Here is a 144,179-nt window from a genome sequence, read left to right on the forward strand (position 1 = left end):
AAAATACAAGGATTTGGGACATGGATACAGCATTTCCCAGCTCCAGAGGGCTGTGGGTTTTCCAACCCCACTTGGAAAAGCTAAGCTCAGGGTGGAGACTGGGACAGAAAATTTCCCTGGCAGAGTGGTCAGGCCTTGGGCTGAGCTGCCCAGGGAGGTTTGGAGTCACTGGGATTGTCCCAGAGGAGTCTGGATGCGGCCTTGGGGACAGGCTTTGGGGTGATGCTGGTGGCACTGCATGATCATGAAAGTCTCTTCTAGCCTTGATGTTTCTGGAATTCTGTGACCTGCCCTGAAGCCTGGTTAGGCTCTCACAGAACCCTCATTTCCTGGGATGGTACAGCAAGGGTTGGTTCAGCTCCTGATGCTGATCAGCTTTCCCAAAACCCTCTGATTTTAAGGATTCCCACACTGATCCTCTGGACTTCTGGAAATCCTTTTGCCAGAGCACCAAGGCAGGTGGAGGTTTGGTTTCTCAGGTGTGCCAAAACTCCTGATACTCAAAAAAATTGCTAAAACTTTCAGCTTATTTGTGCTAAATTGAATTAAAGGTTTCCACAGACACTGGAACCACTGGGAATCCCTGCTGCCACGTCCTCAGGGAAGTGCTCTGATCTGACCAGGATTTGGGGCTGATGGTGCACTTCCTGTCCTGTCAGTGCATCACAACTGGAATTTAAAGATGCAAAAATGTCTGGAAGGAATTACAGGCATAATTTACCATTTGGAAAGCTCTTTGGGGTATCCAACCCCTAGAAAAACATGTTGCAAAATACAATATAAAGCTTAAAAACATGAGTTGAAGTGTAACTCAGCTCAGTAGAGACCATTTAATATCCCATATTTATCCCTAATTCCATGTTGGCATTCCCTGCTCTGTGTGTCTGGCTGTAAATCCCTCGGGCCAGGCACCTTTTCCCACTCAATGTTTATTCCAGACAGAGACTCATGAGGTGCTAATGGGATTCCCAGTAGCTCCAGGGATGGAGCTGCTGGAGTTCCACACTGGCGAGATACATTTGTGACACCTCACCCATTTAGGAGAGAGGAATTTGCCTTATTATCCATGAAAAGCTCTTTAATGAGGATTAGTAAAATGATCATCAAATTTTCTCTCTAACTGACCTGGGAAGCCACAAGATTTGTTTATAAATTGCCAGTGATGCTGAGTGTTTTCTGTCTGTCATTAACTGGGAGAAAATTCATGTTAGATGTTTGGAATAGGTATTTGGAGATGTGGTTTGGGGTGGTGATGATGGCACTGGAAGAGCTTGGAGGTCTTCTCAACCCTGATAATTCTGGGATGAGCTGAGAGAAAGGGCAGAAGGACAGGGCAGCGTGCTCAGGTTGGAGACTGGGACAGAAAATTTCCCTGGCAGAGTGGTCAGGCCTTGGGCTGAGCTGCCCAGGGAGGTTTGGAGTCACTGGGATTGTCCCAGAGGAGTCTGGATGCGGCCTTGGGGACAGGCTTTGGGGTGATGCTGGTGGCACTGCATGATCTTGAAAGTCTCTTCTAGCCTTGATGTTTCTGGAATTCTGTGACCTGCCCTGAAGCCTGGTTAGGCTCTCACAGAACCCTCATTTCCTGGGATGGTACAGCAAGGGTTGGTTCAGCTCCTGATGCTGATCAGCTTTCCCAAACCCCTCTGATTTTAAGGATTCCCACACTGATCCTCTGGACTTCTGGAAATCCTTTTGCCAGAGCACCAAGGCAGGTGGAGGTTTGGTTTCTCAGGTGTGCCAAAACTCCTGATACTCAAAAAAATTGCTAAAACTTTCAGCTTATTTGTGCTAAATTGAATTAAAGGTTTCCACAGACACTGGAACCACTGGGAATCCCTGCTGCCACGTCCTCAGGGAAGTGCTCTGATCTGACCAGGATTTGGGGGTGATGGTGCACTTCTTGTCCTGTCGCTGCATCACAACTGGGATTTAAAGATGCAAAAATGTCTGGAAGGAATTACAGGCATAATTTACCATTTGGAAAGCTCTTTGGGGTATCCAACCCCTAGAAAAACATGTTGCAAAATACAATATAAAGCTTAAAAACATGAGTTGAAGTGTAACTCAGCTCAGTAGAGACCATTTAATATCCCTGCTCCGTGTGTCTGGCTGTAAATCCCTCGGGCCAGGCACCTTTTCCCACTCAATGTTTATTCCAGACAGAGACTCATGAGGTGCTAATGGGATTCCCAGTAGCTCCAGGGATGGAGCTGCTGGAGTTCCACACTGGCGAGATACATTTGTGACACCTCACCCATTTAGGAGAGAGGAATTTGCCTTATTATCCATGAAAAGCTCTTTAATGAGGATTAGTAAAATGATCATCAAATTTTCTCTCTAACTGACCTGGGAAGCCACAAGATTTGTTTATAAATTGCCAGTGATGCTGAGTGTTTTCTGTCTGTCATTAACTGGGAGAAAATTCATGTTAGATGTTTGGAATAGGTATTTGGAGATGTGGTTTGGGGTGGTGATGATGGCACTGGAAGAGCTTGGAGGTCTTCTCAACCCTGATAATTCTGGGATGAGCTGAGAGAAAGGGCAGAAGGACAGGGCAGGGTGCCTCTTTCACCAGTTGTAAATGCACTTCAAAACCATCCAATGGATCATTTTTCTCCAACAAAATACAAGGATTTGGGACATGGATACAGCATTTCCCAGCTCCAGAGGGCTGTGGGTTTTCCAGCCCCACTTGGAAAAGCTGTTTCTAATCCTGGTTATCCAAAGGTGTTCCCACAAGAGCTGCACAGCCCCTGACTTTGACCATTTGGACACGTGTAGGACTCGATCCTCACACGTGGACAGGGAATTACTTGTGGAGAAATGGAGTTTGTGGGAATTGCAGAAGCTTCATGGAATCACAGAATGGCTTGGGTTGGAAGGGACATAAAGATGATCTCGTTCCAAAACCTGGAATGAGAACCTTCCACTGTCCCAGGTTGCTCCAACCAGGCCTTGGGCTCCTCCAGGGATGGGGCAGCCACAACCTGTCCCTGGTTTGGAGGTGAGGGAGGATCAGCTTGGATTTGCCTTCCAGCAGATCCTCCTGATCCATGACTCTGCCCTGGGTGTGGGACACTCACCCTGAGTTTGGTTTGAAGGCTCTTGGGTGTTTTCAAGAATCCAGAATTTTTTTTAAATTACCAAAATTTTGGCAGGATATGAGATCTCTTTCTTATTTCTGTAGACAGCTCCTCTGACTTGTGAAGCAGAACAAAAAAAACCCCTCTGAGAATTATTCTCCGTGTTATTCCGGAGCAGGAATTAATGTTCCACTTTAGTGGAACACAACAGCTCTTGTTCTCTCTGCCATCCCACAAACAATTTTGCTCCTGGCTAATTAGGAAGCCAACACTGAGTGAAACACCTGTGTGCTGGAAGAGTTTCCCTGGAGATCCATCCTCACTCCTCGTGGAGAACTGGAAGGCGAATCCATTAAAAAGAACAAGGAGGGGGGGGGGGCAAAAAAATCAATAATCTAATTAGAAAACATTATCTGAGGTAATGATGCCAATTAAAGAGCACTGCAGCCGTTTCCAGGGCTTGGAGCGTCTGATGAGGGTGGGCCCTGGAGGGCACAAATCCTGCTCCCCCTGGCATGGGGCTGGCACTGAGCCCTGGCATTCCTTGGGGCTGTGCCGGGAATTGATGGGTGCCCAGCAGGGAATCCGAGAGGGGAAGTCCTCTCTCCTGGTCTTGGAAGGTCCAGGTGGGCACAAGGCTTGGAGGAGAATAGGAAGAGGTTTTAAATGCAAGAGAAACACCCCAAAACCTTCCCAGAAACAGAGGAGTGCCCAGGGAGAAGTGAGGAGAGGTTTGGGAGCAAAGCTGCTGGCTGGGAAGCACCTGGAGCAGGGATTTAGGGAATTTGTGGTGGTGGCTGATCCATTTGGTGCTCAGAAATGGAGGCAGTTCGCCTGCTCTCCTTCCAGGACCAGAACTGCACAGAAGAATTTCCTTTTCTTCCAGCAGCTCCACACAATCCAAAGATCCCAAGGAGCTGTAACATCCTTGGGAAAATGTCAGTTTATCCTTTGGGAGTCACACCAAAAACACCTTCAAATTTTTTAATGTTTGAGGTGTCCCTGCCCACAATAAGATGATTTTTAAGGTCCCTCTTTGAGGCAGGGACACCTTTCCCCATCCCAGGTGGCTCCAAGGCCAGTCCAGCCTGGCCTTGGACATTTCCAGGGATCCAGGGGCAGCCACAGCTGCTCTGGGTAACCTATTCAGGGGTGATTAAATACGACTGGAATTGTGTAAAATTTGATTATTGGTTATCAACCAGGAGCTTTTTATATTTTTGAGGGCTTTTCATTTTCTTGATGCCGCTTTTCTTGTGCTTTTCTTTTCTCCTTCTTTCCTTCGGTGGGAAAAGAGAAATGGAACAAATAATGGGAATTTGGTTTGTGACTCCAGGGCTGCTCTTCCTTTTTCACACACTCTGCAAGGAATGCTGCTGTAATTTGGAGTGTTTCATGTGAAATCCCAGGATCATCAAGGTGGGAAGAGCCCTCCAGGATCATCCAGTGCCATCTCCCTCCCAAGGAGCTGTAACATCCTTGGGAAAATGTCAGTTTATCCTTTGGGAGTCACACCAAAAACACCTTCAAATTTTTTAATGTTTGAGGTGTCCCTGCCCACAATAAGATGATTTTTAAGGTCCCTCTTTGAGGCAGGGACACCTTTCCCCATCCCAGGTGGCTCCAAGCCCAGTCCAGCCTGGCCTTGGACATTTCCAGGGATCCAGGGGCAGCCACAGCTGCTCTGGGTAACCTATTCAGGGGTGATTAAATACTACTAGAATTGTGTAAAATTTGATTATTTGTTATCAACCAGGAGCTTTTTATATTTTGAGGACTTTTCATTTTCTTGATGCCGCTTTTCTTGTGCTTTTCTCCTTCTTTCCTTCAGTGGGAAAAGAGAAATGGAACAAATAATGGGAATTTGGTTTGTGACTCCAGGGCTGCTCTTCCTTTTTCACACACTCTGCAAGGAATGCTGCTGTAATTTGGAGTGTTTCATGTGAAATCCCAGAATCATCAAGGTGGGAAGAGCCCTCCAGGATCATCCAGTGCCATCACCCCAAAGCCTGTCCCCAAGGCCACATCCAGACTCCTCTGGGACAATCCCAGTGACTCCAAACCTCCCTGGGCAGCTCAGCCCAAGGCCTGACCACTCTGCCAGGGATATTTTCTTTCCCAGTCTCCAACCTGAGCCTCCCCTGGTGCCATTTGAGGCCATTTCCTCTCCTCCTTTCCCTTGGGACACGGCAGAAACCTGGGCTAACCTGGCTGCACTCATGAGGTGAAACTGATCAATAAATCCATGTTTTCAGGCTTAAAATCTTCATTTTGGCCTGTGGAAAAGTTTCTTTTTTCTCCACTCTTTTAATGGAATATTGTCAGGAGCTGGAAGTGTTGAAAGGGAGAATCCCCTCTGCTGTGTTGCTCTATTCTTGTTTAAGTTACTTCTTCATTTTTTTAATGGTTGTTTTGGTCATAACTGAAGTTAAAAGCAATTCCCAAATCCCCTCTGCTGTGTTGCTCCATTCTTGTTTAAGTTACTTCTTCATTTTTAAGTTGTTTTGGTCATAACTGAAGTTGAGAGCAATTCCCTGCATTCCAAAGCCAAATCCCAGTTTTTCTCCACCTATTTCTATAAACTCTGTCTTTTCAACTGAAGTTTTCCCCTTGATTTTGAGTTTCACCACACTGGTAAACATTCACAATCACAGCAGAGAGACTTGGTTCAAGGAAACACTTCCCTTGCTTGTATTGTACAAAAAAAAGAGGCAATGTGGGGCTTTTCCTTGCTTCCAAATTTTTCTTCTTCTCTCTCCTTGCCTGCTTGCAGCTCCTGAGCTCCAGGGAAAGCAGCACTTTATCCTTTGTTCCTCTGAGGCTGCTGCTCCTCTCCCCTTCTTTTCCTCTCTCTGATGCTCATTGGGGAGGGAAGCACTTAAGGGTCTCTTTTGGGGCTGAGTTTCCATCCCTTTAATTTCCCTCTAAATTCTTCAGGATGCTAAGGGGGCCTGAAGGGGCTTCTCATAAATTAAAGGTATTTTATTGTTCATTAGACACCTCCTGTCCCCTCCTCTCTCTCTTCATCTCATTGTTGTGTTCTCATCGTCAAACGAGGATGTGCAGGTGCTGCAGCGATGGCTTTTGGAGTCTTTTCTGCCAAGGAAAAACACACAGAATTCCAGAATCAGATGGAATTTCTGCATGGAAAGGGTGCTCAGGCCTTGGCAGGGGCTGCCCAGGGAGCTTTGCAGTGCCCATCCCTGCAGGTGTCCCCTGGGGGTGGCACTGAGTGCTCTGGGCTGGGGACAAGGTGGCCATGGGGCACAGCTGGCACTGCCTGGGCTGGGAGGGCTTTGCCAGCCCCAGGGATTTTGGATCTCTTGCCAGGATCGAAAGGCAAGTTTGCCTTTGTCACCACAAAGTTTAGGAAAAAATGACAGGAAAGAAATAGCAAAGGAAAAGTAAACAAAAGGGAATTCCAAAAAGTCTGCAGGAGGACTTTTCACCAGGGCATGGAGTGACAGGAAAAGGGGGAATGGCCGTAAGCTGACGGAAGGCAGGACTGGATGGGATATTGGGAATTAGGAATTGTTCCCTGGCAGGGTGGGCAGGGGCTGGGATGGAATTCCCAGAGCAGCTGGGCTGCCCCTTGATCCCTGGCAGTGCCCAAGGCCAGGTTGGATTTTTTCCTGGAGCACCTGGCACAGGGGAAGGTGTCCCTGTCTGGAACAAGATGACCCCTAAGGTCCCTTCCATCCCAAACCAACCCATGATTCCATGACAATATTCCCGTTTATCACACTTCCAGGACTCTTGCCATGTCATTGAACACAGCCCTTCCCCCAGGGCAGGCTGATCAAGGTGTGATCCTTGGCTTCCCCTCCTTGCAATCCTCATTCTCAGCTGCCCCTCAGCTGAAAGATGCCCTGAATTCCTCCTCCTTGTGCTGTCCAGCTACAGCCCAAACCCAGCTTGGCTGAATTCTCAGCTGCCCCTCAGCTGAAAGATGCCCTGAATTTCTCCTCCTTGTTCTGTCCAGCTGCAGCCCAAACCCAGCTTGGCTGAGCTTCCTCATCAAGCCCAGCTCGTCAGGATTTCTTTGAAAGTCAGCTTTTGTTAATTGTTCTGCATTAACAAGGTTCCCTCTCAAATCAAATTGCTCTGCTAAGAAAACACAGGGATCCTGTGAGTGCTCTGTGCTCCCCTTCTGAGTTCTATTTATAGATATTTATTTATTTATATTTATTTTTATATATTTATACACACACACACACATATATTTTTGTATACATACAGAAGGTCTGCCTAAAAATTCAGATTTCATTCCCAGTTTTCCATGGCTGCTCTTTGCCATGCCAGCAATGGGAAGCAAGCACAGGTTCTAGGAGCTGGGGAAATCAGGTGTAAAGCTCTTTTAAGTCTTAAACAAATGTGAAAGATGTCAGGGAGTGTGGCTGGGTTAGTCCCTGAAATTCTTACAAGAGATGTAATCTTATAATTAAAGTCACTGGCTGATAATAACAAAGCACCAGGCTTAAAATATGATTTTAAAACAATTCCGACATCAAGTTCTTGAGGAATCATTAAGAATGTTTGGCTTGGAGTCAGCCTGTCCCCTTGCCTCCCTGCAGAATGTGACTTTATAATTTCCTATTTTATTTCACACCCAATCCTCCTCAACTTAATGATTTTATCAGGCAGAGAGGGGGAAATGAAATGCTGGAAGCCACCATGAAAAAAGTTCCTGATGGAACAGTGTTGAAATCACTGACTTAACACCAGGTGGAAAATGGGATCTACAAGGCTGCAGGACAATTCCTAAGGGCCATGAAATCCTAATTTTTTGAAGGCACAGATTATGGATTATGGAATATTAAGAGTTATTTTCAAAATACTTCATAAACACTGGCTAATCCTTCTCTACAGCTCCTCTGTGAGCTCCATCTGTTGTAGGATTGTTCAGCAAAATTCTCATTTATTAACAGCCCTGATAATTTATTTGTATGACTTTTCTTCAAAGAATATTCACTTGGAAGAGAAAAATTAAACTCGAGGCAAAGGAGAACATCAGCAGAATTTTTTGGAAAGCCCTGGGAAAGCAGAGAAAACTGAAGGGCAAGGTGAGACCTTCACCTGCAGCCAAATTCTGCCCAAAAATTGTTTCCCTGACCTGAGCAGATCCAAGTTGGACAATTGTTTTCCTTCTTTATTCCCCTCTTTAATATCATTTAAAATTTTTTTGTCCTTAATCAGAACAAAAAGCTGCAAAGCTTTGCTTAACATTTTGAATCAGGGCGGGAAAAGAGATGAAAATCCCAAAAAAGTTTTGCAAGATGGGAAAAGCATTTCCCAGACAGCTTTAGCAACATCTTCCAGGATTTCCAAAGAGCTGGGAAGCAACAGTGGCCCTCATCCCAATCCATCTGGGCCATCTCCAGTGAAATGAATCCTTGCAAATATGAGCTCATGACTTCATTAAATCCCACAAAACTCCTTCCCCAGGAAATCACTTGGAGCCAAGTGGATTCTGGCTACCTGCTGCATCCCATGACCCCTGGATAATAAAAAAGCAGGGATGAAATCATTCTGGGCATTGTGTTGCTCCTTCCCTGTGCTCCCAACCTGTCACGGGGGCAATTGGAACAAATCCCTTCAGGCTGTGCTCATTTCTTCCCTCATTTCCTTTGGCAGTCCCGGGAGCTGCCCAGGACACTTCGTCTTCCTTAAGAGCATTCCAGTTGTGGCACGAGGCTTTTCATTCTCTCTGCTGCTAATCTGTCTCCTCCTGTCACACCAGGAAATGGGATCCCTTTGTTAAACACTTCATTTGCTTCCCTCTGCACAGAGAAAAGAGGCTGGAGGATTTCCCAACAAACCTGCAAGGTATTGCTGCTTTTTATTCCACTCTGCATTATTGGGGTTTTTTTCCCTTTTCCCTTTTATCTTTTTTTTTTTTTCTTTTTCTATCATGAAAAGCATTTCATCTCGTCTAAATAATTAAACTGTCCTTGTGAAGGTGCTCCTGGAGGAGATCCTTGGCTGGGGAAAGCTGCCACAGGCAGCAGAGCAACCTGGATTTATGGCACTGGATGATGCAGTGTTGTATTTGCTGGGAATGTCCAAATGGAGGCAGGGAGGAATGATGAAGAGTGAAAACAACTCACAGCAGAATCCAATGGAACAATCACCTGTGGGTAAACAATCTCCAAATACATTCCACATGAGCACAACACAGAAGAAACAAATGAGATAATTATTGTTTTCCTTTTCTCTGAGGCTTCTCAGCTTCCCAGGAGAAAAATCCTGGGCGAAGGGATTTTTCCAGAGGAATGTGAATGCTACAATGCAGGTGTGAGGATTTGCTCTTCCCTCTCTGATTTCGATTAAAACTCCAACCTTCATGGTTTGTTTCCTACTTGCATGGTTTGGAATGAAAAAAAAAGTCCAATTCCATTCATTCAAGAGCTGATCTGAAAGTTCTTTAAAGTTGGAATGAAGAAACAAACTTGACTTTATTTCTTTGTCTTTGTCCTGCATCACCCCGGAGCACTGGCAGCCATTCCCTGTCACTAGAGGTCCCTGTAAAAACTCCTTGTCCTTTCCACAGGGATGCACTGAAACATCCCAAGTTTCAAATGGAGCTCCTCAAGTTCTTTAAGAGTGGGATTTCAGCAGCCCTATGACCCAGGTGGTTCTGGAAAGCACAGCCCAAGGCTGTTGTTGAACTTATTTGGATTTCAGGGAAATAAGAGGATAAAGCTTATGAAAGTGCCGAATGATTTAGGATCAAAAGTGAGAGACACAAAACATTTCCAAGCAAAACAGTGACATTTTTTATTTAGTCTTGTTCTTTTATCCTTCATTAGGAGCAGCTTTTTCCATTTCCAGCCTTGAACCAACACAAACCTCTGTGTCTGACCCCAGTTCACAGCACTTGTTTTGCACAGGAGACTTGTGGAATAAAAACTCCCATCCCTGGCAGTGCCCAGGGCCAGGCTGGACACTGGGGCTGGAGCAGCCTGGGGCAGTGGAAGGTGTCCCTGCCATGGCAGGGCTGGCACTGGATCAGCTTTAGGTCCCTTCCAGCCCATTCTGTGATTCCTTGGCTCCATTAAATCCCTTGATGTTGACAAGCTGACTCAGGATGCTGTTTATGCATCAGATTTTCCCATATAAAGACTGTTTTCCTTCTCTCTGTAAATTATATGGAAAAAAAAAAGAGATCTCCCTACACCTTTATTAGAGGAAAACAGAACAAAGAGGAAGAAAATATTTGTGTTGCTAGAAGGTTTAAATACTTTATCTTTGCAAAGAAGTAATAAGATCTTTCAGGGTCTATTATTTTTATCTGACCAGAAAGTCTAGCATAGAATTCAATCTGTTTTTAAGACAAGGAAAACTATTATATCCCAAATTTTCCAAGCTGTATTTTAGAACCAGCCTGTAAAATTTTAGAGCTCCACACTTTTGGTTGTTCTGTCAACTTAATTCCTTCTCCAGGTAATATTCCCTGGTTTCTAAGTACAAAACTGATCTAATTTTGTCTTTAGTCATTATCTAAAGTAAAATTTCCCTCTACTGTGCACTGAATCGCCCAAGTGCAGTGTAAGACATGGGACAGTCCTTGAAAGAGGGGAGGAAAACTTCTAAAAAGTGATGTGAAAAGGTTGGGTTTTTTTCCAGAGCAGCTGGGGCTGCCCCTGGATCCCTGGCAGTGCCCAAGGCCAGGCTGGACACTGGGGCTGGAGCAGCCTGGCACAGGGGAAGGTGTCCCTGCCATGGCAGGGGGGTGGGATGGGATGAACTTTAATGTCCCTTCCAACCCAAACCACTCCATGATTTCCCTGTTTTTGGGAAACCTAAATTAACAGTGCTGTTTGAAGCCAGGCCCAGGCCTGAGCTCGCACCCATTAAAACCAGTGCTGCTCTTACTGGTCAGCCTTTCACCAGCATCAAACCCTCCCGTAGCTGTCACTCATTAACCACTTAATTATTCTCCAAAAATTCAGCCCCTAGGAAGTGGGAATTTAAGCCCAGTCCGTGTCCAGGGTAAGACACAACCTCAGTTTTTCCCAAAGACTGAGATTTTGTTAAAATTTGGGAACTTGGCAAAGGGCTGAGGAGCACAAGCTTGGATGGAAACCAGACAGGGAATTCTGAATTTCCTGGAGGAAACTCCACTCCAGAACTCTTTTGTCCTTCCCCCAGGAAGTTTTTTAGGTCTCCTAAATTTGACAGGAGAAGTCTCTTGATCCTCTCTAACCACAGCAATCCAAACATTTTCCAGCTACAGGGAAAAGTGACAAAAATTTTATCAGGTGAAGGAGAACAGGAACTTCCTGGAGAGCTTCAGTTTAGATTTTAGGAATTTTTTTCTCCTGCCAGAGTGGTCAGGGATGTTTGGAGTCACTGTCTGTGGAAATGTCTCACAGAAGTCTTAATGTGGCCCTTGGGGACAGGGTTTAGGGGTGAGAACCCCCAGGAAATCAAGAGATTCCCACCTAATTTCGAGGAATTGCTCTTTATTTCTTTATTTCATGCTTATTAAATCCTTATTCCAGTGATTTTCCTGTATTGTTAAAATATTCTTAATTCCATCTTGAAGCTCTCCATCAAACACAAACCGTGGTAGGAGAAAATCACCTTCCACTGGGGAAGAAAGAACAAAGCTGCCCTCAATTCCTCTGGAAAAAAAATCCTTGAAATCCTTTATTTTATGGAAAACTGCATGGATACAGTAGTGGTGCTCATCAGTACAAAACTACTGAGCTGACAAATCCTGAGGAGCAGAAAATCTTTGCTCAGAGGAGAGAAATTTCCACGCGTAGCCTCGGTGCAATTGTGCCAAATATTCCCTGTGTGTCCCTGTGATCCTACAAAAGCTCAGAAAGTGGGACACAGGCTGAAACCTGACCCCGTGCTGCAGCATGGAAGTGCCTTTCAATGGCATCAGGTTTCATCCCGTGCCTTTTTCCTCCTTTCTTGGTGCTCCTGTTGACCCAGCTAAATGCTAAAAGTGCTTTTTCCAGGCGGGAAGGATCCTGCTGGGGCTGCATCCGAGCGGACAAAGCCGTCCATGGATGGATGTCACAAGTGCCAGGGCTGGATTGGTTTGAATCACACCCTGGGTGCCCTTTCAAGGGCTCTGTGGCTGCATCAAACACTCGCTCAAAGCGCTGCCAGAACCCCAATTTACTGATAATTAAAGAAATAGAAAAATAGATATAAATGTCAGGGCGAGAAGAGGGATGAGAAATGTTCATTTTCTTTTTCTGACAGCGTTTTCTTATCAGAGAACAGATGTTGATTGCAGAAGAGTTAAAGAGGCTGGAGGTGTTCACCTGGATGAAAGCTCAGAGCCCCTGGCAGGGCCTGAAGGGGCTCCAGGAGAGCTGCAGAGGGACTGGGGACAAGGCCTGCAGGGACAGCACACAGGGAATGGCTGCCAGTGCCAGAGGGCAGGGCTGGGTGGGATCTGGGGAATGAGGAATTGTTCCCTGGCAGGGTGGGCAGGGGCTGGGATGGAATTCCCAGAGCAGCTGGGGCTGCCCCTGGATCCCTGCAGGATTTGAGACCAGACCTGGGTGAGTGATGCCATCCCTGTCCCTGGCTGGAGCTTGCACCTGGATGATTTTAGAGCCCCTTCCAATCCAAACCATTCTGTAATTTTATGCAAAGCAGTGTTTACAAAGGAAAAAAAAAAATGGCTACAACCCTTACTCCTTAATTGCTCAGAACTCAAGTTTCTCACTGCCAGCCAGCTCTGGCATCAGTTCCTTCTCCCCATTCCCTCAGAGATCAGATTGCAAACCTAACACACTTGGGCCCTTTCCAGCTGGAAATTCCCCATGGCTCATTCTGCCCCAGAGTGGCTGCATCCCTCTCCAGAGAGAGCTGGAACAGGAATTTCAGCTTGTTTTATGTGGGCACTCCAGTGGCTCAGGAGCCAGGAGAGGCTGAACCTGCCTCAGGAGGGATCTACAGCCTGAGAGGGGCAGAGCTGACAGAAAACTCTGGGAAGGACAGGAAAAAGTGGCCAGGATTTAGGCTTTTAGGGATGCAAACAAGCTGCTGTTTAATTCCCAGCTCAGCAGCTTGGGTTGAAAACTGGAACAACCATAATTATCCACAACTTTCCGAGCCAGACAATTGAATCACTCTGCTGAGCAGACACCTCTGGGGATTTGCAATAGAGCTGCATTTTTTTTTTCTTGTAGCACATGGAGAGGCTGTGTGGGAGCATAAAATCCTTCAAGGGGTGGCCTTGTCATTGCTGGCAGAGTTGTCAATTCCTACCACTCGTCAGAGTTTGGGTAAACCAGGAGATAAGCCAGGAGATAAACCTGGAGTTAAACCAGGAGATAAACCTGGAGTTAAACCAGGAGTTAAACTTGGAGATAAACCTGGAGTTTTACCAAGAGATAAAAACCTGGAGTTAAACCAGGAGATAAACCAGGAGTTAAACCTGAGCTGCTCCCACTCAGTGCTGCCAGAGGGGGCTGAGCCCAGCCCTGCTGGGCAGGAGGAGTGGGAGCTGTGGGGTGTCCCATGGTGGGATCCTGAACCTCCCAGTCCACGTCTGTGCCCTCAACTACAGAATTCCAGAATCCCTGGTGCTGGCAAAGCCCTGCCAGCCCATGGAGTGCCAGCTGTGCCCCATGCCCACCTCGTCCCCAGCCCAGAGCACTCAGTGCCACCTCCAGGCCTTCCTTGGGCACCTCCAGACCTCCTTGGGAATCTCCTTCCAAGGCCTGAACACCCTTTCCATGCAGGAATTCTTCCTTCGGGTGTGTTTTACAGCCAATACATGCTGTGAGGTGACACAGGTGGGTTTCTAAGCACATCTAAACAATAAAATAGCCCCACTCTGCTGTAACACAAGATCTCTTAGGCTGAGTTAATCACTTTAAGAGCAGTTTAACTGCAGTTTTTTTGGTGAGCCAGCCCAGGTTTGTTGTAGGGTTGGAAGTTCACTGAAATTCCTGGTGGAAGCTGCCCTTGTACTCCTTTTCCCCGGTGCAGTCAGAGAGGATTAGCTCCAGGCAGTGGACACGCAGATTCCCAGGGGAAAAACTCTGCTGGTTTTGTTCACAGCCTGTTGCAAAGCTGCCTCTTTTCCACAAGAACTGCTCCAGCTCCAGAAAAAAAAAACCAAAACCAAAACCACAGTAGGACTGAAATGCCAGAAGCCTCCCCCTGATCATTTTTCTTTTTTTCCTTCCAAACCTCGCTCATTTCCTCCACGTGAGCCTCGAGCTCCGTTTCTAGCCCCTGGCAGAAGGGATCTCAGCCCGCTAAAGATCTCAGTGCTGTGTGACCGAGCTGATGTCCCACTGTGGATATTCCAGTTTTAAAAGTGAGCTGAGCCCTGACAGTGATACCACATTAAACACATCTCCTATTGATCCTGTCTAACCTTGCAAAAGAGCTGCTCTGCATTAAGTACCTTTTACTCCAGGGCTGCTGCTGGGAGCACAGATGTTAAATGCCAGGCTAAATATCCTCAAAGGTCAGCAGAGAGGGCAGCTGGGAGGTCACCAAGTGATAATTTTCGGGGATAATAGGGATGTTTCTCTCTCTGCCCTCTAACTCAGCCTGAGGACGTGCCAGCAGCTCGTTCTGAAAGGTGTTTGCAATATTTATAAATAAAAGGGGGTTAATAAAAGCTCTGCTTCCCGCCACAGAGAATTTGGGATGTGTCAGAAAGCAGCTTGATGTGTCAAATGATTGCACTGATGACAAGAAGGCTTTGAACAGAACAAAGGTTGGGTTTCTAAAGGTGGATTTTCAGCTCGTCCTCCCCACTACTAAAGGCCACCTGCTCTACACAAAGACCTGAAAGGAAATCACCTGCTCCAAATTGAGGGGTAAAAAAATCATCTGTGGCTAATGAGAGACAAAAATCCATCCTGCTTTTCAAACCTGCCTTTGGCTCTCTGCTGGCTCTGGACAGATGGGGCTGGTGTTCTTCCTTTCTCCTGGAATTTCCTCTGGCTTTGATTTCCAGCCCCACTGAGGACGTGGCATGGCTGCAGAGAGGACAGAGGGGGTTTGCTGAGCTCTAGGAGCCAGCTTCAGCTTCCCCACAGCCACTGAAGGGGACAATCCATGGTTTTAGCTGGAACATGGCAATTTTTCCCACATGAGGAGCTCCTCTGCAGGCTCAGCCAGGAATTTGAAGAGTTTTCTTTTACGGAAGCGTGCAGTGACAGGACAAGGGGTATCAAACTGGCAAAGGGAAGGGATGGATGGGATTTTGGGAAGGAATTCCTGGCTGGGAGGGTGGGCAGGCCCTGGAATTAATTCCCAGGGAAGCTGTGGCTGCCCCTGGATCCCTGGCAGCGCCCAAGGCCAGGCTGGACACTGGGGCTGGAGCAGCCTGGCACAGGGGAAGGTGTCCCTGCCATGGCAGGGGTGGCACTGGGTGATCCTTAAGGTCCCTTCCAACCCAAACCATTCTGGGATATTCCATGAATCCTTACAGTCTGCTATTTTTCTGCTTGCACTGGGCAAAGGAAATGTCCAGTTTTCCTCATTTATGTTCCTCATTTAGGAAAAGATCCAGTGCATATTTTCTCAACTTCTGGTAGATGCTTTTTGCCCTGGATTTTTTGTTTTGAGCTTTGCTTGGTTTGGTCTTTCCCCTTCTTTCTCTCCACCAAGATTTTGTAAACAAACATCCCCAAAAAACCAACAAAGGAGGGAAACAACAAGGCTGGGCCTGGTACAAGCAGCAGCTTGAAATGGGGTGAGGGTGAAATGGAGATGTGAGAATCCTGGTGCCTGCCAAAATTCCCATGTGAGAGAGGAAAATTAAACCAATAAACTCCTGCCAGGCACCTCGGAGGTTCTTTGTGGGAACCAAGGGGGTGGACATTCCCTGGCTGGAATAATCTCTGTGTGTGTGAGTAATTCCCTCCATGAATTTTGAGTAAGGCCTGAGGAAGCTGGTCTGGTTTGGGGCTGGGAATGGTCTGGCTGGTGGAGTCAGAGATATTCCTTGGCTTTAAGTCCTTAGGTTAAATTATTCCCAAATATTAATTGGTTTTTTGGTGCAAGTATCAGATGGAGGGAGGCTTCTTGTAGAAGTTTGGAGGATGGAAAAATATTCCCTTCCTTAAATGGGGAAAAAAATGCAAACCTCAGGTATCCCCAAGGCAATTATCTAAATGATAATTCCAAAATTAAGCATCTCAGCAGAGGGGTTTTATTTGAACCAGTCTCATTTTTAATGTCATTTTGAGCCAGCTCCTGTAAGTCACTGATAAGCTGAGTTTTCCTTCAGACCAGGAGCTGATTCTGTCACACAGATGGAGAAACAATGCAGGGAATTATAGATGAGTCTGCTCTGGAAGGAAACTGTTTTGTTTTCTTACTCTTTTGCTTCTCTAAAACAGCATTTTTCAGGCAAAATCAGCTTCTCCAGCTTCACCACTGACTTCCCTAGATTTGTTTCTAGAGGGGTTTTCTACCCTGAGTTTTTCTTCCTTTTGAATAGATTTTAACGTATCATTGCTCTTTACCCTCTGCTTGTTTTTCTCCATGATCTCTTCTGCTGAAGCTGATAAAAAACCTTTGGAACAGACAAGCAGATGATGCCCATCACATCCTTTCTCCTTTTTATTATATTCCCTTTTTTTTTCCTAAAGTACCAATTCTTTTTCCAGCACTGCAGGCTTTGACCCTTGGAGATTTTTCTTGTCCAAGCGCTGCCCTTAATTAGAGTCTCACTCTCCTCTCCAAGTGCTGAGGTGAGCTCAGCTGGCCTCTCATTCCTCTCATCACTCTTGGCTCCTTTTATTAAGGCAGAGCTGAAGCCACTTCCCAGTCTCCAAGAACTGCTGCCCTTTTAAGTCTCCAGTTTATCTCCCTTATCAGGATCTTTGCTTTTCACACTTAATTTAAGCAGATTGCAAGTCCAGGCCTCTTTGAGGCAAAGAAAATCTCCTTTAACCTTTCCACACTTACTGCCCTCAGCTCTGTCCCTGCTGGGTTTGGGGCTGAGCTCTCACTCTGGGTTTATATGCCTGAAAAGGGATTTGTGTAGGGATAAAAACGGGATTTGTGTAGGGATATCTCCCTGATAATAGGGGGATTTGCAGAAAACACATCCCAGCAGCACAGACAGAGAGGGATTATCCTAATAATTACCCTAATAAGTATCCTAATCAAGATCACTGCAGCACCGTGGGGTTTACTTCTCTTTTTTCCACACAGAAGCAGCTTCAAGATCACTGCAGCACCGTGGGGTTTACTTCTCTTTTTTCCTCACAGAAGCAGAAGCTGTGGCAGAGGCAGAAGTGGGAAACAGTAGGGGCAGAAAGGTTGGGTTATGCTGGGAAGGTCCTTTTCTCCCTGTTTGCCCTTTTCCTGCCGTCCTTGCATTGGGAAGAGCAGAGGATCCCAAAAGCAGCTTTGGCAGAGGCAGAAGTGGGAAACAGTAGGGACAGAAAGGTTGGGTTATGCTGGGAAGGTCCTTTTTCCCGTTTGCCCTTTTCCCCCTGTCCTTGCATTGGGAACAGCAGAGGATCCCAGAAAAATCCCAGTGCAGCCCCTCTGCCAGCCTGGGCAAGCACAGCTTCCCCAGGGGAGAGAGGAAAACCCTTTAAGGAATTCCAGAATGGTTTGGGGCCTTAAAAACCTTAAAAGAAAACCAAACAAACAAACAAAAAAAACCCATCAAAGTAAATAAACTTCTACTTTATTGACTTTGACTTTGAAGAGAAAGGCACTCCCTTATGGAGTGGTTTCTTCATGGGATCATGGAATTCCAGAATGCTTCGGGTTGGAAGGGACCTTAAGGGTCATCCAGTGCCGTGGCAGGGACACCTTCCACTGCCCCAGCTTGCTCCAAACCCTGTCCAGCCTGGCCTTGGGCACTGCCAGGGATGGGAAATCCACAACCTCTGAGGATCCCGGAGATCCCTGAGCTCAGAATGAGCTGTGGAATTGAAGTCAAACTCTGTGGAACCTTGCAGGGTGGTTTTCTGTCTCCTCCTGCTATGAAACACAAAATGGTTCATCTTCTTTGTGCCCTGTGGTGGCCACACAGCTCCTCTGGGAATCTCACGTGCTTGGGAAGCTTCTGTGTCTTCCAGCAGAGACTTTAATGTGCTGGAAGTGAAACCTTCCCAATTTTTCACCTTGTGGGATTGAATTAATTCTTTCTTTTCTCTGCCAGCACTTCTTCACTGAGGGATCAAAGAGGAAGCTCAGGAGAAGTGATCTCAGAGAGAAATCTTTTTGACTAAAGCCACTCAATGCCCAGTGATCAAGGCTTTGGGGGTTTGCACAAAGCCAAGGAAAAGAATTGGGAACTACAAACAGAGCCCTTCTTTCCCTTAATTCACTAATTCCTTTCCTCCTCATTAATTCCAACTGGGCACTGATGAGTTATAGGCATCTTTTGTGTCTTCCTGGAAGTCAGAATGGTTTAAACTTTGCCCATTGTGCTGTGACTGTCCCCAGCAGTGGTGGCACATCCCTGAGTGCCCGGAATTCCTCAGTGTCCAGCCTGGCTTTTGTGTCCCAGGGGAAGCAGGCAGGGGAAAAGGAAGCGCTGCTCATGAAGAGAAAGCAGCAGGGAAGAGCAGCAAGAGGAATCTGCTGAGCAAGCACTGAGGGTTGAATTTCCAGGCTAAAGAGAGCATTTCAGGAAATTAAGCAGGGAAATCAAGCGTTTTCCTCAGGGATGACCAAATTCCTCTGAACAAATCGATTCTTGCGTGTTCAGCCCAAAGCATCTCAAAGTTATGAGTCAGAGTGAAAAAAATCCCTCAGATTTTTTTCCCTGAAACCAAAATTAATAAGATGTTTTCTTTCTAATTATATTTTCCTGGTGGAGCACTAAGATTGTTGACACACATTTTAAAGGTTTTTCCATGTCTCCTTTTGTGCTGATCCTGGAAAAGTGCTGGGACTTGAAGGCAAATAACAATTGCTGTGAAATTCCCGATCATCTCATGAGAGGTGGTGACGTTGCAGTTCCTTTGCAGGCATTTGAAGCCTTCTCTTGCAGTCCAGAAAAAGCCAATTTTGCTGCTTTTCCAGGGCAGTGTTTTCCAAGGAGTGTGGCTGTCCAGAGTTAATCCCTGATCCCATTGCAGTACCTGAAGGGGGCTTAGAGGGACTTTTCACCAGGGCATGGAGTGACAGGATAGGTGGGAATGGTTTTAAACTGAAGGAAGGCAGGGTTAGGTGGGATGTTGGCAATGAGGAATTGTTCCCTGGCAGGGTGGGCAGGGCTGGGATGGAATTCCCAGAGCAGCTGGGGCTGCCCCTGGATCCCTGGCCGTGCCCAAGGCCAGGCTGGACACTGGGGCTGGAGCAGCCTGGGACAGTGGAAGGTGTCCCTGCCTCTCAAGCTTTAGCTCTTTTTTGCCAAGAAATTAAATGTGTGAGCTAGCATTTCTTAAGAGAGTCTGGAATTCTCAGCAGCCAGGGTTCCAACAGCTGCCCATGGCACTGATGAGTTTTAAGGTCCCTTCCAACCCAAACCATTCCATCATCCTGGCATTTTCCCCCCTGGCTCCCTGTCATACACTCACAATTTGGGACACTTTATAGACCTGAAGTGGGCTCAGAGCACGTATTTGCCAACAAGTGCTTTGTGCAGGTGTCACAGCTGGTTAGTGAGCAAACTTTGGAGGGATCCTGCCTGGAAAATGTGTGCAGAAATCAAGCTGCTTCCTGAGAAAAAATAAAAGCTTGGCCTTGGCACAACCCCTGCTCTGCTGGCATCGTGGTTTTTAGAGAGCTTCTGCTGAAATATCTCAAGTGTTTGCTCAGAGGTTGAGTTTCAGCTTTGGATTCTGTAGAATCAGAGTTCAGCCATTCCCTGGGAAGTGGGAAATAAAATTCCTATTGCTTTCAGAGCAGGATTAACTATTTAGGGTTGAGGCAGCTCTGGGCACTGGAGGCACTGAACTCTTGGGGTTCCCAGTCAGTTCTGGGGGAGCCAAAAATGCTCAGCTTTTGGCTGTGGCAAAGGGGAATTTCTTCTCTTGGTAAGGAGATCAGTGAGAAATTTTCTGCCGTGTTCAGTGAGAGATTGTGGAATCTTCATCCCTGGAAATGTCCAAGGTCAGCTTGGACAGGGCTTGGAGCAACCTGGGATAGTTGAGTGGAGTCCATAAAGCCGATTTTAAATAAGAGCAAAAATAACAGGAGCAAAATCAAGCAAATATAATGATTGGAGTTTTAAAAGATGTGCAGGTGATTCAGCTTCAATTGCAAACTTAATCAAAGTCATTTCCTCGAGCCTGTGCTGTCAAGAATAATATCCTGATGACCTAACCTTGGGCTAGAAGAAATCCTCCTTCTTTAAACAGTTAATTGGAAAAAGATATATGGCTCAAATGTCTTTGTTTCATAGATCTGGAGTAACTTTGATCTCTTTGTTCTTAAAGCAGCGTTAAAACTGGTCTGGGATCAGCTTCTCTTTCTGGTTAAATTCCCTTGCAAAACAGCAAATGTGATAAATAACCACTGAGACACTTCCACAACACAAAACACGGGGGGAAATGATAAATAATCTTAAATTATCTCCGTGGTTCTTTGCTATTTTGTTTTATTTCTTCGTGGAAAACATGAGGCCACCGGTGACTGCAGGCCTCAGTCTGAGGCCTGAGGTGGCTCGGAGAGAGGGGAAAGAAGGGAGGGGGGAAATGAGAAGATCTTGGTGCATTAAAAATCACTTTCTGTGGAAACAATTAGTGCTGTAAGTGGATTCTTGAGGCTGGGCAGGGAGATCACTTACAAGCACCAGCTCTGCTAAAACGCCCATAAAGAGTTCCGCACTTCTCAGAAGCCGGCGCGGAGCCGCTGCCGCTTATTGGAAGTCACAGGCCCATTTCACGCTGTTCTCCTTGGAAATTAGCTCATCTTCGGGTCACGCTCAGCCTTCCAAATTGCCAGAAGCCCCCGGGGTTTGCTGGGAGGGAACCTGCTGCTGTGGAGACACCGCAGATGGGGCACAGGCAGAGTCTGCAGGGGCTGTGTGGGGCGGGTTGAGGTTTGGGGTGACCTGTGTGGGGTCACGGGCGGCTTCCACCTCCTCTGAAGCCTTTCCAGAGCCGTGGCTTTGATAAAAGTATGGGTTTCCCTTCCCTTCCTCGGGTGTGTAATGGGTAACTTGGGAGAGCTGGGCTTCGTAAAACCTCAGGAGCTTGAGTTCTGACCCTGGGAAACCAAACAAAGCCGTGTGTGGCTTGAATGAGGGTCTGTGTTTTCGTTTGTTTTCTGTTTTTCATTTCACCCCATAATTAGCACTTCAGACAGATAAATGTCACCTAACAGATGTCAGTTAAGAAGAAGCTTTACCTATTCTGGATTATCCAATAATTGCCCATTGCAGAAACCCTTCCAGAGAGAATTCCTGGCTGAGCTGGATTAGATTTCAGGCCTCAATCCCCATCTTTTTGGGTCTGAACCATCAGCAACTGAGAAGGATTTTAGGCCAGACCTATCAGTTCTTGCAGCAAGGAGAAGAGTCAGGGAATTCTCTTCATACCCAGGAAGAGCCCCAGTAAATTTCTGATTTTCCATCACTGAATTTTTTTAGGAACAGGTTTAAACAGTGCTAGCGATATAGTTATTTTTTCCTTTATATAATTTGCAAATGAACTTCAGCATCAGTTTTATGTCCCCTTGCTGTGGTGAGCAATTCCACTTTCCACTTCTTGAAGGCTCTGCCCAAAAGCTGACGCTGTTCTTTAAAGCAAATGTTCAAATTACTTCCTTCATGGGACTTCTTGGGTTTTTATTATCATTTTAATTAAATCTCGACTTGTTCCAGGTGGTTTGGGCCTTCCTGCTGAGTCTGTCCCTCCTACTCAGCAGCACAGGGCTGTTACAGGGAATTCCATATTTATGGATGTGAGTTGTGAAAAAACAGGCAAAAATGTTGGCTTTTGAGGGAATTTTCTGCTCTCAGACTGGAAGGGACCTTAAATCTCATCTCATTTCAATCCCCCTGTGGTGGGCAGGGATCCTTCCACTACCTCAGGCTGCTCCAAGCCCCATCCAACCTGGTCTGGAACACTCCAGGGATGGGGCAGCGTCTCTGGGCACCCTGTGCCAGGGCCTGCCCACCCTCCCAGGAAGGAATTCCTTCCCAATTTCCCATCCATCCCTGCCCTCTGGAAGTCTGAAACAATTCCTCCCACTGCAACCTCTCACAAATAACCTCTCTCCATCTTCATTCTCTTTCTTCTTGTTCCCATTCCAGTTCTTACCCCGATCTCCTCCTTCACCTGCATGGTCCAAATCTGCCTCTTCATTCCTGAGGTGGAAAATCTGAATTTTGAGAACATCTGCACCAGTTCTCCTGCTGCTCCACAGGCAGGAGAGGGCCCAGGGTGGAGTAAATTGCTGCACAAATCCCACCCCTCTCCTCTCTTAACCTCGGCTTAGCTAATGCAAAGAAGCAGCCCAAGCAACTGAGTTCAAACCAGGCCAAGCCCAACTCCATTTTGCAATTAGCTGGAAAGAATTTTGCTGCACATTTGGCCTAAAAATAATTTGTAAATTGACCAGAGCCTCGTACACGGAATGGTTGCAGATATTTCAGGGATTGATTTCGCATGAATAATTCAAGTGGAGTGCAGAGACAAAAGTCTCTTTTAAATATGTGGGGTTTTGAGATGCATTTCAAAACAGGGAGAGGAACAACTTCATTCTGATCGGTTTTTAGGCTGGTTCTTTTCAGGACTCAGTGATACCCTTGAATAAAGAAAGAATAGGATCAAATCCTACTTTTTATTGTGATTTGACCCTCTAGATTTATGAACCTTTGTGGGATCCTTTCTGTGCATCTCTTGTTTTTGGGTTTATGCAAAAATACTTCTGACCTGCAGGATTTTGTGTTTCCTGAAAATTCTAAATATTAATGGACCTCACTGCACTGCCTTTGATGATTTCTCTGGCATTAGAAAAAGTTAATTTTGAGCAGGACAGACTGGAAGGTGCTACCATGGAGGAGCCCAAAATAACACCGTGACGCAGAATCCCAGGAGAAACAGAAAAGTCCTCTTAAAGTCCTTTAAAAGACAGATCTGCTTTGATATTCCATGGAACAGAAGATTGAATTTCACGCTGGTGCAAAATAAGACCAAAACCACTCTAAGAACAGCCCTGGTGAGCCTGAAATCACCTCAGTGCCAGGCAGAGCAGAGCACCTGAATTCCTTCCCCTGTTCCTTTGGGAGGAGGTGGAAACTGGGACAAAATTTAGAGAAAAAGCCACAAATTTCTAGCTGGAATCTTGGAAAGAAGAGACACTCATCATAGCATCAGCTTTTTCATGTGTTTTTTTGGTTTTGTTTTTTTTTTTTGTTTTTGTTTTTGTTTTTTTTTTGTTTTGTTTTTTTCTTAATAAAACCAACGCCTTTATTCCATCATTTGGTGTGTTCTGTTCCTCAGAGCATAAAAGCTAAAATTCCTGAGAATGGCATTTGCTGCGAATTTTCTGTCAGATTTTAATGCTCTCCGATACCCAGAGTACAATTAACATTACGCCTAATGGATAGTGGGTATCTGTGGTACCCTGCCCCCCTCTCCCTGCTCTGTAATTCCATGGAAGCTCCTCTGGGATGCTCCTGGGAATGATGATTTTAATTGCCTTGCCTGGGACTGGGAGAGGGGTGGGATGGCATTACACAAACGAGATGTGCTGCCCATTTTCTGTCAGAGCATCTGCACTGTCAAACTGATTTTAACTGCAGGGGTTTGATAGTTCCTGTTCTTTTCTCAGCATGATTTGTAGCTCATTCCTGGTTTTTCTACAGTAATAAGTGATTTTCCATGAAGCAGGTGAAAGCTCAGAGCTCCTATATCTACCACGTGTCCCTCAGCTGACACAAAAATTAGGATTTTAGGGTGCAACACATCTGTTGGTTTACTCAGAGTTCATTTTAGTCCATTTCCCCTCTGTTTTCCAAATTTCAAGGAATTGCTGATGGGATTTGATGACTGGAGATCATCTTGTTCAAACCCTATTTTTGGGCAATTCTGGGGTTGGGGACCCTGTTGGGTCATGGGGAGCAGAGATCAGAGTTTCCCCTGCCAGCAAAGGCAGGATTTTTATCACCAGAAATCACATTCAAATCTGACTTCTGGTGATTTTAGTGCTCTAAAAATCACATTAAAATCATCATAACTGCTGCAGATTTGACTCAATTTGCTCTTGCCTCCAAGCTGAATAAAACTTCCAAAATTTTCTATTTCCTTCATTTCTCATTGCTCTTGATTAGAGCCAAGCTCTCATCCCAACACCAGGTCAAGGATCCAATGCTGGAAGTTTCATTTCCTGAAACAGACTTATCAAATTATCCACTGAATTCTGACTGTGAGCTGTTAAATTTAGGAAAACTTTATCCACAAAATTCATAGGAAATCTGAGTGTTTTCTCAGGGGAAAACCTTTGCCCAGCTGTTCCATTCTCTGCAGACCAAACTCAGTCTGACCTCGGGGTAGAATTTTATTTTGGGGAAGTTTTTCAAGGTTTTAACATTTGTAATGTATTTTTTGAGTTCCTGCTGGAATGAAAATAAAATTTTTTGGAGTGTGTTTAGAAAACCAGAACTTGTCAAAATATGTTTTCTGAGCCAGGTCTTTATGTTTTCTACTGTGCAAACCTACTTATTTTCCATGTAATCCTGAAAACTTGATGTTTCTGTTTGAGTTTTAGCAATTTTTCATCCCATGTAGCTTTGAAAGAGATAAAGCCAAGTCTTAAACGAGTTTAGAAATGGTTTGGGATGGATGGGACCTCACAGCCCACCCAGTGCCACCCCTGCCATGGCAGAGACACCTTCCCCTGTGCCAGGCTGCTCCAGCCCCAGTGTCCAGCCTGGCCTTGGGCACTGCCAGGGATCCAGGGGCAGGCCCAGCTGCTCTGGGAATTCCATCCCAGTTCCTCCCCACTCTCCCATGGAACAATTCCTTCTCAAGATCCCATCTGACCCTGCCCTCTGGCAGTTTAAAAACATTTCTCCTTTTCCTGTCACTCCATTCCGTGTGGAAAATCCGTCTTCCATGTAGAAAAGTGTCTGTAGCCTAAAAAAAACCCCCACTTTTCCTTCTCTTTTTTCCCCTTTTCCTCTGAAATATCCTCTCTGGGAAGCTGTTCTGTGAAATTCTCCATTCCTCTGCCTGAGGAAATCAGAGCTGCTGGGTCTGGCCACTGCTCTCTTTGTACCAATTCCTCTGCAGGTGCCACAGGGAGAAACTGGTCACAGCTGGTGGCTGAGGAGGGGACAAAAATCTCTGTCACCCTCCCCAGTCAGCTGAAAGCACAGTGGCATCCTTGGCCTTGGTAAGAAGATTATTGTTTGTATTAAGACATCTGTTGGCTTCAGACCTCTCTTTTCCTCCATTTTCCTGGAATTTCACTCCCAACTGCCCCAGCTCTGCCCAGGGAGGTGGTGGAGTCACCATCCCAGTTCAGCATCACTGGGGTGTGGTTTGGTGGTGAGAATGGTGGGAGTCCTGGGTTGGGAATGCAGGATGTTGATTGAGGACCAGTCAGGTCCAGCTTTCTCAGAATATTCTATTAAAAAGAATGTGATGTCTAATAAATTTCACATTTGCCTTCTGAGACTGGAGTCTGTGTCGCTTCATTCAGCTGTTCCTAACACGAGAGCGACACAGGAGGGCTGCAGCCACCATCCAATGGGACTGGATGGACTCCCTGACCTTGGAGGCCTCTTCCAACCTGAAAAATTCCATGATTCTTCAGGAAAACCTGAAAAATTCCACGATTCTTCAGGAAAACCTGAAACATTCCACGGCTCTTCAGGAATGGTTCCATTTGTAGGCTTCTGCCTCGTGGCTTTAATTCCACAGATGTAAAACCTGGAGTTAAGTGGGTGCAACTCTTTCTGTAGACCTTCCTTGGAGGCCTCACAAATCCACCCAGCAGGGAATGAATCCCAGATCCCTCCCAGTTCCTATTCCCACCTTCCAGAGCCCCCATCCCACAACTCTTCCCTCACTTCACCATTCTCCAGGTACATTCTGCAGTTCATGTAAAAGAACTTTTTGGCCCATTGTTTTGTAATTCCTGCAGGGAGCCAACCTCTGTTTGCTCAGGATCAGGACACATCTTGGATCTCCAAGAGGAGAATTTTCCTCTGTGCCTGTAATTTATCGTTAAAAGGAGGCAAAAGATGAAAAGATTTAACCCAGATGCTTACATTTGGGCATGTGATGCTCAGACAAATAATTTTTCCAAGATTCCCTCCCCCTAAAAAATGTGGGAGCCTGATCCATGTGGCCTAAACTGCTGTTCCCATCACTGGAGAAAAATCAACATTTTATTGTCCACTCACAACTCTCAGAGGCCTCAGTCAGAGTCTGATTCTGTCCTGAATTTTCTTCATTTTGAATAAATCTCCCACTCAACTCCTTAAAAGCCTTGGAATTAACCCTGTGCTCAGTGTGGCACCAGCAGAAATGATATCCAAATATTCCTTTCGTTTATGTGGGGAGAATGAGAGGAAACCATTGTTCCATTTTTATTAATCATTGATAGCCATTATTATTAATATTGAAAACTTTTGGTTTTCCACATGTTTTGGGGTTGTTTTTATTTTTGGTTGCTTTGTTGGATTTTTTTAAGATACAAGAAGGATTCTGGTGCTAAGCCTCTAAATATTGAGTTTACCTCACCCTTTTAAAATCCAAGTGAAATAAAATCTTGTGGTATCCTCTTCTATTTTGAAATTAAAACAACAATATTTCAATTATAAATATTGAAAAATAAATATGAATGAATACATTCCTTTAGGTATTATCCCCGACCTTTGGACAAGACCTTTAATTCCCTCTTTTCCCACATGGATTGGGGGAGGAACAGGGGGTCCTCAGCATTCTGGAAGCTGAGGGTAACCCCCCAATTCTCCCTGCTGGGATTCCCAAAATGAAGCCCCTGGCTGAGGCCCCTTTGGAATCAATCCAGCACATCCACATCCCGCATTCCCTGCCTTTGGAGTGCTCAACATTTCACCAGGATCTTGTAGCAATTAGTGCTGCTCGTGTGATGCAGATGCTGTGTTGACTGAGCCAATTAAGAGATCAATTAGTGCAGACGGGGAGAGGCGCTCTGGGCTGACTTTGGATTTAAACCCTGGCTGCTTGCAGAGGTAAAATCAGTTTTGTGCTGGTTTTTTAACAGCAGCTCTTCAGAATCAGAATCATGGAATAATTAAGGTCGGAGAAGATCTCCAAGATCAAGGCCAATCTTTGATCAATCAGTTAAAAAATGGGTTTATTGAAGACCCCCAGGGATGGTGATTTGGTGGTACTAAATAGGGATTTCCAGGAACTGGAATTGCCAGCAAGCTCCAATGTCTGGGTTTATTTTTGTGTCCTAAAATCTGAATAAAATTTGAATAAAATTAAAGATTACAACCAAGTCCGTAATGAACCAAACACATCCCTATTTTCAACAAGTCCAAGTCAGTTTTCAATAGGAATGGGGCACTAATTCTTCATTAAATAATTGTTATTCGCCTGTTATTTCCTGGCCAGAAGTTTCTGGATGAAAATACCGAGTGGACATAATTCCATCAGTTTGGTTTGCTTTCCTAACCAGATTTTTGGGAAAACTCCTGTGCTGTGCTAGAGCTGAGTCACTGCAGCAGTTTCAGGAGGAGCTTGGAATTTCTGGAAGTGGAGAGGCCAGCAGAGGTGAAACTCATAAGAAAGTCTCAGGAAATGATAAATTTCAGGAACACCATTCCTGCTTCCTTTGAGAAACTCTGTTTGGGTCACCAGTAGGGCTTGAAAATAATTGATGGAGGTCCTGACCGAGTAAAACCACATTAGAAAAAAGGTGAAAAATAATTTTTAACCCTAAGTCCCTCATTTCAGACACTTTCAGTTTTGTTCCACTTGGAAATTTAATTTTGTTCCGACAGAAACATTCAAAAATCAAGAAAATAAATCATTTTTCATCCATCTCAGTCTTTACTTCACAAATAAACTGGGGTTTGGTTTTGTTCCTTTAGTTGATTTTTTTGGGGTTTTGTTTTTAAATTAATTTTATTGTTTTAATGTTCAAGAGTAAAGAGAATACCACAAGATTTTATTTCACTTGGATTTTAAAATCAGGCACAGCAAAGTCAATATTCAACACGAGAATTCTTCTTGTAGCTTAAAAAAAAATCCAACCAAAGCAACCAAAAATAAAAACAACCCCAAAACATGTGGAAAACCAAAAGTTTTCAATATTAATAATAATGGCTATCAATGATTAATAAAAATGGAACAATGGTTTCCTCTCATTCTCCCCACATAAATGAAAGGAATATTTGGATATCATTTCTGCTGGTGCCACACTGAGCACAGGGTTAATTCCAAGGCTTTTAAGGAGTTGAGTGGGAGATTTATTCAAAATGAAGAAAATTCAGGACAGAATCAGACTCTGACTGAGGCCTCTGAGAGTTGTGAGTGGACAATAAAATGTTGATTTTTCTCCAGTGATGGGAACAGCAGTTTAGGCCACATGGATCAGGCTCCCACATTTTTTAGGGGGAGGGAATCTTGGAAAAATTATTTGTCTGAGCATCACATCCCCAAATGTAAGCATCTGGGTTGAATCTTTCCACCCCTGACTCCCTTTAAAGCCATCAAAAGTATTGATAAAAATATGGAATGCAAGTCTGGAGTGCTGGACTGCTGATCCTTTTCCATCTTAAATTGGGATTTGTTCCATACGTTTCTTAAAATTCACTTCCCCACCCCATTTTGGGTGATTCTGAGGAGTCGTTTGGAAGATAAGTTGGTTATTGAGGGAGCTGGGGGTGCTCACCTGGAGAGGAGAAGCTCCAGGGAGAGCTCAGAGCCCCTGGCAGGGCCTGAAGGGGCTCCAGGAGAGCTGCAGAGGGACTGGGGACAAGGGATGCAGGGACAGCACACAGGGAATGGCTGCCAGTGCCAGAGGGCAGGGCTGGGTGGGATCTGGGCAATGAGGAATTGTTCCCTGGCAGGGTGGGCAGGGGCTGGGATGGAATTCCCAGAGCAGCTGGGGCTGCCCCTGGATCCCTGGCAGTGCCCAAGGCCAGGTTGGACACTGGGGCTGGAGCAGCCTGGCACAGAGGAAGGTGTCCCTGCCATGGCAGAAGTGGCACTGGATGATCTTTAATATCGCTTCCATCCCAAACCACCCTGTAATTCCATGATTTTATCACCCTGTAGTGTGAAATCCGTGTCCCAGGAGCTAAAATGCCAATCCTGTGCAATGGTGCTGACCCATCTCCCTCTGGATTCAGCATTTCTGTCTGGAGTGACCGGGAATGTTTCACTCTCTATCACAAAACAATTCAGTAAAAAACAAATAAAATTCCCAGCCTTTCATGTGCTGGGAATTTTAAGATCACAAATCCCAACTTTTGGGAACAAAGCTTGGATTGGCAACAAAGCTTTCATGGCTTGCCATGCAAGTGGCCTCTGGAAAAAGAAATCAACCCTTCCAGGACACAATTCCCACCTTTTCTTTCCCTCTCTCAAACCAGGGAACAGCCAGGCGTGGCCACAGGAGGCATTCTGAGTGATCCTGGCCAAAAGATGGTGTCATCTTCACCCTGGGACAGTTGTTGGCCTAAAAAAAGCTGGGAATAGGAACGGGAATTCGGGCTCAGGAGTTCTAACACCAATAGGTGGCAGGCAGAGCTCAGCCGTGTCAGGAATCGCCGACTCCGGCTCGCTCCAGGGTGGGATGAGGGGTTTGGATTCTCCTGGAGTTGAGCAGGCCCTGGCAGGTTGTGGGTGCTGGCAGCACCCCCCATATTCCATATTCCTTAAGGGAATTCTGGTGGGTTGGGAGCCAGAGGGACCAAGGACAGGAATAGCTGGGGTTTAGCAGCTCCAGGGATGGAATACACTTGGAGTGTTTGGTTGTTTGAAGGTGTCAGCCTGTGCTGTTGGAGAACCAAACTGGGCCAAACATCTCATAGTACTCCAGGAAAACTGGAGCAGTCACCAGCCACCTGTGTCAGGCTCAAAATTCCAGAATTATCAAGATGGGAAGGAATCTTCAGGATCACCCAGTGCCACCCCAGCCCCAGCAGCATCACCCCAAAGCCTGTCCCCAAGGCCACATCCAGACTCCTCTGGGACAATCCCAGTGACTCCAAACCTCCCTGGGCAGCTCAGCCCAAGGCCTGACCACTCTGCCAGGGAAATTTTCTTTCCCAGTCTCCAACCTGAGCCTCCCCTGGTGCCATTTGAGGCCATTTCCTCTCCTCCTTTCCCTGCCCCTCCTGGCAGGAGCTGTGCAGAGCAGTGAGGTCCCCCCTGAGCCTCCTTTTCTCCAGGCTGAGCCCTTTCCCAGCTCCCTGAGCTACTCCTCCCAGGATTTGTTTTCCAGCCCCTTCCCAGCTCCATTCCCTTCTCTAGACACACTCCAATCCAGTCCTTTTGAAGTATTCCCACAATTTTAAAAATACCAAAAACCCCATCCCAAAACAAATTAAAAAAAAAAAAAAAAAAGCAGGGGAAATTACTGCAAACTTAAAATTTTCATGTTCAAAACTCCCCAGTTTCACCCAAATTCATGATTCTGAAGGAATACAACATTTATTGACTCTTCCCCAGTTCTTGCTTCCCAGATCTCTCCTGTGAACACAGCTTTAAGGCAGGACTGAGCAAATGTCCTGACCACAACAGGAGCAGAGCTTTAGGCAGGAACAAATCAGGGTGAAGTGGAAATTAGGAAAAATCCCACATGTTTTTTCCAGCCAATTAAAGCACCAGGGAAAGTTTGTTTCCTAATTAAACCTTTACCATATATTGAGAAAAAAGTGGGATAATTTTAGGTTTTTAGTGCCTTCTTTAGGATATTTTTGCTGCTGTGTTAAGTAATTTAAAGAAATTGTTTTCCCAAGGACTTGGGAAATGATGAGTTTTATATAATCATTGAAAAGTGGCTTCACAGAAAGGGTGGGAATTATTATCCCTTTATTGCAGGGATGGGAGCATGGAGAAATAAATTAAGAGCTGAAGGACACCCAGCAAGCCTGGAAATGTTCAGGTGGAGAAAACAGGTTTTTTTCTTCCTGCCAGGACCTGAATGCAAGAAATGTCTCCACAAAACCCAGATGTACCAATCATGGAATTCCAGACTGGATTGGGATGGAAGGGACCTCAAAGCCCAGCTCCAGCATCATGGAATCATGGAATGGTTTGGGATGGAAGGGATATTAAAGATCATCTTGTGCCACCCCTGCCATGGCAGGGACACCTTCCCCTGTGCCAGGCTGCTCCAGCCCCAGTGTCCAGCCTGGCCTTGGGCACTGCCAGGGATCCAGGGGCAGCCCCAGCTGCTCTGGGAATTCCATCCCAGCCCCTGCCCACCCTGCCAGGGAACAATTCCTCATTGCCAAGATCCCATCCAGCCCTGCCCTCTGGCACTGGCAGCCATTCCCCCTTTTCCTATCATCCCAATGTCTCTTTCCAGCTCTCCTGGAGCCCTTTCAGGATCTGGGATTTGCTGTGAGGTCTCCTCACACCCTCCTCTCCTCCAGGCTGAGCATTCCCAGCTCTCCCCTCCTGTCCCCATAGTGGAGCTGCTCCAGTCCCCTAAGGAGCTTTGTGGCCTCCTCTGAACTTTTCCCAACATTTCCATGTCCTTCCCATGTTGGGGACGCCAGACCAGTGCAGAGCATTCCAGGTGGGATCTGAGGAGTCTGTAGTTTTTGCAGAGCATAAAATCCAGCCCAAAAAAGGTTGAAAACCAAATATTGTGCAATTCTCAGCATTTTCCTCTGCAGAAGGAAGAGTGGAGAAGCAGACGGAAAAACCAGGAGGATTGAGATCCCTTGGGTGTTTATCTGGGGACTGGGACTGGTGGAGAGTCAACAAGAAATGCTTGGAAAGAGGAACCTGAGAGTGGTTTGAATGGGGCTTAGGATGACTTTATGTCTTCTTTATTGTTTGCATCAAAAGCAGACACAGCCAGTGACTGTCACTCATTGGGAAAAAAATATTACTGTGTGGATTGAATGTTTCTTTTTTCTCTGGAGACAGCAACAGCACCCAGAGAGCAGCTGGGGCTGGCCCAGGAGGGATTTAGGTTGGATTTTAGGGAAAGGTTCTTGCCCAGAGGCTGCTGGCACTGCCCAGGCTGCCCAGGGAATGGGCACGGCCCCGAGGCTGCCAGAGCTCCAGGAGCCTTTGGCCAGCGCTGCCAGGGATGCCCAGGCTGGGATTTGGGGGTCTGGGCAGTCCTGGATGATCAGTGAGGATCCCTTCCAGCTCAGGATATCCTGTGATTGTTTATAAATTCAAAATATGTCAGTGTGCCTGAATTTGGGAACAAAACCCTGTGTAAATCACATGCAAAATTCAGTTGCATCCATTCCCAGTGTTAGAAAAGTTGAAATTGTGGCTGCCCCTGGATCCCTGGCAGTGCCCAAGGCCAGGCTGGACACTGGGGCTGGAGCAGCCTGGCACAGGGGAAGGTGTCCCTGCCATGGCAGGGGTGGCACTGGCTGGGCTTTGAGGTCTCTCCCATCTCAACTCATTCCATGTTCCTTTGATTATCAAATTCCATGCAAAGTCCAAATTTAAAGAACTTGAATTACCAAAGTGACTTTTTTCTACATTTCCAAAATTTAAAAATGATCCTGACCTGGAAAAGAAATGTTTGCCCTAAACTGGGGCAAATCTGGAGGCAGACTGTACAAATCTCTACACGTTTTATAAAAAGGTTGTGGAAATGCCAGTTCTCCCCTCTGAACTGTTCCAAAACGAGTGCCAATTCCTGCATGTGCGGCTTTCTCCAACTGGAAAAGCGTCTCAGGGATTTGGTGCAACCCTCTGTGTGTGCCTGAAATGAAATAAAACTCGGTGTTATGTAATTCCAAACATGTTCCATCAGGCAGGTGAACGTGGGGCTGAGAGTTCAGCAGCAGTTTACCTTCAGAGGGGGAGGAACAATTCCCTCTGTCTCACCTTCCTGGGGATAAATCCTGCTGAAAGATGCCTCTAATTAAGGCTGAGTGTTTCTCCAAGAGCTTGGGAAGTGCAGCCCGGGCTGGGAGAAGCCAAACATTTCTTTGTGTCATCCCCAGGGGGCAAAAAACATCTCCAGGCCTTTGGATGTGAGCGTGGAGCAGGGAATAGGAGCGGGATGGGATGTGGCACCCACGTGGGAGCTCCTGGGGTCGCCCTGAGTTCCTGGAGGTGATTCCAGACACTTTTCATCACCCTGGCTCTGAGGCTCCCTCAGTCCTGGGCACGGAGCCGAGACAGAGCCGGGTTCCAGCCTGAGCCAGACTTAATGCTCCATTGCCCTGCCCACCTCTGCACAGCAGAGAACAGTCTGAACATTAGGATTTAGCATCTTAAGCCCTCATCAATTATCCGGGGGCTGGACCGTGGAAATATTTCCCCATGTGTGGCCTGTCCATCCTCTGCCCTGCCAGGTGGGTGGGACACCAGGAATTGTTTCCTCCTCAGCCTTTCCCTGTCTGAATTCAGAGCCTCTGAAGAGGGTTCAGTGTTGGAGCCCTGGTTACTGAGAATTTCGGGCTCTCTGTGCTGCCAGGCACTGACCCCCCAAGAGAGAACTGCATTGACCTGAGGGCCTGGAGAAGCTTCCAAAATTCAATAATAAAACTGAGATTTTAGGTGTGCAGTTTGAATAGAGGTGTGTGATATCACAGGGGGGAAACTCAGAGTTTAAGGGTTTAGAATGCAGTAACAGATATAAAGCAAGATGGAGGGTTTAGGGTGGAGGCTGCTCCTTCTTCTTCTTCTTCTCCTGCTTGTTCTCCTTTTTCTCATCCTTCTTCTTCTCCTGGTTCTCCTTCTCCTCCTTCTTCTCCTTCTTCTTCACCTTCTTCTCCATGGCTTTGGGTGGTTTTGTGTCATTGGATAAAAAAGTCCCCATTGAGGGCACGGGTGGTTGGGTATTGGGTTAAAAGTGAAAATAATTGAGGTGTCATTTCTTAATTGGACAGTTTATCCTTCAAAGGCCTTGCAGAGAGAGACAGGGCTCCATTTTTAGTTTGTTGGAGTGAAGTGCTGCAGAGCTCAGGGTTTGTGAGACTGTGACAGAGACAAGAGCTGATAAACATCTGAGTCCCAACAAGAAATACCCTCTCACACATTTAATCCTGACCTTAACAAAAAGAAGTCAAGACTCCACAGTTCAGGACAGTCTTTTTCCAGTTTACCCACTGCTGATGTGGGTTTCCCATGGGATTTTCCTGGGATAGTTACCTGACAGTAACATCCAGAAACCTGCTGGATGTGAGGGGCTCATGTGAAAATCCTGAGGCTCCGAATGAAAAGGCTCCAAAGGAAAATCCTGAGGATGAGAGTGAACATTCCTCTAGTCAGAGAAGGCACAAATTCCCCTGAAACAAAGCCGTTCCTGGGAATGCCAAGGGGCAGTAAACACATTCTTTTCTAGGAGAAAGGGAAGGGCGAGGAGCAGGTTTAGGATGTGCAAGGAGCTCAGAGCTGCTGCCAAGCCCACGCCCACAGAGGGAGAGGCTGGGCTGCCACGGGCCACCCTCCAGTTCAAAGGCAATTCCTGCTCTGCATCCCTGCAGGACCACATTCCCTGCTCTGCATCCCTGCAGGACCACATTCCCAGCTCCAGAGCCACCGGCAAGGGATGACACATGAGTTGCTCTGCCTCAAAAGCGTCCTCAGGAGTTTTGTGACTCAGCCATTTCAGCTCCTTCCTCCCTCTCTTTTCAGGATCAGGAGCTCGTCAGGAGCACCTCGCCTCTGGATTTCCTTCTGGGAAAACAACAGGGAGGTGTCACCAATTTTTCCTTCATTTAACACACTTCTCCTCCAGTCACACACCTTTGTTCCACTGCCTGGAGGTTTTCCCATGCCAATGGAGGGAAATTCCAAGTTGGAGAGCACTGGTAAAAATGTCATTGTGCTCAGCTGTGGAGCCAGGGGGCTTTTGGCTGCTCCTGATTTTTTCTGGGTCTGGAAAAGTTCACAGTGGCAAGAGAAAATAAAGGGTGAGGAGCAGGAAAGGGGGTGTCCCTGCCATGGCAGGGGTGGCACTGGATGATCTTTAATATCCCTTCCATCCCAAACCACTCCATAATTCCATGATAAACAGAGTGTGAGGGTGAGGAGAAGTCAGGGATGAAGCCATCCCACAGCAGGAGCACAAGGAGCACTGAAAGCTCAGGGGGATAAAGAAAAGATTCAGGAGAAAAGCAACTTCCAAAGGTGTGGGATGATCAGTAGTGCTGGGATTCCAGAGTGGGAAAAGCAAAACTTTTGGGAAGTCCAACCAACCTGGTTGTTCTTGCTGGCCATGACCACACAGAACACAGCCTGGATGTCTCATTCCTTTGGGATTTCTGGCCATTTATTTCTGAGAGATCCCAACTCTGCACACTTGACCCTTTGTTAGGCAGCCTCCAGCAGCGCTCAGGGAATGTTTTGGATAGCAGGATTTCTCATTCCTTTGGGAAAGAAGGATAACCAGCAGCTCTAAGTGCCCTGGCCATCCCTGTGAGAGCTGACTCCACCAGCAATGGGAGGAAATAACCTTCTCCACATGGAACACGCTGCCTTCTAGAGAGAAAAGGCTTCATTAGAACCAGGCTCACCAGAGCTTGCTTGAACAATTTTATAGCCCTTCAAATGTAAAACATATTTAACAGCGGCCCTTTCGCTGTGTTATAAGCTTATTTATTAGTCTGTGTGTGTTCATAAATCCTCCTTTTATTCTCCTTTCTGTTTTTCCAAATTAACACGTTTTCAAGGAGGGAGATTACAAGAGAGATGATGAAGTGCCAGATTCGATCTCCCAGATCTTTTGTGCTCCTAAAGGGAAAAAGAATCATTAAAAACAAGGAATGAACGAGGCAAACACCACAAAGCTTTGCTGCTGCTGCTGGTGATCAGGGTGATAAGGCTGCCTTGCTCCTGCTCCTGTCCTCAACCTGTTTTGGGCCAATATTCCAATATTCCAATATTCCAAACTCCCTGACAGGAGGGGACAGCCGGGGGGGCCGGGCTCTGCTCCCAGGGAACAGGGACAGGAGGAGAGGCTGGGCCAGGGAAGGTTTATAGTGGATTTTAGGAAAAATTTCTGCATGGAAAGGGTGCTCAGGGAGCTTTGCAGTGCCCATCCCTGCAGGTGTCCCCTGGGGGTGGCACTGAGTGCTCTGGGCTGGGGACAAGGTGGCCGTGGGGCACAGCTGGCACTGCCTGGGCTGGGAGGGCTTTGCCAGCCTTAATCCTGGGATTCCAGAAAATTCCAGAACTCTTATGAATATCCTTGTCAAGCCTCACTCTCTGCACAGTTCCTTGTGGGAATGGAGATCCTGGAGGCAATGTCTGATATTGGGACTGACAGACTTTTCCATGACAATATTCCAGGTTTCTGCTGCTCGTAATTCACTCCCAGCACCCAATTCCATGCTTTTCCAGTAGTAAATAGGGAACAACAGCATTTTTTCATCTCAGTCTAAATGCCATGCTGAGACTGAGAGAGAAATCCGGCTCTGGGGGAAAAGTTGGATCATGGAATTTTGCAGCCATGGAGATAAACCCAACTGGACCTATGGCAAGGAGCTCATGATTGGTCAGGTGGAATTTTGGGAGAATCCATGGACAAATCTCACCTTTTTTGGGGTGACAAGTGGTGATGGGAGATTGTTGAATCCTTGGAAGGGGAGTCCCAGAGAAACGAGAAGTCTGGGAGCACTTGAAGAAACACCTGGATGGATTCTGCACCTGGAACAAGGCTGGGTGTGGGACAGGTGAGGAAGGAGAACAGCAGTGGAAAGGGATGGTGGGATTCTGGTGGATGGCAGGGAATGTTCCCTGGGAGCTGGGAAAGCCAGTCCTGTCCTGGGGAGAGCCAGGCACAGAATTCCCTGTTTTTCTGAACATCCAACCCAACCCTGCCCCACCTCCCTTTAAACCCATTCCCACTGTCCCGTCACACTCTGTCCCTATAAAAATCCCTCTCCCTCCTTTTCCCAAACCCTTGGGAGGGTTCCAAGGTCTCCCCAGAGCCTTCTCAGCCCCAGCATAAACATTTACCTTTTTACCTGCTTTTTAAAATATTTCTGGTTATTTGTGTGCTGCCTGAAAGGGAGAATTTTGGGAAACAAGTGAAATATTAAAAAAATGTTGGTTGTTCCTTTATTAACAGCATTAATCCCCCGATGAACCCAAAAACTCTCCGTAGATTTTGAGATGTTTGCAATTGATAACTGATAAATCTGGTCACTGATTAACGTTGTTTTCATCCTTAAATAATCAAGGCTGCAAACCAAAACAAAACAAAATAAACCAAAATAAATCAAAACAAAACAAAAGCCCCCCCTAAAGTTTTGAGATGTTTGCAATTGATAACTGATAAATCTGGTCACTGATTAACGTTGTTTTCATCCTTAAATAATCAAGGCTGCAAACCAAAACAAAACAGAACAAAATAAACCAAAATAAATCAAAATAAAACAAAACAAAACAAAAGCCTCCCCCCTAAACCCAACCCACCCCCCTCAGCTTAATTAGAGCCACATTCCCCCAACTGGAAGCTGAGCATTTTTGAAATGGGGCTGCAGCTCCTTCCAATTATGCAGAGCAATTAGAGAAGCTCATCAAGACATTCTGAGGTCTCATTAGGGAGAGTGTTGGTTGCTGCAGACATCTTCAGAGATTTCAGCAGTGTCTGGGGCTCATCTCCCCCTCCCAGCCACATTCCCACTCTTTGGGAAGAGTTAGACCGTGACTCTCTTCTCTTCTCTTCAAACAATGCTCTCAATTTATATTAAATATTATTCATTTACATTGGGTGATTAAAAAATTTTAAAAAAAATCTGATTTTCTTCGTGCTGTCAGAGGTTTGAAATAGAAAAAAGAAAAAACAACCTCCACTGAATTTAGCTGTTTTCTTAGCTTTCATAATTCAGCTTTCTCAGGGAGATAAATATGATTTCCAAGGCAGAATTGTTGGGTATTTCCTTATGGGAAAACAGTTAACAGCCTGTGCCTGAATGGTGAGAAACAGGAATTTATAAATATAAATTTGGGTGAAGAAAGAGCTGAAATAAATAAAAATTATATTTTATTACAGCTTTAATGGGAGATTTTTAACTGGATCCTTCTGCTTGTGGAAAACGGTGCCGGGATCAAAGATAAAATAACAAACTTTGCTTAAGAAGTTGCTTTTATAGATAAAAATTCACTGTATTTCCCTTTATTTGTGTTGGTCCAGCCATCCCCTGCTGTTGTTTGGGCTCTGGTTGTGTTTTTTTGCTGCTGCTCGTTGTCATGGAAAATGTTGCCCAAAGCCAGACAGCCAAGAGATAAGAGCAGAGCTTTCCCTGGATATTTTGGTGCATTTTGGAATGCTGCACTGAAGTCTAGGGAGAAAATTTATGGGAGAGGCCAAATAAATAATTTCAGGGAGCGCTGCTTTTTAACTTCAGGAGGCAGAGGGGTGGAGGAGTAATTCCAGAGGGTAAACAAGAGATTCCAGCTGGCAGGAGTGGCATTCCTCAGGAGCTCCACCTTGGATGGTCCCCAGGGATGAGGTTTCTGTCTCTCACGGTGGTGCAAGAAAATCAAGTTCAGAAATGTCATCGTTGTCACTTTAATCTGCTCCTTTGGGGACCCAGGGTGCTCTCAGCTGGCTATTCCCAAATTGGGAGTTATAAAATATCTAGGGAACGAATATTTAGAGCTTTTTGGAACAAAAAAAAAAAAAAACAAGCCACAAGAAGTTTTGCCTTCAGAGATTCACAGGGTGGTTTGGGATGGAAGGAATGTTAAAGAGCACCCAGTGCCAGCCCTGCCATGGCAGGGACACCTTCCCCTGTCCCAGGTGCTCCAAGCCCTGTCCAACCTGGCCTTGGGCACTGCCAGGGATCCATGGCAAAGAGCAGCCGCAGAAAACCGGGAATTAAATCTGAATTATCAGTCAGACCTTGTGAAAAATGAGGAAAGAATTGTTTTATGAAGTATAATCCACCATTTTTTTCATCAGTTTGTGCCATCCATTCCCACCTCTGCCTCTGCAGCTCCCAAAAAGAGCTGTGGATTTGTTTTTTAGGTGTCTGAGAGTTTAGGGAAATTATTAACTACTGATTTTAAGGGGAAGAGGATTACTTAGATCCCCTTTTGCAGAGTGCCAGGACAACATTTTGGATATGGAAAGCAAACCTGGCTTTGCTGAGCCCTCCTGGGGTGACCCCAACAATCTGCAGCTCCCACGGACCGAGCAATAGGAAGCCCCAGAATCCTCTCCAGCTGATTTCCTCTTTTTCAAAGGGAGATTTTGCAGTTAACAAGCAGCACCCCACATCAGAACACGTCAATCTTTGTGGATTTTTTCCAGCCTAGGCTCAGCTTTAAGGACAGTCTGCCCTCAACTATGTCAAGATCAATTAATCTCGAGTCTAACTCTTAGACAGTCACACTGGAATGGGTTTTGAGTGCAGCAAAAATGAAATTAGCCCATGCACGTAATTCCAAAAGCCTTTGCTGCAGTAGCTGTGTATTTAAGACCAGTTTCATCTTAGTTTGAGATCCCAAAGCTCAGCTCTGGATGGGACTGGAGCTGGGTTTTTTTTTAACCAGAAGAAATGCTGCTCCTCAGGTCACTTTTTAATTCAATTCCCTCACACAGCTCAATTCAATTAATTAATTCAATAAATCAATAATATATTCAAAAAGTATATATATATATATATGTAATATATAAAAATCCAATAAATCAATAATTCAATTAATTCAATTTCTGGGTCCATTTGAGTCCATCTTGGGTCCATTCTGGGTCCATTTGAGTCCATCTTGGGTCCATTCTGGGTCCATTTGAGTCCATCTTGGGTCCATTTTGGGTCCATTCTGGGTCCATTTGAGTCCATCTTGGGTCCATTCTGGGTCCATTTGAGTCCATCTTGGGTCCATTCTGGGTCCATTTGAGTCCATCTTGGGTCCATTTTGGGTCCATTCTGGGTCCATTTGAGTCCATCTTGGGTCCATTCTGGGTCCATTTGAGTCCATCTTGGGTCCATTCTGGGTCCATTTGAGTCCATCTTGGGTCCATTCTGGGTCCATTTGAGTCCATCTTGGGTCCATTCTGGGTCCATTTGAGTCCATCTTGGGTCCATTCTGGGTCCATTTGAGTCCATCTTGGGTCCATTCTGGGTCCATTTGAGTCCATCTTGGGTCCATTCTGGGTCCATTTGAGTCCATCTTGGGTCCATTTTGGGTCCATTCTGGGTCCATTTGAGTCCATCTTGGGTCCATTCTGGGTCCATTTGAGTCCATCTTGGGTCCATTTTGGGTCCACCTTGGGTCCATCTTGGGTCCATTTCCGTCCTTTTTGGTTCCATTTTGGTCCATCTTGGGTCCATTTGGGTCCATTTTGTGTCCATTTTGGTTCATTTCGGGTGTAGCCCCAGCTGGGCTCTTGTGCTGCCCAAGGTGGATCCTTTAAAGGCCTTTTTAATAAATCCCTGCTTTATTCTTTAACTCAGCCTGGCCTCTGTTCCAGGCAGCCTCTCAAGGCATCAAAACCACAGGGTCATCCTTCTTCTTCAGGGATGAAAGTCCTCCCCTGACATGTGCAAGCAGCGTGTGGAATGCTGGAAATGAGAACCTTATCCGGCCAGGAAATGTTTTCCTGAAGTAATTTTTTCTATTTTTAGGAAATAAACACCTCGCTGAGGGAGAGATGTTGTGCAAGGCCCTGGCTCTGATTATTGTACCTTTCCTCTGGCAAATTCAGGGGGCACTTGTAGCTCCACCTCACCAAAATGGGCAACTTTGAACCAGCAGAAGTTAAATTTCCCATTGGGAAACCCCAAATTGAAGAAAACTGGGGAATTCTGGGGGGAAGCACAGCTTGTGCTGCAATTCCAAGAGACCATCCCTGACTGCCATGGGACAGCAGGAATCCACAGGGTTGGAAAACAGAACCTGAGGGACATTTTAAATTTTTCTTTTCCAAGTTGGACAAACCCAAGGAGCTGAAATCACGGGGGCAAATCCAGGTTTTACTCACCTGCTGACATTCCCAGAAGAAATGAACTCCACTCAAGAAGAAAAGGCCTCAAATTGCACCAGGGGAGGTTCAGATTGGGTATTGGGGAAAAAAAAATTCCCTGCAGGAGTGTTCAGGCATTGGAATGAGCTGCTCAGGGAGGTGGTTTGGGGATTATGGTGATGGTGGGACTGGGTGATGCTCAAGAGCTCCTCCAGCCTTGATAATTCTGTGATTCCATAATTATTAAAAATTTCCTTGTGTGTTTCCTTCAAACAACTTCAAATTTACTTGTGTGTTTCTTCCAAACAACCCCAAACCCCAAGGACAACAGCAACAAAAAATCCCAGTGGTGCTCCCCAGCAGAAAAAAAACCCAAATAAAGAGTGTGATAGATGTTAACACGGAATATTTTGAAAAGGAACTGCAGGAAAAAGCAAAGAAAGGTGTGCATTTCACTTTTCCTGTCTGGTTTTGGCAGCAGGGAAAATGTTTACATTGCTCTTGGGTTTCATTTGGGAGGTTTCATTTCAAAAGCTTCTGTGGGGCAAAGAAAACTGCCTGGGATGTGACAGAGAGGCAGCTCTCACTTATGGGCTGAAAAGGGATTTATTGAATTAATTGGATTATTGATTTATTGAATTTAAATATTATATATATATAAATAATTTATTGAATATATTATTGATTTATTGAATTAATGGCTTGATTTCTGTGAGGGAATTGAATTAAAAAAGTGACCTGAGGAGCAGCATTGCTTCTGGGTAAAAAAAAAAATCCAGTTCCAGTCCCATCCAGGGCTGAGCTTTGGGATCTCAAACTAAAATAAAACTGGTCTTAAATACACAAATAACACAGAGAAAACTGAACTGAGGAGCAGCATTTCTTCTGGGTAAAAAACCCCAAACATTTCCAGCCCCATCCAGGCAACTTGGGATGAGCTTTGGGATCTCAAACTAAAACAAAACTGGACTTAAATACACAGATACTGCAGCAAAGGCTTTTGGAATTATGTGCCCCTTCATTGTTCAAATAAAGGAAAATATTGGTATATTACTCTCTGGTTTATTTTAATTAGTATTATTCTGATTTCAAGGGGTCATCTTCATCATCCCAAGGGAAAGGAGGAGAGGAAATGGCCTCAAATGGCACCAGGGGAGGCTCAGGTTGGAGACTGGGACAGAAAATTTCCCTGGCAGAGTGGTCAGGCCTTGGGCTGAGCTGCCCAGGGAGGTTTGGAGTCACTGGGATTGTCCCAGAGGAGTCTGGATGTGGCCTTGGGGACAGGCTTTGGGGTGATGCTGGTGGCACTGGGGTGGCACTGGGTGATCCTGGGGGGCTCTTCCCACCTTGGTGATTCCATGATTTCCTGACACTGCCAACGTGCAGTGCAGGTTGACTTCACCTTACCCAAACAACTTCTGGCACTTGCTCATTTTGGAAATTATATTCCATGAATTTGCTCATAAGTTAATTTTATTACAATTGACATTTACTCTAAAATACTTGGTATTTTTCTGGTTTTGTTCATTCCTGCCTCCTGCTTTTTTTCCCCAGTATTCCAATGAAAAACCAAAAAAGGCCAGGGAAGGGTCAACCTTAAAAAAAAATCTCCTCTGCTCTTTGAAACAGAGGGGGCCCAACCACAAAATAAACCACAGTGAAAAACAACTGGTGAGATGAGAATACCTTTACATCCATGGGAGGAACAAACCAGTCCCAATCCAGTCCCAAACCAATCCCAAACCAGTCCCAAACCCTTCAATGGCCTCTGACCACAGGATTTTAACTCCCATTCTTAACACATTTGGAAAATATTCTTAATATTCAAACACCGTTTTTTCCCAACCTAAAAACCCTAATACAAAAGAAATTTCAGGTGCCAATAAATACATAAATTGTATGTATTTCTTAACGTAAAGGAAATTTCAGGCAACAGAAAGAGTCAATCCTGTTTGAGAATTTAGGAATAAAATCCTCACTGACTTCAAGCTCATGTAGCTTCCAAATAAAGAATAGAAGGAAAAATTCCACAGCACAAATCATTCAAAGTTGAGAAAATGTCAGGGTTTTGATGTAATTCGTGGCAAAGAATTTTTTGTCTTTTTTCCTGGAAGAAATCAGGAGGAATTTGCCCATGGAAAGGGTGCTCAGGCCTTGGCAGGGGCTGCCCAGGGAGCTTTGCAGTGCCCATCCCTGCAGGTGTCCCCTGGAGGTGGCACTGAGTGCTCTGGGCTGGGGACAAGGTGGCCATGGGGCACAGCTGGCACTGCCTGGGCTGGGAGGGCTGTGCCAGCACCAGGGATTTGGGATTCTAATCAAGAGGAATCAAGAGAAACATCACTGAGTTAAGAGGGTGCTGAAACTTTTCATATTTTGATGCCTTCTTTAAATTCGCTTCTTCTTTCCCAAACCAATCCCAAACCAGTCCCAAACCTGTCCCAAACCTGTCCCAAGCCTGTCCCAAACCAATCCTAATCCAGCCCCAAACCAGTCCCAAACCAGTCCCAATCCAGTCCCAAACCTGTCCCAAACCACTCCCAAACCAATCCCAAACCAATCCCAAACCAGTCCCAAACCAATTCCAAAGCCAATCCCAAACCAATCCTAATCCAGTCCCAAACCAATCCTAAACCAGTCCCAATCCAGTCCCAAACCAACCATAAAGGCAGGAAGTGCTCAGGCCAGACACTTCCCACAATTTGGAGCCAACTGGGCTCAGGGACTTTGACTCCTTCCACTGGGATTTCACTGGAATTTCCTCCCTGAGGAGCTCCTTCCCTCTTTGCTCAGCAACACAAACACACCAAATATGTGAAAAAATTCACTTATTTTAGGTAGAAAGTGGCTTGTTGGAGTTGCTACCTGAATTGCTCGGGTATAGAGAGGTGCAAAGGCTCCTTTTGGGAACCTGGTGCAGTTTTACCCCAGGGAGATGAGGTGACACAAATTATTTCCCTGTGTGGATGATGTGAGGAGAACCCTGGACTGGGGAAGCACTAAAAACCCCTCCTGGGAGCCCCATCCCCATCATCCATGGGGAACAGGGGGTTTGGGAGGCAAAACCCCAGGAAAGGAAAGGGTGTGAGGGGGAACTGAGCAGCAAATCCGCTCCTCCAGCCCCACCATCCAGGCAGAAACCAGATCCCAGGCTTGGAGCCACGGGGCCACACAGACAGCGAGTCAAAATTTCATGTACTTCCCCTAAATGATGATGTAATTCCAAACTTCTCTGGAGTTCAGGAAAATTAATGACTCAGCGTCTTGTTTCAGCTCCCTCTAGCCGTGCTTTCAGCTTTGGTCAGCATCAAACGGGGATTTTTTGGGGGCTGGCAGGGGGGGATCAGGGATCTGGCTGTTGTTCCCATCAAATCCGTGCCACAAATCCCTCCAAGCTCTGTTTTGGGAACAGCACACGTGGCTTTGGTATCGAGTAACAGCCTTTGCATCCTGGAGGAGAGAGGGAAATAGCAAAGGAAAAAGGGAAATGAAAGCAGGCAGAGGAAAAAAAAAATCCCACATAAAAATAGAGAAAATGTGAGTGAAATGGAGATTATGATTCAGTTTTCTAACCACAGCTTCAAGGTCCTGATTTGTGAACAGGATGTGACTTCATGCTCTTGTGGGCACCAGGAACCAAAACGGGTGAGACAATCCTCCTGGAGCTTCAGGTCTAATTCTGCTTGGGAAAGAAAAATCCCCAAATCCTTTCCATTGGTAGGTTTGGAGTCCCAATTCTCAGGAGAATCTGTCTTAGCTCCTGCCCTGTTCTACCACTTCTGGCAGCCTCCAGAGCCAGGGGGAGGCTGCTCCTTCACAGGAAGGAAGGAATTGCACCTTTAGGAATTGTCATTTCTTTATCTTCTTTTTCTGCCTTTGTCAGGGTCAGGATTGAAAGTGCTTAAAATGGTATTACATGTTCAGGTTCAAATATTTATTATTTCTTATCTCTATTACAGTCTTACAAGTGGAGAGTTCTACAGAATTCTACTAACCAGCTACAAAATGGCTCACTATCTCTCTCTCTGCAAGGCCTTTGAAGGATGAACTGTCCAATTAAGAAATGACACCTCAATTATTTTCACTTTTAACCCAATACCCAACCACCCGTGCCCGCAATGGGGACTTTTTTATCCAATGACACAAAACCACCCAAAGCCATGGAGAAGAAGGTGAAGAAGAAGGAGCAGCCTCCACCCTAAACCCTCCATCTTGCTTTATATCTATTACTATATTCTAAACCCTTAAACTCTGAGTTTCCCACCCTGTGATATCACACACCTCTATTCAAACTGCACACCTAAAATCTCAGTTTTATTATTGAATTTTGGAAGCTTCTCCAGGCCCTCAGGTAAGTGCAGTGCTCTCCTGGGGATCAGAGCCTGGCAGGACAGAGAGTCTGGAATTCTCAGCAGCCAGGGTTCCAGCAAGGAATGATGAAAGGACAAATGGTGGCAGCTGGAAACCTTCCTGCCTGGCAGCTGCCGGCTCACAGTGTGACACTGCCACTGCAACACATGAGGATTCAGCTCCTGGAACCTCAGCTGGCAGGAATCGCTCACTCAGCCTCTGCTGCAGAGTTTAAAGTGCTGTCAGGGAGATGAACCCCACCTTTGCAGCCCAAATTTTGGCTGAGAAGGCCACTGGCACCTGGCTGGGATCAGGAATAGTGTGGCCAGCAGGAGCAGGGCAGGGATTGTCCCCTGTGCTGGGCCCTGGGTTTGGTTTGGGGCCCTGGCTTCAAAATGACCTTGAGGGGTTGAAGAGTGTCCAAAGGGCAGTGGAGATGGAAAGGGGCTGGAAAACAAATCCTGGGAAGAGCAGCCTGGAGAAAAGGAGCGCAGGGAGGACCTCACTGCTCTGCACAGCTCCTGCCAGGAGGGGCAGGGAAAGGAGGAGAGGAAATGGCCTCAAATGGCACCAGGGGAGGCTCAGGTTGGAGACTGGGACAGAAAATTTGCCTGGCAGAGTGGCCAGGCCTTGGGCTGAGCTGCCCCGGGAGGTTTGGAGTCACTGGGATTGTCCCAGAGGAGTCTGGATGTGCCTTGGGGACAGGCTTTGGGGTGATGCTGGTGGCACTGGGTGATGCTGGGGGGCTTTTCCAATCCTGATGATTCCATGATCCTGTGATTCTGCCCACTCGCATTTGCCGGTGCTGCTTTGAGGCCTCCAGCCCTTCCTTTCAGCCCAGGAGCAAATCAGTGAAGGTTTGGGAATGTGATCATACTTCTGGTAGTGCTGCCGTGGACTGAGGGCAGATTTCCTCCTGTCCAACTGAGGAAGCCTTGAGAAGGCTGCCCCAGAGCAGAGGCTGGGCAGAGATGAAGAATAAAGCAGGGATTTATCCAAAGGATCTCCTCCATGGATGCACCTTGGGCAGCACAAGAGCCCAGCCAGGGCTGCCCCCAAGATGAACCCAAATGGCCCCAAAATGCACGAGCGCTCACGGGGTCTCTCCCTGGGATCAGCTCTGCTCCATGTGCACATTGCAGTTCAGTGTCCAATTCCAGCTCAGCCCCTGCACTCCCATCCTGCTTGTTTTTCTCTCTCCAGCCCACGGGGTTTGTGCTCCTGGGCTGAGATTTGGATCATTTGTCCTTGGTGCCCAGCTGGAGCAGGAATTGTTTTGTCTCCCTGCTCTGTGCACAGAGCTCACCATCCCATAACATGAAGCTCAGAGCCACACACTAAAGCAGCACAGAACCTGAAAAATAGAAAAGCTAAAACTTAAGGCATCGAAACCTTTCCCAGGAATAGGGTGCTCAGGAATGGTGATCCAAAGGCGTGGGAAGATGCTCTGCCTGCAGCGGGGGTTAAACCACTCCACCACCCCCAAATTTGCAAAGCTGTCAGTGGAGAATGGCTGCTTTTGGGCTTGGAAGCCAAACCCAAGCTGAAACCAGCCTGACTCATCAATCCCAAAGTTCAGCTTCCCGATAGAAAATGGAACAAGGGAGGATTTGACAGGCAGAGCACCTGATAAATGAGCCAGCAAGGGAAAGTACTGATAACTTATCTAAAGCAGCTGAGCTGACACAGCTGGGACAGCTGACTGACACTTTATCCCGTAAAAACCCAATCCCACTTTTTAACTGGAGGGTTTCCCATCATAATTTTTCTTTGGGAGTGTGTGGAGATTCCTCCCTGGAGTGGGGACACCCTTTGAGGTCACTCCTTGAGGCTGAGTGAGATTTGTCCCCTTTCCTTGCTCTGGGTGAGTAACATCAAACTCTACTTAACAATTATTTTTCCTAATTTTAATATAATTGCTTTAAAATAGTGAACTCTACCTGCAGTTTTATCTACCTGTGCTGTGTGGTAAATAATTCTGATTAATGTATTTTATTATAAATGTATTAATAAATTATTTATATATGTAGATATCAATCCGTATAGCCTTAATCCTATAAAAAGCTGCATAAATTGTATTAATTACAGCTCTGTGAGGTTTTAGACACTACTCCTGCAGACTCTGCTGTGTTTTTCAGGGCATTCACTCCTTCTGTGGGGTACCAGAGGGTGTCTTAGGAAATCCTGGGATCTGAACTGAGCTTTGGGATGTGAGGGACAAGGATGGGATGGGAGGAGGCACTCGGGATCCCAGGCCTGACATGGGGAGCCTGGATTATTTCTTAGTCCTGTGTGAGGTGTCCTCATCCTCTTGAACTTCTCAGGGTCACACTCCTGCCCCATGGGATGATTCCAGCAATTCCCTCATTTTTTACCCCTGAAAACCACCCTGGATGGCCGCCACACACTCAAAATCATTTTTAAGGTGTCAGAAGGTGTTTTGCATTTTCTTTTCTGGCCTCCCCAAATGTGGACAGCCCATGATGAATATAAACCCCGGGACAAGCGAGATTTGGAGCAGATCCCATTGTCCTCCACACCCAAATCTCCCATTTTATTTTTTTTTTTTCCTTATCCTGCCCACGGTGCCTTTCCTTCCTCCACTTCTTCTCCCTCAGCTCGAGCCCACGAGACATTTCCAACATTAGCAATGGTTCAGTGCATAATGGTTTTCAAAGCCTCGCTGTATCTCCTCTAAATGAGAAAAATAAATATCTGGGGAGCTCTTGCACATGTCAACAGTGAAGCAATTTGTGTAGGCAGCTCTGGAAACAGTGACAGAGTGAGGAGCTGTGCATAGCTTGGTAATAATATCATCACTGTCTAGACAACTCCACAATTAACAGCCAGACAGACCCAGGCCTTCTTTAAGGAGCCTCCAACAATAAAAAATATTCCTCCACGGGGAAGAAAGCCACAGCTCTCTCTCCCTGCTACCTTGCACGGGCACAGTGGAATTAATTCTTTTTAAGGGGCTTTCGAAGAGGAGCTGCTTTTCTCAAGTGTTTGCAAAAAAATTGCCTTTGGTGAGGATCTTCCTGTTGAAACATCTGGTTTAATATTCTCTGAAATGGTCATTCTGGGCTGCTTTCTCCTCTTTTTATTCATTTCAAAAAATGTTATTTTTAAAGCTGTACCAATATTGGGGAGAACTGTGGATGAATAAAGGGTTTCTGCACAAAACTTCCAGGGAGATTCATAATCCCAAATTTTGACTCTTCACTAATTCAGAGGCCCAAGGCTGCTCTCACTTCCTGATTTTTGTCTGATCCCCAACCACAGCCATACTCCCACAGGGATAATCCCAGGGCAAAGGGAGAGTGTTGCCATCAGATTTTACTCTTTAATATAGAACAACTTTATTCTATGTCCTGCAGATTTTGTCCTGGAAGGCTGCAGGCAGGAATGACAGTAGATCCTTCTTATCCAAAAAACTGACTACAGAAACAGGGAAAAAAATAAAATCCTCCAAATTCCCAGTTTTCCAATGGAAGTCAAGGCTTATCTCTTCTCTCCTGACTCAGCCTCACCAAGGGTCACATCCAGGGAGTGACACTGGAATGAGATGATTTTTAAGGTCCCTTCCAAGCCAACACATTCCATGAGTTTCTGCCTTCTGTAGGACCCAGTTCTGGCTTGAGGCACCACGAGGGTTCAGGAATGGGCACCACGAGTGGAAAACTCGTGCCTTGGAAAGGAAAAATCCCCAAACCCTTTCCAGTGAGGACGTTTCCCGTTTGGAGCTGGTGACGTTGGTGGCACCAGCAGCACCTCCACGGCAGGGATGGGAAGTGATGTCAGCTCAGGAATGTTTTCCCTCAGTGCTCCCAGGCCAAGGCAAACAGGGAGTTCTCCCATCCCTGCCTTCCCACCCCATGTTAGGAAACACATCCCGAGGGGCCTTTTCCTCCCTGGGAGGTTGCAGGATGACCGTGGGGTTGGCTTTTCATCCTTCCCTGCTCTGAGGAGCGGCCCCAGAGCTGTGAGTGCTGGCACCGTGACTCAGCTGCTGCTGCTCTGAGTTCAGCTGGAGGCTCCTGGGCTGCTTTTCCAGTCAGGAATACGATGAGCAACACCCCAAAGATGTGGGAAGGCCATCAGAACGTGACAGGGGAGTAGAATAAAGATGTTTTTGTCCATGCTTCCCACACTGACATGAAAGAGGAGCAGGGTGACGTGGCTCTAAACCAGGAGTTGGCTCTGCAGATTTTGGAAGTAGAAGAAACCAAATCCCACTTTTTTTTTTTTTTTTTTTTTTGAAAAACCATCAGCAAAAATCTTTGTTCTTAGCACTGGAAACACCTCCAAGGAAGACAGGGCTGGAAAAATGTGTCTTTCCCATGGACATCTGCAGCATCCATGGGAATGTTCCACTCCTGAAATCAGGAGGGTCAAGAGTTGAGCTGAGCATGTCAAAGCTTTGTTCATGACCAGGACCAAACCCATGCCAGAGAAACTCCCACCCCGAGTTCTGGGGATGACAGGAAGGTTTTGTGGAAATGTCTCTCCACACCCAGAGCTAAGGAAAGAACCTCTGGTCAATATTCCAAAGGCTCAGGCTGGGGAGGGGATGGGGCTCAGCAGCACTGGCTGTGCTCCAGCCTGGAGCCAAGTTCAGATGTGGACAACTGAATGTGGTGCAATAAAAACCTGCTCATTCCCACTGCCCCTGGTTTCACGGGATCTTGGAATCATCAGGGTGGGAAGGGACCTTCAGAATCACCCAATGCCATCACCCCAAAGCCTGTCCCCAAGGCCACATCCAGACTCCTCTGGGACAATCCCAGTGACTCCAAACCTCCCTGGGCAGCTCAGCCCAAGGCCTGACCACTCTGCCAGGGAAAATTTCTGTCCCAGTCTCCAACCTGAGCCTCCCCTGGTGCCATTTGAGGCCATTTCCTCTCCTCCTTTCCCTGCCCCTCCTGGCAGGAGCTGTGCAGAGCAGTGAGGTCCCCCCTGAGCTTTAATTTAGGCTTTAATATTTGCACCAATTCTGACAGCCCTTGATTTCCCTGTCCCTCATTTAAGTCAGCAGTGTCAGCCTGCAAATTGCAAGGCAGGAACTGCACAGGGAGCAGCTCCTGTCCTATTAAAAATCTCCTTTTCCTGCTGGATTTGGATGGTGGTGGCTCTGATTTTGCTCCCCATGCATGATCAGGTTCCTTCCTGGATGATCTTCAACAGATCGGTTCAGGATTCACTCTGGAAACAAATTCTGTGGCAGATGTGACCATTCCTGTGCTCAGTGTTTAGGAAATGAAGCAATTCCTGGTGAAGCATCAGGAAGAAGGCAACCTGTGCTCCTGATTATCCCAAGGAACTCCATGTGAAGCTTCCTCATGGAGCAGAGCAATCCTTTACCTCAGGAAGTGAAAAATCCTTAAAACTCCACTTTCCCTGGTGTCCCTGAGGTGTTCCATGGGATGTGGGCTAAACCAGAGTGAATTCCAAGCCCAGCTGATCTCACCCCAGGTTTTACAGAGCGTGGAAGTGGGAGCAAAAGGCAGAGGGATGATCTGTGTGTCTGGGGCAGCAGGTGAGACCATCCCTCTGTGCCAGAGCTGCCTTTGGATGCTGCAGCAGGCCTGGAATGCTTTCCCTGATGTCTTGGCCACTGATCTGAAATATCTTCTAAGGGAAATGCTCGAGTCTGGAAAATTATTGTGCTGCTTCACAGACATACTTGGGAAATCAGAACATCCCCATGGAGGACATGAGTTCATCCCTACCCTCAGACTTTTCCCTCTGGAACGTTTGGGGAACACTTTGGACAATGCAGGAGACCAAAAGGAGACAGAGAACTCCACCACTTCCCAAAAGTGTGGCCCTATTCCAGTCCAGCTATTGGTCTGAAGAAAAAAAAAGGAAGGAGATGCTGAGTTTGAAACATTTTTCCCACTCCTGGGTAGGGAGCAGCCAGTTTTTGGGGAATGCTTGAATTCCTCAGCGTCTGCTCCTCTGGGACACCAGGTTGGGAGAAGGGAGGGGATCAGTGAAGCAACTCCCAGACCAAATTTCCAAACAATCCAAGCACAAAAACGTCTTTGAAAAGCTCCTCTATAAGGAGTTTCTTGAACTTGCCCATGGAAGCAAAGGCTGGAAAACTCTTTGCCAATTCAAAACCCCTCATAACTGCCCCGTGTTCCTTTAAGAGGGGTTCCCTATCAAATCCTGGCTGCTGAAGGCAGCAGATTCCAGCAAAACTCCTTTCACCAATGGATACAATTCATTCTATTTAAAAAAAAGAAAGAGCAATCCTGGCTGTCCTGGCTGTGTAGGTGGGTGAGAAAATGTGAACAGCTGCTCTCGCCGCAGGAGCAGCCTGCCAAAAAATCCTTGTGCTGTGAACAACTGTGCTAAATTTGGTTCCCTGCTCTGGATTACTCAGTAGCCAGGCTCTCTCCCTGCTCTCACCCCAAACACAAGCCCCTCTCTATCAAAGGCAGATGATTCCAGAGGCTGTCATCAGGCACCTGGGAACGGCAGCGCTTCCCACAAAATCCAGCCCTGACAGATGAGGAGGAAACAACTCAGTTTTGGCAAGTGAGGAGGGAACAAGTCTGGCACTAGGGACACTCCTGGGGACAGCTGAGCCTGGGGGAACTGGCCCTGGTGTCCAGCAAGGAGAGGCAGGGATGACACATTCCATGCTCCTGAGCCTGGAGTGCCAGGAGAGAGGTTGGGATGGCACCAAATCCAGGGGGATGCAGAGCCCCCCCTCACAATCCTTGTGTCCCTCTGTGATGGATGATCCATGTCCAAATGGGATGGAGAATGTCCAGGGCAGGGAACAGAGCTGGGAAAGGGCTGGAAAACTCCTGAAGGAGCTGGGAAGGGGCTCAGGCTGGAGAAAAGGAGGCTCAGGGGGGACCTCACTGCTCTGCACAGCTCCTGCCAGGAGGGGCAGGGAAAGGAGGAGAGGAAATGGCCTCAAATGGCACCAGGGGAGGCTCAGGTTGGAGACTGGGACAGAAAATTTCCCTGGCAGAGTGGTCAGGCCTTGGGCTGAGCTGCCCAGGGAGGTTTGGAGTCACTGGGATTGTCCCAGAGGAGTCTGGATGTGGCCTTGGGGACAGGCTTTGGGGTGATGCTGGTGGCACTGGGGTGGCACTGGGTGATCCTGGGGGGCTCTTCCCACCTTGGTGATTCCACACCTCTGGAATGCACCCCTTGGGGCTGAGCTGCAGATCTCCATGAGGAGAGTCTGGTGGAGGTGGACACTTGTCCCTTATCCCATGGAAAGGTGGGAGTCACTCTCCCTGTCATCACCTAGAGCATTTCCCCTTCTCTGCTGCCCAGTGAGTCCAGTTTGAAGCCAGGATTTCAACCACAGCCACCACCAAACCCCCCGAGCACAGGCAGCCTGGAATGGGGGTGTCTGCACAGCTCCTGGGGCGCTGCCACAGAAAATCCTCACGGAACCATGGAGCCACCAAAGCTGGAAGAGCCCTTCAGGATCGCCCACTCCCACCAGCAGCACCACCCCAAAAACGTCCCCAACTCTGACCTCACCCTCAGCAATCCCTGGAGGCACTGCTGAACTTCCTGTGGGCCACAACTTTTTCCCATTTTTGAGGAAAAAATCCTCCACAAGCAATCAATGTTTTTACGACCCTCATCTTTATCCCGTTGTTTTCTTTTATCCTATTTTTCTGGATGAAGTGCTTGGCTCTCAATTAACTGGAGATTTAACGAGGAGGCCAAGTGGTGATGGACAGACACAAAACCAGCACCAGGAATGTGCAGGGTTGGTGGCTTAGTGAAGACCCTTTAATTGAGATGAGGTCATTCCATCCTCCCTCCCCTCTGTGAGGAAATGATGGATGTCCCATCCTGATGTGTTATTAGGATCACATCGGCTGCCTGTGAAGTAGCAGGGAAATTGTGCCTTTGATGTGTCAGGTACCTAATGAAGATGAAATTCTGGGAGCAGACCTTTCTGCTCAGCCTTCCCTACAAAATCCCAGCGAAACCTCTGGGCCTTAAACTCCTTCAGAGGAGCAGGAGCTGCTCAGTGTCCATCCTTTCCAACTCGAGGGATGCTTTTCTCCCAGTCCTGTGCTCTGCACACCTCCAAAGGCTTTTTGTCTTAGCAACTCATCACAGTGCCAAGATCCTGTGAGAAAGTCGTGTTCCCATTATCCATACAAAATGGATTAGGTGGGGGATGAAAAGGGCTTGCAAAGGTAAAGCCAGATCTAAGTTCAGTTTCCTAAATGTCAGCACCAGGCAGCTTCTGGCTTCTGTCACGATGCTGAAGAAAAACGAGTTGTTCCTCCCGTGGTTCAATTTGTTGCAAGTATTTATTGTCCACAAGACAGGAGTTGTCTTGCTTGGTCTTGAAGTGATCCTTAACCCCAGAGGAAAGAGGAATTAAAGGAATGAAGAATTAAAAGGAAATACGTCTTTTTTATTAGTCAAAAACTTGTTGGAAAAAATGCATCTCTGGGCAGTTTCATTGCTTGTGCAGGATAAGAAATATTTGGGAATGAAGGAAGGGGTTTAAAAACTAAAGAAAAAAATGAGGGGAAATTTAAAGAAAAATTCAGTTTTTGCTCCAGCACAAAAATCCTCCCTTGAAAATGTGCTTGCACCTCAGCAAGCCTTTTATGGGATCTTGGATGCTTGGGGATGTTTGTGTAATTGCTTCTTGTAAATGAGCTTCTCCTCTGCAACACTTTACAGGAAAGCACTTTCCTTCGCCATCTGTTATCCAGTTGTTTTAACTGGCTTTCCAGTTATTTGGAGCAGTCATTTACAAGAACCTTTTTAACCTCCAGAAAATGAAATCATTGAAGCCTCACTGGACTCCCCATGCCTAAAAACTGAGGGGCTGAGGGTTAAAATTCCTGAGAGAGGAGCAGGAATGTGGAAATCAGTGTTGGCCACCTAAAATTGATGATTTTTTTTTTTTTTTTTTTTGAAAGTTCTGTGTGAATTTGTTTATTTGGAGGAAGTAGTTTGGGGGATCTGGGGATGATTTTTTATCTCCATGTCACTTTTGGGATCTGTGCCATTATCAGCCAGGGGCTGGTCAATGGAAATTAACTTTGGGACTAAAAATGGCTTTGTCAAACACAGAAATTGTGGAATTATGGGATGGTTTGGGCTGGGAGTGACCTCAAAGACCATCCAGTGCCACCCCTGCCATGGGCAGGGACACCTTCCACTGTCCCAGGCTGCTCCAACCTGTCCTTGGACACTTCCAGGGATGGGGCAGCCACAGCTTTTCTGTTCCAGAGCTTCCCCACCCTCCCAGGGAACAATTCCTCCCCAATATCCCATCTAACCCCGCCCTCTTTCAGTTTAAAACCATTCTCCCTCATCCTGCCACTCTTCACCTACAAAAAAAGTCATTTTTCCTTCTTTTTAGAGCCCCTTTAAGCACAGCTCCTGGGATCCTTCCCTTCTCCAGGTGAACACTCCCAGCTCTCCCAGCCTGTCAGATATTCCCAGCCTTTCCAGAAGGACATCTCAGAGAAAGTTCAGTTTCTGGAGGTTGGGAGGTGAAGGGTTCAGGTGTCCCTCACCTGCTGGGGTCACCTGCAGCCTTTTCCCAATGAAAATGCCTTTGGGATCACACAGAGACCTCAGCACTTCAACTTCTGGGCAGATAAAATCATTTTAAGAGGATAAGAAAAGTTTGGGAATGAAGAAAGGGATTTAAAAGTTTAAAAAACTAGGGCTGGAAGAGAATTATTTTTCTCCACTCCCTTTTCCTGTTCTCTCCACAACAAAAAACTCAGCTCCTCCTCCTCCTTTTCCATTGGGAATATTTGTGGCACAAAGCACCTCACAGGCGGCAGCATGGGCAAACATTCACCAAGCTCCTCCTGAGGTGCCAAAAATGGGAATGTGAGCATCTGCAAAGCAGCAGCCAACACGGGGAGATCCAGGATTTTGCCACGTGCCGATGGTGTCGCTGCTGGAGGAGCCTGACCCTGCTCCAAGAGGTTGTGCTGGGCACAGAGCCCCTGGCATGGTGCCAGCAGAGATCCTGCTGCTTTCCCACTGGGAAACGAGGGAGCTCCAGCTGGGCATGCTGGGACTGCAGTGGGAGGATCAAGGTTTGGCTCCTTGGTGTCCCAAGTCTCCTCTCCCAGACACCCTTGGCACCCCGAGGTGCAAAATTCCTCCTGTGCACCCCCAAGGTGTCCCCTGCTCTCCCTGTTATCCCATGGGATGGAGACATGCCCTGTCCCCCTGCCCATTGTCCATAGGGACTGTGTCCCAGCTGGGAGGTTCCAAAGGGAATTTAGGGTGGATTTTAGGGAAAGGCTCTTCCCCAGAGGCTGCTGGCACTGCCCAGGCTGCCCAGGGAATGGGCACGGCCCCGAGGCTGCCAGAGCTCCAGGAGCCTTTGGCCAGCGCTGCCAGGGATGCCCAGGCTGGGATTTTGGGGGGGTCTGGGCAGGGCCAGGAGCTGGATTTGGATAATCCCTGTGGGTCCCTTGCAGTTCAGGATATTCCAGGATTTCAGGGTGCAGTGATTTAGGTTCACCAATTCTGGATTTCCCAGGATTTCTCATTTTTCACACGGGTGTTCACAGAGGTGTATCAGCTTCCTCTTTGCAGCAATTCTGTGATTGCCTCCCTGTGGAGTCTGAACTTCTTTTCGTTAAGGTCAGGATTAAATGTGTGAGAGGGTATTTCTTGTTGGGACTCAGATGTTTATCAGCTCTTGTCTCTGTCACAGTCTCACAAACCCTGAGCTCTGCAGCACTTCACTCCAACAAACTCAAAATGGAGCCCTGTCTCTCTCTCTGCAAGGCCTTTGAAGGATGAACTGACCAATTAAGAAATGACACCTCAATTATTTTCACTTTTAACCCGTGCCCACAATGGGGACTTTTTTATCCAATGGCACAAAAACCATGGATGGGACTTACAGGCCAAAACCAAAATGTTCACAAAGTCCAATTTGTCCCATGGGATGTGGGGAGGCTCAGCCTCAGGGACCTCCAGGTTGGTGCTGTGGGATCTCTCCAGGGATGGCAGCCACCAGCACTTCCCTGGAAAACACAGAATCCAGGTGGGAAGAGCCCTCCAGGATCACCCAGTGCCACCCCAGCCCCAGCAGCATCACCCCAAAGCCTGTCCCCAAGGCCACATCCAGACTCCTCTGGGACAATCCCAGTGACTCCAAACCTCCCTGGGCAGCTCAGCCCAAGGCCTGACCACTCTGCCAGGGAAATTTTCTGTCCCAGTCTCCAACCTGAGCCTCCCCTGGTGCCATTTGAGGCCATTTCCTCTCCTCCTTTCCCTGCCCCTCCTGGCAGGAGCTGTGCAGAGCAGTGAGGTCCCCCCTGAGCCTTCTTTTCTCCCCCAATCCACCCCAAATCCCTCAGCTGTTCCTTCCTCCCAGGATGTGTTTTCCAGCCCCTGGACAATCCCAGCCCTCCTCAGGACAAGGAGACATCTTCCCAGTTGTGTTTCACTTCAGCCAGAGAGAGTATTATAAAAAAAAGAAAAAAAAATCAGGGTCTAAATGCTCTGAGTTTTCTGAGTATTTATAAAGGCAAGACAAATCTTCAGTGTAAAAGAAACATTTGAGTTTTTCATTATTATTTTTCCCCCCCCCCCCCCCCAAACTTTTTCAGATTCTTTTGGGCATTTCCATCAACAATAAAACACACAAGGAAAGTGGAGTGTCACAGTGCCATCAGTGGGATGTTCCTTACAGGGTCCCCAAAGGATGGCATCCCCCATTTCCACAGCAAATCCAACACTTTTCAGGGAACTCCAGACACCTGGAGTCACTGGGAGGCTGATTATTGACGTCAGTGCTGCAGGACTTTCACTCAGCAACCCTGTCAGACATTGGGAAATATTTCCTAATTGCATTTCCTTGTTAAACACAACCAAATTTCCTCTGTCTGTGCCCCTGGATCCTTCAGGATCCCCTTCCCTCCTTCCCATGCTGCTGAGTCAGCACTTTCCAGGGGCCTTTTTGGAGGAATTACGAAGATTATTTTCTTATGGAAATCCATAATTTGGGAGGAACAGATGGTTCTGTTTCCAGCTGGAGCCTGCACTTGATTCTGATGGAAACAGAGCAGCTTTGGACTCAAAACTCCCAGAATTTGGCAAGCAGGAAATATTCCAGAGCCATTGCAGCTCTCCCAGGAGAGGGTGGGATGCTGGGTGTTGGTTCCCAAAGGAGCAGGCTGGGATGAAGCAGAGGAAATATGGAAAACAAGAGATCCCTGTAATCCTTCAAACGCAATCCTTCAAATTCAAATTCCTTCAACGAGAGGGAAAAAATCAGAGCAGCAAATGGAAAGAACTGAGGAAAAAGAGCATCAAAAATCCAGAAGGGATAAAAACATGAAGAAGAGGGAGAAGTTCAGGAGAGGAACCCAATCCAGGATTTCTAAAGGAAAATAAAATGGACAGAGCTGAGAATGCCCAGGGGGTTAGAACTGGATGATCTTTAAGGTTCTTTCCAACCCAAACCATTTTGGGATTTCTAAGAATAATTTTTTTTTTCCCATCCTTCTTGAGGGGAAAAACAGAAAAGGAAAGGAATTTGGAAATTACTTGTTTCTTTACACATGTCCAGACCTCTGTGCTTCACTTGAACATCCCAACAGCAAATAAATCACGGGAAAGTGATTTTATTGAAATAAAAATTGTTCTTGGATTGGCTTTACCAATCCAAGATGGTTTTGGTTAGACCAAAACCATCAAGCAAACACCTTCCACTTATTTCCTATTTTGTGTCATTGGCTTTTGTTCATCTTTTTGGTGAGTCCAACCTCCTCAGAGAAGCCCCTGGTGGTTTTTCCGTGCCCACAGCAGATCCTGGTGACGTTGAAGGTTGGATGACACGAGCTGGTGCCCGGCTCTGGTTCCTTTTCTCACGGGCATTAAAGGGAAGTTGTGATTTAAGGCTGAGCTTTTCAAACTCCCTGGGGGTTTCTCATGAATTTCACAGCCTGGTGGCCCTGTGAGGACTTCCACAGCAGTTTCTTCTCTGTAATGCCCTCATGAGACAAAAATAAAACCTGAAGTTCCTTAATTTGACTTGAAGAGCAGCTCAGCCACAGCACATCTCCAGCAGCAGCAGTGCTTCTGCATTCGGGGAAAACCTTCCCAAATTGGACAAAAAATTGATGAAGCAGAAGTAAATTGTGAGAACTTCAGGGCAGAGCCTCTGCTGGGCTCTTCCACCAAAAAAAATCCAGCTGCCCACAAGTAGAATGAGTTTTCTTCCTAATAATTGCTTGAAATATCCACAGAGTCATAACATTTCTTTTAAAATGTCGTATATTTAATTATAAAATATAATCATATTTATAATATAATATAATATAATATAATATAATATAATATAATATAATATAATATATTTATAATATATAGGATATATTTATAATAATTAATTAAAATATTATATTAATGAATTAATTATATTATTTATTTTCCCTTTGGAGCATTAAAAATTCCTCTTTGCCTTGATTCCTATGGAAATTTTGGCATGGATTGGAGCAATCCTGTGCCTGATCACCCTCTGCTGATGTTTTACCCATCTCTTGTGCGGCACTGAACCACCTCAGCTCAGCTTCTTTCTTTCTTGCTGCAGCTTCAGGAGACCAAATCCACATGGAGGTAAAATCTGAAGGATCTCCAAAATTCCTTCAAAATTTCTAGTTCTCACAAGGTCATCCCTCAGCCATGAAGTTTTGGGAATCCCCCCAAATTAATTTGATATTCTTATGTCTGAAAAAAGAGGAAGGTGGTGCTGGGTTCTATATTTTGGAACAAGATGAGATTAGAGCAGGAATGAGGAGCAAAGATTTATCACAAGGCAGAAACAACTCCAACAGCAGAAGTATAAAGGATGGGCAGAAGTAATCCCAGAATTCCAGAATTCCTGGTGCTGGCACAGCCCTGCCAGCCCAGGCAGTGCCAGCTGTGCCCCATGGCCACCTTGTCCCCAGCCCAGAGCACTCAGTGCCACCCCCAGGGGACACCTGCAGGGATGGGCACTGCAAAGCTCCCTGGGCAGCCCCTGCCAAGGCCTGAGCACCCTTTCCATGGGCAAATTCCTGCTGCTGGCCCAGCTGAACCTGCCCTGGCCCAGCCTGAGGCCGTTCCCTCTGCTCCTGTCCCTGTTCCCTGGAGCAGAGCTGCTGTCCCCTGGCTGTCCCCTCCTGGCAGGGACTTGTGCAGAGCCACAAGGGCCCCCTGAGCCTCCTGTGCTCCAGGCTCAGCCCCTTCCCAGCTCCCTCAGCCCCTGCTGGGGCTCCAGCCCCTTCCCAGCTCCGTTCCCTGCCCTGGACACGCTCCAGCCCCTCCAGGTCTCTCCTGCAGGAGCAGAACTGGACACAGCCCTGGAGGGGCCAGCACAGAGGGACAATCCCTGCCCTCACTTCTCACAGGCCTCACTTCATTTCTGGGCCCTCTCTGGGTTTCCTAAATCCAAAATCCTTCCCAGGATGCACAAATCCAGAGGTGACTTTGCTCTGGGACAGCTGCCAGGCCCGTGGGACAGGTGCTCACTGTCCCTGTCCCTTCCATCCCCCAGCACAAGCCCTGCTTTCCACAAAACCCTCTCCTCTTGCTGAGCTGCTCCAACCAAACCACGGGACAACGTGTCAGGACTCGCAATGTGTCAGGACTCCAAAAGATTTCCACAGGTATTCCAGGAATCCTGAGAGCTTTATCAGCTCAGGGGCTGAGCGCTGCTGGGTCTGGCATCACCTGATCACCCAAAGTTGTGGAATATTGACATTCACAGAATTCACAGAATCCCAGAATCCCTGGGTTGGAAGAGACCTTCAAGCCCATGGAGTCCAGCCCAGCCCCAAGAGCTCAGCCAAAGCCTGGCCCCCAGTGCCACATCCAGGCTGTGTTAAACACCCCCAGGGATGGTGACTGCACCACCTCCCCGGGCAGCCATTCCAGAACTTTATCACCTTGCTGGAAAAACTCTTTCCTGCTCTCCAGCCTGCATTCCCTCGGTGCAGCTGCAGGCTGTGTGCTCTGGCTGTGTCAGTGCTGCTGCAGACAGAGCCCAGCCCAGCTGAGCACAGGCACCTTTCAGGAGCTGTGCAGAGTGAGGAAGTTGAAGAGAAGGATTTTATTTTTATTTTATTTTATTTTATTTTATTATTTTATTTTAGTTTTTATTTCAGGGTTTATTTTCTCTGCCCCTGCTCTTTGCTCATTTCCCTGGGAATGGTTTTGTTCTGCCCCTGCCAGGCAGAGATTGCGCCCAGGTTCTCACATTCCTGGTCCTTGCAGTGGTATCCTGGGAAAAGATGACTTTCCTACCAGGAGTAGAGATGAGTAACCAGCAGTGGCAGCATCTCTGAGCAGCTGTGCCATGGATTTTTGCCCTGAGATTTGTGGAATCTGGCAGAACACTGAGCCAAGCTCTCGGCACAGCTGTCCCTGCCACTTCCCGGGAAATTTGTGCTCCAAATGAATCATCTGTGAGTGAACACAGAGAGATTTTCCCTCATTTCCACACATTTTCCTTCATTTCTGGTCTGAGTTTGGGACCGAGAGTGGAACAGATCCATGGAATCACTGATTCCTAGAAAACAAAAGCTGTTTTCCAGCAATATAAAGGCACCAGAATTATCCAAGGAAGGGAATTCCTTTTGTTTGGTACTTTGCAGGTGGTGAAGGACAATCCTGCGTGAGCAGAGCTTCCACACCACCCCTCTTCCTGCTCAGTTATGTGAAATTTGAGTTTAAAAACTCCAGCAACATCCAGGATTATCAGGAGACTGACCCAAGGCTTTTTCTCGTGGCCTGACAAGCCAAGAGGTTCATCAAGGCCTTTTCCAGCCTCTTTTTTTTTTTTTTGCTTCCATCACTGTAAATTTAAAATTTATGCACCCAAAGGTCTACCAAGCCCCTCAGCCCTTCATTTCCCAGGAAGAAAAAGGGAATTTCTCCAGAAAATCAGTTTGTCACTTGACCATTACAGACTACTCTTGTCCTGCTGCTCATCCCAGTGTGAAGCCAGGCCTGGTTTAACTGGGAGATTGTGGACACCAGGGAATTTGTCAGCAGCGCCACTTGTAGGGAAGGGTCCTTGCCTCATTCCTCAAAATTTTCCAGGCTGAAATTCCCAGTGAGGGAAAAGGGACATGAAGTTTCCTAGCTGTATTTTCACCTCCTGCACGTCACCTGGGATGCTCTGGGACATTCTCTGCTGTTGATGGGCCTGAGGAATTTTTCAGGTCAGATTTTACTCTTTGCACAAATTTCTTCTTGGGGTTTCTTTGCTTTTACTTTTAGGGCTTCACCATATCCTGACAGAGCTGGTTTTTATTCCCAGTTTGGAAAAATTATGAGCACTGGGGAAAAGGGGTGAGTTGGGCAGACCTTCAGCTGCCCAGCCCTGCCGCCGCTCCCCTCAGAGCTCAGCTCGTGCCACATCCCAAGCACAGACACTTTTCCCAAGTGTGCAGAGAAGATTGTGGGATTTGCTGCAGAAAACCAGGGGATGAGGTGGTTTTGGGGTCACACTTCAATTCCCAGTGCCTGCAGAGGCTGGTGATCCCTCAGGTTTGAGCTTTTCTGTTTTTCAGAACCTGTGCTGCTTTAGTGTGTGGGTCTGGGCTTCATATTATGGGATGGTGCAGAGCATGGAGACAAAACAATTCCTGCTCCAGCTGGGCACCAAGGACAAATGATCCAAATCTCAGCCCAGGAGCACAAACCCCGTGGGCTGCAGCAGAGGCTGGTGATCCCTCAGGTTTGAGGTTTTTCTGTTTTTCAGACTCTGTGCTGCTTTAGTGTGTGGGTCTGGGTTCATATTATGAGAATTGTCTCACCCTTCTCATGAGACTGAAAATGGAATAAAAGTTTTTCAAACACATCTCTGGGACAGAAAAGGGCTCAATCCACCAAACCAGAGCTGATCCCAGGGAGAGACCCCATGAGCGCTCATGCATTTTGGGACCATTTGGGTTCATCTTGGGGGCAGCCCTGGCTGGGCTCTTGTGCTGCCCGAGGTGCATCCATGGAGGAGATCCTTTGGATAAATCCCTGCTTTATTCTTTAGCTCTGCCCAGCCCCTGCTCTGGCTCAGCCTTCCCAAGGCATCACTGGAAGGTGAAATTGCTTCTCTGAGCTCAATTTGCTCCATTCCGCACTGGGCTCCTTGACCCGTGAAATGTGGGGTTAAACGTTGCTGTGGTGCCCTGTGCAGGAGGGCAGGGCTGAGGGGAATTATCCCAAATCCCAGGGCCAGCAGGGACAGGAGCTGGGCTCCCACCACCACACCCTGCCCTGGCCCCAAATGTCCCACGGGACAAAATCCACGCGGATTTTGAGGGCTGGGAGGTTCAAAAAGCAGCTTTTAGAACCATCCCACCTCAATTTATCTGCACCATCCACGCATAAAAGGGGTCCCCAACTGTTGGGGTTTTAGGATTTTTTTGGGGTTGTTTTTTTTTGTTGTTTTTTGGGGGCTTTTTTGGGTTGGTTTTTTTTTTTTTTTTTGGGTTTTTTGTTTTGGGGTTTTTTGATTTTGTTTTGTTTTGTTTTTTTGTTTTGTTTTTGTTTTGATGTGGTGGGGATTTTTTTTTGTTTGGTTTGGTTTGGGTTTCTTTTTGTTATTTGTGTTTCTTTTTTGGTTTTTTTTTGGTTTTTTTTTTTTTTTGAGATTGGGATTGAAGATATTTGAGATGGTATATTTAGATTTAGATGTCTATTTTTTCAAAATTTACGTTATCATTTTATAGGTAGTGACTTTTGTAGTATTTTATTAATAGGGTATAAAATGGTTAATTATTTTTATGAAGGTTTTAAAGGTTAAATTTTTTAATTAAGAAATTCTATTTGAATTATTTTTAGTTTAATAATTAATTATTTGAAGTGTGTAATGTGGATTTTTTTTGTTTAATTAGAAAATATTACTTAAATTTATGAAGAAGAAGGATGAAGAAGGTAAAGACGAAGGATTAATTATGGTTTGAAAATTTTTATTTTGGTTTTATAGATTCTATCAGATATATTTTTATATTTTAAAATTATATTTTAAAATATATTTAAAATATTATATTAAATTTTAAATTTTATATGCTGTTATTAAAATGCTTATTATATATTGAAATTTTAAATGTTAATATTTTGATTTTATGATATTATATATTTTTATTCATTATATATTTATAATTTTAGTGTCATTAAATAATTTTGGACCTTTTTTAATAGTTTTAGGTTGAATGTAGTGGTTTTTTGGGGGTTAGAGTTTGTTATTAAAATTTTTACTATTTAGGACTCCACCATCCAACCAGCTGAGCCCTTTCCTGCTTTTCCACTGAAAATATCTGAGGATTCCCACCCCAAAAAAAAACTCGGAGAAGCACCTGGAAGAGCCCTGCCTGGACTTGCCCCTCTGGAGATCTGCCAGCAGAGCTTGGCTCTGGCCAGGCCACCTGAGAAGGTTTTCCTCCCTCTGCTCCATTAGCCCAGGGAAGCCTAAATGTGATCCTAAAGCTGAAGGAATCTTTTCCATACCTTTCATCCCTTTCAGGGTTGTTTTTTCACACCAGAGTGACCAGACCAAGAGCTTTGAGGTTTCCAAGGTCTCCATGAGGTCTCAGCACTGGTGAGGCCACACCTCAGTTCTGGACCCCTCACTTCAAAAAAGGGACATGGAAGTGCTGGAGCTTGAGAATACCAGATCCTAAGGATTGGAGGAGACCTTCAGGATCATCCAGTCCCACCTCAGCACCCCAAAACAAAGTCCCCAAGGGCCACATCCGGATTTTTCCTGAATATTCCCAGAGATGGTGACTCCACCATCTCTCTGTGCAACTCATTCCAAGCTTTTTTCAGTGAAAAAAAAAAGAAAATTCTAAGTTTTAAAGTGAATATTCCCCTGGGAGTTTGACCATCCTCAACTCATTGCTCCCAAAAAACTGGAAAACTCCAAGGAATTTCCCAGCTTTGAACTGCTATCTTGCTTTAAAACTGTTTTTTTCTCCCTGATTTCAGAGCACAATGAGTTTCCTGAAAATCAACCCCCATCAACTTTATCTGGAGGAATTCTGGTTAAGAATGGTGAAGTATCCTCAGTTTAATCTGAATTTCACATCTTGGCCCATCCTGATTCCCTCTGTGACAAATCCAGGGACACACAGATGCCTTGTGCTGTTTCCAGAGGAGTTGCATCAGCAGCAACCCAGAGCGAGTTTTGGCTCCTCAATCCTCCAGTTGCTTCATCCATCCCCCCTCAACACCACAAATATTGGTGCTATTTGAACCTAATTCTGTTTTTCTTTCCAAACCCAGCCCCGTCGGAAGCCTCCTGCCCTTATTTGGGTGAGCAACAAAGGAGAAATATGATTTTTTTTTCCCCCCCTTCTTTCCCTTTTAAGTTGTTCAACTTCAACACTAATAAAGGTATTATGTGGAGTCATCTCCAAACTATATCCCATATATCATTCCCAGATAAAGATCTTTGTCTGGGACTTTGTCTGAGGAGGATAATGTTTCACTCCTGGCGCCTGGGAGTCTCCTCTTTCTAACATAACACATATTTGTTATAGTCTTACTAAACCTGGCTGGCTTCAATGCCCAAAAATCAGTTTGCACTTTGATTTTTCCAGCCAATTAACGAAGCTCATCAACCCATTCCTTCTTCTCTGGCTGCTGGATGCAAAGAAAATGGGAGAAAAAAACCCCACTGGGAATTGGTGGAAGAGGTAGGAAAAGGTTTGTGTCCCACATTCCGTGAGGATGGAAGTTGTGGAGCAGTCCCACAGCAATTTGGGCGCACTTTAAAATCCCCCCAGGGTCGTTTTTTCTGGTGGGAATTAGGGAATGGGAATGAGGATGTGCTCAAAAAAAATGAGCACAAATCAAAAATCCCTGTGAGAAATCAATCCCTGCAGGAGTCACAGATTCTCCTTCAAATTTGGGAGAATTTTGGGAATCATTTAAAGCTCCATTGTGGAGACAACACCAAAACTTTGCCTGGCGTGTTTTGGATTCAAACTCTTTGGGTGTTTTTATTTGGGTTTTTAAGACCCAAACAAACCTGTGTATATCCAAAATATGAGGGATGAAAGTGGAGAAGGAACCTTAAAAGCCTGACACAAGGCAGGGAAGTGGAGGGGAGTCTCCCAGGTTTTCCTCCTGTGCTGATGCATCCCCAGCAGCACAAATTCCTGAAGCAGAAAAATTAAAGGAGTTAAGAGAGATCTACTGAAGGCACATTAAAAAAGAAATTTTTAAAAAGTGCAAATAAATTGTTTAAATCTCTTGCTCATCATGTGTGAATTGTTTCATTGGATGTGGAGTTCCTAAAGTTAAGGGATTTAAAAATCGCTTATTAAAACTCTTAATTAAAAAAATAATTTTTTAGAAAAGAAACAAAAGAGGGCTCTTATCTCCCACGTGCTGAGGTGCAGGTGGTACCACCAGTTTTATCCTGCAGATTTCTGCAGTTTGCCTCCAGGAACTCCAGGCAGCACATTCCAGCCCTTCCAGAGCTTTCTCCTCCTTCTCCTCCAGAAATGCTGGAGCTCTGGAGCCCCTTGGAAGGAGCCTCTGCAGGGCTGAGACTTGAGCAGAAGGGGGTGGAAGGAGCCCAGCAATTTCAGCTGGGTGAGAACACCAAAAAAAGGAGCAGATCTGGGGGAAAACTTGAGCTCAGCTTAGTGCTGAGCTCAGCTTGGAAAATCCTCCAGCATCCCACATCCCTGCAGCCACTAGGGAGCTGCCTGGTTCCACGGCATTTTCCCCCTCTGGTATTGCAGTCCCAGCTCCAAAGCCTGGAGCTGGCAGGAATGTTCTGGATCTCTGGCATCTCATGGATTCCTTCCCTAAAAACCACTCAAGGCTCTGGATCAGGATATTTATCCCTCCTGATTCCCCCATCCCACTGGATGGTGAGGAAATCCTGCCTGTTCCTCTCTCTGTCCCAAAAAGCAGCAGGGTGATGGAGCTGCACCTCCAAGGAAAATTCAATTCCTTGCTCCTCCACTTGTCCCCAGATGTGTTGAATGATTTCATTTTATTTATGATCCCAAGGTAAAAAATTCTATGAAATCTGGGAATCACAACCGGCAACTGCTCTGGGAATCTCCCATGTTATTTTATTTATTTTTGTTTTAATTTCCATCTCTTCCCACCTGTTCTCCCTCTGGTTTGAGCAAAACAGAGAAAAAGTGATTTAATAGGTTTAAAAATGTGTAAATATTAAATCAAATGAATTCTTAACTTTCTCTGGATCCTCTGTATGTTTTTCCTGTTGGATTTCCTTATCATTGCTGTTTTCCAAACCTATCCAATGCTTTGTTCACTTGCACAAGAAGAAATTGCTGTGGGAAACCCACAATTTTCTTTGTGCGTTTGTTTGTAGGGGCCTGGGAGTGGGATATGGACCAGTGTGGTTCTCTGGAGAGCAGGGGAAGGGAAGTGTGGGATTATTCCTTGTAAAAACTCTGGAAAAGGGGGAGCCCACTGATTAATGATCACGTGGATTTATAACAAACTTAAGCAGGAATTGTCTCTCCTTGAAAAATTGGTGTGGGAATTATCAAAGGTGGGATGGGACCTTCAGGATCACCCAGCCCCAGCAGCATCACCCCAAAGCCTGTCCCCAAGGCCACATCCAGACTCCTCTGGGACAATTCCAGTGACTCCAAACCTCCCTGAGCAGCTCAGCCCAAGGCCTGACCACTCTGCCAGGGAAATTTGCTTTCCCAATCTCCAACCTGCCTCTCCATGCTCAGTGACTCCTTGGGGTTGGATTAACAACCCAATCCATCCAAATGATGTTAATTGGAGAAGGATAAACCCTGAGAACACCCACCTGCACCTTCCCTGGCTCTTCTCCAGGCTTTTTGGAGGAGCAGCTGGGACACAGCCACCCACAGGCTGCTCACATCCTTGGGGGAATCCCAATGGATTCCATGGGAATGCTGTGTTTAGGGACATTATTCAGGACAATGCTGTCCTCAATCCCAAAGGATTCTGTGGGAATTCTGTGTTTAAGGATACTATTAAGGACATATTTAAGGCTATTTTTCAACATTTCACCCATCCAAGAGCCTTTCTGGAGGTGTTATCCTCAATCCCAATGAATTCCATGGGAATGCTGTGTTTAAGGATATTATTAAGATATATTTAAGGGTATTATCCAGCATTTCATCCATCCCAGAGCCCTTCTGGAGGTGCTGTCCTCAATCCCAAAGGATTCCATGGGAATGCTGTTCTTTAAGGACATTATTCAGCATTTCACCCATCCCAGAGCCCTTCTGGAGGTGCTGTCCTCAATGCCAAAGGATTCCATGGCAATGCTGAGCGTTAAGGACATTATTGAGGAGATATTTAAGGATATTTTTCAACATTTCACCCATCCCAGAGCCCTTCTGGAGGTGCTGTCCTCAATGCCAAAGGATTCCATGGCAATGCTGTTCTTTAAGGACATTATTCAGCACTTCATGTGTTCAAGAGCCCTTCTGGATGTGATATCCTCAGTCTGAATGGATTCCATGGGAATATTGTGCTTTATTCAGCATTTTATCTGTCCAAGAGTTCTTCTGGAGGTGCTGTCCTCAATGCCAATGGATTCCATGGCAATGCTGAGCGTTAAGGACATTATTGAGGAGATATTTAAGGATATTTTTCAACATTTCACCCATCCCAGAGCCCTTCTGGAGGTGCTGTCCTCAATGCCAATGGATTCCATGGCAATGCTGAGCGTTAAGGACATTATTGAGGAGATATTTAAGGATATTTTTCAACATTTCACCCATCCCAGAGCCCTTCTGGAGGTGCTGTCCTCAATGCCAATGGATTCCATGGCAATGCTGAGCGTTAAGGACATTATTGAGGAGATATTTAAGGATATTTTTCAACATTTCACCCATCCCAGAGCCCTTCTGGAGGTGCTGTCCTCAATCCCAAAGGATTCTGTGGGAATTCTGTGTTTAAGGATACTATTAAGGACATATTTAAGGCTATTTTTCAACATTTCATCCATCCAAGAGCCTTTCTGGAGGTGTTATCCTCAATCCCAATGGATTCCATGCGAATGCTGTGTTTAAGGATATTATTAAGATATATTCAAGGGTGTTATTCAGCATTTCACCCATCCCAGAGCCCTTCTGGAGGTGCTGTCCTCAATACCAAAGGATTCCATGGCAATGCTGTTCTTTAAGGACATTATTCAGCGCTTCATATGTTCAAGAGCCCTGCTGGATGTGATATCCTCAGTCCGAATTGATTCTATGGGGATGCTGTGTTTTAGGATATTATTAAGATATATTTAAGGACATTATTCAGCACTTCATATGTTCAAGAGCCCTTCTGGATGTGATATCCTCAGTCCGAATTGATTCTATGGGAATGCTGTGTTTAAGGATATTATTAAGGACATATTTAAGGATATTTTTCAACATTTCACCCATCCCAGAGCCCTTCTGGAGGTGCTGTCCTCAATCCCAAAGGATTCAATGGGAATTCTGTGTTTAAGGATATTATTAAGGACATATTTAAGGATATTTTTCAACATTTCACCCATCCAAGAGCCTTTCTGGAGGTGTTATCCTCAATCCCAATGGATTCCATGGGAATGCTGTGTTTAAGGATATTATTAAGATATATTTAAGGACATTATTCAGCACTTCATATGTTCAAGAGCCCTTCTGGATGTGATATCCTCAGTCCGAATTGATTCTATGGGAATGCTGTGTTTAAGGACATTATTAAGGAGATATTTAAGGACATTATTCAGCATTTCACCCATCCCAGAGCCCTTCTGGACGTGCTGTCCTCAGTGTCCCTGCTCTGAGTCACAGCTCACGAGGGGAGCAGCTGGGTTTGCTTTGGGCTCTCAGCCCAGCATCCAACCTCAGCACTTTCCTTTGGTCCACCTGGCCTCAGCTTTATTCCAGATTTTCCCAGGAGCTTGTTAAAATAACGCTGAGGTTTTCTGGCTTTGTGTTTGTGGAGGTGACGGGGAGATTTCCTGTGGGAGGAAAGCGACACGTGGGAAATTGGGGCAGTGTTTGCTCGGCCTAAATAAATTTATCGTGCTTTCAAAAGAGAGCCACGGAGAAAATGGGGACCTCTCACAAGTGCTGGGGTTGTTTTATCCATAGTGAGGTTCACAAAATCAGGATGTTGGGTTGGAAGGGGTTTTAGGGATCATCCAGTCTTCCAAGGACAACTTCCCCTGTCCCAGGCTGCTCCAGCCCCAGTGTCCTTGGGTACTGCCAGGGATCCAGGGGCAGCCCCAGCTGCTCTGGGAATTCCATCCCAGCCCCTGCCCACCCTGCCAGGGAACAATTCTTTCCCAATATCCCATTTAAGATTTTCATGGATAGTGCAGAAGCAGAAAATTGTGTGTGTTTAATTCATGCCCACATAATTTTGAATTTCAGTGTTGTCCTAAACTGAGATTATTTTGAAGTGTATATTGAATTTTTCCTAACTTGAATCCTGAATATTTTTATTCAGTAAATTCATTAAGACAAATCTCCTTTTTCTCGACTGTGATCTCTACTTCTTAACAATATTAATTTAACTTATAAGTAAACTTTTAACTCTCTAAAATAAATCCACTCTATCTGGCTCTGCAATTCTGCCTCATATTTCAAAAACATTTTGCTGGCAAAGGAGCTTTTTCTCTGTGTTTTTCTTTTTGAATGCAACAGTGACCACTTGAGAAGTGGGACAAAAGTGAAGCCTTGCACCATCCTGGCTGTCACCTCTTCCTCCAGAGCTGCAGGGACAGATGAGATGACAATTCCAAATTCTTCAGTGCTCTGTCACTTGCTGTTGGCCTGAGGAGCCACCAGCTGCTGCAGTCTGGTGCCACTTCCAGGCACCTCCTGAGGGATTTAAATGAAGTTTTTCAGTGATTCAGCACCAGGGCTCTTCTCACATGACCTGGACTCTCTGGGAAGTGAGGATGTGGCAGGCAGGAGCTGCAGGAAAGGTTCAGGAACCCCCGGGAGATGTCCCCACAGTTGTGCCCTCGTTTGTGCTCGGCCACCAAGTGCTGCCAGCGAGGATTTGTTGATTTTTCTCTTTATTATGGAAGATTCAGAGGCCCCAGTGATGGCTTCTGTTTGCTCCTGGATTTCCTGGAAGCCTGGGAGGGTCTTGATCAGGATGGAGGAGGCAGCTGAGGATAGGGGAAGGAATTGGAAGCAGATGGAGACCAAGAAGAGGAGCCCAGCTGAGGGTGGGACATCCAAGAGAAGCTGGGAATGCGGCTGGGATCACACCTGGAATGGGCTCAGGAGGCATCCCAGGGCTCAGGGGTCCCGCAAAGGACCTACAGGCAGGGCGGTGGCTGCATCCATGGGTGGGTGGGAGCCAACATTCCAGAGGTTTTGTGGCCTCCTGGGGGCCAGTGGAAGCTCCCTGGTCTGGCTGGTGCTGGCAGTGTCCCAGCTAAGGATCCCTGACATCCATCATGGAGTGAAAATAATTCCAAGGAACTGCCTGTGATGGCCTGAACCATGGACAAATGATCCAATGGTTGAGAGGGGCAGCTTGGAAAAACACCATTTCTATGGATGAAAGAGGAATAATGCTGCAGATAAAACTCTAAAAACTGGCTGTGTGGGGAACAAGTGGGATTTGGAGTTGGTCTTGGACCAGGCTGGAGCAGCCTGGGGCAGTGGAAGGTGTCTCTGCCCATGGCATGGGGCTGGATCTGGATGATCTTTAAGGTGCCTTTTAAGCAAAATCCCCCCAAGATTCTGTGATTTTATGACTCGAGCAAGGCTCTGTGTGATGGTGCCTGGGACACTGAGCCAGCCCTACCCAATGACACTGATGACTCCTGATATTAAAGCTAAGCTTGCTCAGAAGTTTTTCCAAGCTGAAGCCCCGTGGCAAAAAACTGGGAAGCCAATTTTGGCACGGAGGCAGCAAAAAACTTAAATAACTTCGGCTCTTTTACCACAATTAGGCTTAGAAAATTCACTTTTCACAGCCAGCAGTTGAGCTCATTATCCTATCTCCTGCAGAAACACAACGGGGCCATTGTTTGGCTGCTGAAGAGCAACAACAAAGGGCAATTGCTGAGCTGAGATGTCAGGAGAGAATTTCAGAGCTGAGGTGAAGGCTTTGATGTGGCACAGAACGGTGGCTCAGACAACAAGTGTTGCACTCCATCCACTCCGTGCAGCTGAAGTTGCTTGCAAAATCACCTTTTTAAAATGCAAATCTGCGTTTAAATTAATTAAGTGCACTCCGGCTCTTCGTGTCCTGGTGAATCTGCAAAATCAAAATGCAAATCAAGGTTGCAGCTTGTTAAAAAAATGAGATCACATCCAGATCCAGCGGGGTTTTATTTCAAACTCGTTTGCCAGAGAAAAACAAAACCAGAGTGAAAACAAAGCTCTTTCTTCTCACCTTTCTCTTTTCCCACCCCTGGGGTGCTACAAAAAGAGCAGAGAGGTTCTGCCACCCCTTGCTTTGGTGGTTTGGTGTTTGTGTGGCAGCAAAATCGAGGATTTGCTGTGCTGAGCTCTCTGCAAAGCTGGCCAGATTCTGTTCCAGAAGATTTACAATTTTTCGACAATAATAAACAAAGTTACATCTTAGTAAATTTTTTTTTCTTCAAAACTGGCTGTGGTTCAGCAGGTCCAAACCCTGCGTGGGGGTTCCTCTTCATTATTTAAATTCAGTGGTAAAATCAGGAACAGAATCTCTCTGGTTCTAAGCCAGCTCTAAAAAGCTCTGTCTATTTCAGAGTTTTACTTCAACATCTTTCAGGCACTTCTAAAAACCTCTCGGTTTCAGGAATTTTGGCTTCACAGAACATTCAAACTCCAAAATAAAGCAAAGACTAAGGGAGTAAATAAAGGGGGCAGGCAAGGAGCTGGAAGATACATCCTGGGAGAAGCAGCTGAGGGATCTGAGGGGGCTCAGCCTAGAGCAAAGGAGGCTCAGAGGGGACCTCACTGCTCTGCACAGCTCCTGACAGGAGGGGCAGGGAAAGGAGGAGAGGAAATGGCCTCAAATGGCACCAGGGGAGGCTCAGGTTGGAGACTGGGACAGAAAATTTCCCTGGCAGAGTGGTCAGGCCTTGGGCTGAGCTGCCCAGGGAGGTTTGGAGTCACTGGGATTGTCCCAGAGGAGTCTGGATGTGGCCTTGGGGACAGGCTTTGGGGTGATGCTGGTGGGGCTGGGGTGGCACTGGGTGGTCCTGGGGGGCTCTTCCAGCCTTGATAATTCTGGGATGTTTAACACAGCAAAGATACAAGCTGGTTTTGCTGTGCCAAAGGTCCTCTGACACTTCAGGCACTGCAGCCTGACAGGAAAGTGAGAAAATGGTGTCAACTTTCATACCAGGAGCTGTTTTCCACAGTCCTTCAATAACCCTGGCACTGAGTCTCCAGCTCCTTTCTTATGGCTGCTCCATCCCTGGCAGTGTCCAAGGCCACCTTGGACAGGGCTTGGAGCAATCTGGGACAGTGGAAGGGGGCCTTGCCCATGGGATCACCTGAATGATCTTTAACCTTCTCACCTGACCCATTCCATGATTTTCTTTTGCAATGCAGCCACACACCCCCTGAATATTCCATGAGCTCCACCCTGGTGCTGGGGATGGATCTGATCCAGCTCTCAGCTCTGCCCTGGGATCAGAGTTTTCCTTGGATTATGCAGCACTCACCAGCCAAGCCAGTTTTCAACACCTCAGCACCAGCCTGAGCACCTGCACTGGAACCACAGGCGTCACATTCACATTTTCTGAAAAATCCCTTTGCCCAGGATTTTTCTCCTGGGAAGCTGAGAAGCCTCAGAGGAAAGGAAAACAATAATTATCTCATTTGCTTCTCCTGTGTTTTGCTGCTTTGGAATGTGGTTGGAGATTGTTTACCCACAGGTGATTGTTTCATTGGTTTGTGTGAATTGTTTTGACTCTTTGGCCAACCAGTGCCAAGCTGTGTCGGGGCTCTGGAAAAAGTCACCAGTTTTCAATATTATCTTTTTAGCCTTCTGTAAGTATCCTTTCTGTATTCTTTAGTATAGTTTAGTTTAGTATTCTTTAATATAATATAGTATCATAAATAATAAATTAGCCTTCTGAGAACAGATTCATCATTCCTTCCTTTGTCTGGGCACCCCACAAATACAATACCCCCCAAATATTCTGTGAGCCTCACCCTGGTGCTGGGGATGGATCTGATCCAGCTCTCAGCTCTGCCCTGGGATCAGAGTTTTCCTTGGATTATGCAGCACTCACCAGCCAAGCCAGTTTTCAACACCTCAGCACCAACCCGGGCACCTGTGCTGGCACCACGGGAATCCAGGAGAGGATTTGGGAGAGGCTTTGGAAAGGCTTAGTCCTGACAGGTATCTCGGTGAGGTGAGGAGCTCAGGGCAGCTGGCAGCTATAAATAGGCACCCCTGGCTTGCTGAGGATGATGTGAGAGGCTCCTCTCTGGGAAAACAGGGCAGGAAAATTCCTCAGGGCAGGAAAATGCCTTCAGGAGCCCAAAGGCACGGCAGGGTGTTTCAACCAACATCAGGAGCTTCACACTGCATAAATATCAGAGATTTCAGGATAAGGAGCCTTTAAATGCTGCGTGGGGATAACATTCCAGTTCAGAGCTGTGCTTTTCCCAGCTGGAAAGAGAAATAAAGTTATTGACTGGTCTGTGAGCAACTAGTTTATACTATTTTAATTTTTTATTTTTATTTTTATTTTTAAAAGGCACGAGAGTATTTGTTCACCTCAGTCTGTTTGTACAAGCTTAGGGCTATCACTGGGTCTTTAATCTCGACAGAGAGAGATTTCACCTCCATTTCCCTCACCAGACATTCCCAAATTAAATATCAGGAATATGCCTGGTGTGGGATGGGCTTTGTGGAGCTGCTTTTTCTGCACCTTAGGGTTGAACTGGATGATTTTAAGGTCCCTCTGAATCCAGTCCATCCTATAATTTCATTATTTAGTTGGACAAACCCTCCAAGACCATCCACTCCAACCATTCCCCCACCACTGAAAGTGCCACTTCCACGTGGCTTCCAAATCCCTCCAAGGATAATGAGTTAAGGACTTCCTTGGGCAGCCTGGTCCAATATTTGCCAGCCCTTTCTGTGAGGAATCTGCCCCCAATATCCAAACTAAACTCCCCTGAGTTGTTTGGTGCAATATTTGCCAGCCCTTTGTATGAGGAATTTGCCCCCAATATCCAAAGGAAACCCCCCTGAGTTGTTTGGGGCAGGTGAAAAAGCAGGAAAGCAGCAAAGTGCCAAAGCACCAATTAGTGCCAACCAAGATACAGCAAAGATAAGGGAGTTAAACCACAGAATCCACAGCTACAGAGCCTGGCCTGCTTTAACCACAGAGCACAGAATCTCCAACCACAGCAATCAGATGATGTGACCAACATCCAGCACAGGGATCCGCAGAGAACAGCTCCGAGACCAGGAAAACATTTTGGGAACGTTCATTTTCCGTGTCCACAAACATCCCCCCAGAGCAGGCCGGGCAGTTCTTTCTCTCAACAGCTGGAGCAGATGTTTTTGGGATGTGGTACTGATGGAGAGGAGGGAACCTGCTGGGTTTTGGGGCACTGCAGTGTGAGCAACAGGTGCCTTTTAGGGTTGCCCTAAAAGTGAACACTCACACGTACTTTAACTGCCCAGCTGCTCAAAAATAAGGCCTTAAAATGGCACATCTGGTCCCAGATTATTCCCTCCAGTTTTTCCCAGGACCTGTTTGAGGCTTTAAATGAGTGGATGGAGCCACTCAGGAGAAAAGGAGGCTCAGGGGGGACCTCACTGCTCTGCACAGCTCCTGCCAGGAGGGGCAGGGAAAGGAGGTGAGGAAATGGCCTCAAATGGCACCAGGGGAGGCTCAGGTTGGAGACTGGGACAGAAAATTTCCCTGGCAGAGTGGCCAGGCCTTGGGCTGAGCTGCCCAGGGAGGTTTGGAGTCACTGGGATTGTCCCAGAGGAGTCTGGATGTGGCCTTGGGGACAGGCTTTGGGGTGATGCTGGTGGCGCTGGGGTGGCACTGGGTGATCCTGAAGGTTTCTTCCCACTTGATAATCCTGGGATTCTGCAAAGTCTCCCCTTCTGACTCAGGCTCATGAATTCACCCCACTAAATCCCCTCATCCCACTCCACGCCTTCCCTGGTGCCGTGTCCTTGTCCAAACCAACTTTGGCAGCTCAGAGCCTCTCCCAGCTCCAGGACAAACCTCTCCAGCCTCTCCCTGGTCTGCACTTCCAGCTCCACAGCTCCCAGGGAACACAAGGCCTGTTGTGCTCAGTGTAAATATCCAAAATAATAACGGGAAGCTTTTCATAGCCTTCAAAGCTTTGCCCAAAATCTTCCAGCTGCAGGTCCCATGTGGATTTTATTAGGAGAAGATGATATTGCAAGTTGGAATACAAGGTTTGCCTGAGCAATAAAAGGGGGCAGTTCCCACCTATTTAAACTCACAGCATCTTCTTACATCTCATCACTGCTCGTAAGGGATTTCTGGAACTCTTGTTAAAGAGATTTGGGCCTCTAAAAAGCTTTTTTAACTGAAGTGGATCAGTTTGTGGAGTTCAATAAAACATTGCTCTCTTTGTTCTTCTGCTCCCAGAAATGCCAGCTTTGGGTTTTCCGTGTCTTTCCTTTTCATTCACTGCATTGTTTGTTCTCCTCTACCAAGGCAGAAGGAATGATCCCTAAAATCCTGCAGGAATAAAAAGCTGAGAAATACTTCTTAAATAATCAAATCCATCAAGTTTAGAATCAAAGTTTGAGCAGCTACTATTCTCGGATAACTTCAGGGATTCAGGTTGTCTTTACCCATCCTAAACCATCTATGTTTCATATCCTAAATCCCAAATAATAAATATTTCCTCCCTCTCCTGGGCCTTTCCCTCAGTTTCTGTGTCATGCTGCCAGAAGGTTTTTAAAAGGATGAAAGATGCTTTGTAAGTTAAGAACTATTAATGAGAACTGGAAATGGGAGAGAACAGAAATACATCCTCAGGGGCTCAGAGGAAAAAGTCCTCATGGTGGGAAATCCAAACTTCTCCTCTACCAAGGCAGAAGGAATGATCCCTAAAATCCTGCAGGAATAAAAAGCTGAGAAATACTTCTTAAATAATCAAATCCATCAAGTTTAGAATCAAAGTTTGAGCAGCTACTATTCTCGGATAACTTCAGGGATTCAGGTTGTCTTTACCCATCCTAAACCATCTATGTTTCATATCCTAAATCCCAAATAATAAATATTTCCTCCCTCTCCTGGGCCTTTCCCTCAGTTTCTGTGTCCTGCTGCCAGAAGGTTTTTAAAAGGATGAAAGATGCTTTGTAAGTTAAGAACTATTAATGAGAACTGGAAATGGGAGAGAACAGAAATACATCCTCGTGGTGGGAAATCCAAATTAAAACCAAACCTTCCTCAGAAAACTGGGATTGGAACAAGGTGGGTGGAGCTGTGCTGGACAATGCACAGATGGGGGGATGAATGGATGGATGGATGGATGGATGGATGGACAGATGGATGATGGAGAGATGGATGGATGATGGATGGATGGATGGATGGATGGAGGATGGATGGATGGATGGATGGATGGAGGATGGATGGATGGATGGATGGATGGAGGATGGATGGATGGATGGATGGATGGAGGATGGATGGATGGATGGATGGATGGAGGATGGATGGATGGATGGATGGATGGAGGATGGATGGATGGATGGATGGATGGAGGATGGATGGATGGATGGATGGATGGAGGATGGATGGATGGATGGATGGATGGAGGATGGATGGATGGATGGATGGATGGAGGATGGATGGATGGATGGATGGATGGAGGATGGATGGATGGATGGATGGATGGAGGATGGATGGATGGATGGATGGATGGAGAACCTGGAGAAGGAATCTTGTCCAGAACTGGAGTGACAGGATAGGGGAGAATGCCTAAAAACTCAAAGAGGGCAGGGCTAGATGGGATTTTGGGCAGGAATTGTTCCCTGGGAGGGTGGGGAGACCCTGGATCCCTGGCAGTGCCCAAGGCCAGGTTGGACTCTGGGGCTTGGAGCAGCAGGCACAGTGGAAGGTGTTGTTCAAAATACCCTCACTATTTGAAAGCCATGGATTTCTTTCCTTAGGGATGCTGCTGTCCCTGGAGTTCAGCATTTTCCTGCTAAATCTGAGCAAGGAACTGACCCCCCTTTAATGGGAGTGGAGTTGGATAAATAAACACCAGGCAGCTCTGGCTTTGTGGGAAGCGCTGCAGCAAGAAATGTGGGGCAGAGGAACAGGTTGGTGCAGCTGACTGGAACTTTTCCAGGGCTTCTCACTGACAGCTGGGTTGGTAATTCCAGGTGAATCCTGGAGCAGTCAGGCACTGACCCCACTCTGTTTTATCACCTGGTTCTTTATTTCTGTTCCCCACTGACCTGACAGGGGAGTGTATTAGAAAAGCCTGACCAAGAGCAGCTCTCTGATATTCATTTTATGAAGAGGTTGAACAACTCTTTTCTAACAGTTTTTAATTCCCTACAGGCAGCTTTATCAGGCAGACTTATTCCAGTGAGATGATTTAACTCAGACCTCCCTCAGCACAGTGCCTTTATTCCTTGGAAATGCAGATGGAGACTGTGAAGGCAATTCTTATTTCCCAATGTTTCATTTTTTGGTTAGAAACAACTTCAATGACACCATTGATCTTTCTGTTTTTTTTCACTGGGAGGGAAAAGTTGAATTCTGGTGGAATTGTCCACTCTCCTCCTGTGGTGCACAGGGTCAGTGGCAGAGCCCAGGGAAAAAAATACGGAATCATGGAATGGTTTAGGTTGGAAGGGACCTTAAACCCATCCCATCCCACCCCTGCCATGGCAGGGACACCTTCCCCTGTGCCAGGCTGCTCCAGCCCCAGTGTCCAACCTGGCCTTGGGCACTGCCAGGAATCCAGGGACAGCCCCAGCTCCTCTGGGAATTCTATTCCAGGGTCTACCAGCACTCACAGGAAATTATCTTTTTCTAACACCTCAGCTTCCTCATGTGCAGGTGTCCATCAGGAGGGAAATTTCTGCCTCCTTCTCCTCTTTGGTCCCTGCTGGAGCCAGGCCAAATGCTCTTCCATGCCCATCTCCCAGTTCTCACTTTGGGAACACTTCCCCAAGTTTTTTTTACCTCTCCACGAGTGTGCTTGAATATTGTGTTGATAATGCAGGCAATGATTGCAAAATAATAAACAGGAAAGAATAATACTGCTAAGTTCAGCATTCAGTGCTAAAGAATTGTATTTTAGTAAAAAGAAAATGAAGGAAAAATAGGCTCAGAGTCACATATTTATCTTCTCCTCCTCCACCCTGCACCTGTACTCCCCAGCCCTCCTTTACTGGCTTCAAAAAAACCTGGTTTTCACTGGTTTGGGTTTGGATTTTTTTTTTTTTTTTTTTTTTGTGGGCAACTTTGTTGCATCTCAGTTTCTGAGAAAGAGGGGAGAAAACAGAAGAAAGTGAATAACTGAGAGCTGCAGCCACGGTGGGTTTTGTGGTACTCAACATTTATTTTAGAAAAGATACGGAGGGAACATCAGGCTGAGCTTTGGGGCTTTGGGGGCTTTTTTTGTTGTTGTTTCTTTGCTCACTGACAGTGGAAATGCAGCAGCAAAGCTGAGCCCTGAATCTCAGCTTTCCCTGCAGCTCTTTTCCATGGAGCCTCTTCATCCCCTGCTTTTCCCCCTGATCCCACACAAGGCAGGTGTCACCTCCCTGCCAGAGTGGCCATGGGATTGTTGGAAATCCATGAGGAGAAAATATGGGCAGAGGTGGAACAAGATGATTTTAAGGTCCCTTCAACCCAAACCATTCCTGGTCCAGCTCTGCAGGTGGAATCACAGAATGATTCCTCATTCTGTGATTCCACCTGCAGAGCTGGCCCAGGCCTGCCCCAGCCCTGGGAGGAGCTGGAGCTGCTGCAGAGAGCCCAGAGGAGGCTCCAGGATGAGCAGAGGGATGGAGCAGCTCTGCTGGCAGGAAAGGCTGGCACAGCTGGCATTGTTCAGCTGCACAGGAGAAGCTTTGGGCTGAGCTCAGGGTGGCCTTGCAGGGCCTGAAGGAGCCCCAGGAAACCTGGAGAGAGACAATTTCCAGGGGATGCAGGGACAGCACCCAGGGAATGGCTGCCAGTGCCAGAGTGCAGGGCTGGGTGGGATCTGGGCAATGAGGAATTGTTCCCCGGCAGGGTGGGCAGGGGCTGGGATGGAATTCCCAGAGCAGCTGGGGCTGCCCCTGGATCCCTGGCAGTGCCCAAGGCATGTTGGACACTGGGGCTGGAGCAGCCTGGGACAGTGGAAGGTGTCCCTGACCATGGATCTGGATGAGCTTTAAGGTCCATTCCAACCTAAACCATTCCATGATTCTCTGAGGACAGGCTGGGCAGGCCTGGGTTGGGATGGGTCTGATCCATGGTCTCAGTCTGCAATGGAATTTTTAAGAGGAGGTCTTTTTTCATGGATGATGAGTGCGAGCAGCAACAGCTGCCAACTGCTTGGAATGTCAGCGGGATCTTGAGAGGTTCAAGTCCACACAAGTTGGCCCCAAGAGCTTTGAGCTCTGCCTTGGAGTGTAAAATGAGCCTTCAGAGCAGGCAGCTGATCCCTGTGCCAGTAAGAGCAGCTCAGAGGAGCTGAGGTGACTCATGAGAGAATTTTGGAGCCTTCCTCTTTCCTGAAAAGGTGACTCCTTCTCCTTCCCCCACCCTGGCTGCCAGGACAGCCCCAGTTTTGAACTGGTGTTTGTTTCCTCAGGGCCTGCCTGAGGTGAGGTGTCCGCCCTGCAGAGGGGAAGAGAAGGATTCTCCTCTGCTGAGGAGAAACATGGAACACACAGAGAACCTTGGAATCATGGAATGTTTGGGGTTGGAATTTAAAGATAATCTGCTGCCACTCCCTGCCATGGCAAGGACACCTTCCACTGTCCCAGGCTGCTCCAGCCCCAGTGTCCAACCTGGCCTTGGGCACTGCCAGGGATCCAGGGGCAGCCACAGCTTCCCTGGAAACCTGTGCCAGGGAAGAATTCCTTGCTAATACCAAGTCTAAACCTTCCCTCTTTCAGTTTAAAGCCATTATTCCTTGTCCTGTCACTCCAGCCCTTGTAAAATGTCTCCATCTTTCCTGTGGGCTCCTTCCAGGCACCTCAAAGTGCTCCAAGGTGACTCCAGCACCCAGAGGGGACCACTGGGATGTTCCTGTTCCTCAGGAAAATTTGGGCTCTGCTGATTCACACTGGATGAGGAACAAGTGCCAAATCTCTTCTTGTAGCTCCCTCATTATCTGGGATTTTCCGGGTGGTTATTAGAGGTGATTCGCATTTATTAAAGAAAGGCCATGAGTAATTTTTGTTCTGTTGGTGGTTTTGCTATTCGTGATGTGAGGTGATAACAAATGTGAGATGAGATGAAAAACTTCATGCTCTCTGTAATCTCATTGTTTCCCAGGAATAATTAGTCAGCTTCCTTTTGGGTTTCTGTGGGTGCCAGGAAAGAAAGTGAAATACTTCTAAGAACAAGAAAGTGTCATGATAAAATCCTCAACAATCACGAAGAGATGAAGATGAATTTAAGGCTTAAAGGGGGAAGATGGAAGAGGTGTCTCGTGGAGTTTAAGGGGTGGAGGCACCTGTTTGTAGAAACATCTTATGGCAGGACTTGTGCTAGCTCTGATGGAGCTTTTTGTGGGAAAAGACCTCCTGGATCAAGGGTTACACCAGGACTGCAATGCTGGTTGGGCCCTGGGTGTTTTTTTTGTTTTTCCAATCTGTCTCCCTGTTCTCTGTGCCATCCTGCAGCTCTCCCTCCTGTTTCCACCCCAAAACCACTTTGTGTCCCTCTCACACAGAGCTTTTCTCCTAAAGCCTGAGCAGCAGGAGGAGATTTCAGGATCAGGAGCTCTGGATTTCAGTCCTGCCAGGTGAAGAATTTCACTCCCCACTGCCTGGGAAGCCAACAGCCAGGGCTGCTTCTTCCCAACAAACAAAAAACTTGGAGAAACGGGCACTAAAATCCCAGGAGTCCTCTTTTTCATCCTTTTTCATCCTTTTCCCAACCCCAGTGTTGTGCAAGGAAGATCTCTCAGAAATCCAGAGCGACTGCTCTCCACAGCCCATCCCTGCCTGAAGCAAAACCCTTTGGGTTTCTGGGGAAGTTTCCCTGATTCCTCCAGGATCCTGCAGGCTCTCCCCAATTAATCACACCCCAATTAATCTCTTCCTTGGGATTTCAAGATTTCCAAACCCACTGTTTCAACAGAAGAAGGATTTTCAACACATCCTGCCCAGAAGGCTGTGGCTGTCATTCCTGTGGGGAACTTTTTCCTCACCCTGGGACAAGCAGCAATCCATTCTCTTGGAGTTGGGAAACACCACAGAGCCATTGCTGCAGAGCCTAAAATATTTAATTAATGTCTAATTGCAATTCTTTTGACCAGATTCAAAGGCTGAACTTCAATTGCCTGGTTCGTCCCCTCTGGTTTCAGCTCCAAGGAAACAGCCCAACTTCAGTTCGTGCAGTTGGAATAATTCTTATATTTCTCTGTTTATGGATATTTTTTTTTGGGAAATAATTGCAAAATTTTTTTTCTGGCTTCTGGCAATGTATGAAGAGATAATGAATTTTTTCTGGTTTTTCTATTTTTTCTATTATGCACATTTAAAAATATACATAATATACATAACATACATAACATACAAATATGTATATTATTTATATTAAAATATAAAAATATATATAATATACTTTATATGCATTAATATACATAATATATTTAGAAGCAAAACTGATGGGTTTGGGGTTTTTTTAATATAATTCAGTAGTCATTAATTCTATGATTTTCCATGTAATGTCTTGAAGATAGGATGATCCCACAAGTCCACAAGGTGCAGGATGAGAGGGATTATCAGACTGTTGGTCTATTAATGCCACTAAATGAACACCCCCTTTTAAACTTGTATTTATCTTCTCATAGATCTATTGATTTAAAGAAGCGCAAACTCTTCCTTCTTCATTTTTTTCCCCTTCCCTGATGTTCCTAAATAATCATTAAAGCACATTGTGGTTTAACAGGCCTATAAATCATGCCCAGGGAAGGGTTTTGCTTGGGATGTGCTTCTCCCCTGGTGAGGCTTGGAAAAACTTTGGATCCAGGCCAAGGTTTAATTTTCAAATGCTCCCATTTGTGCCTCCCTGGGGTAGGAGACGTAATGTTCTTATCTCTTCTTTTGGGCCAAATCTCAAACCACAAAAGGACCAATTCAGAGCCTCGGGAGGGAATCAGGGTTGGGTTCAAATGGGGAAAAAAATCTTTATTTTGGCAAAGGTGACGATTTTGGCAGGGATTGAAGATAAAATGTGGTGTTCCAAATGAGGGTGGTGGAGGGAAAAGGGGCCAGGGGGGTCCTGGTTATTGATTTAAAGAAGCGCAAACTCTTCCTTCTTCATTTTTTTCCCCTTCCCTGATGTTCCTAAATAATCATTAAAGCACATTGTGGTTTAACAGGCCTATAAATCATGCCCAGGGAAGGGTTTTGCTTGGGATGTGCTTCTCCCCTGGTGAGGCTTGGAAAAACTTTGGATCCAGGCCAAGGTTTAATTTTCAAATGCTCCCATTTGTGCCTCCCTGGGGTAGGAGACGTAATGTTCTTATCTCTTCTTTTGGGCCAAATCTCAAACCACAAAAGGACCAATTCAGAGCCTCAGGAGGGAATCAGGGTTGGGTTCAAATGGGAAAAAAAAATCTTTATTTTGGCAAAGGTGACGATTTTTGCAGGGATTGAAGTTAAAATGTGGTGTTCCAAATGAGGCTGGTGGAGGGGAAAGGGGCCTGGGTGTCCTGGCTGGTGGCAACTTGGATGTGAGTGAGCAGAGCCCTGGGGCCATGAGGAACATCCCTATCATGGGGACAGATGGAACAGCACAGAGGGGATTGTCCCTCTCGGCCTCACCCCTGTGCTGGCGACACCTCTGGGTGTCTGCATGGAAAAAACACAGAAAAGCTCTCCAAGAGTGTCCAAAGGAGGGGCATGAGGATAGGGAAGGCTCTGGACGGGCCACACGAGGAGAGGGCACCTGGAATGTCCGGCTGGAGCAGGGACTGAGAGCACAGCTCCCTGGGGAGAGCTCTGATCTCTGCTCTAAGACAGGGACAGCACCCAGGGAGCAGCTGGAGCTGGGCCAGGAGAGATTTAGGGTGGATTTTAGGGAAAGGTTCTTGCCCAGAGGCTGCTGGCACTGCCTAGGCTGCCCAGGGAATGGGCACGGCCCCGAGGCTGCCAGAGCTCCAGGAGCCTTTGGCCAGCGCTGCCAGGGATGCCCAGGCTGGGATTTTGGGGGTCTGGGCAGGGCAGGGGTGGCACTGGGGGATCCCTGGGGGTCCCTTCAGCCTTGGATGTTCCATGATTCAAAGGTCTAAAAATCTGCTGTGCTCTCCTACAATTTTCTTAGCCTATGCACATGAGCTAAAACTTTTTCTCTGCTAATTTTATGGTGAAACAATTTTTTATTTCTGTCCTCTGAAGTGCCTGAACTGTTTTCTCCCTTCTTCCCTCTCCTGTCTGTAAGAACAGGGGGTCTGTACCCCCAGCTACCTGACTGAAGAGTGTTTAAACAGAAAAGCTGCTGGAGTTGTGCCTCCAAGGAGAGAATCCTTTGTGGCAGCCAGATCTCCAGGAAATTCACACTCTGACCCCCCAAACAGAGGAATTCTCCTCCCCACCAACCCAGGATGTGCAACAACAGCAGCAGCATCACCCAAACCCACGGGGGATGTTTTGATCCATCCCTTCCCACCTCCATGTCCCCAGATCTGCCGTGGTGAGCACGGAGCTTTGTGCAGTGACTGAAGGGGGAACAGCCTCCAGCTGAAGGAGGGCAGGGTCAGGTTGGATTTTGGACCACCTGGATCCACAAGGATTATCCGAATCCAGCTTCTGTCCCCGCCCAGACCCGCAAAATCCCAGCCTGGGCATCCCTGGCAGCGCTGGCCAAAGGCTCCTGGAGCTCTGGCAGCCTCGGGGCCGTGCCCATTCCCTGGGCAGCCTGGGCAGTGCCAGCAGCCTCTGGGGAAGAACCTTTCCCTAAAATCCAACCTAAATCCCTCCTGGCCCAGCTCCAGCCCCTCCCTGGGTGCTGTCCCTGTCCCAGAGCAGAGATCAGAGCTGTCCCCAGGGAGCTGTGCCCTCAGTCCCTGCTCCAGCCGGACATTCCAGGTGCCCTCTCCTCGTGTGGCCCCTCCAGAGCCTTCCCCATCCTCATGTCCTTCCTTTGGACACTCTTGGAGAGCTTTCTGTGTTTTTTCCATGCAGACACCCAGAGGTGTCGCCAGCACAGGGGTGAGGCCGAGGGACAATCCCCTCTGTGCTGCTCCTGCTGTCCCCAGGACAGGGATGTCCCTCATGGCCCCAGGGCTCTGCTCACTCCTTTCCGACAGCGAAACGTCACCGAACGACAGAGGGGACAACCCTCAGGGAGCCGGGACTCAGCACGCAACAGAGGAGCTTTGGCAGCTCGGAATTTTTCTTCACAATTCCCCCTGGCAGCTGAGCGGCCTCCGGGGATCAATTACTGCAGCGAGCGCCGGCCAGGCCGCGCCTCCCCCGGGAGAGGCTCCGAGCATCCCCATCCTCCGGGCCCGAGCCGCTCCTCACGTCAAAACTGCCGCTAATGACACAATTAAGTGCCTGGGGACTGCCGAGGAGCTCTTAATTAGGCAAACACGGCTCGGTGAGGAAGCAGAGGCCGCTCCGGAGCGTCCCGGTTGGTGTCAGGCTGCGGGGAGGTGCCTGCGGGGGAGGGATGCGCTTGGAGGGGTAATTGAGGTGGGGAAAAGGGAGCTCAGCCGGGAATTCCCTTCCAGGCAGCGTTTAAAACACTTCTGTGAGTGTCTGCAGCAGCTCGGAGGAGTATTTCAAATATTTCAGTGCGAACATTTCCTCGAGCGGAGCAGCGGCTCGGGAATTGCTGTCTGGGTTTAAGTGGATCAGATGGGAAAACCTCAGGGGGAAGCTGAGATTCCCAGGGGGAAACACAAAAGCAGCTTTAATTCTTCACATGGTAACGGGGCTAAGTGGCACTCAAGGATCAAACCAAGGGTTCTGAAGTTCAGACAGATGCAAATTTGAGGATGCTTCGTCCCTGTGATAATTCACTTGTGGGGAATTTTGGGAGGAATTTGAGATGGGACCTCTGAATTGTTTTTGATGATGTGGTTTATTTTCTTGTCTTCTACACAGGCAGGAAGGGTGAATTCAGCTCCCATTGTTACAGCGTGGTTCAGAAGGTCACAAAACCCTTAATTACAAGACTTTTAAAGGATTTATTAACCAATAAAACACTGTTAATGAGTATATTTATGTTTTTGACCCAATCCTTAAATATTTCATCTTCTGGACCCATGTTGCAGTGTGAGCTTTCTTAGCCAGTCATGTTCTGACACACAAACCTACAGTGCTGCATTCTGAACTCCTTGTTTACCTCTGGAACTACTTTTATTTTTCTGTATCTTAAACTCTAAAACTCTAAACTTTCCTTAGCTTAACGTGTCTCTGCTTTGAACTACAAATCCACATTCTCCCTTCCTGCACCTCAGTTTGGGAGCCTTTTCCAAGACCTCAGATCAAATCCTGCGTTTAATTCTAAGCTTCAGCTTCCAGGCCCAAAGTTCTGAGTTCCTTGCATTTCAGATTCCAAGAGTCCCAGGGTCTGGAAAAATGAAGAGCACTGTGTCCCCTGATTTCTTTCACCCTGCAGTGTGGTACTGCTTAGTCCTGAGTGTTGAAAGAAACCCTGCAGAGTTGAGCTGGTATTTCCTGGCTGGAGATTAAATTCAGATTTTAATAGGAGCCACAGGGAGCTGAAGTCCAAGTTGATGGGATTTGGGATGCTGTCCATCTCTTGGATGGAATTTGGGATGCTGTCTCTATCAAGGGGATTTTGTGGGTGTCCTATTGCCACAGTTCTCAGTGGGGAGCAGATTAATGTAGCCTGGCCACTGTGGAAGGTGAATTAATGAATTAAGAGCTCAGTGATGGTTGGAAGAAACCTTAAAGATGATTTATTTCAACCCCCTGCCATGGCAGGGACACCTTCCACTGTCCCAGGCTGCTCCAAGCCCCTGGCCTTGGGCACTGACAGGATCCAGGGGCAGCCACAGCTTCCCTGGAAACCTGTGCCAGGGAAGAATTCCTTGCTAATACCAAGTCTAAACCTTCCCTCTTTCAGTTTAAAGCCATTATTCCTTGTCCTGTCACTCCAAGCCCCTGAGAAATATCTCCATTTTTCCTGTGGCCTCCTTCCAGGCACTGCAAGGTGCTCCAAGAGCAGAGCCTGCTCTTCTCCAGGCTGTTTTCCCAGCAGATCCCTCTCTCTGATCATCTCCGTGGCCCTCTGGAATTTCTCCAGCAGCTCCAGGTCCATCCCATGCTGCAATCCCCAGAGCTGGAGGCAGCTCTGCAGGTGGAGAGCAGAGCAGAAGGGGGAATCACCTCCCTCAGGGCAGCCCAGGGTGTGTTTGGCATTCTGGACTGGGTCATGTTAAGGGCCAGCAAACAGGATTTCTGTGATGGATAAACATGGAATTTTTAAAAATCCAGCAATTTTTACCGTGGCGAGTTTTATTTTCATCAAGCACCTAAGAGAAAATCCAGCAAATTATCCAATACAACAACAAAAAAAATGGGCATGAAACAGCTCTAAAACCTCATCTGGGGCCTCCAGCAGATACAGATGGAGTTTTTCAGCAAACAGAGGAGATGTCTCAGTCAGACCCCAGAGTACTTTGCAATTTACCCAAAATTTGTGCTTTTTGGGGCGAGAGCAGCAGCAATGCAGAGACCCTAATGATCTCCCTGTACATCTGAAGTTTTGTTTGGGAATAAAACCCCACTTTAAGTCATTTTACAAGCTGGATTAGAGCAGCAGGGTCTGTTGGCACTGCCCTGTATCTTACAACAGCCTTCAGAAATTCATAGGAAGTTCTCCAAACCCTGTCTGTGGTTATTTCTGGCATTATCTGCGTGGATGGGAATTTCCTTCCCACCCGTGGCAGTTGGGCACTGCTCAGATGGATATGGAGTTGATGAAGTTCCCCCTCCAAATTCACACATTTTTTTAAATTAATTCCCTTTTGGCAGTGTCAGAGCTCAATGATTTTTCAAGGTGAGAGCCCTTTTTTACCCTGATAATTCCAGGAATGGAAATAATTTGTTCTATTTTTTGATTTTCAGGGTTTGCTGATTAATTCTCGGTTTTAGGTGTAACTTCACGGCAGGAGGTGGAAAAACAGCTCACCCACTTCTGAAACACCTCAGTTTCCTTGGGCCACTCTTTCCTTCGTGGAAAAACTCAGGCAAAGCATCATTTTTGGTGTCTGAGGTGGATATTTCACCCTGCATTCACTGGTGAAGAAAAATCTTCCCTTTGGTGTCTTTATTATCCTGAGTTGAGACATTGACACCCCCCAAAACAGCCAGACCCAGCATTTAGTCTTGGGATTCACCTTTTGAACACACAAAAAGACATTTTTATGTTGGATTTGTTATTGAAGACTTTGATTTGCTTGCTCTCTTCACCCCACCTCAGCTCATTCCTCTCATTTCCACCTTCAGAACTTACCTGTGTTTGTTTCTGCTGCTTCTTCCAGCTCCACTGGATACAAATTCCCATTTTCTGGTGCATTCTGGCAAAGTTTTAATAACGTTTAAAAACCTCTTAACTCTGCCATTTAATCCCAGGCGTTTTGTTCCATTTTTTGTCCATTTCTCCTGTTCCAATTTCACCCCACACCTTCTGCAGCTCCTCTTCTGAGTTGTGCAGGGCTGGTCTCATTCCTCCTGCTGACTCTAAGGAATTGAATTTCCTTTTTTTTTTTTTTTTTTTTTTTTTTTTTTTTTTGACATTTTTCTCAACCACTTCCTACATTTTCAGGAATCCCCCTGTCTGAGTTCAGTGTCACCACACAGTTCAGGGTGTGACTCTTAGAAGTGGATTATATTGGAATTACTGCTGGCTTTTGTGTTGGTTGATTCCCTACTCCACAATATTCCTGAGGGAAAACAGCCCAGAATTTCCACACCTGCCTTAATAACACATTAAGTCAGGCAGAATAATGGTTTGAGTGTCAGCTGCTGACACAAGAAAACAAAACACAATCATCAAGGTGGGAAAAACCCTCCAGGATCACCCAGCCCCACCAGCATCACCCCAAAGCCTGTCTCCAAGGGCCACATCCAGACTCCTCTGGGACAATCCCAGTGACTCCAAACCTCCCTGGGCAGCTCAGCCCAAGGCCTGGCCACTCTTCCTGGTGGAAAAACCCCTGGTGACTCAAAGCCTGAGGGAGCAAAACCCTTCAGGGAGCGACTCGTGGTGGTTTGAGGTCGGTGCCCACCTGAGGAAGGACCAAAAAGTCCCTTTGGTCCTCACAGCTCTTCTGGAGGAATTTTTTCCTCTGCTCCTCAACCTCTGCTTGGTGCTTTGGCTTCCAGGAGCTCACCCAGAGCAGCTGGGGCTGCCCCTTGGTCCCTGGCAGTGCCCAGGGCCAGGCTGGACACTGGGGACAGTGGGAGGTATCCCTGCCATGGAATGGGACAATTTTAAGATCCCTTCCAACCCAAACCATTCTGTGAATCCATGAATTTCTGAGTGTTCACTGGGAATTTTTCCCATTCATAGTCACGTTTCTGCTCAAAGAGCTCAAACCATGAGTTTTTTTCCTCCTATTTTTGGAAGAACAGGTTAATTTTTTTTTCGTCCTTCCCCTGCCCCAAACCTCTCGACTGCGCTCTGGCTCCGAGAGCCAAACCACAGCAATGTTTATTTTTAGGCCCCTGGCTTGTGTCACCAATTTAGAGAAGATGTGGTTACAGCTAAACCGTCACCCACTTCTCCTGCCTGCAGTTTGTGTTTTGTGGCTGTAGAAATAGCAGAAGAACAGAATTTCTCTGTTCCAGGCCCACAGGTTATTGATAATTCCAGAGGAACTCAACAACGTCAATATTTTGGTTGTCAGATGCTTCTCTCTCCATTTATAAACTGAATATTAGAAGATTTTTCATCTAAAATAAAATTAAATATTAAAAAAAAAAGCTTTTTAAGATATCCTCAACCACAAGTTTTTCATGAGGGGACACAGTTAGAAAATTGCCACTCAGATCTCCAAGGATTATGGACCATGGCCAGGTTTTAATGTGGTGCTCCTGCATCATTGGATTTTGATGATCCTGGTGAGTCTTTTCCAGCTTGGAAGATTCTGGGATTCTATGGAAGGCGAGGCTGTTAATGACAGCCCTTTTATTATTGTTATTTAATTATATATGTGTATATATATAATATTTAATATATATTTTTAGCTAATAAAGAATGCATTGTATATTATTATATATTATACTATATTATTATTATATAAGATACACATATATTATTTAATTTTATTAATTAAAACAATAAAATTAATTAATTCTATACTATTAATAAAACAATGTTGTTATTAATTAATATAAATTAATAAAACCAATTGTTTTATATTATAGAAAATTAAAATATTATATGTATTCATTTTATATTTTATTGTAATAAAGTAATGTATTAATGTATTTATTATAATGTAATGTATTAATGTATTATTTATTGTAATAAAGTAATAAAAATTTAAAATATTAAAATTAATTAATAAAATTAATACTTTATAAATAAAGTAGAAATATTTATTTCACTTTTCCTGGTCCTACAACTTGCAGGAAGTTCAGAGAGGGGACAGAAGTCACCTCCTGTCCCCCTCCCCACTTTCCTGCAGGGCCCCTCCAGCAGGATCCATGATGGCAAAGGCTCTGTGGATGCTGAGAAACCAGGGATAAATCAGCTGTGGACACCAAGCAGGGATCCTCCAGCACCTCAAAACCACCAAATCCATCCCAAAGGAGAATTATTTCCCGCCCTGAGGGAATGGGAAATGCCCAAAGGGCGGTTTTGTGGCATTTGAGGGGGAAACCTTGCTGCAGGGCTGGGAGTTGGTGGTGACAAGTGGCTGAAAGGTCCCCCTGGGTGACAAAGAATTTCTGCCCAGACCATGAGGGTTCAGAATGCAAATGAAGAGGGTGGAGGTGAACCAGAGACGGGAGTGTGGCACCCAGGAGCCAGAAAGTCACTCCAGCAAACACAAAATGACAATGAACAGCCACCTCACTGGCTGGGAATAAATCAGGAAGGAAAAAATTCTCATCAGGACAATGTGACAGGCAAGAAAAATGGAACAGAAACCAAATACAGGATTAAAAAAAAAAAGAAATAAAAGGAAAATAATTAAGATTCTGGGACTAAAATCAGAGAAATCCATCCACTGTTTGGAAAAAGAGCTCAGGGATTAAGTAATTTCTACAGCTGGTGAATCATTTGCAGTGAATAATTTATTGTGAGAGTTTTGTGCTCTAAAAAAGTCTGGGAGCAAGTTCTGAATTAATGAAGGTGCATTTGTCAGCTGTTTACACACTGTGGTTGGGGCAGGTTGTCCACGAGTAATTTCTGGACTCTTTGCTCTGGCTTTGCTTAACAAGGTAGGAACTTAATTGGAGTCTCTCCTTTCCTGCCTGATGAGCATAATTTATAATCCTGGGTGAATTAAAATGAATTAATGATCAAGCCTGGCCATGGGAACTGGAGGTCTCCACGTGTGAGGTGTTGGGTTGTTGTTGGCAGCATGAGGCTCCATGCACCTGGTAAATCATGGAATTGTGGGATGGTTGGTTGGAAGGGATTTTAGGCCAGCACTCACTGGTGGCTCCTGTCCAGTTTTTCACTCACTAGATCCCCAAATCCTTCTGCCCAGGGCTTGCCCCCAAAAACCCTTGTGGTTCTGTTGAGAACCATCTCCAAAGCTGCCATTAATTGAAGCAGTTCCAAAGGGCCAAGGATTCTCCTTGTTTTTAAGTTGCCTCTGTCTCTTTATGATTTTAAATCTGAAATACTGAGTTTTAAATGCCTGGCACCATTTCTGCTCCACTGCAGCACCCATCCAATTAACTCCAACTTAAGCAGGGAGACAGGAACAAAAACTCCACATCCCAATATTAAATTACTTCCTTGACATATTTAGGAATTAACAAAAAGCCAGGAGCTTATTTAACAGCTTAGCACAGATGATTTTAACAGCCCTGCTCACAATAGCTGCTCTTTCATCTATAAATTAAATGTTTAACAAAGCCATAATTAAAGACCTTACCAGCAAAACTTTTCACTGGTGTGTCCTCTGCGACGGACTTTGAAGCATCTTCAGCTGAAGCAATGGGAATTCTCCTGGACAGAGCTCCGAGCTGCAGATAGAGATTAATTACAAGCAGAGCTTTCAGGATTTATTCCTCCTGCCAAAATCCTGCCAAAATCCTCCAGCGTTGCAACAGAGAACTGGTTTTCCCTTGTGCTTGCTTACTAATGCTGCTAAAATGTGGGTTTAAACAATACCTGTCTGTCTCTCTTGATCCCAGACACGATTATTAGGCTTTCATGCTAATTTCCATGGCTGTTAAAAGTGGATTAAGGAGGCAGAAATTCCAGATGCAGCCAGGGTTCCCCAAATTTTGGAAGGGGGTTCTTGCTGGTGAAGGTCCAAGGCGGCTCTGGGGTTTCCAGCCCAGCTTCTCACCCAGGGCAGCCCTGATGGCAACACCTGGGGGTAGAACCCATCCCAGGAATAGAATTCCAGAATTCCTGGTGCTGGCACAGCCCTGCCAGCCCAGGCAGTGCCAGCTGTGCCCCATGGCCACCTTGTCCCCAGCCCAGAGCACTCAGTGCCACCCCCAGGGGACACCTGCAGGGATGGGCACTGCAAAGCTCCCTGGGCAGCCCCTGCCAAGGCCTGAGCACCCTTTCCATGGGCAAATTCCTGCTGCTGGCCCAGCTGAGCCTGCCCTGGCCCAGCCTGAGGCCGTTCCCTCTGCTCCTGTCCCTGTTCCCTGGAGCAGAGCCCGACCCCCCCGGCTGTCCCCTCCTGGCAGGGACTTGTGCAGAGCCACAAGGGCCACCCTGAGCCTCCTTAAATTAAACCTCCCAGCCCTTGGTCACTTTCCCAGAGAAACCTTCTCCTCCTGGGAATCTGTGCCACAGCCTCAGAGGGTTGGAAATGTTCTGTGGTTTCCAACCTAAACCTCCAAGCAGCTCTGTAATCCCATTTCTCTGGATATTAGCATTACCCTTTGCTGAATTCTATTTCCCTGTGGATTTTGCCTCTCCAGGTGATCTAGGAGAGCACTAAAATCCCTATTCCCACTCAAATCCTTCCAGAGGTGAACAAGGAGAGTGCCCAGTTCACCCAGTTTGAGGCAGGGAGCTCTTGGAGCTCTGCTTCCACCTCAAGGTGACCATTCCCAGTTCACCTCCATTCCACTCCCATCCATCCTCCTGCTTTTACCACCACCTTTTGCATCCTCTCTGGAAACTGAGGGAAAGCATTCCCTGTGTTTTGAGTCACTGTTTAGTTCTGATCCCTAGGTTGCCCTCAAAGTGTCCTCACTTCTTCTTTCTTTGTTCTCTTTTCATTTCTGTAACTGAAAACGGTTTCTGCTGCTTTTTATTTCCTTTGCGAGATCTAAACCAGATTTTTGTTACTTTGGATTTTTGCTACTTTGCATTTCGTGCCTCTGAACTCCAACTGGAACTTCCCATTTTATTCCACGTCAGCTCCCTAATTATTCCTAATTTTCTTTATTTGCCCTAAAAGGACCATCACTTGTTGCTTACAATCCCTTCCTTCCATCCACAACTTGAGCAAACTGGACTTTGAACTGCTCACTCCAGATGGATTCAATCCCTCATTTCCTTACTTTGTTAAAATTTTCCCTTTTTAAATAAAAAAATCTTATTAAGAGAACTGAATTAATTTCTAATTATTTCACTGCAGGCAATTTTCTCCAATCAGATCTTCCCAAATATCATCAGCATTGACAAAATCAAGCCAATAATCACTTTTAAGGAAATCCACCCCAAATCATTCCCAAGGGTTATGGATTCTGCTGGGATAAATTTGAACACTGATTTTCCCCACAAGAACAGTTCCTGTCATTCCAAGAACTCGACAGAGATCTCAATCCAGATTAAAAAATGGGATTTATATTGCTTCCCACCTTTTTTTTTTTTTCTTGGATGATCAATCAAGGCTGGAACTCCTTTCCCTCCTGGCCTTCATCCCTCTTTCCTGTTTCTCTCTGGGAGAGACTCATCCTGATTTTGTCTGGTTCCCAGACACCCCTGAGTGGTGTTTATGGGGTGATCCTCAGCTGCTTAGGACACTTTTATCCATTTTATTTCTTGGGTGCTCCAAAGGGTTGGGAAGCAGAATTTTCCATCCCCAGCCAGTCTGCAGTGCTCATTCCCAGAGCTCCCGAGGGAACACCAGACAGTTGTTATTCCATCCATCCCATCCCTCTCCCTCCTCATTCCAGCCAGGACCAGCACCATGGCTACTGCTGCTCCAAAGTGCTCCCAGCTGTGTGAGGTGGCAGCCAACCAATTTCCTGGAACTCGTGGGGAGGTAGCCAGATGCAGGGAATATCTGTGGAAAGCCATCTTTTTGTCTTTTCTTATTTTTTGCATTTTTGCTCTGGAGAGGAAACAAAAAAAACCCCGCTTTGATATTTGAGTTTTTAGGCCAGTGACAGAGCCAAGAGCAAATGCCACCATGGTGACACTCTAGAGTGGGGTCAAGAGGGAATAAAGTGGGAAAATGGGATGAGGTTTTCCCTAGGTCACTGCTGGGATTTCGTGTGCTTTCTGCTGATCCCACAGAGATCCCCTCCAGCTCCCCTCCCTTGGCTGAGGAGAGCAGCTCTCACTCTGTTGGCAAACAGGAGTTTATTGTTGTATCCATGGGGATCCTGCCTTAAAAAAACCTTTAAAAACCTGAAAACCACGGGATTTCTCCAGAGGCTATGGAGAGACCCTGCCAGAGATGGAGCCTGGCACCTTTTGGGGTCAGGATTTGGGGTTAAAGGCCAAGGGGTGATTGGCTGAAGGGCAGTGGGGTGGCTGGGACAGTGGGGACAGCACTGGAGTGTGTCCAGAGGAGGGAATGGAGATGGGAAAGGGCTGGAAAACAAATCCTGGGGGGAGAAGATGAACGTGGGGGCCTCAGCCTGGAGAAAAGGAGGCTCAGGGGGGACCTCACTGCTCTGCACAGCTCCTGACAGGAGGGGCAGGGAAAGGAGGAGAGGAAATGGCCTCAAATGGCACCAGGGGAGGCTCAGGTTGGAGACTGGGACAGAAAATTTCCCTGGCAGAGTGGTCAGGCCTTGGGCTGAGCTGCCCAGGGAGGTTTGGAGTCACTGGGATTGTCCCAGAGGAGTCTGGATGTGGCCTTGGGGACAGGCTTTGGGGTGATGCTGCTGGGGCTGGGGTGGCACTGGGTGGTCCTGAAGGATCACCCAGTGATAATCAAATAAACATTGAAGTTCTCTAAGTGTTCTGTTTTTGAAGGAATTTTGGATGGTTGAGCTACTATTATTACATATATCTTTACATGGTGGTTTTGTTTACTGGAAAAGTTGTTTTTAGTAAAGGATTTTTATTTATTTCTATTTATTTCTTCTTTATAGCTTCAGTAATTCTGGAGTTCTGGGGTTCTGGGATTCTGGGGCTGGTGCTCCAGAGATCACTTCAGCCTGAGACTTCCTGGACCCAACTCCTGTTCCCAGAGCCTGAGCAATCCAGGAAGGCCCAGCTTTGCCTGGAACAGGAGGGCAGGGAGGCTGAACAATGCCCTTACAAGGATATTTCTGCACTCCTGAGCAGATCCATCCCAAACTGCTGGAGACAGGACACCATGACATCAACAGCCAGGAGCGGAGCAGGAGCGAACTCCAGGCCCTGGAAACTTCTGTGGATTCCTGCTCCTACCTCTGCAAGGAGCTCTGGGGGATCTTTAATGACCAGATGTGGTCGGGACCTCGATTTTCTGTCTTGTCTGAGCAATTTGCAGCTCGGGCTGGACTGCAGGCCTGCTGGGGGGATTGGGTTTCTCCTGACTCAGAGGGAAGGCTCCTGCCTGGATCCCGGACAAGAACCCAGCAGCACCTGGGTTTTCCTTGGCAAGCAAGCACACCAAGTGGGAGGCTGAAAAAGAACAATTCCCACCATCTGAGGGTGGAAAATCAACCCTCACTGTGCCCTCCAATACCCTAAAAGCTGTGGGTAGGAGAAAAGGAGTGAAACCCTAAAGATAAATTCCCTAAAGAAAAATAATGAAATAAAATAAAAGAGCACTTCCTGCTCATAGAGGGAGTGGGGAGTGGAGCAGTGAGTTCTGCAGGGACAGCAGTGACATTTTTCCTGCCTGGACATTCCTCCCAGGAGATTGTGGGTCTAAATATTTCCCTGAGCAGCTGGGAAGAGCCAGGATGGTGCTGGAAATGTGGCACAGGGAAATGTCACAGCGACATCTGAGCTTTGCAGGGTTGGGATAAACGGGGACAGGAGTGAGCAGCCTCCTGCTGGGACACCGGAATTCCTCACAAAGCCTTGGAATTCCCGGGATTTACACTGTTAAACCTTGGGATTCCCAGGATTTACACCTGCTGTTGTCTTTGTCTTAAGGGTTTGTCCCAGTGCCTGGGAAATAATCTGGGAAGCAGAGGGTTGGAAATGCATCCACCTCAAAACACATCCAGGGAAATTCCTGCTGGCTCTGGCTGCTCTGTCCCAATTCCCAGGGGATGTTTTGTGGGTGGGGAGACCCAGGTCCTCCCAAAGCTGGATGTGCTTAAGCTCAGAGTTAATTATGTGGAGTTTAGGACAGGTCTGGGAACGTGGCTTTAATGCTGGCACAGCAACAAATGGAATCATGAAGGGGATTTAAAGCTCATCCCATTCCAACCTGCCATGGCAGGGACACCTTCCACTGTGCCAGGCTGGGCCAGCCTGGCCTTGGGCACTGCCAGGGATCCAGGGGCAGCCCCAGCTGCTCTGGGAATTCCATCCCAACCCATCCTCACCTTCCCAGGGAACAATTCCTCATTGCCAAGATCCCATCAAATCCTACTCTGAAGCCATTCCCTGGCTCATGTCCCTCCATCCCTTGTCCCCAGTCCCTCTGCAGCTCTCCTGGAACCCCTTCAGGCCCTGCCAGGGGCTCTGAGCTCTCCCTGGAGCTTCTCCTCTCCAGGTGAGCACCCCCAATAAAATTTCAAATCCCATTACCAAGCACAACGACAAATTCTGATCCAGGCAGGCAGAAAATGCCCTTCAAGGCTCAGAATGCAGCACCCCAGGGGCTGAATCACCAGCAAACTGCTCTGGTGTCAAACACGGCTCTGTGCACCCAGAGGTTTCAGTTCCCACCCCTCAGTGCTCATGGAAAAAGGGCTCAGTGCTCACTTCCAATAAATGAGAACCATATTTGTGAGAGCAGAACCCTCCTGTGCTCTCAGGGCACTGGGGCTGTTGGCCAGGGACTATTTTTGATGTGCAGCTGCTGCCCAGAAACATCTGAGGGTTTCTTTTCCCCTCGCTGGGTGTCAGGAAACAGCCTCGGCTTTCGGTTCTCGTCAGAGGTGAGCAGGGAGGGGAGGCTGCAGGACCCTCAGGGACCCCAAAACCAGCCTGCAGACCCCTTAGAGACCCCAAAACCAGCCTGCAGACCCCTTAGAGACCCCAAAACCAGCCTGCAGGACCCTCAGGGACCCCAAAACCAGCCTGCAGACCCCTTAGAGACCCCAAAACCAGCCTGCAGGACAGCTTAGAGATCCCAAAACCAGCCTGCAGGACCCTTAGAGACCCCAAAAACCAGCTTGCAGACCCCTTAGATACCCCAAAACCAGCCTTCAGGACAGCTTAGATACCCCAAAACCAGCCTGCAGGACCCTCAGGGACCCCAAAACCAGCCTGCAGACCCCTTAGAGACCCCAAAACCAGCCTTCAGGACAGCTTAGATACCCCAAAACCAGCCTGCAGAACCCTCAGGGACCCCAAACCCAGCCTGCAGACCCCTTAGAGATCCCAAAACCACCCTCAGGACCCCTCAGCACCCCAAAATCAGCATGCAGGGCCCCTTAGGGACCCCAAAGCCATCCTGCAGACCCCTTAGAGACCCCCAAAACCACTCTGCAGAACCCTCAGCGCCCCAAAACCAGCCTGCAGGACCCCTTAGACCCCAAAACCACCCTCAGAACCCCTCAGCACCCCCAAAACCAGCCTGCAGGACCCCTTAGAGACCCCAAAACCAGCCTAGCAGGGAATTGAGGTGCACAGCAGGGCATGGGGGTCAGTTCCAAAGTCTCACTGCAGATATTTGGTTTGATAGTAAAAATAAAAATGGCTAATTAAAAAAAAAAAAAAAAACAACCAAAAATCCCACATATCAGGGTGATGTCGTGGTATGGTTTGGGACCTTAAAACTCATCCAGTCCCCCTGGGGCATCTTCCACTGTCCCAGGTTGCTCCAAGCCCTGTCCAAGCTGCTCTGGACACTTCCAGGGATGACTTCCACAGTTTCTGTGTGCCAGGACCTCACCACCCTCACAGGGAGGAATTCCTCCCTAATTTCCAACACCTAATCTGCTGGGAAACAGAAATGGGAAATGGAAAGGAAGGCCTGACAGCACCCAGGATGGGTTAGGCCAGTGCCCAAAGCTTGGAGATGCATTTAACACAAAACACAGGAGAAAAAAATTCCAACATTCTGCAGGAATGTTCTCCTTGGCAGCCCAGAGGAGCAGGATCAGCTCTCTCTAAGCCAAGCTCCACCTGGGCAGGTGATAGCTTAAAAATCCACGTGCCAGCCGTAAAATCAAGGAGATTTCAACAAGTTTTAGAGCTTTCTTCCTCAAATCCTGGCAGCAGCTGCAGAACTGCTGCAATAGAAGTGTTTTCCTCTCCTCCCCACCGTGAGAACAGTTCAGTTCAAGCCTTGCTCTGCACGATGTCTGGGGGGGTTTTTTGGAGGTTTGGGGTTTTGTGCATTTGGGTTTTTTTTGCCCAAACCTCAGCTGAGAGGAGCTGAAGCAATCTCCTTTGGCTGCCACCAGCTGTGGAGAGAGAAAAGGTGACAAGAAAGGTGAGAGGGGCCTTTCACGGGAGGCGTTTTTAGAGAAAAAAAAGCTGAGAAAAATTCAGAGAGGAGCCAAGATCAGTGAGCTCACCCTGCTGAACCTGGGCTTGGGGACACCCCAAATCTTCCTGGGTGCTCAGTCCCTGTTTTCCCCTCCTCCAGGTGGGAAACTGGGTGAGTTTTGGGCAGGGAAGCATCAGCAAAACTGATTTTTGTCACTTTGAGGAGCTGTTTGTCACCACCACTCGCTGCTGGGGCTGTGACAGCACAAAGGACATCCCAGGGAGGGATCCAGGGGACACATTCCAGGTGCAGCTCACCCTGAGCGAGGTCTGGGCTGAGTTTTGTGTGCCTGGATCTGCGCCTCCATGGTTTGTGACCCAAAACCAGAGATAAAAGCAGATTTCAGGCCTTTCCCTCTGGTTTTTCTGTCCAACAGCTCCAAGGAACCGAGCATGACACTTGGGAAGTCACCTGGAAAGATTCACCTGGAAAGATCCTGGTTTGTGTTCCACCACATTTTAGGGTCTTTAGGTTTAGAAACCTTACAGGTTTCTTCACCTGGAAAGATCTTGGTTTGTGTTCCACAGCATTTTAGGGTCTTTAGGTTTAGAAACCTTCCAGGTTTCTCAGAGCCCTGTCCAGCCTGGCCTTGGAGACTTCCAAGGATGGGGAATCCACAGCTTCTCTGGGCTCCCTGTGCCAGGGACTCAAAACCCACCCAAGAAGGAATCTTTTCCCAACATCCCATCTAACCCTGCCCTCCTGCACCTTCAGCCCATTCCAGAGGGGGAATGTGAGGTTTTCCCTAGGAATTCTTGCCGCCATGATGAAAAAATTCCTTTATATTCATCTGGTGTCATTGTTCCCACAATTTTCCAGCACCTGCTGCACCTGGGGAAGATCTCAACACCTTCTGTTGTTGGAACCCTGGATAGTGAGAATTCCAGACTCTCTGTGCTGCCAGGCACTGACCCCCAGGAGAACACTGCATTGACCTGAGGGCCTGGAGAAGCTTCCAAAATTCAATAATAAAACTCAGATTATAGGTGTGGAGTTTGGATAGAAGTGTGTGATATCACAGGGTGGGAAACTCAGAGTTTAAGGGTTTAGAATGCAGTAACAGATATAAAGCAAGATGGAGGGTTTAGGGTGGAGGCTGCTCCTTCTTCTTCACCTTCTTCTCCATGGCTTTGGGTGGTTTTGTGTCTCTGGATAAAAAAGTCCCCATTGTGGGCACGGGTGGTTGGGTATTGGGTTAAAAGTGAAAATAATTAAGGTGTCATTTCTTAATTGGACAGTTTATCCTTCAAAGGCCTTGCAGAGAGAGACAGGGCTCCATTTTTAGTTTGTTGGAGTGAAGTGCTGCAGAGCTCAGGGTTTGTGAGACTGTGACAGAGACAAGAACTGATAAACATCTGAGTCCCAACAAAAAATACCCTCTCTCACACATTGAATCCTGACCTTGGCTAAAAAAAAGCAAAGAATCCACATTCTGGTATCCCCCAGGAAGGTCCCTGCTGTATCCTCGTGTCCATGGGCTCAGAGTTCCTGGAATCATGGAATGGATGGGGTTGGGATGGATTTTAAAGCTCATCCCATTCCAGCCCCTACCATGGTGTGAGAATCAGAAAAACAAAAACTTCTATAGACACTGAGAAGTTTGATCTGTAACCTTAAATTAATGTAAATTAATTAATTAAATTACTTAAAATATGTAAAATTGCATTAATAATAATGTAAAAGAATGTAAAGAATAATAATAATGTAAAATTGAATGAATGCAAAAATACAACACACAAACATTAAGCAAAAAAAAATAAACGTATATTTCTATTGTTATAAGTAAAAATATACCTTAAGTGAGAAACTATATTAACTAAGATAGTAAAAAGTTTATAATGTTGAAGTGTAATTCTATGGAATAAACTAAGATTTTAAAAGTCATAATAGAAATAGATGGGTACCTATAAGTTAGAAACCCATTAAATTAAATACAACAGAAGGAAGTAAAAGTAATAAGTTAAAAAAATAAATTTTATATCTCTTAATTTAAAAAAAAATTATGTATTACCTTATAACAAAAAAACTTCTGACTACTCTTGAGCTACAACCACACACTTATTCCTCTATAATCTTACAATCTTTAAGATTAATGTTTATCTAAACAACAAATCATTCTTAAATTAAAAATAATCTCGTCCCTTCATTTCTAGCAATGACAACGGGACACCTTGCAGTGTCCCAGGTTGCTCAGAGCCTGGCCCTAAACCCTCGCAGGGATGTGGATCCTCCCTCAGGCTCAGCTGGTTGGGAATGCTGGAATTCCCACCCCGAGCCCTGGGATTTGGGGAAAACCAGAGCTGAGCTTTCTGGCCATGACGAGGCAAAAGAGGAGAAGCTCAGTCCCTGGGGAGCTCAGCCCCGTTCCTGCTGCTCATGTTCAGCTACTAAAACAATTTTTGTTTTGTCTAACTCCACTTCTCTCCCTGTCTTTATGGAAAGGAAATCCAGATCTGGGAATCTGGGACAGAACCCAGAACATTTGTCTGCTTTCAAAGCCCTCCTGTGAAGCTCACTGAGGTAATGGCTGCATTTCTGTCAAAGCCAGCTGGGTTCTTTTTCTTTTCCCTTTTTTTTCTTTTCTTCTTTTTTTTTTTTTTTTTTTTTGGCTTCTCTTATTTTTTTCCAGCCTGACAAGAAACCGGTGGCTGAAGGAAGCAAAAGGATATAATTTATTCTCTCTGGGCTCCCCTGCTCCTGACAGAGGCAAATTTTCCTGCTAATCCTCTGTGTCTGGATATTTTATTCCTTTCAACTGAAACTCTTGAACCCTTGAAATCCTCGTTTCCCTTTGCTGCTGATGTCACCTGCCCACCTCCAGCTCGTGACTCACTCCCAACACCCATGCCAAGAACTGCAGCCTCCCAACGCTTCCCTAAATGCCTGATGGAGTGGGAATATCATGGATCCACTGCATAACATCCCTTGGCACATAAAGCAACCTTTAATCACCTCTCAATTAGAGCAGCAGGTGTTGTTAGAAAGATGGAGGGAAGGTTTTGGGATGCTTAAAAATTATTTTTTTCCATGAATATTTCCCCCTGTCCCATAGGCATGGGGATATTGCTGGAAAGCATCAGCCCCTAACCCCCCCAATCCAAAAATGAGGATTTGGGCATTGTGGAACTGGTGATGTCACCGTGGAAAGCTGAAATTTTATGTCTGAGAACCAGGAAAAGAAGGTAGGGAAGGAAATGGAAAAAAATGAAGCAGCAAATCCGACAGCTGGAGAGCCCAAAGGAGCAGGAGAGATGACTCAGCTTCCCATTGCCAGGCCAGCAGCTCCATTTTGGGACAGCAACAGGTTCTCATTTCTCCTCCCTGAGCTTCTTGGACAGGCTCTGGACTCCTCACAGGAATGTGGCCTCTGCCTGGGGCTGCAGCTGCCTCTGCTGCTGGCCAAACCTGCCACGGGGCACTGCTGGGGTCACAGCTGGAGTGCTGTGCCCTGCACTGTCCCCTCAGACTGGGAAGGACCTTGGGACACTGAGCACATCCAGAGGGGACAGCCAGGCTGGAGAGGGGCTGGGAACACCAACCCTGAGAGGAAGCCCTGAGGGAGCTGGGGGTGCTCCCCTGGAGAAAAGGAGACTCAGGGGTGCCCTCCTCACCCTGCACAGCTCCTGAAAGGTGCCTGTGCTCAGCTGGGCTGGGCTCTGTCTGCAGGGACTGACACAGCCAGAGCACACAGCCTGCAGCTGCACCGAGGGAATGCAGGCTGGAGAGCAGGAAAGAGTTTTTCCAGCAAGGGGATAAAGTTCTGGAATGGCTGGACGGGAGGTGCTGCAGTCACCATCCCTGGGGGTGTTTGACACAGCCTGGATGTGGCACTGGGGGCCAGGCTTTGGCTGAGCTGCTGGGGCTGGACTGGACTCCATGGGCTTGAAGGTCTCTCCCAACCCAGGGATTCTGGGAATTCTGTGAATTCTGTGAATTCCACAGCTCAGAGAGGAGAACTTGGGAATAACTGGGACTAGGCACCTCAGGGTGATCCTAAACACACAGTGGGGGCTGGACCTTTCAGTTCAGTCATCATGTTTGGGACTGCTGATAGAGAAGTTGAGGTTTCCCTGGAGCTTTCTCTTCTCCGGGCTGAACACCCCCACGGGGTTTATTCCAGTTCCTCATGGATGGAAATCTTCACCACACCAGCAGCTGAGAGGGACAGAGAGGGAAAGGTGAGGGCTGAGAAATTCTCAGTGGGGAAAAGTGGAAAAATATGGAAAAAAAAAAAAAAAAGGGGGGGGGGGGGGGAAAAGGGAAAAAAAAAAGAAAAAAAAAAAAAAAAAAAAAAAAAAAAAGGGGGGGGGTGTGGGAAAGAGGAAAAAAAAAGAGAAAAAAGATTAAAATTTAAAATTATAAGGAGTGACCCTGCAAGTGAATGTGACCCTTCCTGAACTCTCTGAACTCCTTCCCTGAAGGCTTTTCCTGCCCTTCCCTCCCTTCCAGCCCTCCTGCTCCTGCCCTGGAAGCCACTGGAGCCTGGCCTTATATTGGGTCCCAAATTGGAAGATGAAGGCTTGGCTGACGTCTCCATGAGGTCACCACGTCCAGCCCCGGGGGGACAACCCTGGGAGAGCCCCAGGAGCTGACAGGGAGGAGCAGGGTGGTGTGAGGGGACAGACCAATGTGGACCATCCTGGGAAAAGTCCCTCTGAAGAAAGAAAAAAGATTAAAATTTAAAATTATAAGGAGTGACTCTGCAAATGAGTGTGACCCTTCCTGAACTCTCTGAACTCCTTCCCTGAAGGCTTTTCCTGCCCTTCCCTCCCTTCCAGCCCTCCTGCTCCTGCCCTGGGAGCCACTGGAGCCTGGCCTTATATTGGGTCCCAAATTGGAAGATGAAGGCTTGGCTGACGTCTCCATGAGGTCACCACGTCCAGCCCCGGGGGGACAACCCTGGGAGAGCCCCAGGAGCTGACAGGGAGGAGCAGGGTGGTGTGAGGGGACAGACCAATGTGGACCATCCTGAGAAAAGTCCCTCTGGAAGAAGGAGTCAGACTCTGAGTCAAAAGGGAGGATTTTGCTGTTCTGGGCTGATTTTCCTTTGGCTTTTCATGGTTTTTATTATTTTTTAGGGAGGGGGTGAGGAGGAGTTGGAATAGTGTGGCAGCCCTGAGGAGCTGAAGGGATGTTCATCTGCTCTTATCTTCAGCCACGTATCAAGGCAGAGAGCAAAGAAAAAAATAAACCAAAAAAAATTCATTTTTGCCCTAAGGAGCAAGCAAACCAGGAAAGTAATTCATGAATGGAACTTTGGAATGTCCTGAATGGGAAGGGACCCACAGGGATCACCCAGTCCAAAAACCTGGCCCTGCACAGGCCCCCCCCCAACAAGCAAACCAGGAAAGTAATTAATGAATGGAACTTTGGAATGTCCTGAATGGGAAGGGGCCCACAGGGATCATCCAGTCCAAAACCTGGCCCTGCACAGACCCCCCCAAAAATCCCACCCTAGGCATCCCTGGGAGCAGGGTCCCAATGCTCCTGGAGCTCTGGCAGCCTCGGAGAAGAGAAGGATTGTGGAGACCTCAGAGCACCTTCCAGGGCCTGAAGGGGTTCCAAGGAAGCCAGAGAGGGATTCTGCATCAGGAACTGAGTACCAAAAAAAGGAAAATGGCTTCAAAGTGACAGAGAGTGAGTTTGGATGGGATATTGGGAAGAATTCCTCCCTGTCAGGGTGGGCAGGCTGAGTTTTCCCAGAGAATCTGCCCCTGCATCCTTGGCAGTGCCCAAGGCCAGGTTGGACACTGGGGCTGGAGCAGCCTGGCACAGGGGAAGGTGTCCCTGCCATGGCAGGGGTGGGATGGGATGGGATGGGATGGGATGGGATGGGATTTGAGGTCCCTGCCAACCCAAACCATTCTGGGATTCTATGAAGTGTCTCCCTCAGGACAAGGGTACCTGCACTGATCCCGGAGCAGGAATTCTGTGGAATGAGGCTGCTGGGAAGAGCTCCTGGGTTCGCAGAGTTTTCAGGTGAACCTGGAGCTGTCCCCAGTGTCCCCTCCAAGGAGCTGAGTGTGGGAGTGAAGCCACTGAGGAAAGAACGAGATCAGGAACACCTGGGAGCCATTCCTGACCTGTGGCACCGCCTGCCCCTTCCACCCTCACCCTCTGAGGGACCTCCCAGGCATTTTCACCCACCAAAACTCTCAGGGACAAAATTGCAGTGCCCTCAGAGTGGGGCTGGAGTCCATAGCCCTTCTAGAGAACAGAAACCCATTTTTCCTGGGAAACAGGATTCAGTTTCCAGTCTGCAGCTCCTCAGAGGGACAGCTCTGATCTCTGCTTCAGTCCATAAGATGAAATATTTAAGGATTGGGTTAAAAACATAAATATCCTTATTAGCAGTGTTTTATTGGTTGATAAATCCTTAAAAAGTCTTGTAATTAAAAGTCTTGTGACCTTCTGAACCATGCAGTGAAGATGTGAGCTGAACTCACCCTTGTTGCCCATGTAGAAGATAAAGAAAAATAAACCCAGAGGTCCCATCACATTCAAAATTCCTTCAATACTCCCCACAAGGAAGAAACACTCTGAAAAGCTTTTTTTTGGGGAATGGAGACGGTGTCCTCCATGTCCTTCTTCAGTTAGGACAGCGACCTAAAAGAGAAATGAAATAAAATAAAACAGGAAATGTACTGCTGCAGGGAAGAGCTGCATCCAGTAATCACCCAACGTCTGGGAATCACCCTTGTAAAGAGATTATTGTTCATCCTTTGACATCCAGAGCCATTCCCCAGCTCAGCAGCCCTGCCTTCATTCTGGGCATGATCCTAAATCCCATTTTTTAAGAGAAATGGGATTATTCTCTGAGAGTCCATCATTCATAACTGAATTGAATGAATTAAGGCACAAAAGATATCAATGAATTCTGGTCCCTTGCTGTTAGACAGGGACAGGGACTGGAATTTGCTGTTTTCCTCAGGAATTCTCTTTCCTTTGGTATCACAAATTCCTACTGGTTAAAGAATCAATTTATTGGTTCTTTAGGGAACCACTGCTGATAGAAAAGTTCAGATGGAAATTCTGCATTTTAGGGACAATTCCTGTGGATTTCTCCTCCCTTGGCCTTGATCACCCAAATCTGAAGGAGCTTTTTCCTCAAACTTTCCCATTTTGAATTTCTTTCTTTTGTGTTTTATTCTCTTTGTTACATTTCCACCCAAGTTCAATCTGCAAAGACCTTTCTCTTTTTCCTTTTATGATTTTGATTACAATGATTTTTATTTTTCCAGCATTTCAGCCTAAATTTAGAGATCCTGATGCCAAAATTAGCTGTGATTTTCTCTTTGCTATTGAATCATCTGGGGCTGCAGCACAAAATAATTTATAGGGTTTTTTACGCCCTCCTAATTCTTTCTTTTATTTCTTTAATTCTTCTTTTCTTTCTTTTTTGTGGAAAAACTTTTCTGAGCAGTCTAGACTTTTATAACCAGTTTAAAGCCTAGAATGGTCATTATGCCTTGTGTTGGCATTAAATACTGGGCAAGGAACATCTCTTTGATCTGGGCTTGGATAGAGGGGATCCAGCCAATGGAAATTCTCTATCAATATAAAATTAGATAATTAATAATCATAATTATGAGAAGATTGATGAGTTTGGATTCCTGACGTGGATCCTTCATCCCATTGGCCTTGGAGAGGTTGGGATGTGGCTTTTCCTGGCTCTGCTGCTCTGCACATGGAAAAAAATTTGGAAGTCCTGTTTTGGTGCCTCAGCCTCTGCTTTCTTTCCCTTTTCAGGACATTTTACTCCAGCCTAGTTTTCCTTTGTCTCACAGCTTCAGGAAAGAAAAAAAAAAGAGGGAAAAAGAGAAGTTCACTCCAAAATACAACAGGAGCAACAGGAGTGTGAGGAGAAAGGATACACTCATGATCCAAAAAAAGGGAAAAAACTTTTCTTTCTGTCTGAACATCCAAAAGAAAGCAAAAATCTAAAGAAAAGGAAGAAATGGAACCCTGGAGTATCCAGCTTTGCTCCTGTTCTGCTTCCAATGAAGCAGCTGCCAAATTTCTCCTCCCTTGGAGGCAGAACACATCAGGCTCCGGGAAAATCCAGGTGCTGGGATGGATCCTGAAAATCCCACAGCAGGAGGGAAAGAAAACACAGCTTCCTCCTGGGATAAAAATAGATGGACATGAACAGGAGCTGAAAATTCCTGGCTTCTGTTTGGTTTTGCTCTTGGATTTCTTTTTATTCCCTCTCACCCTGCTGCTTCCCTCTCCCATCCCCATGGATGGTGCTTTCCACCATAGTCAAGCTCTCTTCCAAGACATTTTAAACTTAAAAATTAAAAAAAAAACACAAAAACCCCTTAAATTAAAACTTATTTCCCAGTGTAAAACCCAGCAAATTCCCTTAAGGAAAAACTGGATATTTAATGTTGTCGTGGAAGAAAAATCAAGTAAATTGACAAATATTTGGTGAGGGTTGCCCAGATCCTTTGCGTACAATTAATGGTTAAATATTTGATTTCTGATTATATTTGCAGTTCTTCCTCTTTCTAAAAATATTAAAAACCGTGACAGTTGTGATTCTCTTTTGTACTTGTTGCATATAAAAATACAACAGCACTGAGGCCTGAAAAAATGAGCTTTTTCCTCAACTTTGTAAAAGTTTTACGAGGTATAAAACCCCTGAAACAATAAATATTCTGCTGGAAATGATGACTGGAGCAAAAATAACAGATGTTGATCTAATACTCCTAAAACAAGGGAACATGGAATTTTAACTCAGCTAAAAATATGATTTCTTCATATTCCATCTTGAAACCTTGTTTTTCTGGGATGAACCAGGAGATTTTTAGGGATTCTGTGTGAGTTTTTCCCTCAGATTGTGAGGTTTCAGCAGGAAATGTGTTTGCATTTAGGAGCAAGCAAGTTTTTAGAGGGCTCACACCACATCCTCACTGGTGTAAACTGGCAGGGGCCTAAAGGAGCTGATTTAATAAAATTAAACACAAACCCCCACATTTCTGGTTTGGACTGGCTGGTTCAGCTCAGCCTAAAGTGAGGTTATTGATGTGAGGAGCAGGAAAACCAGGGAAAAATGGGCAAATTCCCTGAGTTAACCTGGTTAGGCCGAGTTTTCCAAGCAGGGCTTTGATCATCCATCCCAGGGAATTCATTAATAATGGCATTCCCAGAAAATACCCACTAAAGCCAACGCTGGGAGCCCAGCTCATCCCATGGATTTGAAACCCACCCTGAGCAATCCCTGTGGGGCTGAGATGGGAATTTGGCCACCAAAAGTGTCCCTGCACTGGCCCAGCCCCATCTTTCCTTGTGTGGGACATTGGGAGTCATAAAATTCCTCCCTGTGTTTCCCTCCTTGTTTTCACCCTCCTTGCCGGGAAAATGCAGGAAACAAACCAAGCTGAGTTGGTTGAACGGGTTTGGGAGATAAATTTGTGGACTGGGAGAGCTGGGGATGCTCACCTGGAGAAGAGAAGGCTCTGGGGAGACCTGAGAGCTCCTTGCAGGGCCTGAAGAGGGTTAATAAAGGAGGGAGAGGGCTTTTTATAGGGATAAACAGTGACAGGAAAAGGGGGAATGGTTTTAAACTTCCAGGGGGCAGGGCTGGATGAGATCTTGGGAATGAGGAATTGTTCCCTGGCAGGGTGGGCAGGGGCTGGGATGGAATTCCCAGAGCAGCTGGGGCTGCCCCTGGATCCCTGGCAGTGCCCAAGGCCAGGCTGGACACTGGGGCTGGAGCAGCCTGGCACAGGGAAAGGTGTCCCTGCCATGGAACCAGATGGCCTTTTAAATCCTTTCCATCCCAAACCATTCCATGATTCCACAGTCTGCAGCTGCACCAAGGGAATGCAGGCTGGAGAGCAGGAAAGAGTTTTTCCAGCAAGGTGATAAAGTTCTGGAATGGCTGCCCGGGGAGGTGCTGCAGTCACCATCCCTGAGGGTGTTTAACAAAGCCTGGATGTGGCACTGGGGGCCAGGCTTTGGCTGAGCTGCTGGGGCTGGGCTGGACTCCGTGGGCTTGAAGGTCTCTTCCAACATGGTCATTCTGTAATTTTGTGAATTCTGTGAATTCTGTGAATTCCATGACTAACCACGACCTCCCTAGGGCTTCTCCCAGTGACACTTCTCCTGAGTGTCCCACCTGAGGTGCTGCTAAGCCAGGCCAGCCCTGCTGACTGTGTGAACACAAACAAGAACTGACCCTGGCTTTATTCCTCCCCTGTCTGAGCACATCCAGCTGTGACCCCTCCAGCCCAGCCTGTGACTCAGCAGTGGCCCAAGAGACAAATGCTTAGCCCAAATCCTCCCTTTGCTCCCTCGACTCTTTGTTCCCAATGGTGGGAATGGTTTCCTGGATTGGTGCTGGATGATTCAGTGCTGTCCAGGGAATCCCCTGGAGCCCCACATGGATTGACTCATCCCCTTGCTCATGGGGCCCACCTGCTCAGGGCATAACTGTGGTGGAAATCCACACTGCCTTACATGGATGAGATTCCCAGCTGGAATGGCACATGGGGCCTGCTGGCACCATGGAATTGGGGTTGTTTGGTGACCTTGGATTTGTTCTTCATGGCACTGGCTGGGAGCAGTTCTGAATTAGTGTTCATTTCTTTTGGTTTAGTTCTAAAATATTCCTGATTTTCCTCCTGAGGAAAAAAAGGGAGAATCCATGGAATTGGGGTTGTTTGGTGACCTTGGATTTGTTCTTCATGGCACTGGCTGGGAGCAGTTCTGAATTAGTGTTAATTTATTGGGGTTGTTTGGTGACCTTGGATTTGTTCTTCATGGCACTGGCTGGGAGCAGTTCTGAATTAGTGTTCATTTCTTTTGGTTTAGTTCTAAAATATTCCTGATTTTCCTCCTGAGGAAAAAAAGGGAGAATCATAGGTGAAGCTGAAGCCAAACTAGAAGGGATTAAAAAGGACAAGAAGAATTTCTCCATGGTCAGGGTGGTCAGGCATTGAAGGGCTGCCCAGGGAGCTTTGGAGTCCCCATCCCTGGAAGTGTCCAAGGAATGACTTGAAGAGAAAGAGAGAAAAAGGAGAGAAAGAAATAAATCCAAATCTCCTGGGTGGGAAATTTACAGATGGATCAAGACAACTGACAGGAATAAAAGAGAAATTCATGGATGGCAGCAGGAGCCATCCAGCTTGGAAAAAAATTCCAGTCCTTGTGCTCCACGTAAAAGATCCCAGTCCTTGTGCTCTGTATAAATCATCCTCCACACCAAATGTGGAGCCTCCCAGGTGTTCCATCAGGGAATCTTCCCTGGAGGCTTTTCGAGGCTCTGAGGAAAATGAGACCAAAACAGGAGATCCATGAAAACTGGCAAAATTTTACCTCAGAGAAATCTGATTCATCCTCATCAAGATCTCACCTTGATTGAATAATAGAAAAAGTTGCTGCTTTCAAGTGGGAGTGAAATTTTTGGACATTTTTTTCTTGGTCTAAACTGAAAGTAAATTAAGGGGAAACTCCAATTAATTCCATTTAAGCAGATGAATGGGCAGTTTTGAAAATCCCACTGGAGGGTCTGTGGGGCAGGGACTCTGCTCTGCTCGGCCTCAGTGCCTTCCCAGCATTGCTGGGACATTGCTGGGATACATTTGGGGTTGTTCAATGTGGTTTTCCATACCTTTGGCTGTCTGTCTTTCCAGAAAAAGGGTAGAGGAGGATGGCACTCGGATATTCAATACAGGAGTTTTTGTCTTGGATTTTAACTTCAGTGAAGGACAGATCACTCCTACTAAACCTGACTAACATAATCTAAGAATTTAGGGGTGTTTTTTCCTATTTGTATCCCTATATTTAAAGGTCATAGGCTGTTTATTCCTAGATTTAAATTAACAAATCAACCAAAGCAGGTAACTCAAGTCAACCCCCACTTAAAAAAAATCAAGAAGTGGAGTGGAGGCACCACTCCAGGACAACTCCTCCAGCTCCAGGCTAACCCTGAGAGCTGTATAAATTTTTTGAGATGACTGCAGGACTTTAAAGATTTCCTGCTAGAAGCAAGCTGCAGGAGCTAAATATATCCTTCCTGTTTATTCTGTGTGTGATTTCAGCCCCAGCTCCAGCCTAGAAAACAAAAAGCATCAGCACCCCAGCCCTGGTGAGTAACAGCAGCATCATCCGACCAAAGCAGGCGAGCGAAGCCCTGCAGGCTCGTCCAGCTGCAGATATCTGGGTCAAATCAGCTCTGTGGTTCAGTTCAAACTTCAGGCAGGAGACAAGGATCATTTTCTTTTCCCCTCCTTTTTAGGGAGGTGTTTCCATTTGTAACGAGCTGTCGATTTTGGAGAGTGAAGAGGGGGTTTAGAAAGAGCCTCTGGAGTGTCCAGGACATGCTTGGCTTTGACAAAGATTTTCCATCTTCTCAGCTGATGACAGGCTGAGAGCTGGGCTCAGAGATGTCGTATTTAACCCTTTCCTTAATAATTAATGATTTTTATTCTCCTCACAATCCAGTTCAGAGCAATGCCTGGAGCCCAGCGAGCCCCTCTGCATCCCACTCCCAGGGCAGGAATCCAGGGATGCTCTGGTTTATTCCCTCCCCAAACCAGACATGTCCTGGGAGGAAAAGGTCAGAGGACCATGATTTCTTTTTGTCAGCAGATGTGAGGAAACAAAACCTCTTAATAGCCAGCCCAAAAAATGACCAGAGGCTCTGTTTTGCAACACTGAATGTACAACCTAATAAATCCCAACCACTCTGATGGAACTTCGAGTTATTCCTTCCCTACCTCTCTTTTTTGTCTGGGAGGAAAAAAAAAAAAAAAGAAGTCAATTTTGTATTCCAAACCCACTCTCAGAGATTTGATGATTGTGCCATTGGCCAGAGTTCAAACAGTGCAGGCAGGAAAGAATGTCCAGCTGTCAAGTGTAAACAGCAGCGGGTACAGCTCAGAAGTGCCTCAGACAAATCAGTCCGTGTCATCAGCTGCTCTTAATTAACACCAGACCAAATATCCTCTCCCTGCCCCCTCCCTCTTTCTTCTCCCACTTTTTCTTCCCCCTCTTCAGTGCCTTGAAACATCAATGGTTTGTGACAATCGAAAAATTTTCCACTTTTATTTTATTTTTGGGAGAGGATTTCTGCCTTTCTGAGAAGCAGGGAGGGAGTTTTCCCTCTGAAATCAGGAAAACTCTGCACAAATTTACTCTTAAAAACCTGCAGGGAATTTATGTTACATTCAAAGCTCCTCTTCACTGATTTTCTTTAAGGATTTGTTCCAACTCACAGCGACTGAGACAAAAATTGGGGGAAAATCAAGTTAAAGAATGAATTTCTTTCATGATCCACCAAATTTCTTAACGATTTCTTTTTCATCTTGGCTTTTTATTCTGTCCAAGTCAAATGTGACAGTTCATAAATCCTCTAATTATCCCAATCCTGTAATTATCCATTGTCTTGGTGGTGGCTGTCCTTGTGGAAGGGAGAAAATGAATATGGGGAGAGTTCAAAGCATATTCAGCACCCCAGCAGAGGTCACAGATTTTAATCTCCCAGCCAGGTTGGATTTGCACCTTTCTCACTTTCTACACTGAAAACCTGGCTCCAGGAACAGAATCCCAGCGTGTTGTTTCATGTTGTTTCATATTCTCATTTAAATTGTTGTTTTAAAAGCAGATTTCAGGTTGATCACCCCCAATGCAGTGAGTTTTCCTGTGCCTTGTGCTAGAACCAGGCCTGGCAGGATGGAAATCTCCTTGCAGCTCATCCTATTTTTAGGAATGAGGCATTAATCAATATTTAGACTCTTCTGGGTGGGCCTGAGCTGGAGGCAACACAAAGGAAGGGAGGAAAGATGTGGTGCACACATTAATTGTGTTTAATTTTGTATTTTACAGTCTCTTCCCTGGCTTTTCCTGCTTCTGTGGTTTCTTCTTGTTGCTGGTTCTCTTCTGCCTCCGAGCCTTCCAAAATTTATATTCCCCAGTAAATTTATTGTAGCTAAGACCTGACACTGAAAAAAACACCTCTGTCACAGAATAATCATAAAACCATGGATGGTTTGGGGTGGAAAGGACCTTAAAGCTCCTCCAGTTCCACTCCTGCAATATAGATGGTTCTCTTCTGCCTCCGAGCCTTCCAAAATTTATATTCCCCAGTAAATTTATTGTAGCTAAGGCTTGACACTGAAAAAAAAACACCTCTGTCACAGAATAATCATAAAACCATGGATGGTTTGGGGTGGAAAAGACCTTTAACTTCCTCCAGTTCCACTCTTGTAATACAGGAATTTTTGTCTTGGATTTTAACTTCAGTGAAGGACAGATCACTCCAGCTAAACCTGGCTAACAAAATCTAAGAATTTAGAGTTTGTTTTTTTTGTTTTTTTTTTTCATATTTTTATTCCTATATTTAAAGGTTACAGGTGGGGAGTGGTTTTTAGTTCTTCTCTGTTGTCTTGTTGAAATTCCACTTCTTTTGGGGGCCAGGAATTGCCTCTGCTGCTAACCAGAGGGTGAATTCTCCTTGGAGAGCAGTTTAGAGTTTCCCACACCCAAAGAATTCCTGGCAGACACAACCCCAGGGGCTGGTGAGCCCAGCACTGATGGGAAATGCAGGATTGGCTATTCCCATGTTTGGGGAAAAACCCAAGAAATTCCAAAGAATCATGGGATTGTTCAGGCTGGGATTCAGCTCGAGGATCATCCAGTTCCAAACCCCTTCCCCTGTGCCAGGCTGCTCCAGCCCCAGTGTCCAGCCTGGCCTTGGGCACTGCCAGGATCCAAGGGCAGCCCCAGCTGCTCTGGGAATTCCATCCCAGCCCCTTATCAATCTCACAATTGGGAATTTCTTCCCAATATCCCACCTAAACATTCACCCTGGCAGCGGGAAACCATTCCCCTCCATTCCGTCACTCCACTGGAAGGAGGATTGGCTGTGGGAGAGACAAAGAAAAAACCGCCCAAAGAACAGAGAGAACTGCCCAGCTCTGACAGAGGGAAATTGAACAGACATTTCTTGGCAATCTGGGACAAGGCCCTGGCAGTGAAAATAAAGGAGATTTTTCAATAGATTTTTTGCTCTTCCCAATACTTAAATCCCATCAATTAATCCTAAATTTACTTTAAGAATCTCTGCACAAGGAGCTAAACCATTTCCATGTTTAATTTTCTTTTTTTCAGCATCTCTTTCTCTCCAAAGAGGAGAGAAACCCCAAATGAACAGCTGGAAGTCCAACAAAAAACCTGAAAATTATATTAAAATTATATTCAAATTTACCAACAGCTGAACTGGGACTAGTTCTGAGACAAAAAAAAAAAGGAAATAAATGCAAATAATCATAGAAACATGAGAGGAATTAAGGAGACATATGGAGATCTCCAGGAAATATGGCCTCTAAATTTGAAATGTGGTTCCTATTTGCTTCTCACATTTTGTGTGCAGCAGGAACAGCTTTTCTTTATATTCCATGTGGGGTTGGGGTAATCTGAATATTAATTTATGAAACAACTCCACAGTGCATTAATTGCATATTAATTATGGTGGTTTTATGTAATAGACCATCATTAAATTATGTTTATTGCACAATTCTTGTATCAGGTTTGGTGGGGAAGCCCAAATTTTTACAAAATCACATCAACAGAGGCCCCCCAGATGGATCAGAAGTGGTCTGGAAAAAGCTGGGATTTTTACAAGGCTCAGAATTCCAATAAAACTCCTCTACATCCTCATCCAACAGGAAATAAAAAGCTTTTATTAAATACCTCAGCCCTTTTGGGAGACATTTATGACATCATCAGAACAAATGGATTTAAGGAATAAAAGCATCAGGATGCACCACGCTGGGAGTGGGATTCTCCAAAATGGACAAGTTGTCCACCTCTATTTTATTTTGGAAGAGGACTTCTGCCTTACTGAGAAACAGGGAGGGAGTTTTCCCTCTGAAATCAGGAAAGCTCTACACAAATTTACTCTTAAAAACTTGCAGGGAATTTATGTTACGTTCAAAGTTTATTTTCACTGATTTTTATTAAGGATTTATTCCAACTCACACCTATTGAGACAAAAATTGGGGGGAAATCAAGGTAAATTATGAATTTTTTCATGATTCCCCAGATTTCTTAATTATTTTCTTCACCTCTGCTTTTTATTTTAACTTGAATGTGACAGTTCTTAAATCCTGTAATTATCCCAAATTCAACACCAGCTTTTGCAGTTAATTTATGTTTAGTTAAACAAGTTACAATGTGTATCCTTTAGATGTCAGATAAAGTGTTAATATCTGATATTATGAATATTAAAATATTAATGTTTTATTGGGGGGGGTCTTTGCATCTCATATTTAATGCGGCCACCAAAATCCCACTGTACACTGAATTTTCCTGTTGATAAAGGCAGTGGGATCGAGGTGTGGCCTTTTTTAATGCCATTAAATGTCCATATTTAATAAGCTGTAAGTGCACTGGGTATTTCCATGGAACGGTTCTTGGGACCAAACTGGAAAACTGGGATGGGTGGAAATAATCAGGGGAAAAGCTGGGGTGAGAAAGGCTCTGGGATGTGCAAAACAACACAAGTTAAAGGTAGAGGTGAAGGGTTTATCCCAATCCTCCTGGGAAATGTGGGTTTCAATTCTTATCCCCAGAATGGCTCTGAGCTCTGTTACTCTTTTAATTCCACATCACAGGAATCAATCCCAGGAGAAATTCAGGGCTTTTTTCTCCCTGGTTTGAACGTTCCTCCTCACTTTTCAAAAAAAAAACCAGATTTTTTCAGCAACCAGCACTGATGGTCATTTAAAATAGAACGAAGCAGAGCCTGGGATATTCCTTAAACTGCTCCCAGGGATGGTTTGGATTTCTCTGAGTGCAGTTTTGATTTGTTGCAGAGTTAATCCAGCCAGGAAATGGGAATAAAGCTCCACGAGTGGGTGACAAACTGACCCTGGCCAGCTGCAGAGCTCAGTCCTGCAGCTGAAGGCACCAACTGAAATTTCCAAGTGTTACCAAAAAAGAGACAAACAACAACAACAAAAAAAATCAAGTCACAAACTCAGTCAGGCTGAAATGAGTGTTCAATGTAGGAGAAAACCTGTGAGGTTTTTTTTTTTCAGTTATTCCTTCAGCACCAGGCCTGGGTTTTGTCACAAGTTTGGTGACAAAAGTGGCACCCTGAGCACGGTATTTAAAAGAGGTGCAGGCCCCAGATGAGTCAGCTGCAGCTCAAAAAGCTTCACAGACTTTGTCCTGTGAGAGATGTTGAGATAAACTCAGCTGAGTCATTTATTGGGGGTGGTTCCCTCATTGTCAGCAGCAAAAAAAATCAAAATGTGTAGTGGTTTTGGTTTGTTGATTTGAGATTTTTTGGTTAATGTATTAACCAAATAGATTAATAATGTATTAGCCAAATGCAGAGTGTGATGGGTTTAGTGTTGGTTAATTGCTAATATATTTATTAGGATATATTGATTTTTTTTCTTGTGAGGTAGGATTAGGAGAAAAGTAAAGTAGGTTTAAAACTTTAAAATGGTATAAAGAGAAATGTATTAATAGTAATTAAAAGAAAAAGTAGTAAGAATTAAAATAAAACCTTTAGGACACTTCTTTTTAATCTTTTTTTTTATGATAATGTAAAGAAATAAAACTTAAAATTCTGGTTAGTTTATTATTTGTAGAATAGTCTTTTTTGACCCCAAAGCCCCTCCTCAACTGGGCAGGGGAGAGAAAATCCAACAGAAAATTCATGGATCAGGATAAAGACAGGGAGAGGTCACTCATCACCGTCAGAAAAAACAGATTTGGGGAAAATAATTTGATTTATCATCAATCAAAAGCAGAGCAGGGTAAGAAGTCAAATAAAAGCTTAAAAACAACTTTGTCTCATCCCTTTCCCTTCTTCTTGGGCTTGGATTTATTCCCAAATCTCCCTCTTCTCCCCACCAGTGGCACAGGGATCTGGGAATGGGGTTTATGGGTGGGGTGGGTCCCTTTCCATGGGGTCAGTCCCTCAAGAACTGATCCCTTTTCCATGGGGTCAGTCCTTCATGAACTGATCCCTTTCCCATGGGGTCAGTCCCTCAGGAACTGCTCCAGTGTCAATCCCTTTTCCATGGGGTCAGTCCTTCTGGAATTCATCCCTTTTCCATGGGGTCGGTCCTTCAGGAATTCATCCCTCCTCTTCTCCCCACCAGTGGCACAGGGATCTGGGAATGGGGTTTATGGGTGGGGTGGGTCCCTTTCCATGGGGTCAGTCCCTCAAGAACTGATCCCTTTTCCATGGGGTCAGTCCTTCATGAACTGATCCCTTTCCCATGGGGTCAGTCCAGCAGGAACTGAGCCTTTTATCCATGAGGTCAGTCCTGTAGGAACTGCTCCCTTTTCCATGGGGTCATTCCTTCAGGAATTGCTTCCTTTTTCCATGGGGTCAGTCCTGCAGGAATTGATCCCTTTTTCCATGGGGTCAGTCCTTCAGGAACAGCTCCAACTTCCACAGGGTCATTCCTTCAGGAACTTCTCCCTTTCCATGGGGTCATTCCTGCAGGAACCGCTCCCTTTTCCTATGGGATCAGTCCTTCAGGAACAGTCCAGCATCCAATTTTTCCATGGGGTCAGTCCTGCAGGAATTGATCCCTTTTTCCATGGGGTCAGTCCTTCAGGAACTGCTCCAGCTTCCATGAGGTCACTCCTCCAGGAACTGATCCTTTTATCCATGAGGTCAGTCCCTCAGAAACTGCTCCAGTGTGGATCCCTTTTCCCATGGGGTCAGTCCTGCAGGAACTGCTTCCTTTTTCCATGGGGTCAGTCCTTCAGGAACAGCTCCAACTTCCACAGGGTCATTCCTTCAGGAACTTCTCCCTTTCCATGGGGTCATTCCTGCAGGAACTGCGCCAGAGTGGGTCCTTTCCATGGGGTCATTCCTGCAGGAACTGCGCCAGAGTGGGTCCTTTCCATGGGGTCATTCCTGCAGGAACTGCGCCAGAGTGGGTCCTTTCCATGGGGTCATTCCTGCAGGAACTGCGCCAGAGTGGGTCCTTTCCATGGGGTCATTCCTGCAGGAACTGCGCCAGAGTGGGTCCTTTCCATGGGGTCATTCCTGCAGGAACTGCGCCAGAGTGGGTCCTTTCCATGGGGTCATTCCTGCAGGAACTGCGCCAGAGTGGGTCCTTTCCATGGGGTCATTCCTGCAGGAACTGCCCCAGAGTAGGTCCTTTCCATGGGGTCATCCCTGCAGGAACTGCCCCAGTTATGGGTCCCTTTCCATGGGGTCATTCCTGAAGGAACTGCCCCAGTTATGGGTCCCTTTCCATGGGGTCATTCCTGCAGGAACTGCCCCAGAGTGGATCCCTTTCCATGGGGTCATTCCTGCAGGAACTGCCCCAGAGTAGGTCCCTTTCTATGGGGTCATTCCTGCAGGAACTGCCCCAGTTATGGGTCCCTTTCCATGGGGTCATTCCTGCAGGAACTGCCCCAGAGTGGATCCCTTTCCATGGGGTCATTCCTGCAGGAACTGCCCCAGAGTGGGTCCCATTCCTGCAGGAACTGCCCCAGAGTGGGTCCCTTTCCATGGGGTCATTCCTGCAGGAACTGCCCCAGTTATGGGTCCCTTTCCATGGGTTATTCCTGCAGGAACTGCCCCAGTGTGGGTCCCTTTCCATGGGGTCATTCCTGCAGGAACTGCCCCAGTTATGGGTCCCTTTCCATGGGGTCATTCCTGCAGGAACTGCCCCAGTTATGGGTCCCTTTCCATGGGGTCATTCCTGCAGGAACTGCCCCAGAGTGGATCCCTTTCCATGGGGTCATTCCTGCAGGAACTGCCCCAGAGTGGGTCCCTTTTCCCGTGATATCCCAAGTCCTCCCACCAAACCTCCTCCAGAGGGGCTCCTCTCTCCACAGGGTCTCAGATCCCTGCCAGGAGCTGCTCCAGGGTGGAATTCCCATGGGATCACACCTTTTTTTTGTGCATCCATGATTTTTCCTTCTTAAATATATTAAAAGCTCTTTCCCACAAGTGGCTTCACCCGTGGGATCAGCCCCATTAAACTCCCTGGGAATACTCATAAATTCGGAGTGTACAAAAATCCTTCCAGCTGTGGGGACTCCAAAATGCTCTTGGTGCATCCCAGAGCTTAGGAAGGAGTTTAAATTCGTGCCTAAACCCCTCTGCCAAGGATTTGGGGTGTTTTGGGGAGAGCAGGAATGGATTTGTGGCAGTGATTTCCAAACATATTGATCACAACTGCAAAAATCCTCATTAAACTCTGATTAAATCCATCAGCAAGTGAAAGGTTTAGGATCTCCACTGCCATGAGGAGATTCCAACTTCTTTAAATCCAGACATTCATTTCTGATCATTCTTTTCACCTAATTGGACAGAAATTGCTCTACTTGTGGGATCAATTTACCGTAATCACAAATCTACACTTTTACTTCTCCAAATCTCTTCCAGGACAATAGGATTAGGTGAGATGAATACCCAAAAAAAACCCTTCAAACCTCCCTGTCTGCCTTAAACCCGAATTTGTGTTTAGCCCCAGGCCTTGGCAGCGATTGAAACGAAATGTTTTGAAACAAAGCAAATTGGCTTTTTGCTGACTTTTAATGTGCTGCAGGACACCTGGTTCAACACAAAACATCTATTCACAATTAAAGGCTGAGCTTTTGTTATGCAAAAGGTAAATGAGGGCACCGTGAACTCTGGGAGAGTTAGTTTTAGGGTTTTTTTTTTGCTTTTTTTCCCCCTGGGAAATTCTGTCCAAAAAATCCTGGTTGGTGACAGGACTCAGGAGTTTTGAGGATGGGTTGGGTTCTTTTTTTGGAGGGAGTTAAGGGGAGGTGGTACAGTGGTAAAAAGACACCAAGAGTAGAAAAATAATCTTGTTAAATTGGGCAATAGGAACATTCCCTTATTTGAATATCGGGTTTTATGCAAATGGGACACTCTGTGTTTGTGTAAGAGGCCAGACCTGTTCCTGCCACAGCACAGCCCAAGTGACATCTGAATTCTGATGTTTCCAAGGCATTCTGTGAGATCCCTGCTGGATGGGGAGTGAGGCATTTGTGTGTTTTCTGCTGGCTTGGGATTTTCATGGATTAAGAAGTAGGAACATGATTCCAAGTTCCCATGATTCCATGATTCCATTATTCCTTTATTCCATAATTCCTTTATTTCATGATTCCATGATTCCGTGATTCCATGATTCCATTATTTCATTATTTCATGATTCCCTGTTCTCAGCACCCACTATAAAGAAAGACAAGTCATCTTAAAAAACCAACAGAAGTGGTCTAAACATGTCCCTTTGTACTTTCAAAGGAAAACTGAGGGGTGTGAGTTAAAAAAAAAACCACCATTATTTTTTGGTAATAAATATAAGCAATGTTGTAAAATGCTGAAATGTAAATTAAAAAATGGTTGAAGTCATTAAATGAAACCAGTTTGGTTTGGGTCATGTTAGATTTTTTTAGTTCAAAATGACTTTGATAATTTAATGGGTTTTTTTTTTCCCTGGCATTAATGGATTTTAAAATTTTTAAAACTGATTTCGAATAATAAAATGCCTAAAATCATGAGAATTTTCCATGGAATAGCAAACAAACCATATGGACTCTGGGAATTAATTCCTCAGGATAAAAAGGTCTTATTGTAATGGTGGACTATGGAGAAGTTGCTATTCCCTTAATTTAGTTATTTCTGTACTATTATTATTATTATTATTATAATATTGCAATCACAACAGTTTTCCAGGTGCTCCCATGGCATTGGCACTGATACATTCCCAATGAGGGAAAGAAAGGGATGGGATAAGGGAGGGGAGCTCTGGCTCCAGGTTCTCCCCATTCCTGAAGTTCCTCCAAGTTCTCCTCCTGTTCCCATTGGGATCATAATGCAAGAGATTATTAAAATTAATGGAATTAATCCCATTTGTGGTAAGGCACAAATTCATCCTATTGTCCCTTCATGTCCTGTCACTCCTGGCTCCCAGTCCACATCCCATCCCATCCCATCCCATCCCATCCCATCCCATCCCATCCCATCCCATTTTTCTCCTTTTAGCCCCTTTCCCAATCTCCAGGATCGACCAGAGACCCTTGACCCCCCTGGAATGTGGGCTTGGCCCCATCCCATGGCCATGGACTCCCCCAAAATTCCCTCCTTCCTTCTTTGTGGAGCCACCTGGGCTCCTGCCAGGGGTTCCCAAACTCCAGACAGCTCCAAATCCATCTGGATCGAGCCTGGAGGGAAGAAGCAGCAGAGATGTCTGGGAAAAAGGAGCTTTATGGTAATTCTGGAGCAGGGAACCAGACTTTCAGATGGGAGCCGATTTTTTGGAGGCTTTAGAAGGGATGAGGGAGCCCCAAATCCATGGGGAAAAGCAAGTGGGAACAGAGCAGGAGGAGGATGGGGCTTGTCCCAGTCTGCCTGGTCAGATCCCATCTCACAGCTGATGGATGCTGTCCAGGATAACACATTCCAAGGGATTCTTCACCCTTGGATGAGCAGAAGAGGGTGGAAATGGGCAGAGCTGGAGCTTGAGGGGGTCCTGAGGTGGTGTGGAAAGGCTGTGGGATATCCAGGGATGGATGGAGGGGCTGGGAGCCTGAGAGCAGCATCCTCATCCCTGCCACTGGAGTGCTTTTCCTCAGGGATGTGGTGGCTCCAACACTGCACGGGATCAGATCCACAAGTTCTGACTTGGGTCCCTTGGAGCCCTGCAGAGAGCCCCAGGAGGGTGTGGACACAAAACCAAAATCAAATAAAAAACAAATAAATCTCTTTGGGGAAACAGAAATGTTTGGTCACCACAAGTTCCTGGCGGGAGGGGCAGTGACAGGGGTCAGGCTCTGCTGCCCTGTCCCAAGGGAAAGGAGGAGAGGAAATGGCCTCAAATGGCACCAGGGGAGGCTCAGGTTGGAGACTGGGAAAGAAAATTTCCCTGGCAGAGTGGTCAGGCCTTGGGATGAGCTGCCCAGGGAGGTTTGGAGTCACTGGGATTGTCCCAGAGGAGTCTGGATGTGGCCTTGGGGACAGGCTTTGGGGTGATGCTGGTGGCACTGGGGTGGCACTGGGTGATCCTGAAGGTCCCTTCCCACCTTGGTGATTCCATGAGGCTGTGAAAGGGCCAGAAGAGACTCCAATGCTCCTAACACTGACAAACAGAAGTGACAAATGTTGCTGTCTGTGCTCAAAGTAGAGCAAGCAGGGACGGATGAGATCTTGGCAATGAGGAATTGTTCCCTGGCAGGGTGGGCAGGGGCTGGGATGGAATTCCCAGAGCAGCTGGGGCTGCCCCTGGATCCCTGGCAGTGCCCAAGGCCAGGCTGGACACTGGGGCTGGAGCAGCCTGGCACAGGGGAAGGTGTCCCTGGGGGACTGGATGATCTCCAAGGTCCCTTCCAACCCAACCAATTCCATGATTCCATGAAATTGGGCTGTCACCAGGGATGGGAGGGGGCACCAGGAATCCATGACCATGGTGGCCCCTGTGAGGAAGGATGAGGTTGGGATGGATGGGAATGGGATGGATGGGGATGGGATGGATGAGGATGAGGCTGAATTTGAAGAGGATGGGCTGGATGAAGATGGGCTGGATAAAGGTGAGGCTGGATGAAGGTAAACTGGATGAGGATTAGATTTAAGGTTAGGATAAACTGAATGAGGATAAATTGGATGAGGATGAGGCTGGATGAGGATGGGATGGACGAAGCTGAGACTGGATGGGGATGGGATGGATGAGGATGAGGACGAGGATAAGAATGGATGAAGCTGAGGCTGGATGAGGATGGGTTAGATGAGGGTGGCTGGATGAGGATGGGCTGGATGGGGATAGAATGGATGAGGATGGGCTGGATGGGGATGGAATGGATGAGGATGGGCTGGATGGGGATAGAATGGATGAGGATGGGATGGATGGGGATGGAATGGATGAGGATGGACTGGATGGGGATGGGGATGGATGAGGATGGGCTGGATGGGGATAGAATGGATGAGGATGGGATGGATGGGGATGGAATGGATGAGGATGGACTGGATGGGGATAGAATGGATGAGGATGGGATGGATGGGGATGGAATGGATGAGGATGGACTGGATGGGGGTGGGGATGGATGAGGATGGGCTGGATGGGGATAGAATGGATGAGGATGGGATGGATGGGGATGGAATGGATGAGGATGGACTGGATGGGGATGGGGATGGATGAGGATGGGCTGGATGGGGATAGAATGGATGAGGATGGGATGGATGGGGATGGAATGGATGAGGATGGACTGGATGGGGATGGGATGGATGAGGATGGGCTGGATGAGGATGAGGCTGGATGAGGATGAGGATGAGGATGAGGCTGGATGAGGATGGGATGGATGAGGATGAGGATGGATGAGGATGAGGATGGATGAAGCTGAAGCTGGATGAGGATAGGCTGGATGAGGATGGGCTGGATGAGGATGGGATGAATGAGGATGGGCTGGATGAGGATGGGCTGGATGGGGATGGGATGGATGAGGATGAGGCTGGATGAGGATGGGCTGGATGAGGCTGAGCTCTCTCAGCCAAAGCACCTCAGACCTTTGGGCTGGGTTTAGTGTTCCTAAACCCCAGGTGATAACATCAGCCCCGGGGCAGCTGGGAGGCTTAGTAAGGCTCTGTCTGCAGCTTTGAGGTGCAGAGTGAAAGTCCTTTATGACTCTTTTATTGCTTTTGAGCCGAGATCAAAGCCCCAGCTCTAATCTGATGCCATCCCTTTTATGTTCCTACCACCCACTTGTATCCAAAGTCAATCCCGGCTCAGCCTCTCGGGCTTTCCAGGCTGGGTTGGTTTTTTTTTGGAGAGGTTTTCCAGGGTAATCGTCTGCCTGCTCCTCAGTGGGAGGCTGAACCTTGGAAAAGAGCGAGGGCAGACACAAAATTGCATCATTATTTAGCATCAATATTTTCACTCGTTAATTAGGTGGGCGTGTCAGGCCAAAAAAACACAGTGTTGTATTTAAATTAAATTTTAATTTATTGGTGGTCAAATTTAGGCCTTTTATTATTCACAAGGGGTGTTTGTAAATACAGATTTATATAGAAGTCACAGAAGACAGAAAATAGGGAATTCATGGATTTTTCTTTCCCAGCTGGAAGTGTCACAGTGTGATTTAATCCTTTTTCTTTTTTTTTTTCCTGGAAGAGAAAGCCACTGCTGGGAATCTCAATTTATTAAATGAATCTTCTCAGGCACCAATTTTATAAAGTGCCTGAAAGTGTGAACTGGACACAAAGGGGCCAAGATGTTGAAGGGTGACAGTAAAAGCTCTGCTGACAGGAGGCTGTGTGGTCCAATTATCATAAAAATAAATAAATAAATAAAGATGAAACCAAGAAAAAAAAAGTTTGCCACTTCATGCCCAAACCTGATCCAAAAAGAAAGAAAAACAAGAGTTCTGTGGAACTCTGCCTCTTGGAAAAAACCCAAACCCCATGGCTGGTATTTTTATTTTAATATTTATTTTCATTTATTTTCATTTGATTGTGTTTTATATCACTCTAAACCTGTTCATTTGAGGGCACAGCTCCCAGGAACCACCTAAATCTGCACTGGTGCAGCAATTCCTACCTGCCTGGGGATGGAATGAGCAGCTGGGGGACGGAGTTTTGAAGAAAGTGGGAACAAAAAGGACTGAAAAAAATAAATGGCAGTGTCTCCACCCCTGGCACATCAAAGAGCAGAGGGTTTGAGTTTGGATTTCTCTCGAAAGATGCCCTGGAACCCAACTGAAATGTTTGGGATGTTTTCTTTCAGGTTCCTTGCACTTTGTAGTAGGAAACAAAGGAAAACTCAACGGTTAAAACAACAACAAAAAGAGCTTTTAAAATGACAAGAGATGAAGACCCAGGAGTTTCACTGCAGAAGTGCTGAAATAAAATCTTCTAATGCTCTGAAAATGCCCAAACTCAACGGTTAAAACAACAACAAAAAGAGCTTTTAAAATGACAAGAGATGAAGACCCAGGAGTTTCACTTCAGAAGTGCTGAAAAATCTTCTAATGCTCTGAAAATGCCTCTCTTGGGGTTTTTTACCTCACCTAGAACTAATCGCTGAATGAATCTCAGATCTGGGAGGTTCCTGACTGGCCAGGCCTTTGGATTTGACTCATTTTTATTTGGCAGAGCAGGAGTTTGAGTCCTTTTTATAAACAGAGAAGTCAAATGATTCACATGAGCAGGAACAAGCTGCCTGGGGAGGTTGATGTCCCTGGATCCCTGGAAGTGTCCAAGTCCAGGCTGGATGGAGCTTGGAGCAGCCTGGGATGGTGGAAGGTCTCCCTGCCATGGCAGGGGTGGGATGGGGTGATCTTTAAGATCCCTCCCAGCCCAAACCATTCCAAGGCTCTGCTTCATGAAAAAAAAATAGCCTGTCCATAAACACAGGTGAAAATAAATGAGTTGGAGGAACACAGAAATAAATGAATTGGAGGAACACAGACACATCCAATGAAAATTCCCAGGCAACCCAAACCTCTTTTCCATTACAAGAGTCAGGGGTAGGATTTTTTTCTTTAAAATCATTTGCAAAATTCGGATTTAAAGGTGAATTGTGATGACAGGGGCACTTCAAAAAGACCTAAAGCTCATCCCACCCCACCCTTTCCATGGGCAGGGACACCTTCCCCTGTGCCAGGCTGCTCCAGCCCCAGTGTCCAGCCTGGCCTTGGGCACTGCCAGGGATCCAGGGGCAGCCCCAGCTGCTCTGGGAATTCCATCCCAGCCCCTGCCCACCCTGCCAGGGAACAATTCCTCATTGCCCAGATCCCATCCAGCCCTGCCCTCTGGCACTGGCAGCCATTCCCTGGCTCCTGTCCCTGCAGGCCTTGTCCCCAGTCCCTCTCCAGCTCTCCTGGAGCTTCTCCTCTCCAGGTGAGCATTCCCAGCTCTCCCAGCCTGGCTCAGAGCAGAGGCTTGGAATGACAGGAATTTTTTTTAAAGAGGAATGTGGGATTTCATCACATCTGTGGTGGGCAGCACTGCTGCTTGATAGGTGAGAAATTCTCTTTTTCTGGTTTTCCATGGAGTCAGGAGACTGATGGATTGGTCAGCATGCAAATTCCAGAGCCTGCCTATTCCACTGTGGGAACACAAGTTCATCAGTTCACCAGTGGAGTTTAATTTTTAATTTTTTCCATTTTTTTTTTCTCAGGGTAACTTTTTTAATGTGCTAGAAATGTCTCATCATGGTCAAAGACAACCCTGGACCTTCCTTAAAATCCCACCCCCTCTCCTGGGGTGTTTGCCTCACCCAACTCTTTGGAGATCATGGAACGTGACTCATGTTTGCTCTAGCAACATTTTTAATCTTTTTTTTATAATTTCAATTCATTTTCAGAGCTTGAGGGGAGAATTTTTATGGAAAAGGGCAGGGTGAGAGCAGGGTCAGACAGAGATCATGCAAAGTAGAACCAGGGCAGGTTCAGATTGGATATTTGGAAAAACTTTTGCCTGGAAAAGAGGTCAGGCATTGGAATGAGTTGCCCAGGGAGATGGTGGAGTCACCGTCAAGGTGGAAAGAGACCTTCAGGATCATCCAGTCCCAGCTCATTCCAGCTCCACCATCATCCCTGAGGGGAGGAGCGTGGGTGATGTCATCCCACATTCCTGTTAGAGAATTCCTGTCATTCCAAGCCTCTGCTCTGAGCCAGTCTGGGAGAGCTGGGGGTGCTCCCCTGGAGAGGAGAAGCTCCAGGGAGAGCTCAGAGCCCCTGGCAGGGCCTGAAGGGGCTCCAGGAGAGCTGCAGAGGGACTGGGGACAAGGAATTGCTCCCTGGCAGGGTGGGCAGGGGCTGGGATGGAATTCCCAGAGCAGCCCCTGGATCCCTGGCAGTGCCCAAGGCCAGGCTGGACACTGGGGCTGGAGCAGCCTGGCACAGGGGAAGGTGTCCCTGCCATGGCAGGGCTGGCACTGGATGAACTTTATTAAAGTCCCTCCCAACCCAAAACATTCCATGATTCCATGACCTTGGAGCATGACTTCAGTATCAGGCCTATCCCATCAAGGGAGGATCCCAAGGCAGGCTCACTGGTTTAGTTGGAAGGGAATTTGCTCAGTTTTCCTCCTTTTTCCAGGAAAATCCTCATATCTGCCTATGTCCCAGTTTTTAAGTGGAATTTTATCCTTTCTCTTTGCCTTCCATTTGGTTATAACAACCCTGGAACCACCTGGCCACACATTTGTCTTTGGGATTAAAGAGAATATCCTGCATTTATCCCAAAGTCAAGGATAACCCATGAAATCCTTTTGTCATTGATTATTTTGGTGCATTTTCTGCACTTCCCTCAGCCATCAGGAGCTCCAATTTCCTCCCAGGCTGAACTTTGGCCTCCTGCTGAGGAATCTCTGCAATTTTCCTTGGAAACATTCCAACCCTTGATTTTTTATCCCCATCTATCACTCTGTCCACAATTTTGGAGCAATGATTTTTTGCCTTTTTCTGCTACTTAGGGGCTAAACTCCCTCAGTTCTTCCACACCTCCATTCCATGTCTTTTTTGAGTAGGTTAAAAAATTTAAATTTTTTTAATAAGTAATTTTGATGTAATTACGAAGGGTTTTCTGTGCAGTATAAAAATTATCCCCGGTCATTTAAAGTCATTTATTCTCTTTATTTTTTTTTATATGGGGTAACAGAAAAATGCATGGATTTAAAATATAATGTCCCTTTTATTATTATTATTATTATTAGTAATAATAATAATAATAATAATAAAGAATGAGATGTGAAAAATCTCTCAGAACTACTACCACAGTTATTCCCTTTTTGGTGAGTCCCTTCCAACTCAGGATATCCCATAATTCCATAATTCATGTCATAAACTGAAGTTTTGTGTCTTACTTCCAACGTTTGCTCTCTCTTCTCTCCCCATGCCTCCTGCCATTTGCTTTATGAACTTCTATTTATTTGATACCTAAATCCCTGTTTTAACTTCTGTTGGGAAAAAAAAAAAGAGGAATAAACAGTCACATTTCCTAAAAGAGGAGTCAGCACCCTCTTTCCTGTGATTCCATGATTTATTAATATTAAAAATCTAGGAATTCTAGTGCTGGTCTGTACTGGGGAACCATTTCAGGCCTAAGTTGTGGAAGGGAAAAATAGAGAGGGCTTTCCCTGGTAGAAAAAAGATTTCCAAAAATTTCTAAATATCCATATTTTTGGTTCAGTTAGTCCCCAGTCCCTCTGCAGCTCTCCTGGAGCCCCTTCAGGCCCTGCCAGGGGCTCTGAGCTCTCCCTGGAGCTTCTCCTCTCCAGGTGAGCACCCCCAGCTCTCCCAGCCTGGCTCCAGAGCAGAGAGGCTCCAGCCCTCAGAGCAGTTTGGACTCATTCCTACAGATCCACATTTTTCTTGAATTGGGAGCCCCAGAGTAGAGATTGGGAACCTTCCCGCCCTTCACTGTCCGGGAAGTCAAGGGAGTGAGCTGGGCCTACGACTCTTGCTTTACAAAGCTGAAGTTGGGTGAAATTAAACCTTCCTTGCCTAAACCCTGAGCCTGAGGTGTTTTCAGTGCTTCCATCACTGAGAGCCTTCAGCTTTCACTACATTTTTATTTCACTGGAATATCCAGATGAAAACCACATTACAAGGATGGTTCCATCCACGCGAGTGCCAGGGAGCAGCCCCTGGCACTGGGAATTGCTGAAATCCATTAGGTTCTCCTGGGAACAGCTGGGAATGTCTCAGGCTCTGCTCTCCCTTTCCCCCATCACACCAACATCAGCTCATGGACCTCCAAGGATCCCACTGTGGGGCTGATTCCCACCCTGGAGAACATCACAGGAGAATTTCGAGGCTTTTAAAAGTTGCCCTGTGACTCTGCAGCTAAAAAAGTGCAAACCCACCTATTTTGGACCAACTCCTGTGGCAGGAACATGGAATATTTCAGTTTTCAAGGCCTGGTGAAGGATTTTGTGGGCACCTGCAGACACCCACGTGCACAAAACCTTGTTTTAATCATTAACCCAGCCAAACTCAAGATTAAGTTGTCGTGTCCCAGCCTAACGTGCTGAAAAGATCAAGGCATTTAATGAAGTGTAAAATCCATCCCACTGACGACGCGAGGAACGTCGCTCTCTCCAGGGAAAACTCCGTGCAGAAAATGTGGCTTTTTAATGAAAGTTCTTTGTGTCTGGTTCACATTCTGGGCCATGAGAACAGATTGGGGTTGTTACTGTTGTTTTGGCACATTCACAGCCTGAAGGGCTGCACCACTTGATTTTTTCCTAACAACTTGAACTCCTTGGCAGCCAGCCCTGCTCCAGAGTGGATTACTCCTCTCCTATTTAATGGGATGGTTCATTAGCAGATCCAGTCTTGTAGTTGGGGAGGAGAGCAGGAAAAATTGAAGAATTTCTGAGCTGCTTCATGCTCAGTTCACAGAAGAACTGAGAACTCAGACCCAGCCTTGAGACACTTCAGTTAATTACTCTCTGTCTCGGAGTGATTATTCCTGACCTGGCTTCCTCCTCATGGAGGTTAAACTTGGCCTAATTGTGGAGGCAGAATTAAAAAATCCCAACCCTGAGAGAGCAAAGATCAACTGTGGGAGACTTTTCAAGCTCTGTGTTAAGATGGAGTTGGCACAGGGCACCTAAAAGTTAGGTTACCAGGGGGAAAGGGCTGGAAAACACATTTGGGAGGGGATGTTTGGGATTTAGTCTGAAGGAGAGGAGACTCAGGGGGTTCTGAAGGTCTCTTCCAACCCTGACGATTCCATGACTCTGGGAAATGAGAGGTGTCTATGCTGAGAGAGAGCTTGCCCAAACAACACAGTAAATTTATAGAGCAATTCTCTTAAACTTGAGTTGTTCACTGTGAGGATGTCTTGGTGAAGATTCCTCCCTCCTTCCTCATAAATCCCAGTGTTAGGAATGGTTTAGATCTTAAAAACAGTAAATTTATAGAGCAATTCTCTTAAACTTGAGTTGTTTGGTGTGAGGATGACTTGGTGAAGATTCCTCCCTCACTCTCATAAATTCCAGCTTTAGGAATGGTTTAGATCTTAAAATTAATCATCATCCTCCTGCAGCATTCCTTCCTTTCCAGACAACTGTGCTGGTGTCCAAGCTTTCCACATCTGCTGCAGGGCTCCTGTAATCCAGGTTCTCCTGAGAGCAAGTTGTCATCACACCCTGGACGTACCAGTAAATCCCAGTTTGCTCAGACACCACCAGTGGGCCAGGAATGTTCAGTGCCTCGTTCCTGTAACATTTACACAGGAATATGAACTTCCAAGAGCAGAACACAACGTGCCTCTGGTGAGTAATAAAATACTGAATTTCCTTGCTGCTGGAATTAAATAACCTCATTCTGTCACTCACTGTAGGATATCAGCAGTTGCAAATCTTGGCTTTGAGGGAAAACCATCGGAGGAAAAGGGAACAGGTGATTTTTAGCTTTAGGCTGGAGCTGTGGAAACTATTGAAGGCATCCATCTGTGTGTATTTCTTCACTCCTTAAAAAGGCTTCCCAAATTTAGCTCTCTGCAGGTTGTTGGGGGGGAGGAATAAAGGTGTAGTTGTCTGTGAGTAAAATTCTGTTTGGTGGGAAGGTTTTACTCCATCTAAAGATTCCAAGCTCCCTCTCAGTGTAAGGCAGAGCAATCCCTGTGGAGCAGCTGTTCCCAGAGCTCCTGGCAAGGTTTTGCTCAGTGATGGTCACAGGCAGCTGTCCTTCTTGGAAGGATTTTATTTTTACAGAATTCCAGGATCATAAAGGTGGGAAGAGCCCTTCCAGTGCCACCCCAGCACAACCACTTGATTTTTCCTAACAACTTGAACTCCTTGGCAGCCAGCCCTGCTCCAGAGTGGATTACTCCTCTCCTATTTAATGGGATGGTTCATTAGCAGATCCAGTCTTGTAGTTGGGGAGGAGAGCAGGAAAAATTGAAGAATTTCTAAGCTGCTTCATGCTCAGTTCACAGCTCTGAGAACTCAGACCCAGCCTTGAGACACTTCAGTTAATTACTCTCTGTCTCGGAGTGATTATTCCTGACCTGGCTTCCTCCTCATGGAGGAAGGAATCATCAGCATCACCCCAAAGCCTGTCCCCAAGGCCACATCCAGACTCCTGTGGGACAATCCCAGTGACTCCAAACCTCCCTGGGCAGCTCATCCCAAGGCCTGACCACTCTGCCAGGGAAATTTTCTGTCCCAGTCTCCAACCTGAGCCTCCCCTGGTGCCATTTGAGGCCATTTCCTCTCCTCCTTTCCCTGCCCCTCCTGTCAGGAGCTGTGCAGAGCAGTGAGGTCCCCCCTGAGCCTCCTTTTCTCCAGACTTTCCAGGGATCCAGCTTCCAGTCTGATGAACAGCTGAGATATCCAATTTCTCCATCAAACCTACAGATCCAGCAGCTGAAGAATTGAAGATGGAGCCTCCTCTTTCCTGCAGCACTTTCTGCTTTAATGCATTCTGAATAAAACCTTCTGATATGTCTGAAAAAGCAAATTCCTGCTTTAACTGATTCAGAGGGAAGTTAAAGATGTCCATGGCAACAAAATAAATAATGGATTAAAAAATGGGTCATGCTTTGTTACAGCACCTCCTGATAGCACAGTTCTTTTTTTTTTTTTTTTTGAAGTGTTAAACTGTGGCTTTTATTTAATGGAACTCCCCAGCCAAGGCTGGCATTCATCAATCTGCAATTTATTAGCCCTGATCCTCTTTCTACAGTTGCTTTAAATAAAATTGGGTCTGGTTTTTATTTACTGCAACTCCTGGCCTTCCCTGGCAGGTGAAAGTGAACAGCAGGAAAAGCTGCCAGGGAGTTTTCAGGCAGGGAATGGCACTGGGAATGTCCCAGGATGATGGGGAACACGTGGAGGGGCAGCAGTGGTGTTTGCTGGGGGTTCCACTTTTTCTCAGTGTGGGCAGCAGGGAGTGAAACTTCCAACAGGGAAATTCCCAGTCCTCAAAGGCCTGGAGAACCTTCCAGAGGACAACAGGGAGTTCAGCACTTATTTTCATGAGGCAGGTGCATGAGGGGGATCAAGATGAAGGCAAAAAATTCCTGCAGGATTTTCCTGAGCAGCTGAATTCTCCTCCTGACATGTAAAAGCTGCTGCTGGGAAAAACCAGAGGTTAAACCTTCCTGAATATATATTTTAATTAACAATTCAACTCCTGGGAATTCAATCCCTGGGGTATACCTCATGTGAGGGCAGAGGGAACTCGAGGGTTCTTCACTCTGAAAATCTTGGGAAAAATCCTCTTTGAAAATCTTGAACTTTGAAAATCTTTATTTTTCCATCTTTTCTGAGGCCCGTAGAAGGGGAAAATCTTCCCCAGCTTGTGGAGCTGATCTCTCCCCACACTGATCCCAGCCTGCCACGGATCCTCCTGAGCCTATTACTCCTTGTTTCTGATTTTTAAATTCCCTGCTGGAATGTAGAGCCTGAGAAAGGTTCAGGCACATCCTACCTTTTTTTTTTTTTTTTTTTTTTTTAATCTGGGCTATACCTGGAAGGTCTTGAATCCAGTTTTCCTGGTTTAAAAATCTGGTTTGGGAGTAAAGTCTGAGTGGGGGAAGGTGAAAGAGGTGGATTAAGATCCCAATCCAGCTGCTGGGAGAGTGGGGAAGCTGCAGAGTCCTCACATGTTGTAGTGTGTTTTTTGTTTTATTAGTATGCTTACTGTTTGATTTGTAATTTTGTAATTTCCTTATGCTGTTTTTTGTTTCTGCCCTTTTCCCAGAAGTTTCCTTACTCCTCCCTTCATTAAATGCCAGTTTCTCCCCAAACCTGCCTTTCCTCGAGAAACTTCCCTGTCAGTTTTGTATTTCTCCAAACTCTCTTAGTTCACTGGAACTGTTCTCCTCCCTTGAAATTCTTTATTGGTTTATACATTGTATTCCCCTCCTTGTTTTTCACTCCCAATTCTCCTGATTTGTTAAAGATTGTATCCTCCCCTGGACTGTTTATAAGCTATGGTTTGCCCTCAGTTCGGGGTGCTGGAACACTGAAGAGGAGAAATTTTACCATCAAATAAAGTTACCCCAGGACCCGTGGTGCTGCTCTTTTGTTTCCACACCAAACTTCCACTGGTAGCTGGGATTCAGCGGGGCTCAAAGCAGGGATCTGTCGCACTCCTTGTCACCATCCAGCTGGGACAAACTCACACACCTTGTGTCTCTTGTAGTGAAAGAGGTGGATTAAGATCCCAATCCAGCTGCTGGGAGAGTGGGGAAGCTGCAGAGTCCTCACATGTTGTAGTGTGTTTTTTGTTTTATTAGTATGCTTACTGTTTGATTTGTAATTTTGTAATTTCCTTATGCTGTTTTTTGTTTCTGCCCTTTTCCCAGAAGTTTCCTTACTCCTCCCTTCATTAAATGCCAGTTTCTCCCCAAACCTGCCTTTCCTCGAGAAACTTCCCTGTCAGTTTTGTATTTCTCCAAACTCTGTTAGTTCACTGGAACTGTTCTCCTCCCTTGAAATTCTTTATTGGTTTATACATTGTATTCCCCGCCTTGTTTTTTTTCTCCCAATTCTCCTGATTTGTTAAAGATTGTAACCTCCCCTGAGACCTGGCAAACAGTATACAAGTCACTGTTTGCCCTCAGTTTGGGGTGCTGGGACATGAAGAGGAGAAATTTTACCATCAAATAAAGTTACCCCAGGACCCGTGGGGCTGCTCTTTTGTTTCCACACCAAACTTCCACTGGTAGCTGGGATTCAGCGGGGCTCAAAGCAGGGATCTGTCGCACTCCTTGTCACCATCCAGCTGGGACAAACTCACACACCTTGTGTCTCTTGTAGCACCTTCAGTAGAGCTGCAGGAAAGGTCTGAGCTCCTTTCCCAGTCCTTCCCTGAATGTCACCCAAGCCAAGGTGACATCGCTCTGCCACTCTCCAGCCTCCAGTTATCCTCATTTTTTACCTAGAAATGTGTTCAGCATCCCCTGAAAGCGGGAGATTTAACCCCTCCTCCAACAAGCTTCTAGCTCAGCGGTACAATCTGAACACCCAGCAAAGGACTCAGATTTCCAAGGAGGGCAGGTGGGGTTTGGGTGCAGCCATGGAGTAAGAGCCTGAGACGAGAGATGCAGGACTCCAGGTGGCTCCTCAAGATGCAGTTTATTGTGTCCAAGATGTCACAGCAGTCCAGGGTCGTGGGAGACAGAGCCACGCCTGCAGCTGCCAGCTCCAGCTGCAGACAAGCCTGAAGACCCTTTAATTCTGGTTGCATTACATTATATACTTTTCTTTGCTGAGCATCTTAATACATAAGAACCAAACTATACCTTTACTATTACCTACAGCCTGTCATAGCTACTATCATTGCCATGTTATGGTCAATACCATCCAACCACACGAGTTTAAGCTTCAAGTTGTTTTTCAGTTTTCTTGCAGTGGAAGATCCTTAGACCTTTTTTCTACTTGCCACATTGACACGTCTTGTTTGCCTGTGGAATTTTTCTGCTTGGTAAAAACATCTTTTTGTTTGTGGTCAGCTTATCCTTTGCTCTAGTCATAGAAACCCCTTCCAACCCAACTTAGTTGTCCAACAAGACTGGCTCAGCAATCCTCAATTTACACATCTATTATTCTTCTATATCAAAACTTGCTTCCATCTCAGGTTCTACATTCAGAGATCTTTCTGCCAAGCATACATATCTGTTTGTGGCATTTACATTTTCTGGAAAAATCCCTTCGCTGAGGATTTTTTCCTGGGAAGATGAGAAGCCTCAGATAAAAAGGAAAACAATAATTATCTCATTGTTTCTCCTGTGTTTTGCTCCTTTGTGTTTGGAGATTGTTTACCCACAGGTGATTGTTTCATTGGTTTCTGCTGAGGGTTATTTTCACTCATTGGCCAATTGGGGCCAACTCTGTGTCGGAGTCACGAGTTTTCATTATTATCCTTTTAGCATTCTGTAAGTATCCTTTCTGTATTCTTTAGTATAATTTAGTTTAGTATTCTTTAATATAATATAGTATCATAAAATAATAAATTAGCCTTCTGAGAACATGATTCATCATTCCTTCCTGCCACAGAGGTCCCAAATACAGTATCTGTTAAGCCTTCTTGTCAAACTTTCATCCTTCCCAACACCATGGCAGGGATTTCCATCGATTTTCCCCCTCTTGCATAATGCCTTTTGCAGCCAGACACAGTTTTGCTCGTGCTCTGAGCTCTGCTTAGAAACCACATGGCTGGGATTAGTGGATCCCTGTGCCAAGCCAAAAAACAGGGATGCGAAACAGGATATATTAAAAGATCTCCTAAAATATCTCCCTGCTACAACATCCCAGCAAGGCAGAGCTTCCTTTTCCAACAAAAAGCTCCAGAGCTGCATCCTCAGGTGTCTCCAGGAGCTGGGGGTTGGATCTGGAAGGAGCTGGAGGAAGGACATGAGGTTGATATCCCTCAGGATGAAATTGAGAAAAGAAGAAAACTCCATGGATTGCGGTAAGTTTGAAAGGAATTACAGGGAGTTGGAAGGAAGGCACAGAAGGAGCAGGCACAGAACAGAGAAATAAGGATTATTTCTCTGGAATAATAAGGATTATTATATTATTTAAGGATTTAATTTTTATTTCATTTCAAATATGTCCAGCTAGGGCACATTTTATGGTGGGACGGGCCCAAAGTCCTCCTGAACATGTCCAGACCACAGAAGTCCATCACTGCCTTAGCCAGTTGGGAATGTCCTGAGCTATGGTGCCTCTCCCCTCGTCATCCTCATTGGTTATTATTACACAAAACGCCTTTCATAAAACTACTATTACATGATGGGACAGGCCCAAAGTCCTCCTGAACACGTCCAGACCACAGAAGTCCATCACTGCCTCAGCCAGAAACAATTTTCAGGACTTTTTATCCTCTGTTTTCCATGATCCCACCCAGAGTGGCCCCCTTTGATCACATCCCAGTCCTCTCTGCTCTGGTTCGGTGGACAGAGGTGGCCTCGAGTTCTCAGCACCAGCCAAATCCAGCTGAGCAAGAGCAATGGGAGCCTGGACAGGGAATTCTCTCCTCAATTCCCTCCAGCCACGGAGGTTTGCAAGATTTGCTGTGAAAAAACTGTCAAATGAAAAGTCAGCCCTGTTGAATCAGATAACTCTGGAAGTGTAGGAAAAGGAAGTTTGTCCGGACCACAAACCCGGTGGAAATGGAAGCCACAGAGATTTTGGCCTTGCCTTCCCTCTCTCATTCTCACAGTTTTATCCCATCTTGTACAGCTGCTTCCCATTTTTTTTCCCCTCCTGGCTCTCCTGAGGACCTGTCCATGACTGTGGTGTGTTTTATGGAGAAGGTCTGTGTCGAGTTTTGTCTTTTTTTTAGCCAAGGTCAGGATTAAATGTGTGAGAGGGTATGTCATCTGGGACTCAGATGTTTATTACTTCTCATCTTTGGTCTCACAAACCCTGAGCTCTGCAGCACTTCACTCCAACAAACTAAAAATGGAGCCCTGTCTCTCTCTCTGCAAGGCCTTTTAAGAGTAAATTGTCCAATTAAGAAATAACACCTCGATTATTTTCACTTTTAACCCAATACCCAACCACCCGTGCCCTCAATGGGGACTTTTTTATCCAATGACACAAAACCACCCAAACCCAAGGAGAAGAAGGTGAAGAAGAAGGAGCAGCCTCCACCCTAAACCCTCCATCTTGCTTTATATCCATTACTGCATTCTAAACCCTTCAACTCTGAGTTTCCCACCCTGTGATATCACACACCTCTATTCAAACTGCACAGCCACAATCCAAGTTCTGTCATTCCATTTTGGAAGCTTCTCCAGGCCCTCAGTCAATGCAGTGCTCTCTTGGGGATCAGTGCCTGGCAGCACACAGAGTCTGGAATTCTCAGCAGCCAGGCTTCCCACAGCTCTGGATACTTTCCAGGTCTGGATCCTGCTGGAGCACCTCCACTCTCAAGTTCAGCACCCAGTCTGTGAGCCCTGCTGATCCAAGGGATAATGCACGGCATTGCAGAGGTTGGGTATAATTAATTTGTGCTGTAAAATTTTCCAGTTCTTTCCATGGAATGATGGAATGGTTTGGGTTGGGGGTGGCTTAAAAATCACCCAGTTCCACCCCCTCCATGGGCAGAGACACCTTCCACTAGCCCAGGGTGCTCCAAGCCCCAGTGTCCAATCTGGCCTTGGGCACTTCCAGGGATGAAGCAGTCCCAGCCCTGGGGATCTTGACATGATCTTTGAGGTCCTTTTCAACACAATTCCCTGTACTAAAGGTCTGACCCCAGAGATTTAGATCAACTGACATGGATCAATTGGCACAACACAATAACATTTTCTCCTTCTCATTCACTTGCAATCATTCTTGGAGAAGCTGAGCAGGAAGCAGAGCAGGATATCCACATAGCAATGTGTATTTATTCACACACATGAATATTCCTGGTTGGACCTTTTTGATGCACAGAACAGACCATTTCTGGGCATTTCTCCAGAGTTAAAAATACCTCCTGGCAATCCCAGGGAATGATACCCAGACCCTCCCACTTTGGTCCAACAGGCTCCTTTCCTCCCTGATTTTTGATGGCTCCCCGTGACAATGTGCTGAGCTGAGCCCAGGGCTTGCCAAAGCCAAGCTCCTCACCAGGCTGCCCTCCAGCCCCACAAAGGCTGGCTCTGCTGAACTCTTGGAGGAAGCAAATTCCAGAGGCAAGAGCTCACCCTTGGAGCAGGCACAGAGATGGGAATACTCCTCTGCTGCAGGGATTTCAGATTTGTGGTGTCTGACCTCTGTTAAGAAGTGATAAAATTGTGTTTGGTATAAGATAAGTGTCCTTTTTCAAGGTAAGTATCTTTCCGGTTGGAAAACAGATCTTCGAAAGTGAAAATATGGAATGAGGAGGTTGCCCGGAGTTTGTGGATAATGGGAACCAAAGCCTCATGAAAGGAACAAGTTGCCCATCCTGTAATCCCTCTGCAGAGATTTTATATTTGATTTATATCCTTACTCAGAGGGTTGTATTTGAGTCTAGAAGCCGAGACCTCGGTTTGGGACAGTGACAGCGTGACGTACTGTGAGGTAGAGGAAGATGAATGTGAAATACAGTCCCTGCTGTCCCAATGGGCAGATGCTTCTCTCGAAGACGTCTCCCACCTGGAGGACAGCAGGAGCTTCGGTTGTTGGCAGAAGCGTGTGGGCCCAGTGAAGGAGGAGGAGAGCCAGCCTTGTCCCCCAGCAGGGCCCAGCTCTGCCAGCCCCGTAGGCACAGAGGTGGCAGCAGAGGCAGTGCCTGCCCTAACCAGCTCCTCTCGTGCCCCAGGCCGTGCCACGGAGGCCGAGCCGGCAGCTGCTGCTCGCTCTGGAGCTGCTGAGCGGGTGTTGCCAGGAGTGGCCATGCCCAGGAAACGTCCCTCCCACTTCAGGTGGGCGCTGCAGGGGCTGTTCTGCTGTCCCTGCCTGAGGCCACGGCCGGAGGAGTAAAGGAGATGAGGAAAAGATGAAGAAAAAGAAGATGAAGACGAAGAAGATGAAGACGAAGAAGATGAAGACGAAGAAGATGAAGGAGACGAGGAAGAAGATGACAAAGAAGTTGAAGAAGACAAAGAAGATGAAGATGAAGACAAAGAAGATGAAGAAGACAAAGAAGATGAAGACATTGGAGTGAAAATGAAGACAATAATGGAGACAAAGAAGACAATGCAGATGAAGTTGAAGAAGATAATGAAGAAGAAGACGACTGTCTGTGTTTTGAGACAGATTTAAGAGAGGATTCTCCACAATTAAACCTCTAAAGGGTTCAGCAATTCCCCTCCACGAACAGAAAATGAGTACCAAGAGAGGAAAGTGGCAAAACCCAAAGCCAACACTTAATTACACCAGAATGCTCACAGAACTCTCTCCCCTGCCCCACACAGACTCAGGAACAAAGAGCCAAAATTCCTGGAGAATGGGGCAAAGATGGAAGAAATTCCCCTTCCTGACCTGGGCACTGGCCTTCAAGCTGAGGAAGTGGAGCTTGCACAGAGGAGTTCCGTGCAGCAGGAGGCACAGCCCTGGCGGCTCTCTGGGCTCCACCTCCTGTCCAGGGCAGACAAAGCAGCCGGGCTGGAGTCTCTGGCTGTGCTTCCTCTGCCCACCTCGGCTCCCCAAGGCTTGGGGCTGGAACGGGACGGCCCCGCTGCCGCCGGTGCCGCTGCTCTGGTGTGGGAGCAGCAGCTGTTGGCTTCAGCTCCAGGGGCTGAAAGATTGCTGCTGCAGCTCCTCCAAGCCAGGGAAGGGAAAAAGCTTTTGGATGGGCCAAGCAAGCCAAGCAAGCCAAGCAAAAGTGAAGCAGGCAGAGCCACAAAGGCCTTGGCAGCGAGGCTTGGAAAATGCCCAGCCAAAGAGCCCAAAGCTCCCCCCTTCCCTGCCCCACACACACCCGGCCCCGGGCCTGGAAGGGACAGCAACCATTTCTTGGACACAAAGCACAGGCTCCTGGCACAGACTCTCGGCATCCACCACTCCAAATGACAAAGAAGACAAAGATGAAGACAAAGACACAGAAGAAAATGAAGAAGATTAAGATGATGTGGCTGATGAAGAAGATGAAGACAGTGAAGAAGATGAAGACAAAGAAGATGACAAAGAGGAACAAGACAAAGACTAAGATGACCAGACGGAGAAGGCTTATCTAAGGGTACATAGAAGAAGAATAGTAGTAAGAATTTAGAATTCCTTAGAGGAAGAAGAATAATAGGAGTAGGAGTAGGAGTAGGAGTAGGAATTTAGAAATAGATATTAGAAGAAGAGTAATATGAATGGGGATAGAAATAAGAATTTATTCTCCTCTCTCTCACAGGAATTTCCTCTTTCTTTCTTTCTCTCTCCCTTCCTCACACTCCTTGGGCACACTTCTTGAAATGCATATTGTTGAATAAAACCCCTCTGTTGCCATCCCCTGGTCTCATTTGCCCCTTAACTGGGGCAGAGCCATCTCTCCCTCATGGCATGGTGACATGTGGGCAGGGACACCTTCCACTATCCCAGGTGTCTCCAAGCCCCGTGCCCGTTTTTCGTTGGTCTAGGAGAATTTTCACAGAATCCCTGGATCACAGCTCTAGTGATGGGAGCTCCTGCTCAGCCCCTGCAGCAGCTCCGTGTGGGACAGCAGGGCTGGCTGCGTGTGGCGCCGCTGCCGTCCCGGTGAGGCCGTGCTCGGAGCAGCTCTGCCGGTCCTGCTCTGCCCCTCAGCTCCGGGGCCGTGGCTCTGAAGCTCTGCAGGGCCCTGAGCTCTGGGCTCACACACCCGGGGGTGCTGGAGGCCATGCTGGTGGCTGTGTCCCCAGTCCTGGCAGGAGCCATCGAGGGTGCTTCCAGCAGCTTGGGGGCACCTGGCCTTGGTGGACCTCCTGTGCCACCCTGAGAACGCTGTGAGAAACAACTGCTCTCTTTGAAAATTTAACAAGGTGTATTAAGCCTTAACAGAAATACAACAAAGGACTAAATAAGGAACAATTTGCAGTGCTGGGAACTGCCCCTCATGCATACCACGTGGCTGGTTCGTCTTCAAGATGGATGCTCGGTCTTTTATACCCCTGGGGGTTGCATCAGCCAGCCCTGCCCCTCCAAAGTCTGTCCGTCAGCTTTTCTTTGCCATTTATCGGTGGAAACTGCTTTCTTGTAACTGGATTGGAAGTCAGGTGTTGCCATGCCTCACCCCCTAAGCACCAAGCTTTTCCATTCCCAGCTGCCCCAGGTAAGGGGTATTTGTGCACACCTTCTTTTACCTGTCCCAGACCACCCAGGCTGCCTGATGGCAGTAATACAGGTGGAAAAAGGGAATATGGGGAGAACAGAGGACATCTAAACTACAATAACACAACTATACATCACCAAAGCTTTTCTTAATCTTCACACAATAGCTGTCTTTTAATTGCAAGTGCCATTCATCTCATTATCCATCTATAACAATGCCAGCCCTGCAGATTCATCCCAGGAAAGAGAACTGCTCTCAAAGGCTTCATCTTGGCATAAGATGTTTGTTGGATTTTTCATTACTTTTAGTTATTTGTTGTGATTTTTGTTGCTCAGGGAAACAGCAGGGCCAGATAATCTGCTCTTCTTTTGGATACAGAGTACAGGGATTGTAACTGAATGCTGCTGGTTTGGGCTTTTGCGCTGCCAGAGGAATCTCCCAGGCTGGGAGAAGTCTGGAGAGGGACTTTGGACAAGGACATTGAGTGGGAGGACAATGGGGAATGGCCTTAAGTTTGAAGAGGACAAGGCTAGATGGGATCTTGGCAATGAGGAATTGTTCCTTGGGAGGTGGGGAGGAACTGGGATGGAATTCCCAGAGCAGCTGGGGCTGCCCCTGGATCCCTGGCAGTGCCCAAGGCCAGGTTGGACATCAGGGCTTGGAGCACCTGGGACAGTGGAAGCTGTCCCTGTCCGTGGATCCTTAAAATCCCTTCTAACCCAAACCACTCTGGGATTCATGTCACTAATACTAACAGAATATATCCAAGTTGCAGTTTTAATTCGATGCTTATAAATGTCTGTTTTAATTAACTACTTACACTCTCCAGGATAATCTGTGGGCTTCCAAGCTGCAGTTAACTCTGCCCCCACAGCATTAAACATCACATAGATAACATTTAAAAGGAATTATTTGACAAGTAGCACTTTCCAGGTGAATTTAAATGGTTTTCCTGTCCAAGGCAGGAGCATTTTGCAGTGGAGGAACCAAGGCAGAGGAGTAAAAAGACTTCCAAGTCAGTACAGCCAGCACTGTTTTCTGACTGTGTGGTAAAAAACGCAGATAAGACACAACTCCCTAAATTTAAACCATTTCCTTGTGGCCAGAAATCCTTTTGGATCTCCCCAAAATTTGCTGAGGGCTCCAGGGGATGGCAGCTGGTGGAGAGGTGGCCTGTGAGGAAATGCAAGCAGCAGAAACACAGAGTGCAAGGTTCTGTGATATTGAAAACAAGTCTCAGGCAGAGTTTGTGGTGGGGTTTCTGCCCCCACTCTGCTCCTGGAGTCTTCAGAGCTCTGTGGTGAAGTGTTTTGCCTTTACCCTCCCCGAGTACCCAGAAATAAATGTCATTTACCTCGACAGATCTCAAACTCCCAGCAGATGAGGCAATTTTTGAGCAGCACAAAGCTTTGGAGCAGATATTGGAGGAGCTGGGCTCTGCCTTAGGCAAGTGAGGGAATTCTCCTGAAAAATTCCTCCAGCTGAGCACGGGGAGAATGGAACAGATGTCCCTGTGCTTGAACATGTCCTGGGGAAGGCAGAAATCCTGCAGGTTTGAATGCCTGGACCTCCAGAGAAGCCATCTATAAATTCTCTATATTGAGTAGAAAAAGGGATTAACAGGAATGTAAATAAACTGAATTTATGTCTGTAAACATCTGAAAGAACTTGGCAATCCACTGTCAAGTGGCCTGGAAAAGGTGTTGAATGATCCCACACGTTTAGAAGCCTGCCTAGTTTGCCACTCTTTTTTTATTCATTGTCACACACCAAAAAAAAGCTTCACTCACATTTTAAAACCTAATTAGCCAACCAAATGAAAGCTTTTTTCCAATTTTGGGCACCTTAACACAGATGATTTACCCAGATTTGCAGGTTTTTCTGTCAGCTGCAAACAGCTCGGCCTTGGAGGCTGACAAGATTAAGTGGAGTCATTGCTCTGTCCCTCAAGAGATTTGTCACCCTCAGGAGTTTTGGAAAGCTGTGGAAACAGAGTCTGGAGTTCCTCAAAATCCAGGTCTGCCAAGAGAAGTCAATCAAAAGGAAAAATATCCCAGTCTGGAGCCTCTGGAGTGCATATTGTGCCTAATTTATCCTTGGAGAGGACATAAAGTCAATTCTCTGCAACTGGTCATCAATCCTAGAGTCAATAGTGCTGGCAAAGCCCTTCCATAGAAATTATCCTGGTTTATCCATCTGGGTCTTAGGCTGGGGTGTGAAACAACAGGAGGTTTGCCAGCTGGTTCAACAGTTTCTCTGAGCAGCTCCCACAGAATCCCAGAATGATTTGTTTGGAAAGGATCTTAAAGATCATCCCATGGGATTCGATTATTCCAGGTTCTCCAACCTGGCCTTGGGCATTGCCAGGGATCCAGGGGCAGCCACAGCTGCTCTGGGCACCCTGTGCCAGGCCCTCCCCACCCTGCCATGGAATAATTCCTTCCCAATATCCCATGTAGCCCTACCCTCCTTCCATTTAAAACCACTGCCCTCAATGGTTTTCATTCTTTGACCTCAGTGGTTGAGCTCTGGTTTGGGTTGGTTGGGTTTTTAATTTAGGAAAACCCTGAACTTCCAGCTCTTCCCAGCTGATCCCGAGTGGTTCAAGTGCTGCAGTACTTGGATTGTGCCTTTTCCTGGAGGAAGCAGGGAATGCCCTGGGAAGCTCCTGTGGAAAAGCAGCAAGTGCCACGTCTGCAACCCTCTGTGGCCATGCAGCCGACTGGGAAAATCCAGGGAAATCAAAGGAAAAATGCAAATAAAACCAGCATCCTGAAAGCCATCCGGCTTTGAGGAGGTGAACAGAAAATGTTGGGGTTTCAACTGAAAAGCAGAGAAACTTGGAGGAATTTTGTTGTTTATGAGAAGGTTTTTTTCCCTAAACTCCCTTGTCCAACCTCATCCCCTTCCCCTGCCTCTGCAGAGTCACTAAAGGCTTGGAATGGAAATGTTTTTGTATGGATGCAGTGGAAAACACCCGCTCCAGCCGGATGCTGGAGATCAGGAGGCCTGACCCAGAATCTGCAGCGGGGCAGACATGAAAGCAGGAAAATCCCATCCACCGAGGTTTTCTGGGAGCAGCTCCCTCCTGCCTCCGCGGAGTCACGCACACGCCGCCTCCGACGCTCCCACAGCAATTCCAGAGCTTTTCAAGCTTCATCCTGGATGGACAGAGGCCACGAGGACTGGGAATAATTACCAGCTGGAGAAGATGTTCGTCTGCAAGGGAGAAGTTTTGCCAGCTCCTAGGAGGAGAAGCACAATCAATCCCACGCCTCCTTGTTTTCCTTGTTTTCCTTCCCTTCATCGCCGCGGTTCCGACTGATTTTGATTACTCTGGCGCCAAATAAATGAAAACATTTCATGGCCATTTAATCACTGGGAAGAAAGGGAAAAACGCCTGGCTGCTGGATGTTTATAAATGTGCTGTGTGGATAAGGGGGATGGCTCTTCCCTGCCCAGAGCAGCAGTTGCAAAAGCAAACTTCCAGCAGGAAGAACCTGACTCAGCTCCCGCTGGTTCAGGGGGTTTCAGCGTCAGGAAAAAGGGAATAGCAGTGCTGTCCTCATCCCAGCTTCCAGCTTGGCCCAGGGGCTCATCCAAAGGTTTTCCTGCTTGTTGGGCAATGGAATCGTGGAGTGATTTGGCTTGGGACCAATCATTTCTTAAAGCACCCAGATAAAATAAATCCCCTGCACTGACATGGAAGTGGGGACAAACACGGAAGGAAAAACCCCACCTGCATTCCCAGGAAAGCTCTTCCCACCTGTGCCCGATGTTCAGCAGTGCCTAAGGATGGAAACTGGGCAGATCAAACTGATGACAAATATATAAATCAATATTGAATTCTCTTTAGAATACTGGGGTTTCTCACATACTCCTCAACTTAGACAATTCCAGGGCTGTTGTCCAGGCCCTGCTATCAAGACATGACTGGATAACTCCTACCCTCTGGAATTGCTGTTTGAGGTTTTTCCTGTGCTGTGATGTCATCGTCCGTGGGATGATATTTCAATCCCACAGAAATTGTGTGCATTATGCATTATTACCCAACGACACAGAAATGCACCGAGTTTTAAGTAACACAGAAGGAAATCTGGTGTTGATCACTTCTTTGAGTCAGCTTTGATGGAGATAATTTGAA

Source organism: Onychostruthus taczanowskii, unplaced genomic scaffold, assembly GCF_017590055.1.
Source record: "Onychostruthus taczanowskii isolate IOZ18803 unplaced genomic scaffold, ASM1759005v1 scaffold17, whole genome shotgun sequence".
Lineage (NCBI taxonomy): Eukaryota > Metazoa > Chordata > Aves > Passeriformes > Passeridae > Onychostruthus > Onychostruthus taczanowskii.